Source organism: Phalangium opilio, unplaced genomic scaffold, assembly GCF_054372755.1.
Source record: "Phalangium opilio isolate 3A_F unplaced genomic scaffold, DU_Popi_V2 ptg000032l_1, whole genome shotgun sequence".
Classification (NCBI taxonomy): Eukaryota; Metazoa; Arthropoda; class Arachnida; order Opiliones; family Phalangiidae; genus Phalangium; species Phalangium opilio.
Genome location: NW_028324159.1, coordinates 8,375,998 through 8,520,176, shown reverse-complemented (window position 1 = coordinate 8,520,176; position 144,179 = coordinate 8,375,998). Strand labels below are relative to the sequence as shown.

Here is a 144,179-nt window from a genome sequence, read left to right as displayed (position 1 = left end):
ATCTTGTATTCTCCAAAAATGTTTAAAAGTAGTTCTGCTATTTTGTCAAATGAGTGTGTTCCTCTGAATCGTCGACACGACAAGGCAACAGAGCGACGTTTAAGATCTTCATCAATCTACAGAGGTAACATCTTGAAAATATTTTGAAAATGCTAATAAACATTTAAATTTTATTAGCTTTACCCAATGTGCAGTGCAGCCAAGAAAGCTTCGGCTCATGCCATCACAGGTCCACGCATCAGCTGTCATGCAAAGTAACTGTACATTTTCTAATTTTGTCGTAATGTTGAGTTTCATATCCATAAAACGTTCTTGAATCCGTCTTGTGAGGGTTTGCCGCGACATCAGTTTTAAATTTGGGTTCTTAGACAGAGGTGTAACAGTAACACAAATTGCAATAACTGAACTGGAATGGTTTTTAAAATAAGGAGACCAAATTATTGGTATTGAAACCTTACCTTTGGAATAATTTTTAAATCCAACCTCTTCCACAATTGAATATGCGTGCATTCCTCCTACTACAGTTTCAACTTCAATTGTTGTTAACGACTTCTTCTTGTCAATTGAAAATTTTTGTGTGATTGTAGGTTGTTACGGATTAGTTTTCCTTCTTTTGGACAATGAAGGATACAGTTTCTTTTTTCTCATGTCCTCAATCTTGTCCTTTTCATACTCCTCAAATGCTTTTGGATGACTCCGCTGCAAGGTGTAATTTTAATTTGCCATTTGCAAAGAATTATTCCAAAAAACATTTCTTGATACCTTCAAGTGGGTCACAAAGTTGGATGTTGCAAGCATGGAACCTTTGCGTTCTGATGAAGAATGTTGACATTTGGCAGAAATACTGTTGCCAACACAGGGTCGAGATGTAATCTTATAATATTTACCCTTAGTATGAACGGGTCCTTTTGCTAGGGATCTGGATTGTCACTTTCTTCTGGTTCTGGATTTGACATTGTGGAAAAATTTCTGAATTGGTCTGGGCGACAATTGAAGTCGTCGAAGTCGAAAAATAAAATATAAGCTTTGGAGGAAATATTAGTTCAGCAGTGAACAGCGACTCAGTGAGGAATGCGAATGCAATGGAAATTCACCGAGAGTGGAAAGTACCGGGCTCGAGAGGTCGGTCATTCAACGATATGCCATACGCTTCTCGGGAAATTACATTTTTCACAACTGGAAACTAGTCAACTACAAACTCATCCGAAATCATGGATCAAATAAAAAATCACGAATTCCTCAAATCCGTACCAAAAACAAGAGAATCGTGATTAAATTACGAAATCAGTCACATCACAGAAATAAAAATAACGAAGGAAATTAAAAAAACCGAGGTTTTTTAAGGGCATCTTACCCTCACCTCGAACGCCAAGAGCTACCGTGAGAAACTTTTTTACTGTTTATTGAAGTCAAATGTAGCTTACACTGCAAAGAAGCTATTCAACCTAGCCTTATGCTGTACAAAATTCATACCAACTTAAGATGATACATTTCGGTGAGAAAAACTGATTCATACTACCTCAACATTTGTTAGTATATTTTGCAATTGTAATTGACAAATGTAATTGAATTACTTTTACAACGTTTTAAAAATGTCAATTACAAATTATCAATTGCAAATTTTTATATTTGTTAAATTACAATTACCAATTACAATTAACTTCAGAAAAATGTAATTGAATTACAAATTACAATTGTAATTTGTAATTTGTAATTTCCAATTAGTAATTTGGCCAACCCTGGAACTTATTTGGGCTGTTACGCTTCAATTTCAAATGATTTATAGTTTTATAGGCCTACTATGATTTTCCAATTCCGAAATATCCGCCCAAGAAGAAGAGATTTCACCGAGGTTAGGATCATTTTCCGCGCAACTAGTAGAAGTTTGGCTGACGCTATCTTTAATTTCCGACCTTATTATTCGCAGTTGAAGTAGAATTCTCGCCAACGTTAAATCATCACCTAAATCTACAATTGTTAATGGAATTTAATTAAATATTATTAGAGAAAATTCTACCAGTCGTTTCTGAAAGTTTTGACATACACATTGCTGGTATTGCATTCTGTGTTAATCGGTTTTTAGTTTTAATATTAATAAAATATTTATCCTGAAAATGCATCTAGCATATTTTGTGGTTGTGGTGAAGGTAATCCGCAATTTTAAGGAAAAGATCTTCACGTCCGATGGTTTTGAGCCATATTAATGAACTACAAAATGAGTTTTTTCCAATAAGAACCTAACCTAATATTTGTGTTAATAATCTCACAGATTTTTCTCAATAGGAAACTTAAAAAGGGATAATCTTGGACTTTTTTCTTTGTGTAACCCACAGTTAGGAACAGAACAACGACTTCCCGGCCTATTGCTTAAATTTAAAATAAAAATAGTTTTTCAGTTTTAAAAGAGTGAAAACGCAATTTTGAGATAACTCGTTGAAATTGCACCAAAAAAGTAAAATAATCATTCTTGTTTTGCGTCTTTTCTATTTTTAACCTCACCTTATGTCAAGAGAGGCCGATCACTATACAGTGTGGAAGAGATCAGAGCAACACCTACCTTTGTGGAAAACCCCCAAAACCCCTGACGGACTACTTCACTGCAGTACATTTTCGAGCTCGTATACAGGGTGTGACATGTGTCATTGTATGCAAATGAGAACGTGCAACAAGTATCATAGTGAATATCGTTTAATGATACGCACTTTGAAACGTTAAAGACCTACGATTAAGCTTAGTAACTAAGGAATCACACTACAAATAAAAGGGCTGTTTAGTAAACCCATCAGCGTAAATGTTCGATGTGCCTACCGTCGTGGTGTAGGCACTCTTCAAGACGATTTCCATGCCTTTTATTACGTTTTCTAGCATTTGAGGAGTGATTCGTTCAATTGCGCTTTGAATTCTGGCCTTCAAGTCGTCTACATTTAAAGGTTCTGTTGCAAACACCTTCCCCATAAGAAGAAATCAAGTGGGGTTAGGTCAGGGGATCTTGCTGGCCACGGAATTGGTCCACCTCTACCGATCCAACGGTTTGGAAAGTGCTCAGTTAGCCATTGGCGAACATTGACCGCCCAATGTAGTGGCGCACAATCCTGCTGGAACAACAGGTCCCGCATCACTGCCAATGGTAATGCGTCTATCGCATCACTAAACTCGTGGCGCAGGAAGTGCAAATACCTGTCACCAGTAATGTTGTCCTCGAAGAAGAAAGGTCCGATGATTCTGTTCCCCAGAATGCCACACCAAACATTTATCTTCCATCGAATTTGATGGTAATGTTGCCGTAACCAGTATGGATTTCGTTGGGTCCAGTAATGTAAGTTATGTCGGTTTACCGTACCATCCCTGTGAAATGTCGCCTCATCAGAAAAAAGAACCTTTCTTAAGAACAATGGATCGGCTTCAATTTTCTCGCGCGTGGTAAGACAGAAGTCTTGACGTCTTTGGTAGTCATCGTCCGTTAAGGCTTGATGGAGGTGGATATGATAGGGCCGGTAGTGATGCCGATGTAAAATGGCAAGAACGGTTGAATGGCTTAGACCAACCTCTTCTCCGACCGCTCTACAACTAGTATGAGGATTGGCTTCAAAACGTGCTAGAATGTAGACTTCCCTATCATGATTACCAATTATACGGTCTCTTCTACGTTGACGGTCTTGCACGACGAAACTCCCGAAATCTCGTAGGTTATCTCTAATGTTCGTGAAGGTTCTTCGAACCGGCCTTCGTCGGTTTGGGAAGCGTTCGGCATAAAGCAATGCCGCTTGTTGAACGTTACCGCGACATTCACCCAAAATAAACGTCATGTCCAATTTTTCTCGGTTGGAGTAGGCTGCCATTCGTCTACGACACAGGACTTACAACGTTTATACGAACTAAGCTGCTAGTAACGACGCGTACGTTTGATTGAATAATGTGCGAATTCTCAGTGCCGCGGAAAATTCTGACCTTCGTAACCTCGTATGGATTCCTTATCTAAGTAGGCTAAAGCCACGAGTTTAGTGATGCGATAGACGCATTACCATTAGCAGTGATGCAGGAACTGTGGTTCTAGCAGGATGGTGCGCCACCACATTGGGCGGTCAATGTTCGCCAATGGCTAACTGAGCACTTTCCAAACCGTTGGATCGGTAGAGGTGGACCAATTCCGTGGCCAGCAAGATCCCCTGACCTAACCCCACTTGATTTCTTCTTATGGGGAAGGTGTTTGCAACAGAACCTTTAAATGTAGACGACTTGAAGGCCAGAATTCAAAGCGCAATTGAACGAATCACTCCTCAAATGGTAGAAAACGTAATACAAGGCATGGAAATCGTCTTGAAGAGTGCCTACACCACGACGGTAGGCACATCGAACATTTACGCTGATGGGTTTACCAAACAGCCCTTTAATTTGTAGTGTGATGCCTTAGTCCCTAAGCTTAATCGTAGGTCTTTAACGTTTCAAAGTGCGTATCATTAAACGATATTCACTATGATACTTGTTGCACGTTCTCATTTGTATACAATGACACATGTCACACCCTGTATACGAGCTCGAAAATGAACTGCAGTGAAGTAGTCCGTCAGGGGTTTTGGGGGTTTTCCACAAAGGTAGGTGTTGCTCTGATCTCTTCCACACTGTAGAGTGTCGATATATCAATCATCCCTCATAGAAAACAAAGATAATTCTGGCGCGAACGGCCGGGCCTCTCGGAAATGTATTTTAAGATTGAACTTACCATAAAATGTGTCTGAAGTTTGTAGTGCAACTTAATTTTTTAGTGATTCTGATTGTAATCACAAACATGTCGAAAATATTTAAAAATGCCCTTATGGAGATGGAAGCCATCGTAGGACCAAGGAACTTGTGGCCCGTAGATATAAGGAGAATTATTCTTATGAAACATTCAGAATCAACAGATCAAATTGTCAAAGTATGCCTTTTCGCGTATGTTAATTCGGTTAACCCTTACGTTCTTGAAAAAGTCATCTGCAAAGTTGGTGGGGCCACCGCTTATGATGATTATAAATCGGCCATTCATGCCTCTTATAACGTGTGGAATATGAGTAAGGATCTTCGCAGAAATCAACTGGCTTACTACGTGAAGGCGGGATACATGCTGAATAAGAATCATGAGTTTGGTTTATTTTGGTTGCTTGCGGCATCTTTCTTTGTTAAACTATTATTCTTCGTCTTTCTTTGTAATTTCTTATAGGCCACATAAAATTGGAATGTTTTTTAAGTAGTAACAGTATGTCGGTACTCAAAGAGTGGCGTGGGCTGGCGGGGGAAATTGGCGTGAAAGTCGTGATGTCAGACTTGGCGTGAACTGATGGGCAGAATTGGCGTGAACCGATAGGGTAAAGTTGGCGTGTAATCTCATGACGACGTTTAATCTCATGTCGAACACTTGAGATAGGGTTATCTATTCCCGTTGGCGTGTCTTATCTTATTTTTCGAAGGAAATAATAAATGCATGACATAACTGATAAGGGATCCACTTTTGAATTATGGCGGTTAAAACCCATGACACGTGTTCAGGAAGTTAGGCTTAAAACTAGATGTCATATTATTAACGAAGTAGGCGGGAAGTATGAAAGTAGACGGTAAAAAGAGAGTGCAGTTTTCGGATACGACAGTGTACCTGATTCCTCACGAGGACAGGCGAAACCATGAATTTCGCAACCTGCAATGTTTTGGAATGCAAATACGAGGACATATTAACTCCGATATTGGAGATGAAAATTGAACGCATCGCTAAGCCTTGTCATGGGTTGGGGTTTTTAACGCCATGTTGACCTTCGACAACGTGGTGGGAGGGGAAATTATTTATGTTAGGCTTAAAGAAGCGTCATATCATCTTTCGTCAACGCGTTTGAGGGTGCCATGGTAAATACCCTGGTTCTGAGGGTCATGGTAAATTTCCGCTACGTCGTTGATTGAAAAAATACACCCATCATATCTTGGATGTTCTTCTCGCGATAAGATCCTATAAAAGACGCAGTAGTTTAAAAGATAAGTCATTTTACGACTCTTCAAGCTTTTCACTCCGGCTTACGATATTCACGGGTCATCACTTAGAAGTGGACTTAGTTAAATTGTAAGTATACTTCTAACAATATAGTTAACCCTTGCATGTCCATTTGTATCCAGACTTATAATTAGAGTATTCGGCTAATGTTTACTCCATCAGGGACGAATCAAAAGCGTTCTCCTAAACTGACAATACGCCGGACACGCCTTCCTGTCCTATCTGCTGTAGTGAGGATGGAAGAGTGAATTCACCCATTACTTTAGAAGCCGCTGTTAGACGAAACAATTTTAGACTAATTGAAAATTTTGGTGCTATCGGATGGGATAAAGATTACGGAAAATCCGAAAGGACTACAGATCCCGAAACGGGGTATTTACTAATAAACCCCTCACCGAATGAAGTTTATAATGTAGACGATAGTGAAGGTTATATATGGCAATACGTTAATGGCCATAATATAAATTTTGGTTTGAAACACTTAGCGATGTACAGATTACTAACTTCTACAGTACAATTACCCGCAGGGTAGCAGTATGTTACCCCACTTTTGACTATGCAAATGAGGTAAAAATTATCAAAATTTGCATAATTCAGAAATCCCACTTTTAACTATGCAAATTTGCCAAAAATTATCAAAATTTGCATAATTCAGAAATCCATACCTTAAACCATGCAAATTAGTCGAAAATGATCAAAATTTGCATAATTCAGAAATCCCACTTTTAACCATGCAAATTAACCGAAAATGATCCAAATTTGTATAATTGAGAAATCCGACCTTAAACATGCAAATGAATCGAAAATGATTCAAATTTGCATAATTCAGAATCACACCTGTCGATCAAATGCGAGTCACGTGTAGTGTGACGTAGGTACAATTTGTAAGATATATCCGCAACAGTGGTTGAAATTATATTAGTTCGGGACAAAACGTAAAGCTATAATGAACTGGGAAAAACTGCGACTCGAAACTTTTAAAGATTACCCCGTTAGTAATATAAATCCGTCAGAGTTTGCGAAACATGGTTTTTATTATTTAAAAAGGGCGACGCCGTTAAATGTTTTTATTGCGATATAACATTACATAGTTGGAAAGCTAATGATAAAGTAAATGAGGAGCATCGAAAATATTCCCCGGAATGCCCAATTGTTAAAGGGTTTTCGACATGCAACATACCCATACATTGTTCTAACGACGAGTCAGGGAGAGATGTACCACCAACGGAGAAATACGTTTCAACTACAAGCAAACCCAAGACTGAAGAATATTGTAATAATAGATGTTGTACGCGGCGTGCTTTACAGGTTGTAAAAGAAAATGTCTGTTTAGGTGGGTTATTACTTATCCTTCCCATAACTGTACCTGTAGGAATTATTTGTGGAATGTTATCTATGAACCCAGCAGTAGCGCTTCTTGGTTTCTATCCTCTACTCTTACCGATTTTAGATCAGAATTTTTTTAAAACAGGATTGTGTCAATGGTGTAAAAAACAAATCGAAGGATGAAATAAATTTTTTAAAAAACAATGTTTATTTGTATTGATTACATCACGATTAAATTCTGCGATAAATATTCCAAAAATTTGGAAATAAGTTTAAAAAGCGTCTTTCTATCCCCTCCAAGTCTTGATGATAATAATAATCAATAGCGTCTTTTGAAAATACTTTAAAAGTGGGGTCATACGCTAATCTCAAGTTTCTATCTTCCAAAATACTTGAAAGATATGGAGATCTTGTAATGAGACTAAATTTATTTTTAAATTTTTCGAAAGTGAAAGTTAAATCCATTAAAGAATGATTATATTTATGCAATTCTTCAATAACTACGCTAATATATAATAACTTAAACAAATTAACAGTATAACTAACAGGTGTAATAATATATTTAATATGGGGGTTGTCATTGCATTGTCTGTTCTTTATAGTCAAACGAGTGTTAAATTCATACAAAAGTTTTATAATTGCAGTATTTAATACCGATTCAACACTCGCTTGATCGTGACACACATACCCTAAAACGTACGCTGCTCGATAACATTGATCAAATTCATTAGGGTTGTATTTATGTAAACTTCCTAGTTTACATGCCGTACTAAAAACGTAGCGTCCACAATCTCTGGTATCGATAGAGGTCCAATCTTTCCATCCATCATGTCGGTAGTAAGATATTTTAACGATGTTGTTAGCGTACAAGTTTTTAAACATTTCGCGACGTACAAGTTGATTAATGACACGCTTCGATATTAGATTGTTTCCTTCAAACTTTTTACGATTGTTCTCAATTTCGATCAAACATAATGTACCTAATCGAGGTATCGCGTTTGCACCTTCTGATTTAATACTAAAAGGTTTGCAACACACGTAACTCGAAAACCGATGATTTATATTTTTACGCGATTCAATACCAAAAACGTTCTCTAAGTTCATTTTTTGAGAATTTTAATTTCACCAAATGGTGATGGTTCACTATCTCGTGAATTATAATTGACAGCGTTCTTTAAAAATAACCTCTTTCTGGGGTTAAATTCTGCGAAAATAATTCCAAAAACTTGGAAATGAATATAACATTTTTTGTTCTATTTTTTGCAACTCTAGGCGTGCATAATCAATAGCGTCTTTTGAAAATACTTTAAAAGTGGGGTCATATATTAAACCGATTTTATCTCTCAAAATTCTTGGAATATTTTTAGATTTTGTAAAGAGATTAAATTTTATTTTCATTTTTTCGAAAGTGAAAGTTAAATCCATTAACGAATGATTAAAGTTATGCAATTCTTCAATAACTACGTTAATATATAATAACTTTATCACATTAACAGTATAACTAATACGGGGATCACCATTAATATAATAGTAGTAATCATCATTGTCATTTTTGTTCTTTATGATCAAACGAGTGTTAAATTCATACAAAAGTTTTATAATTGCTGTATTTAATACCGATTCAACACTCGCTTGATCGTGACACACATACCCTAAAACGTACGCTGCTTGACTCGAATGTTGACATTGGTCAAGTTCATGAGGGTTGTATTTAAGTAAACGTCTTAGTTTACACTCCGTAGTCAAGATGTAACGTCCGCAATCCCTGGTATCGATCGAGAGTCGAGACTACATCTTTCCAATAATCATATCGGTTACGAGATACTTTAACAATGTTGTTGGTGCACAAGTTTTTTAACATTTCACTGTGTACAAGTTGAGCAATAGCATACTTCGATATTCGATTGTTTCCTTCAAACTTTTTACGATTGTCCTCAATTTCGATCAGGCATAACGTACCTAACCGAGGTATCGCGTTCGCAGCTTGTGAATTAATACAAAAAGCTTCGCCACACGCGTAACTCGAAAATCGATAATTTATATTGTTACTTGAACCAAAAACCATGTGATGCATGCATTCTCCAAACCCGGAATCCATTTTTTTGAATTTTTATTTCACTAAAAGGTAAATGATGGTTCACTATCTTGCAAATCCTTACCAATCCCACTCTTCACCTTCAAGTTCTAGGAAAGATGGATTGGCATTTTGAAAATCTTCGTAAGATTTATTGGTGGCATTCTTTGAAAAAATCACTTCAGACACGTTATCAAGTGTTTCTTCGTCACAAAATTCATCGTTTTTAAAAAAAAAGTATCGAGTCAAATAAAATTTCTTCTTAAATGTAGACAAATTATCTGATAAGGACGATAAAGAGTAATTGCCGAACCGTAAAGAATTGATTACAACTTTTATATATAACAGCTTCAAGAAATTTGTGGTGAAGCTGTTAGATGTTGCGTAATTCCTACGAAATGGGTTTTTATACGTCAGCGTAGAGTTGAATTCGTATAAAAGTTTAACAATAGCCGTGTTAAGCACTGCTTGAACAGCGTCGCTGTCGTGACAAACGTATCCCAGAACGTAGGCCGCCTCTTCCCGATGTTGACAACGCCAGTTTTGTTTTTTATAGTACTTGTGAATCCGACCTAATTTACATGTAGTAGTCGGTACGTGCTGACCACAATTTACCGTATCAATTGGTTTTAGAAATGTCCAAGCATATCTATAAGAATACCAAGATAGTTCTACAACATAACACTCAAACTTGTTTTTCAAAATTTCTTCGCAAACGAGTTTTCTAATCACGGTATGGGTTATTTTATACTTTTGCGCAAATTTCTGACGATTGTCTTCAATTTCGATTAAACGTAATGTACCCAACCGAGGTACAATAGTTTTGCAATCGTTATCGACTCTTAAAATGTTTGATAGGTTGAACGAACAAATTTCCTTCATTTGTGTTTACGGAAAGAGCAGAGATAGTAATTTGGTTCCTCTTCACTATCCCAATATGAACACTCTTTTTCTTGACGTTGGTTTTTGTAACAAAACTGATTACAGTTTATACAAAAAAAACTATTGTCCAAAATCGCGTAAGCGTTTTCAATATTGCTAATTAACACTTTACCGTACTGTTTGTATATAGCCCGTTTAAATTTAACGCACTCGGTATTCACACAGTAATGAATATCACCACCAATAGATGAAAAACTAGCGATATCGTCTTTTTTACAAAAATGACAGATTAGATCTTGACCACTCTGTAAAGTAGTCTCTCCTCTTGTTTTCAATTCTGATAATTGCGATTCGTTCAAGTCTGTTAAAAGTAATAATATCTTATAAGAATCACGTACGTTGCGAGGGTCTCTTTTAAAATTATACACCCCATAATAGAGGTCTTTCTTTTCATATTAATATGCACCCTTCTTAAAAAACGACCTCGACAGGGAAACAAATCGACGCTCATTTATATGGACCCTTCTTTAAAATCGTTAATACATAAAAAACCAACAGTTAAATATTTTTTCAAAGAAAACCAGGGATGCTCTCGACGCTCATTACAAATTCCTAACTAGACTTCTTAAGCTAACAACCTTGAAAATTTCTTATATAAACTGAACGGATTTCAAAGTTGCACATCATAACACAAAAAACTTTAAGTTTGAAAATATCTTCATAGATAAAGTCTAGATTACTACTAGAAAAATGTGTCCAGCAAAATCTTTTGACTCAACCGCTGTTCAACCGGTTGAGGAATTGTAAGTTATTTTAGCTAGCAAGTTAAAATTATTTATTAATACCGGATCTATTTTATATATAGCGCTCTACCCCAACTCTGGGATCTCGATGATGAATTGGAAGTAGAACCAATCATCATCCACGAGGAGCATGATATCACAGATGGGATGGAGGAGGAAATAAACGAATTAATCGCGAGTATTGATATGTTCGCCGAAGCGGACGACCCCGATGTGGTCTCTACCGAATCATCCTCGGATGATGAAACGTAAGGTTTTAAGTAAGTTTGAGGCATTGTAAGATACCTAACAAGAAATTTTTAAAACAGCGAAAGCGAAGAACTTTACAACGCAATGATTTAAGAATACCCATCCATGCAAATTGATTTAAAGTAAAGCAAAATAAATTATTATCTAAAAATTAATAAACTAATACATGTTTTATACAGTCTTAAATATCCCTATCCTACATTGTGTTCTTGTGGTTTTTCCGCCGAATTTAATTCTCATGTCATTTTTCGTACTATTGAATCCCGCTATATTTTATACTTTTGCGCTACTCCTAATTGCCCTCTTTTCCGAACTATCATCTGCCTTACCTGGGATCAGTCTAATTTCTATCCCATTAACATTTTCCTAGACACCTATTTCCTTTCTAAATATAAATCATACCGACTTCCCCTATACGAAAAAGATCTACAAATTGACTTAAAGTAAGTTGGAAATGAGTCTTATTTTATAAAAAAAACTAATTTTAACCTTATTTTATAGTTCTACCTACGATATTCCTACTCGCTGCCCTAATTGTTATTGCCGTACTCCAAACCACTACACTATCAGGGAAACTGTCTGCGTTCCGGAATGACGTACAACAGTCTACAAGCTCTACTTCTGTCCTATTCGAGACTGTCCTTTATACCAACATCTCATCTGCTTCTCCTATCATCAAAAATATTATCCTGTTCATATTTTAAATAATTCTCATTTCTGTTTTCTTATTGATCGTAGACGCTTACCTAAATTATTATCTCAAATTAATTCTCAATAAAAATATATATATTATAACGAAACTTGTCTCTTATCTTTTTATATTAAGCTTAAACACTCTATAAGAATCCCCTCTTTAAACAACCGTATTGCCAAACATTTCTTAAAAAAGTAGTTAACCTTGACAACGCCCAATAATAATTCTTTAAAATAGTAGATATCTCGGGGAAAACTTTGTCATTTTCTTTTAACGCTTCATCCGAGAAAGTCTTTTAAAAAACATGGGTCTCGAAGATATTTCTCAGCCGCAGTTACAGGAGATGGACTTTGCGTAAGCTAAAAGTTTACTAGTTGTTTTAAAGCTTCTAGTTTCTTAAGAGTGTTTTTTTTATAGAACCCAAGTACCGTTAGAAATTACCGCAGCTTTACCGAGAGAAAGGGCATCTGCAGGGTAAGTGATATTTTTACCATTAAAAAGTATAGTTAAGTAAAAGTAGCTATGTATTTTAGAATCTTCGAAACTTATTCATACGCATTCGTACCGTGTTGCGTTTGTAAACGAAGAGAGGTTTCTGAAATCGATTGAAATATTTCAAAGGCTTTCTATTGTAGAACTCTATCCTGTCCCCGATATAATAAGATAGTGGGTATTTGCATCACCGCTTTTATGTTTAATATTCATTACCCCTGTCGCGGCCATCCCGATGATTTTAATACAGGATTTATGGAAATGTTTGATTATCCTTTAAATGTTTAACTCTTTTTCTTAAAAATATTAACTTTTCCTAAATATATACCATTTATTATTATTGTTGTATTTTAATTTTACATGTTATTAAAAGATTTTTTAAAATTCAATTAAACTGTACGAAATCATTTGTTGAATGCTTAAAACACATTGAATATTTTGAGGATTTCGTAAATTATTTTCGAATGATTTTAACAGATCGGTTAAATTTAACGTGCTACAAAATGCGTGTAAGGTAGTTTTACTCTCGCTATTAACAGCCAATAGTTTTTTTTTCAAAATCACCCAAAAGAATTCGAAAGGTGAGTAACATATTTTTTAAGAAAATTCTTTGATTAATAATAAAGTTAATATGGGTAGTAATAAACCCGTTTACGGGGTCTTGCATAATAAGCGCAAATACTTCGGGTGTAATTGTCACTGGAACGCTTTCGTCATACGTAAAGGCAAGACCATAACTCGTAATAGAAATATAGATGTTCTTGCAACAATAAAATTTAATTGATGATTTCAACATACAGGCCGCGAATTCAGATTGTTCAAGAGTTGCCAAATTTTATACGGTATTAAAATAATGTTTTCACTTTCAACTATAACTGTTGGTTCTACGTCTCTCCCCGCGGACAAACAGTTACCGTTACACCGCTTTTTGTTAGGTGTAAGTTTAAATCGCGTAACATAGCCATATTTTTATAAAAAAAGTATTACTCACAGCACATCACGGGGTATTTTATTCAGGAACGAGCAGTGCAGTTTCAAACATTTACTTTCGATTGATTTTCCTAAGAAAAACTCGGGGTGTTTTTATACTAAAATATCTCCACTTAAAAATTCCATAATATTACCCTTAAGCGATAGAAATTCTTATACCTGATAACTACGAGAAAATAAAAACCTTGGGAGAATTCACGCGTGATTTTTGAAAGTATAATTAACTACGAGAGAGTTTTTTTTTAAGTTATTGACCCTTCGACCTTTTTCCAAAAATATCATCCATTTTAAGATCGGAGCACCTTTCCCCCGAAAAATCCCTGTTTAAATTCCCACACTTTTTCGTTTTTTATAAACCATTATATACCAATTAAAGCTTTCCATCTGTGTAGAACGTGTATTGGAGAGTTGAAGCGTCTTTAGCTCTCTACATAAACTCCTCCCAGACCAATTTGATCGAAGCAAAAAAATACTTCTCGGTAATTACACCCAGATGCATCGTATAAAAAACCAATTATTTTTTGATACAATGTAATTCAAAAAATATATTTTGTAACCTAGGGGAATTCAGGTGTTCCAATCGTATATCTAATATCATTAAAAAGTATACCCGCAGCTTATGTCAGATAAAAAAGCAATTATTTTTGATACATTGTAATACAAGAAATATATTTTACAACCTAGAAGTATCATTAAGTATAAGTAACGACGAGAATTCTCGGTAAATTACTTTTCAAAAAAAATATTTAATAACCTAGGGGTATCCAGGTGTATGAAATCGTATATCTACCCATCATTAAAAAGTATACCCACAGCCAGCTAAAAAAGCAATTATTTTTGTTACATTGTAATACAAAATACGCCGTGTGTCACCCCCCTCCCCCGGGGACGGCGGGGACGGTGTATATAAACTCTCGGGATTTTCGGATATTTCATTCGTTCTTCACTCGACGTTCGTTATGGCATCTTCATCTTCACTCGGTAAGCGAAAACTTAATATATCTGATGATGAGGAGGAAATAGATATTTTAGAGCAAATTAAAAACGTTAAAGAGGAAACTACTATCGAAAAAACCGGCATTGTCCCTCGATACGATATTAAACGAGGTTTAGCTAGTTACGTTACTTCATTACCAGCGTCGCGTGACGATTTTTATTTCGATATTCAAATATACAAGAACGAGGATATAAAAGATAGAGATAATAAAGATATTTGGCAATGCGATGGAAGAAGATTAAGATTTCTCGCGTCTAAAGATAGCGTCGAATGTAAACAAATTCGATCTATCGTGAACAAGATCGCCAAACATATGATCGATAATCCCGACAAGATCACAAAAATTATTCGTTTTTTAACAAAAACGAATAATCAACAATATGGAATCCCAATATCTATTACTCGTATATCCATTAACGTATTTATATATACTATATACCCAATATATCAATTACCACTACTATTTAATATATAAAAAAAACAATATTTACCTGGTTGATGGGATGGATATGAGACTCGAAGTTAACAGATTATCAACGTTCAAGATATGGTCTGTCGAAGGTATTAGCGTGGATGACATGGCAGCCAGCGGTTTTTATTGCATTAGTCCTAAAACCGTTCCTTGTTTTTCATGCCTTATCGCCTTGACTGGATGGAGAGCCGACAATCATCCATTGGGTGTTCATAGCCGCGAACAACCGTTATGCAGTTTTCTCCGTGCGGAAGGAAAGAGTTGTGGAAACGTCCCTATCATTGGACGTAATTTTTTCGAGGAAATGGAAAGGAAATTCTCGGGACCGGAAAATGATCGCAGCAGAGTTTGTAAACTATCACCTTACGCGTGCATGTTACAATACAGAGTCGAAATCGATTTAAAAGAAAAAGAAGAAAAACGAAAAAAAAATATATAAAACTCTAAACAATTTGATAAACTTACTCATTTTAAGATGAGTAGTTCGAGCGATTCCGAAAATGAAGAACCGCTAAATTTAAGTGTTAAAGCTAATCCTAAACAATTATATACTTGCGAAAAAATATTAGATAAAAAATCTCGAAAATACAAATGTAATCAAGTAGAATGTAAAATTAAAATTAAAAATTTAGAACGTATTAAATTAACCGAAGTAAAGGAAACGTTTGTTAGTATAATTAATTCCATACTCTTTGAATTATTACGCAATCATCAAGGATATAATAGAGTTAGATTTTGTATTCGTTCGGATGAGTTGGATAGTCCGATAAATTTAAGGTTTATGAATATTAATGAATTAACGGCTGAAAGAGTAATAGAAGCTATAAGTCAAGTTGCCCAATCAAATCGAAATTTCAATTTACAAAGCTCTTTAGTTTTTGACGTTATTTTTTTACATTGCGACGTACCCGTTGGACGTCGATCAAAATCGTTAAAAAATAGAAATATAGTAATTTTGGATACGTTTATAAAAACGAGTTCAAATTATATTTACATTGACAATACCGATAACTTATGTTTTGGAAGAGCTTTGGTGATAGGAATTTATTTGGCTGATAAGAGATTCGAAAAGAATACGAATGAAAAGTATCAAACAACGAACGAGTCACTTTTTTATTTTAGAAAGATAAAAAATTGTAATCACCCCCTCCAAAAAGAAAAAGCGGAGCAATTATATAAAAACGCTAATATTTCTCCGGATACCGTTAATTTATTAGATATTCAAAATTTTCAAACTTACTTAAACGAATATCAAATTATTATATTCAGAGCTGATAATTTAGAAAAATATTTTGTCGGACCTTTCAAGGAAAAACAAATTTTTTTATTGTTAGTTAATGATCACGTGCATGTAATTAAGGAATTGCATACAATGTTTGGTGGTAAATCGTATTGTTCTAAATGTTTAAACGTATTTCACGGATATAATCAAAAGAATAATCACTTTTGCGAAAATCGAGTTAAATGTAGTAGATGTAGAACTTTAAATGTATTCCACGAAGATAAACTAATTAAACCTGTTAAATGTCGAAAATGCCATCGTTATTTTAAAGGAGAAGAATGTTTGAATTTTCATATATCTAACGGAACGTGCGATAACTTTAAAAGGTGTTTAAAATGCGGACTAGAACTGAAAGAAAAACACTCTTGCTCGAAACCATGTAAAAACTGTTTACGCGCACACGAGAGGAACCGTTGTTACGTTATGCCTCTTTCGAGAACGTACGAAAAAACCAGATATTGTTATTTCGATACCGAATCAATCGTTAAAAATAACGAACACGTCCCTGTCTTACTCGTTAGTGCTATGCAAGAAAATGAAGGGAACAATTACGAGTACGAGATATTTCGGGGGTTCGACTGCGTCGATAAATTTCTTAATTATTTATTCGGGACGAAAGAAATGGTTATCCAACACGCGACAAAACGGCTTAAAGCAACTAAACCGGTTTTTAAAAATATTACGTTGTTAGCCCATAACAGTAAAGGTTTCGATTCGATCTTTATTCTTCGTGGGTTATTAAAATTGAACATCATACCGGATATTGTTTTTGACGGAAGCAAAATGTTGGCAATTTTTTTGAAAAATCAAAAAATGAAATTTATTGACTCTTTCAATTTCGTCTCGCAACCATTAAGATCGTTCCCCGCGACGTTTTCTTTGGGTGAAAATAGAAAAGAATTTTTCCCTTACATATTCCACACCGAAGAAACTTTGGATTATGTCGGTCCACTACCGCCGAAAGAGTATTTTCAACCGGAACATATGAAAGAAAAAGATTATAAAGATTTTCTCGAATGGTACGCGACGAAATCGAGACAATCGGTCTATAATTTACGCGAAGAACTGGAATATTATACTATCATGGATGTTAAGGTTTTACAACAGGGTATGGATAAATTTAGACAATTGTTCGAGAAGGAAACTGGTTTCGATGTTTTAAATATGAACGCTTTAACCATAGCGGGGGCCTGCACGAATATTTTCCTTCATAAATACTTGGAAGAATTTACGCTCGCAGTAGTACCGTGTAACGGCTACAGGAATAACTACAATCAAAGAAAATCTGCTTTAAAATGGTTGGCGTGGGAAGAAAAAGAACGCGGAATAAAAATTCAATCGGTTCTCTCGTTGGAAGGCGAAAAAAAGATTGGACGATACCCGGTAGATGGTTATTCTTCTCAACCCGAAATAATATTTCAATTTGACGGAGATTTTATTCACGGATGTCCGAAACATACGAAAGGAGGCGAATGGAATCCGTTATTGCAAGATACGTTTAAAAATTTATACGAGAGAACTCTGGATCGAGATGATGATATCATGTGTAATGCACCGAACGCTGAATATGTTAGAATATGGAGTTGCGAGTTTGACGAAATGTTGAAAAACAGAATCGAGGTAAGAAAGTTTTGCGATTCGTTACACTTTCGAGATCCGATAGGACCAAGATCGGCATTATACGGTGGTCGTACTGAATGCTTCAGGCTGTATCATAAAACAAAACCAAACGAAAAATTCTATATTACGATGTTTGTTGTTTGTACCCCTTTGTATGTAAAAACAGAGACTATCCTAAAAATCACCCGGAGATTATTACGAGAGATTTTTCATTCGATTTGAATCATTACTTTGGGGTAATGTCTTGTAAAATATTAGCTCCGAAAGACGCTTACATACCGGCATTACCAATTCGAACCAGAAAAAAACTATTTTTCGCTTTGTGTCGTACTTGCGTGGAAAACGATATACAAACCGCCTGCGCCCATAACGACTCCGAACGAGCTTTCGAAGGGATTTGGCCCACCCCAGAAATATACATGGCGGTCGAAACCGGTTACGTTATATTGGAAATCTTCGAGGTTCACCATTACCCCGAAAGGTTCACCTATATCAAGGATAAAGATCCTGGTTTTTTCGGAAGTTACATTAATACATTTTTGAAACTAAAAATCCAAAACTCTGGCTGGCCTCGCAACGTTACCACCGACGAGGAAAAAACGGAATATTTAAGACTAATTAAAGAACGAGAAGATATCGAGTTAGACCCGAAGATGTAACAAACAATTCAGCTCTACGCGCGTTGGCGAAATTAGCTTTAAACTCGTTATGGGGTCGACATTGTTTAAACAACGATAAACCAAAATCGGTTTTCGTCAAGGATTATCAAGATTTCATTAAAATTATAATGGATCCGACATTGGAATTAACGGATATGCGGCCAATTAACGACGATGACGTTTGTTTAATGACCTACAAATTCAAAAAAGATTTTTGCCCGACATATTACAAAGGATCGGCAGTGTTGGGGAGTTTCGTTAGTTCGTACGGTCGGATCGAATTATTTCGAACTCTGAATAAATTAAAAGAAAGGGTTTTGTACTGCGATACGGATAGTATTATATTTATTCACAAAGAAAGTGACGAATTTCTTCCACCCGTCGGACAATTTATGGGTGATTGGACCGACGAAGTTCCAAATGGATATATATATCGGAGTTCGTTACTTCGGGTCCGAAATCGTACAGTTACAAAACAAATACCGGGCATTGCGTTACGAAAATGAAAGGAATTTCGTTAAACAGGAAAAACGAACAGATAATTAACTTTGATTCGATCAAATCGGCTTTAGACACTCCGGGAACTAGTTACACTTTGGAAATCCCCTTTAACGTTGTGCGTGACAAAGCTCGCGCGAAACTACTTTTAGGAAATCTGAAAAAAAGTTTCGGCGTGACTTTTAATAAGAGAATAATCGCGGACAATTTTTTAACTAACATACCCGTTTGGATACTCGTTAAAGCAAGATGCATCGTTAAAGTCTACGTTTAAAATCATTCAATGGTCATTGGACTTCCAATTCGTCGGAGTTGGAAGTTATCCCCGCGGAACTAGCAGCGTCGGGTCTCTTTTACTTGAACGACGGTTTAAAAACCATGTGTTTCAGCTGTCATAACTTATTCGATTGGGGAGGATCGAATGAGACTAATCCTCACGAAGTGCATCAAAAACAAGCTCCATTTTGTAATTATATTCTCGGACTCGATATTACTAACGTGAGTCTGGCGGATGAAGAAGGGGGAAAGAGACGATTAAAGGAAGAAATCGTGGAATATTTTGACGAATCCATCAAAACGTTTACGTCGAGTTTCGTCGATTTAATTCTCGAATCGTCGATAGATGCTTTCAACACGGAATTTCAACTCTAAAAGAAAAAAAGTGACTTTCGACGATATCCCCGTGGTTTTTATTATTCCGTACGAAGATCGCGTTAATTGGAGAGAAATAAACAAACTCCATTTTCGAAAACGGATTGACGATTTTAATAAACATTTTGAGAAATGTTTGATTCGTGCGCTTGTAGAATAAAATTCCAAGCCCCCATGCAAATTTTACTGGCCGGTAGTACTATGGCTGGTAAAACGACGTGGATATTTAACCTTTTGAAACACGCCCATTGTTTGATCGAACCACCTCCGGACGGGATAGTGTACTGTTATAAAGAATATCAACCGAAATTTGACATTGCGAAAAAAGAAATTAAAAACATTGAATTTTTGGAAGGACTCCCCCCAGATGATTCTTCATTTTGGGATGAAAATATTAATAATTTTCTAATAATAGATGATCTGGCATTCTCTTGTTATAATAGTTCCCATATCGCTAATATATTTTGCGTCGGCTCTCATCATAAAAATTTATCCGTCACTCTTTTAACTCAAAATCTTTTTGGTCAAGGTAAAGAGAGTCGAACCATTAGTCTTAACTCTTCGTACATAATTGTTTTTAAAAATCCGCGAGACGGGTCTCAAATAACTTACTTGAGCAGACATACATTTCCGAATAATAAAAACCTCGTAACTAGAGCGTATGATTTTGTTACCAAGGGTACTCCCTATTCTTACTTGTGTATCGATTTAAAACAAAACATTCACGATGATTTGCGTTTAAGAACAAATATTTTTCCGCATGATGGAAATATGATTATTGTATGCGATGACAAATAAAATTTCTTATATAAAACTATTTATCGTTTCCGTATGTCTTTTATTTCGCGTTGGAACGTTCGAGGAGTTGGAATGGTTAAGAGAAAGCGTAAATCGAGTTTGTTAAAAAAAGTATTAAAAAGAAATTTTAAACGAAAAATTCGAAAGAGAGGACGTCATCCGCTACATAGACATTTACCATTTTTTCGTGGATTGGTACGCGCCAGTCAAAGTGGCGGAGGAAAATTAACCAAGGTATTGAAAAAAGCCAAGCAAAGTCAAATCAAAGCCGTTCACAACACGTTTTATAATTTGTTAAAGGGAAATATTCCATTACCCGAAAAGGATAGAATTTATATTAAAAAACATCGAGTATATATAAGAAAAATCGCTAATAAAAGAGGTTTGGCTAAAAACAAACGAAAACTTCTTATAAAACAGGCGGGTGGATTTTTACCCGGGTTAATAGCTGCTTTGGTACCGACCTTGATATCTACCATCACTTCATTAGCGAGATGAAACGAATGGTATTACTACCCGAATCCGCTGTTTTATCGGGAGCTGAAAAAGAAGCGACAGAGTTGGATCGTGAAATGAGTCGGATTTTAAAACAAAACACCTCTTCGGAGGATAAACTTCGACATTATTTATTAACTTTACAAAAGTATTTGACTATGAAGAGCCGGATAGAACCTCCTAACGTCAACGTTGCAAATATTCCACCAGTTTTCCAAGTTCAACAACCCGTTCAACCACCGCAATTTCTAACACCTAATCCGTTTTCAGTATTGCAACAGCCGCCTGCGCAACAACAATCACCTCAAGGGACCCCCCTGGCCCTCTCAAGGTCAACACCGAGGTCACCCTCGAGGGTGCCCTCGACGATTAGGAAGTCATTCCCACGGCCTAAACTCACGTCGACTCCGAAAACGAAGAGACATCGACGATATACCAGAGGTGTACCGGAGGCGGAGGAGGGTGATGATGGTGATGATGGTGATGGTCATCCTTGTCGCCCGAGACGTCTCCTTACGGGTATGAATTTGCGAAAAGTCAAAACACCGATAAAATGGTCTAAATGAAAATGTACCAATTTTTTTAAAATAAAAAATATTTTATTTCATTTTTTCTCTTGATTCAATAAATGTATACACATATTTAACATAATAATCCCGTCGTTGTAAGGTTTATCTTTCACGTCGTACAATTCTCGTATTATTTCATTAAAAGAAAATCCGTAACACAAACTTGTTAAAACAAAAATAACGTGTCCCCCGCATGTAAATGAACTATTCTGTTGTATTTGACATTTATTGTAATACCAATTGGAAGCGTAGCTTGATAGATTAAAACCGTAATAACTAGGGTCTTTACCGTACGAGCAAAAGAAATAACCGTTATCGTTAGTATCGATATAGACTCCTAACCAATGCAATCCTTCGTTTGAGGATGGTTCCGAATTGACTACGAAACAATAGGGTTTCCGTTCTGGTGGCTCGGGTAAAATATCTTTCGGGAACACTCCTATGAAGTTGGGTCTCGTTCGAGGATCTGTGCTTAAAAAAAGGTTTAATTCTTCCGTGTTCATTTAGCAACTTTTTGTAATTCCGGTTCGTAGAATGATCCTTTTATTATTTCGTCGTTTTCGTCTTTTATTATGTAAGCAGTTGGAGTACGTAGTAGTACTTTATGTACGACAAAAATTTCATTCGTCCAATATCCAGTGTATCCTTTACCAAAAGCGCCTTTGTCGGACGTAATTCTCACCAAATCACCCTTTCGTAATTTTGGCTTGTTGCTTGTACGTTTCTTCTTGTAGTATAATCGTTTCCATATTAAATGTTCGTTATTTATATATTCGTTTTTCGGAGCTATACCGATTGTTGAATGAACAGTAGCGTTATATCCATTTAGAATTTTTTTGTAAATGTTTCGTGTAATTATAATTCTTATTTCGCGTCATTAATCGAAACATTCGCGTTTTCAATGTTCTATTCCATCTTTCTATCATGGCGCATTTTAAATTACCGTAACTAGCGTACCAATGGATATCCCTACTTTTAAGATAGGCTTGCACTTTTTTGTTTTTAAACTCGCTTCCTTCGTCAGAATTTAACCTCGAAGGTGTACGTTGCTTAAAGATTGTACCGAGAGCTTTTATAATTTCTTTCGCCCCCTTTGTTTTTAACGGTAAAGCCCACGCGTATCTCGACAAGACGTCAATGACTGTTAGAATATAACGATATTTGTTATTGTATTTGGATAATTGGGGTAAATCGATTAAATCGCATTGGAAAACCTCGTTCATACTAGTGACGTACGTTTGATTTCTAGGATATATTTTTCTTCTGGGTTTATGTTTCGTATACGCGGGCTGGGAAATCAACCATTGTTCGATATCTTCCTTTGATACATTTGGTAGAGCTTTTTGTAATTTTCTCACCGATCCTAAGCGGGATGTTGCGGATCGTAATATATATTTTCGATTTTACGCGCTATTCGTTTACTAACCATCTTTAAAGGTATTTGGGTAATAAAGAAAAAAACCATCTGTGAATAAGCTTTTTATTTATCAAACGTAATTGTAAAAAACATCTCTTTTCAATTCCGATACATTGTCGGTAATAATATGAAATAATTGATCCAAATTTTCGTTCTTCTCTCCAAATCGTTTTTCAAACTCATTCTTCAGGTTCGTCTTACTTAACATCGATATCGCTTGTAGAATATTCAAGTCAGTATTCGAATTTGAGGTGCAGGATACGTGGTGTTCGATTTCCCCTTGGCAATTAAGATTACTGCAGCAGTTGGTCTTTTCCAGTAAACTTTCGGTAATGTCTCGCAAAATCATTGTTCTGAATAATTCCTTGGTATTAGCTTTTATTTCCAATTGCAGGTCCAATTCCGGTTTTATTTGTTTCAATCGGTTCCACGTGGTTTTATTTAAACAAAATCCTTTACACGTAGCCATCCACAGTAAATCGTAACGGTGAATATTCGAATTTTCACATACGTATTGACGAATGTCGATATACTTTGTTCCGGTTCCAGATACGTAACCTTCAACTTGAAAATTTTCCGGTAGGGTACTGTGGAAGCGGGGTAAGACGTCTTGGAAAAACAAGTTTATATAATCTACCAGCAACCATAAGTTTTGATATACTTTGTTACTAATAGTAACCATATACTCCGTTCTCGCATTATCGGAAATGGAAATAATTAGATCATCGCCAGCTTCGGCTATCTCGATAGTTTGTTTATCGGAGAGATTGTACTGTTGTTGTTTCATGATTTTCACGCGATCATTTGACGCTTATTCGTTGAAGACGTTTAATTTTATATTTCTTTCAACACCTTTTTAATTTCCTTAAAATCCCAACAATTACCGACGATAGTTACGTGTCTTTTGTTATTTCAAACTGTTACGAGAAGATTATTATCTTTTCGAGTTGGTAAATAAACGTACTCGTCCATACTCTCACTCTAGTTTGTACAAAACGTTACGATCCCTCGTTATTAATAACTCGTTTTCAAACTCGGCGTATACTATGGCTGTTACCGCAAACGTGAGTGGTCTTTAAAAACGTATAGTCAACCTTAAACTACCGTGTTTTTCTAAAGAACAATGCTCGGCACTAGCCTGCTCTTCCGGAGTAAAGTCAACAGCGTATAAAGTGTTACCTCTAGGATAATCAAAAATACTAATGTAGTTTCCTTTATTTTTCCCATATATATCTAGAGCCGTAAATAAAGTAGCGTATTCCCTACAGTAGTGATCCTGAGTAAAATCCGGTGTGAAAGGTTGATCTGGATAATTTTTATTCCCTACTGTAACTGATAAAAAGTTCAAATCTAGGTGTTCGAAATAAAATGGATTTTGAGATAAATGCCCATTGAAGGCTGATGTTTTAACGAACCCGATAATCATTCGATTAGGAATTCTACCTAAAAATAAGTTTTCTTTAATCGTGTCACTGTTCCCTGTTTCGATACTAAAATACTTTGCTACAGTTTGATTAATGGGATACACACACAGTGTTTTTTCCAAAACCATAGCATGCGCCAGCATAATTTCAGAGTTTGGTTTTATTTTCCGTACAAATAAAGAAGCTGATTTAATAACGATTTTATAATTACTAATTGGATCAGCAGCAGCAGCGCCAGGTTGGTAAATTATTGGAAAAGTATCCGCTGATCTAATAAATTTAAACTTAATATCAACGTTGTTCAATAAGAACTTGTTCATCTTACATACATCAACGTGTAATCTCCCTATCATTTCAAATATTTTAGATGCTCCGGTTCTAGTTCTTCTAGATTTCATTCCGTTATTCTCGGCATGGTGTGAATCGGCATTTGTTAGTTTTGTATCTTTGTAAAACATTTCTAACGCCAATTGCGTGTCTTTAGCTTCTTTCCCATAATTTAACATTGTTTCGAAATAGGCGATATATGGGGCTAAATTATTCACGACTTGAACCTGAGTATCGTTAAACATAACTTCTATTTGATCAAATAAACTCCATAAGGTTAAGTTAACCGGTCCGAGTTTATCGTTTCCCGCGATAGCTTTCCATGTATTATCAGTTGTACCAAATCCTAATATTTGAGCCTTAACGTACAGTTTAATTTTTGAAGTGTCTATATAACTATCAGGAGTTCCGGGAATAAAAAATTCCAATGGCCCACCATCCGTTATAGCATTAACAGTTTGTAGTTGTATGTCGTTACTGGCCACAATATTCAAATTAGAGACGGGTTTAGCGAACAAATCTAATTCTGACATCATTCCTTCCATTTTTTGAATACCTTTATTTGTCACTGTTTAAACGTAAACTAATTATTACTCGTGTAAATTCCCTACTTTTATACCCCCCTTTGATTTTTAAGGGTACTTCTTTAAGCTAAAAAATCAGACTTCTTCCTTATTCTTTTCACCTTTCTCTTTCCTAATTTACTGGCTCTTTTTCTTCTTTTACGTCTTCCACTCCCAAATTGCGCTTTCCCTATTTTATCACCCGCTTTATGTAATAAATTAGACCCCGCAATTTTAATATTCTTTTTGAAAGAGCTTTTAGGATCTGCTCCCGTTGATATGTCGCCGAACCATCTACTTCCGACACCTATCGCTTCTCGTCCAACAGCTTTTGCTGCTGGTTTGAGTATGGGGGTTATGAAGCGAACTAAACTCTTAAATATAGAACCCAAACCATTTCCTCTTTGAAATACTGGCCCAACAAACGCCACGCCCGATTGTTGTAAATAACAATTATAATATCTATTCCGAACAGACATTATTAGTGATTACGGATCCTTCTAAAATGTAAAGTCGTAACGGTTTTTCCGAGTTTGAATGGGATTTTCGTTCCCGAATCTGTTGTTATATCTATCTCAACTAAATTAAAATTGGGTGTACGTACTGGATAATAATTAATTGGATTGAATGTTAACACGTGAGGTTTATTATCTCGACTGTTTTCAGGTCTTGGAATTGTACGTAAAAAGCCCACCCCAAGAGTCACCTATTACCTGGGGATATATGAGACTCGTATAAATGAATAAGGTTTGTACACCTCTATTTATATCTCCGAGATGTTTACTTTCCGTATTGTTCCTCAACGGAGTGTCTACTTGACTCTTATCAAACCCTAACATGTAACCTAATCCGGGATTATCTTTTGGAAATGTAATTGAAAAATAATCCATATATTTCGCCTCATTTTTGGTAATTTTATGCCATGGGGTATTCTCTTTAACAATTCCAACCCCGCATTTGATTGCTACTGTTCCTGTTTTATTATACACAAAATCGAAATATTTTCGTTTCGATTCGGGTAAAACCATTTTCATTGCTTCGAGTACAGTATCTATACTTTCATACGTTCCGTGAGGTATCTTATAAGCTTTCGTTTCGATTGATGCTTTATTAACATCTTTATCAACATCAACGGGTCTATTTCGATCCCTTGGAACAAATTGTTTGACTTGGAATTTACCCAAATTTCTGGTATCTAATTGATCCCGTGCAGTGTCTAAAGGATTACTAGCTATATATATTTTTCCCGAAAAATCCATCGATCCCAATCTAATTCCGCTATTCCAAGTACTTTTCCATATTCTTTAGGAAACTTGATAGCCGTTTGTTTGTCTCCGTTAATTTTAATTTCCATAAATGTCATTCCCTCTTTCGTCATTATTTCAAAATTTATATCATCCCCAGCTTTTGTTGTTATTGACTGTTTAAACGTTTCGAATAATTTTTGGTAAATACTTGTAGGTTCGTCGTTCGGACCCCTAACTATATTTCCCAATTTACCACAACCCCCTTCCCCAATTTCATACTCATAATCAAGATCCACCGATCTAACGACAAATTCATCAAAACAATCAGTTATGTTATCCCACTTTGAAGGCATATTTATTTCCGACAATCCAACCTCCCAATTTCCCTCCGATAAATTATACGTTGTAGGTAGTTCCGTCCTATAACTAGTTTTAGTATTTTCAGGATATAATTGCATGGAGGCATTACTAGGTAAAGTAATGTAAAAGGAATCGTAAGCGGGTGCTAACATTGCCATGTTTACTTGTCAAGTTATTTATTGCTAATGACTTATTCATCAATGTACTAATTGCTTTTATTAACTATTTTGATTGATAGGCGTGATACGGCTCATTTGCATGGTTTAAGGTATGGATTTCTGAATTATGCAAATTTTGATCATTTTTGTTAAATTTGCATAGTTAAAAGTGGGATTTCTGAATTATGCAAATTTTGATAATTTTTACCTCATTTGCATAGTCAAAAGTGGGGTAACATACTACTCAGGGTCATTAATTGACATGTTTGCTAGACAGTTTCCGTGTATCATAAATAAGAAGACCCATCAATTCAAATTGGAAGAATTTGCGGGAGATACTATCCTCGTATTTCCCGTACACCTCAAACCACACAAAATGTACGGAATGCCAAACCCAAATATTTGCCATTTAGGGAGTTGTCATCCCCGCAATGAGGAGGAATGGAAATTTCGCACCTTTTATTACGGTGGATACGAATTTCATTGTCCATACGAGTACTTAAGAGTTCTGAACTTAGCTCTTCATATGTGTATGTTTATGGTATATAAAACCATGAGTTAATAATATGTTAGCTCCCTATAAGTTACTCAGGCTCCATAGGCGTAATATATCCAGCGATTTCTTCTCATTTCGCCCGCGCGGAAAAAAATCAGAATGTTGCGATCCCTCTTGTCGAAAAAAAAATCCCGCTCGTACGGCTCCTCGACCTCAAGTCGTCGGCTGCATTTTCACCAAGGGAGTGTTTTAGTCGTGAATTTTTATTTTTTAACAATTTAACATTAAATCATGGCGTTTGTGTCAGTACTGAGACAAAAAAATGCACGAACTCAATGAAATTTGCCTATATTGATAAAGAATGCTAAAGATAAGAGTTGTTATTGTGTCCTGAAACCAGAAAATTATACAACTAAGCTAAATCCAACCTACTGATCTCTTAACTATTTTCTTAACCGAGGCGAAATATTCGGCTGCTTAAATAGCTCCGATATCATTGACTAGCTTCCACTACACGCGCTTCCGGAGAAAAACCGGAAAGAAGAGTAAATAAGATTTTCGTTCACGTGGCGGCCGCAGAGCGTCCCATAAAATTGGGAAGCCGGCTGCGCGGGAGAAAACGCTGGAGTATAAAAATGAATTGCCTGAGTAACTTATAGGGAGCTAACATATTATTAACTCATGATAAAACTAACAAAACCGTAAGGAAAAATTATAGTGATGAAAACGACCTAGCTACGCATTATATATTCAAGGCCCTGCAGATTTGCAGGTTAACCGAGTGTCTGTGTGATAACACTCACAGTTTAATGTTTTACGAAGTTCATTATCACATGAGATCCAATGAGGCGAATAATTATTTCGCGAATAAGTATTTCGCAGACTTTTTTTAATTAATATAACGTTTGTAAGTTCAACATTTTGTAGGCGAAGGATAGTGTTAAATGCTAAACAATATTTGTAGAATCTCGAATAAAAAGAAAATGTTTGAATGATATGGGCTTCTAATTATTTTACGTAGGTTTATTATAATTAATATTTTAAACCCTGTTCAAATATTTCTTATTTCAGTTCAAACATTCACGATTTCCCTTCAAAGTTTCACTATTTATGTTCAAAGTTTCACTCGTTATGTTCAAAGTTTCACTCCTTCTGTTCAAAGTTTCACTATTTCTGTTCAAAGTTTCACTCCTTCTGTTCAAAGTTTCACTCTTTCTGTTCAAAGTTTCACTATTTATGTTCAAAGTTTCGTTATCTATGTTCAAAGTTTCACTAGTTCTGTTCAAAGTTTCACTATTTCTGTTCAAAGTTTCACTAGTTCTGTTCAAAGTTTCACTAGTTCTGTTCAAAGTTTCACTATTTCTGTTCAAAGTTTCACTATTTATGTTTAAAGTTTCATTATTTATGTTTAAAGTTTCACTATTTATGATCAAACTTCCCTATTTCTGTTCAATTTGCCATGTTTCTGTTCAGACATTTCTTATATAAGTTCCATAACCAAAATTCCCATGTAATATAAATGTGATGAATACGGAAAACGAATTTTAAAAGTGAAAGATACGTAGTGTAAAACGGATGATTTCAAAGTTCAGACTAAATAACAGAAAATCATGAAATACCATCTCCTCATCAAACTTGTCCTTATTACTGTTCGAACTTTCGTTATTATTTTTCAATCGTTTCTTATTACTGCTCGAATTTTTGTTACTATTCTATCCCTAAGCACTTAGTCAAAAGTGTATCGAAATAATCAAATATTTGATTGAAAGTGTTGTGAACCTACCAAACTACGATTAAAAGTGGTGGAAAATAATTGAAAAGATGGCCAAAATACTATTTAAAGTGATGGAGAATGATAGAAAAGATGACGAATATACTACTGAAAGTGATGTAAAAGATTGAAAACATGAGGAAAATAAGATTGAAAGTAACGTAAATGATTGAAATCATACCCAAAATTCGATTGAATGTGGTGTTAAATTATTTAGATAACACAAAAATATATTTGAAACGAATGAAACCATACTACAAAAAGTGACCAAAGGCGTTTATAAATGGCTAAAACAAGGTCGAACAGGCTGTTAAGTGATTTAAATCTGACATAAGTCAGACATGATTAGAGGAAGAACGTTCCCATTCTTTTTATCTGATGTTGAAACGAATAAATGCGCGTGGGAAGAGGGATTGACATCATCGCAATATCGGTCAGTTGGAAATAAGATTAACGTCTTTCGAAATTTGTGGTGTTTAGGAGAAATATTTACTTTCGCGTTGAAAGAAATTGTAAAATGTTTTTCTTTTACATCAATACGAAATATCTGTCTTTCGAAACTATTTTGTTCATTGATGGAAAATATCATCGCTTATCGGTTAAAATTTTGACGCTTCTTTTATCGTTTTGAGAGAAAATATGGAGATAAGATTTAAAATAGGCTTACAAATAATTAAAAATGAGCTTAAAATATTAATTAATTCAATTCTCAGAAACATATATACTAGCAGCAAAGGTACCCGGCGTTGCACGTGAGCCCATAAGTCCGTCGGGGCGATTTAATTACTTTTTCCGAAATTCCACATCGCTTTACTAATTTCTATGGTTTTGAAATCGAATTTCAAAATTCCATAACCAAAATTCCCATGTGATATAAATGTGATGAATACCTTAATACCTAATAATGTATGAATTCCTTAACCGAGATACATTAATTTATGATTTTAAATTACTTTAGTATTGTGAGATTTAGAACTATAGATAAATTCCTATGCATACTGCAAACGTTTATATGGAAAACGAATTTTCAAGGTGAAAGATACGTAGTGTAAAATGGATGATTTCAAAGGTCAGACTAAATAACAGAAAATCAATGAAACACCATCTCCTGATTAACATTAATTTATGTTTTCATATTATTGCAGCATGGTTTCTAATATGTTTATATGTATTTACGTAACAGAAAACGTTTTCAAATGACTGAATTGCGATTAAGTTTTGTTCACAAGAAACTATAAAAGCGGTTGGAAGTGACATGAAATGTCTATAATTCAATTAAAAGTATCGGCAAAACACTAAAAATTGGTTAAAGTTTCGCTAAATGTTTAGTAAACGTTTCGTTATTCAACTTAAATATATCCGATATTGTAAATATCTGACTATTATGAAAGATAATGAAGTTGAATGACGAAAAAGCGGTCGCAAGTGTTGTTAATCTACTAAAATTCGGATGAAACTGATGTGAAATGAAAGCATTCCATTGAAAGTGAAAATACGACTAAGAAAGTGGATCAAAGTTTTGTTAAACTTCTAAAATGTGGTTCAAATCACATTCAAAGGAACTAAAAAGCAGTTGAACGTTCATGAAATGACAAAAGTACAATTGTAAGTAATGTGTTTAATATTTTTATAAATTTTGCAAGGATATAAATACTTCTCGCGGATCTCAACAGTGTGTGAAATTTGATAACACGAATGTTACCAGTAATTGGTCCATTAACGTAACAAATGTGGATGATTACCAAGAAATAAACCCATTTGATTTCAATCGTGATTTGATACTATCATAACCAAAACTTCGGTATATCACGACGTTTCGAGGAGACCTTTAGACACTTAATACTAGTCGAAACCCATTGGTGAGAAATTAACAATTGCTAAATTTGTTTGCAATATAAACCAAGGCTTTAAACGCAGAATTTATCCCAGTATGTTTACTTTATCAGTATAGATCTTCTCAAGACACACTTTCTTATCAGTTTGATAAATGGAAATTTCATTGGTGATAAATTATAAAGTGCAATGCCTAACAAATCCGCATCTCTTTTATCAGTATCATCGTCTTTTCGATCTTACGTTGAAATTTCAAAATATCATTTAACCACTTTGGAACAGAAAAACTCCAATGGAAAAACAGATGGACACGCGTAGTTTCAATAGTGAATGATGTACCACAGACATTGGTTGGAAGTGTCAAGGCTGCCAAGCTCAAGACCTGTAGGGGGGCCGCCTAATAGAACACGCGCGGGGGAAAACAAAAATAAGCGCGTGTGGCTTTATTATAATTGGTGTATTTTTTAGGTAGTATTATATAAATGTTCGTATTTTAATCAATATTCGTTGGTATTTTAGTAGTATTCGAATGAAAAAAACTGTAGCAATATTTCAATGAAAAATAAGATTTTCGTGCTCATTAAATGTTCTAAACCTAATACAATTTCTGATTCTTCCGCCTATACAACTAGAATAACCTAGCATAAGCCAGTGTTTCAGGATCTATCATAGAATAACTTAGCATAAGCCTATGGTTCAAGAACTAGTATAGTATAAACCAACCAGGATCTACCATAGAATAACCTAGCATAAGCCTATGGTTCAAGAACTAGTATAGTATAAACCTACTAGGATCTACCATAGAATAACCTAGCATAAGCCTAAGGTTCAAGAACTAGTATAGTATAAACCTACCAGGATCTACCATAGAATAACCTAGCATAAGACTATATTTCTCAGCACTTACCAAGAATAAACCTAGCAAAAGCCTATGTTTCAAACTCTAATATAGTATAAACCTACTAGGAACTACCATAGAATAACCTAGCATAAGCATATCTTTAACGATCTACCATAGAATAAGCCAAGCATAAGCATATCTTTCACGATCTACCATCTATAGATCCCATTCATAACAATACAACTGATTCGACCATACCCCTAAACCCTTTAAGACACGTCTTTATAGTAAAAAAAATAAAAACGGATGGGGATAAATTCTTTTGTTCAAGTTCTGTCCTTTTTTATGGCCATAGACCCGTCTGACCATGGTTACGTATAAATAAAAAGCCGATGGAATGTCTTAACACGTTTGTGTGAGTCATAAATCACTAAATACATATTTCATTGATAACAATACAAATGGTGTAGCTACGCCCCCTTTTAAGGTCCTAAACCAGCTGGTGGGTGGCCAATAAAGGACAATAAAAAAGAAAAACACCAGTCAATATACCCTCAGGCTAATTATCAACTCAAGAAAATCTCGCAATAAAGATCATTCTGTCCTCAGCTTTTAAGCCGTAAAGACCTGTCGTAAGAATTCCCACCAAGATCAGAGATTACCGCGTGAACGCCCGTGTTAGACTAGGAGCTGAATGTTCTGCCGATTTCGGGGTTAATGGCTACGAGCCAAGCCTACTTTTGACAAAGAAGGATGGAACTATTCTCACCATCTCGGAAGACGTTTTGAAGGAATTTATGGAGGAGTGGACGGAGATATATTTAGCTATGGAAAGTGGCGACTGGGGTAATTATCGTTACTTGAACTTGAAAATAAAAATAACCGTTATGGAGGGGAATATAGTATTCGAGGATGGCAACGTCTTCACTCTAACAAAGGCCGAGGCAGGGAAACTGAACGAGAATTTTAGTTTTATGAGATTTCACTTCAAGCTTTTAAATTATCAAGCCGAAGTCATTAAATACATGTACGAAGCTATTGTAAAACGCATGAATGATATATATCAAAAATATTATGTAAGTCGCGGTACTATGTCTCACAATGATTACGACCGTGTAAAAATTTCCTAGCAGCGTGTATAGTTCCTTCGAGCATTTTCGAAGATTTTTGTAACTTGGTTCGTGACAAAAACTGGACGCGTAAGCTACAATTATATAATTTATTCTATATTTGCTTAAATAACGACGCATACATTCGCCAATTAATTGGAATTTATTGTGTTCATTAAATGTTTTTGACTAATAACCCGATTCGTAATAATAATAAGCCTAGAATAACCTAGCATAAGCCTATCTTGCAGGATCTAATATAGCATAAACCAACCAGGATCTACAATAGCATAAGCCTATCCCTACAGGTACCAGCCACGTGACGTCATAAAAAATTAGCCGTGACGTCATCAAGAAAACCACCACCAGGTGGCTCAACAATTCAAATTTCCCGCCAACAACATCACGTGACGTCATCAATTTCCCCCCTCTCCTCCCCCCAACACCATCACGTGACGTCATCAATTTCCCCCCTCTCCTCCCCCAACACCATCACGTGACGTCATCAATTCCCCCTCACATCCCCCAACCCCAGGGGTGTCGGTATAAACCAAAACATTTTACCTCCCCTGAAAGGGGGGAAGGAAGGGGGGTAAAATTTTTGGGTTTATACCGACACCCTTACTCTCTAACGCGTCTTCAGTAGGTGGTATGTTTTCAATGTCACAATGTTTTGCGTGAATAAGCATTTTTTTTCTTGGTTGACTATATAGTCAGAACTACAAAGATCATACAAAATTTCAAATTTCTATATATATAATTCTTCAACGACTGTTTTAGAAGGACTTCGGGACTTGGTTTGTAAAGCATGAGTTAGTTCATCGAATGCTTTGCAAGTTGACCATGCGGTTTTCTCTCCTTTTGCGTTATAATGTGAGGTGGTATCATATTCTATGAGAGAGTGGAAGACTAGCACCGCTTCGCATTTTGCTTTTCCTATTTTGTTAGCTAGACGTGTCGCATCTACGTAACGGAAAGATCTCCGGTAACAAACGCTATCACCAGGGGTGGCCTGAAATCTTATGTGCCATTGAGACGCGTAGAGCTAAGACATCAGTATCCACTGTTTTAATAAAAAATGCCCTTGCTAAACGGCGTGAAAAACGTGAATGAGCATCCTCGTAAACCTCAGGTGAGAAGAAGAAGAAATGTCTCCGAGATTGTGGCTTTAGTCCCATTGAACCGAATTCCCATTCGACAGAAGGGGTTTTTTGTGGTGTGCCATTCGACCGAACGTAGCCAAAAGGTGCGATTTCATTTAAAGTATAGTCCCATTGGACCGAAATTTTATTCAAACGGAAGAAGACCTAGTGTGTATTTTTGCATTAAATATACATATTTTTAACCTCATCAAGGCTTATTTTTGTTGAAATGAATGTGAGTTGAAAATGAGGTATTGCATTTATTTTAACTACGTTTTACCTACGGTGAACCATAGAGGAAGGGGGGTGGAGTCGAATTCAACGGGTTTCCTCGTTCCCCAACCGAGATTTGTACTCAAACATCCGGGTGGCAAAGAGGGGATGGGATAGGGGATAAATTTCTCCACGATCTTGGCAAAGATTTGTCACGTGCTTCTTTGATAAATTCTTAAGCGCCTCCTATGGTTAGAAATATCGTTGTTTATTTTTTTATTCAAATTCGGTGTTGCCTAATCGTGCGGTACCGTGGCTGTAGACGACTTTGCCCCTAAGCTAGTATTTTGAGTTTCCTTATTCAGAGCCCGTATTCTGCAGAAAAAGTATGCTCCTACCCCAGACTTAAGCTGGCTGATTGGTCGGTCAGGATCGAACTTAGGGCTTTTCATTGGCGGTGGCTTTTTTGGGGCAAAACTCACTTAAGACTTGTGAGAGGTTGAAATTTTCGAGCAGACGACATTGACACGTGTCAAAATATACACCAAATTCAAAGTACTAATTTTAGAAATCGGCAAACCGTTCAGCATCATGAATCGGTTAATTGACCGGTTTTTTTTGCTTTCTTTTTCCACCGGAACTTAGCAGACTACACTTCGTCGTTGCTAATGGCGGTAATGGCAGGTAATGGACTATATTGTTCTTGGTGTTGTTGACTTTAGAAAGAAAGACAACTAAATTATTGTTTTAAATACTGTTAGTTTACAAAATATAAGGATTTGCGTTGTTATAATTTGAAAAATATGCCTTTGTTTTGTGGGAAAATGAAGTCGAACTCTGCCCGAAGTCGAAAAGGATTTACACCGAGGCTTATGACGAAGAAAGTCCTCTGTAGACTGTAGTAAGTAGTAAAAAAAGATTTTATTGTTTCTGTTATTTACTTATTGTTTGGTTCTGTAAGATAGGTTTCAAGCAACAGAGACACGCTAGTAAATGATTGGAACATGAAATGGGGCACCATCCCATAGCGAAGGTAATTCGTCATTCATTGGCCATGACCAAGATAATTGCGTTTTTATACAAACATGATTGCCTAATCCTTATGGGTCATGAAAGCCTGATTCGTTATATTTATAACGTTCCCTGGCACTTGGTACCATGAACTGTACCTATTTTATAATCAAAGCACCAACAGCGAAAGAAATACTTCTACCTTTTATTAAGCAACTATTGCATTAATGTTCAACTGGTAAATAATGTTGCACACATGTCTAACAAATAGAAATATTCATATGCTTTTCTTTTATTGTACATTTGTGGTAATGACTTTTCTATCATTGACACTGGCAATGGCGAATTATCTAGGGTGGGTAATGCCTCTAAGGATATCTGCCAACATTGAAGTGTTGTAATCAACTTGCATATTAAGGTATTAACACTTTTATTAGTCGAGCATGATTTACCCTAAGGTATCCCTTTAATACAAAAGGCTGTCGTTGTTGTTGCAACCATAAACTACCAACGAGTATGTGGTTTGAGCCGATACAATTATGAGGTGAGTTCTTTAAAGGTATGTATAAGATAAACAAATCAAATTTAACTAATTAATATTATGGTAATAAAGTATTAAATATAGGAAAATAAGTAACGGAGAGGAACCAATATCGAGACTGAACGATGAGATGTTACTCAAAAACAGTTCAGTAAAATTATTTAAATAAAACTCAGTTTATTTTAACTTTATCACGTAAGATTCTCGATGTAAATTAGTTTCTTATTTTTAATATCTATAAGACCATGCATATCTATGGTATTATTAAATGATGTAGGCAAAGGTATGAGTCTGTTGGAATGGTATTAGGGTGAAGGAGGACTGGCATTCATGTGCATATGTTCTTGAAAGTTTTTGTTTATAAATTATGGTTATAAGATTGAATTAATATTCATTTCAAATAGGACTAATTGAAATTATGTATTCATCCTAAAATCCTATATATTATAAAAGGCTTTTATTTATCATCTTTGTTCCAGTTTTGAATGAAGATTCCCCATATTTCCAATTACACATTTCAACAAGTCACGAAGCATTACTGAAATCGCAAAATATTTAATATGACTTTCATTTTGCATGTTATTTTAAAAACGTATTTCAATTTAAACTTTAATTATTGATTTATTGGCTACTACACGGGCCACTAGACTAAGAGGACATTTCAGTTCTGCTATCGGGCGGCGCTCAAGCGAAACGGTTTTTACTAGTGTCGCCTCTAGCGGTAGTTTTTAAAAAGTGGAACTACGTCATTTCGGTAACAAGGCGAGTGAGGCTGGAAAACAGTATTTTTAGACAACGCCGCCATTTTTAAATGAACGGTGGCTGATAACAGGACTACAGGAGAGTAATTTTGTACCGTTAGTGCTGCTGGTTGGGTGTTTTTGAAGGTAAGCTGCTTTTATTAAATGTAATAGTTTAAAATTGTGACTTGTGTTCAAATATATATATAGGATAAAGAATTTAAATATGCCTAGACCCGGACTGATGAGTAGTAAAGTTAACTCCAAGGAGGGAAATGGTTTAAAGGCTCTTTCAAAACGTGATATTACAAGTGATAATTCATGTGATAAGTTTCTAGGATCCTGTGATATTAATTTGAACCATAAGTCTGACGCACACGCACCAAACATTAGACCTTCAACTTCAACAATTCAATGGTAATTAAACTTTGCAATTAATTTAGTACCTATTTCTGGATTTTTTCAGTAGTCTAATTCAACGACTGTTTGTCTAAATTTCAGTCAAAATACTCCACCCAAGGCTAGTGGGCTAAGGAAATTGACGCAAAAGCCCAAAATTAAGAAAGTAGCTACAAAAACTATTGGAGCAAAGAGAAACCCGAAAGAAAACCCCAACATTAAAGACCATATTGTAGTTTTACAAGCGAAGACCGAGACAAAGAAGGTTGTTGTCAACAGTGAACCCTGTAGTCTAAAGTCACAGAAACAATTTGAAAAGATACCACAACCATTGGTGGCATCTGCACCATCAAAATTAAAAAAGAGAGTGCAATTAGTGTCTTTAAATGATTATGACCGAATGTTTCAAAACGTATTTAGTTTTGCATTGAGATCCATCGAAGTTGCAATTGAAACCATGGAATTAGAATTTGACGAAGTGAATTTGCTCTCATGGGCTTTAAAATTAGATAATGACACAACCAAAGAAATCCTTAAAACGGAGCTACAAGAACTTCTAACTAACACCAGCATGGATAAATTTGTGGCCGAGTCCAATTCGATTAAATTTTCTAGTAGATTTATGGAAAACATAATGCAAACCACATTAGAAATTAAGGTAAAAACAAATTAATAATAACTTAATTATTTAATTAATAAATTAATGGATAATAATTAATAGGAGCCAGAAGTAACTATTCTTCAAAAAAGAGCCGCAATACAATTTTAATTAGGCGAAATATTTGGAAGAAGCCTACGATACGATGGAATCTCAAACATTCCAATAGTTGATGAGCAACTCGAAGAAGAAAAAAGCTTGGATAGTTTTTTTTCGTTGTTGGAACGTTACTTAGAACCTTAAAATCATCTACTGAAGGCCTGCAAATTTTCAATGAATTAACATGCGAAAAAGATCATCAAGAATGTGTCGAAATCAAAACAAGGCATTGGACAGAACTGCAAGATCGTGGGGGTTTAATTTACGCGAAGAAGGACACTTACAAATTCTTTATGAGGATTCACAAGGTCATATTCAATATTTTTAGTAAAAAAACAACCAAAGACTGAACAGAAAACCTGAAGTTAAACAAATACTGGATCAAGATGAACAATTACAGATTGACTGGAAAACAGTATGCGAAAGGAGTGGGGTTCTACAAGAAGCAGGGGAAAAACTTTTAAACAAAATGATTGACAAATTAATCAACACTGACGCTAATGGTCATGTGAAAAATGAGAAAAACGACTTAAAAGAGCAGCAGAGATTAAACACCACAAAAGCAAGGGCAAAGAGAAGTTTGAGACAACAGTTAAGTGATATTGGCAATTCCGGGTCGGGCAAAACAAAGCTGAAAAAATGTTCCTAAAATCAATGTATGACAAAAATAGTGCAAAAATGTTCCTAAATGTAATTTTCTGTGATAAAATGTTCTTAAAAGGACTTTGGCTCAAAGCAATTTTATATGATGAAATGTTCTGAAAAGAACTTTGGCTAAAAGTAATTTTATGTGATAAAATGTTCCTAAATTTACATATAGAAATGAAATAAACAAGTACAGTAAAAATGTTTACTGACAAATATTTTATTGACAATTTTTTCCTAAGACTTTTATATTTCCTCTTTTTATTGCTGCAGGTTTAGGGCCATTATTGCAAAATTGTTCATAGGTGGGGTTCTGGCCAGATCCCAGAGCTTGTCTGTGGCGACTAAATTCGTTCTCAAGAGGGTCTTGATTGAAATTTTCTGTCAAAATAAATTTCGCGCCTTTAGACAGCAAAAAGGGTATTATTTCTACCATTTCTTTGCAATGGTTAATATTTTGCAAATTCTGAGTTGAAAATGTATTATATGACATACTAGTTTGTTTCAATCCAGACATTGTTTCTTGACTAAGCAACATTTTTTTCCTTTCTTGGGTTGTGTAAGGCTTTTCAATTTTACTTTCTCTATTTTTGACATCCTCTTCCCAATCGCTAAGGTACTTCAAAAAATCCTCTCTGAGCCACTGTTTGAAACATTAATTTTAAAATAGATAGTGTATTAATATTTGGATTTATTTTTGTCATACCTTAAGTCTCATGTCAGTTGAACTTTCATATGGGTTCACCCATGGGTCGCGAGTTTGGTATCCGCTTTTAAGGTTTCTCACGTTCATGCAGTCAAACCAGTTGTTGAAAGTTCTTAAAAATAGTGTGGTCTCTGATACTGCTTCTCCAAACTCTTGTTCAATTGCATTTGCAACTGTGGCGCTGAGAACCTGAGTGGCTAATCTAACCTTCATTTTAGGTTGAGGTTGGGGATATACGTGATCATCGCTTAATTTATGTGCTTTCCTCAAAGTGGATCGGCTACGTTCAAGTTCGTATAAGTTCATAATAGTAGTCCATACTAAGTCTTGCCCGTTTTTATACATCAGACGGATTTTGCAACCATCTCGGCTGTTTAGAAGACAGTTTCTTACTGTTTTAATCAAATGTGGTGGGTCGAAGATAAAATAGATGAACCTCTCCTCATCAAAAGCATGAACATTTAAACACTTGTAGGAATCTCCTCCTTTTGCGTGCTTGGTGAAAACCTTTCTATTTGTGGATGCACCATCACCAATAACGGCTATCACTTTAAAACCTTTAAGTTCGAGAAGGGCAATAGCTCGCCATACAAGGAAATTAAGTTCATCGCCAGTTATCGAATCAGTAGGAAAATGAGCCAGTGGAAATTTAAAATTCATTGTTGTGCCTCGAATCATAAAAACCAATGCATGCGTTGCAATGTGCTTTTCTTTCTTATCAAATAGCTGATGCTCAATTGCAGCAATTTTATCGTACGGATCACTGATTTTTGTGTAGCCAATTAGATCCCCTGTTTTCTTACTGTAAATTAGGTCCTCTTTAATTTTCATTTCATCTATCAACAATGAAAAGTATTTTTGATAGTCTTTAAGAGTATTAATCTTCGCTTCTTCCGCTAGTTTATTAAACATAGTTGGTTGAAAATTTGGTTTTCTTCCTATATCACTTGAATTTCGAAGCAAAGTTAAATAACTAGGTAAACTAAGAATTCCCGAAGACTCCAGTGACTTGTATAGACTGGGAGATTTATGATACATATACAAACACCAGTGTACAACTAACGGGTCCCATAGCCTACTTTTTTTGCTTTTTAATTGGCTCATTTTTAGTTGAGTTGCCAAAAAACGTTTCGGAAAGTCGAGATTTCTCATAGTTGGATTAAAATGTTTTTCAAGAACATCAGATAGCCAATCATTAGCTTTTTCACCAATATTCTCTCCATTCTTCATAATCAATTTACTGATTTGTTTCTCTCGTCTACTAAGTCTTCGCTTTATGATAGTTATGTTAGTTTTTTTCTTTTTCAATTCATGAAGAATTTCTTCGTGGCTTAGAGCTTTAAATGACGATATTCTACGTTTTTCTTTTTTCTTTCGAAATATGTAAAGGCAAAAGTAACTACGTAGCTTAACGCACTTGCCACACCTGTTTATTTGAGAAAGAAGGCAGCATGAAACATGTCGTACCGAATTGGTAGGCCAACACATCACACCATTTGGAACAGCTTTTTGTTTCAAAATATCTTTGTATGATTCTTCATGATTCCCGGAACACACTTTCATGTGACTCAATTTTTGCAATAAGTTGGTCAAATCTTCTGGGCAGGTTACTTTTGTACATAAATTCGGTAATAAGGCATGTTCTTTTATACGTTGATTCAATATTCTTAGCTTTAAACTGAAGTCAAGGTCTATAGTTATTAAAGCTAGCACAGATCCTATTTCATAGTTAATCTTCGATAGTTTTAAACCTCCAGCATCATAGGCAACAGCCCATTCCTTTGGGAACTCGTAGAACTTAAACATTTCCTCAACGACAGTTGGACTTTGTACTATTTCTTCGTGAACAAATGACTCTACAGGGCTAGAAAGGTTCATAATTAACTCGTTTTTTGGTTTGTGATGAGCCTTTTGAGTTCCACAATAGTTATGATCTAGAATAAATGATGGGGTTGATGAAGACTGCACATCATAAATCTATGAAATATCAAATAAGTATTATAGTCCAAGCAGATCAACAAGAGAGATTTTTAATGACATACAGGAACTGTTTGTGGTTCACTTTGTTTACATTCAAAATTGGAACATTCCATTGCTAATGATTCATGCCTTAGATGGTTTTCTAAATCCTTCCGAGGAATAATATTTGGTTCCAAAATTACAGCCGATTTATTTTGAGAAACCTGCCTCAGAATTGACACTGGCCTACATATTTTGACTTCAGTTTTCACAATGGTAAAGTCTTAAAAATTTTAAACACATGTTATAAATAAGTACGACTAAGTAGTATTGACTAAAGCTTACCATCTGTCTTTTTAAGCCATAGCTGACTTTTAAAAAAGTCGTCTTTTAAATGTTTAGAACAGAGGTACGTATTAGGTCCAATGTCATCTACCGTAAATCCGTTCCTATATTTTGCTAGCCAGTTTATCCATTGAATGCAATATACTTTTTAATTTTTCCGCCCATCGATAGATAACGTAAAAATTTAAGGGAGCATAAACGAGAGTTTAACTCCTCCTTCGTTTCGTCTTCGTCACACCGCTTATTGGACGGCGTCGAAAACCCCGCCTTAATTTTCACCCTCAGCTGTCAGTCAACTCTAGCTTTAGAATATGTATATAGTACGCAAACAGAACGGAAATCGCAGAGTTAGTCGTAGCCCAGTTGGTAAAACACTCGACAGTTTTTTCCTCGTGGATTGTTTTGAAACGGCGGCTGGCGCGTTCAAGTCTTCCTTGAAATTTTGGTTAAAAATTTATATTTATTTTAAGCTATTTAATTCATTTACAAAATATTATTTTAAATTATATAAATTATTTATTTTAAATAATATGAAAAAATAATATTTTAAATAGTAATTTAAAATATAATTTAAATATATATTTTGGAAAATGCCAGGTGTTGATTTCGCTAAAATATACGAGATGTCGCCAGTGTTTCCACTTTGCGGCGAAAGCGAGATAAGCTATTTTTTAATTTTATTTCATATTTATTGCTTTATTATAATAGGAGATAGGACTCATAATCTGTGCTTAATTTATACGAGGTGTGGCGGAAAAATTGTAATGGTCCCCTTGGGACCCTTGTTTAGTTTTATATTTGGGAAAGGGTATAAACCAAACTCCTTTCATATGAGGCTTAGTGCTGTAGCGACTATCGCTGTTGCAGCTAGGGAACACACAATGCTTTACACCCATTATAAATAATAGAGTTCAATTAAGATGAAACGTCAAAACTAAAACTCGAGACCGGACTTAAGCTACTATAATAGTAGCAGAAGACAGACTGGCAGAGTCAAAGTTCATGTAATTAGTCTATTATACGGTAGATGGCGTTGCGGTACGTGTTACACGTTCCTGTTCGACCACCTTTTTCCCTCCTAACTCACATAGGTGCCCATTTCTTTGAAGAGGCAAACCGTTCGTATAGGCAAAGCTATAGCTGAAATGTCGTCTTACTTTAGTGGCCCGTGGTCTAAATGGGTTGATTCTGAAGGTAAAACTAAAAACCACTCATTGTGTGCCGATGTTATTACTTCATTTTATTAACTGAAGTGGGTGTGTTGAAAGTCACGCTATGGCTCTCAGCCTCTTACAGTCATCCTAGCCAGTCTCTTTGTACAGACTAGAGACATGTTTGCGGGAGGAGAGGTAAAATATTTTTTTTTCTCCGCGCCGCTTCACCGTCACCCCAGCCAGCGCGCTAGAGAAAATCTAAACTTAAAGTAACAGAGCGTTAGCGGCGCGCATCCTTCTTTTGTGACTTGCCGAGGCTTAAATTTTAAATGTGAAAGCCAAGAAAACGTCAACGTAAGGTTTCTCTCAACAAAATTTGTTTTGTTTCGTTTAATAACCTACAAAAGCAGTCTTGAAATGTTTTTAGTCTCACTTAGTAATTTCAATTCTTCGGTTTTGTTTTAGAGAACAATTATGGCTAAAAAATCCTCTTCAACCTGTAAAACAGTCTTTAACCCAGACTGGTGTAATGAAGCTATTCACCGTGAATGGGCTACCTGGGTGAAGCAAGTTAAATCAACCCCAGTTGTAGTTTTATGCACTATTTGTGGTAGAACCTTTTCCTTGAGCAATATGGGATGTCAAGCAACTAAACGTCATGCAAAAGGTCCGGATCACATAAGGAAGGTTAATGCCGTAAAGGGTCAGATGAGTGCATCTACATTATTGAATAGTTACCAGAAAGTTAAGACAACGAAAACGGCTAAAGATAAAACTTTGAATAAAAATGTATGTAAAGAGGAATCAACCGATGCTATAGTCAAAATATAACTTTCTGGGTAAACATTTTAAAAGTCACAAAACTGAGGTGACAAAAGCGGAAATTATTTGGGCTCTTTGTCTAGTCACTAAGAGGAAAACCTTCAATTCGTGCAAAGAAGACAATTTATTTTTCAGCACATGTTTCCAGATAGCAATATTGCAAAGGAATTTGCTTTAGGACCACAAAAATGTACTTATTTCATAACATATGGAATGGTCCTTATTTTAGCAGATTTTTTATTAGGGAAAAGATCCAAAAAACTCTTTATGTAGTGGTTTGTTTTGATGAGACATTGAACAAAGTAGTCCAGAGATGCCAAATGGATGTGCATGTCAGATTGTGGGATATCAACAAGCAGCAAGTTTCTATACGATTTTTGAAATCCGTTTTCATGGGACATTCAACAGCAGAACAAATTTTGGCCTACTTTCAACAAGCTTTGGGAATTGTTGTGCCATTAAAAGGAATATTACAAGTAAGCATGGAAGGACCCAACGTAAACTGGAAATTTATAAACCTTCTGAAAGAACAGAAGAATGAAGTTCCTGACAGTCCTAAACTAATTGAAATTGGTTCTTGTCGATTACACGTTGTACACAGGGCCTTTCAATTAAACTTGTAACAGATCAAATCATACTCCCCTCTCTAGTTTATTATGTTTTGGTTGTTTACCCTCTATTAATTTTGACAGTTAGGCCTACTTAAAAAGAATCTAGTTCCTTACCTTTTTTGTTGACACTTTTAGGCCTAAAGGAATTTTTTTGACCTATTTTTTTGCCCTTATCTCGCCGCCTGCACATGCGCATTCAGCTCTCCTAAATGATAAAAAGGGGGTGCAGACGACGGGACGGGGGCAGTATTTCATTTTATGGCAGTGTGTTCACCGGGATTTTTTGTTGCCTAGTCGGCTTAAATAAAAGTTGTTAATTTCCAAGTACTTTGAATTTATTCCTCTTAGTACCCTTTTTGCTAGGATTTGTATGGAACTATGTCCTTAGCCGCCCTGGTTAGAAACAATGCCCCTCTTTAAGTTTTATTAGTAGCCTGCAACTATTTCCCCCCTTCGAGGTCCTGTTTAAACAGGTTCTCTTTAACCTAGTTAAAGTTTGCACGAATCCGTTACATTATTATTGGCGCCCAACGTGGGGCCCGAAGGGTAAGGAATTAAGTAGTTGTATTTAGCTTTATTTATTAGTTTTGGTAGGGTAATAGTCAGTAATTGTGAACAAATGGTAAATGCTAACTATAATGAATGGTGCGAGCCTAAGGATCCGCGTTCAACAAGTGATAGTGCGGGTGATTCCGACGATGAATATTTTGCAAGTGTGCGGGCAGCGAGAAAGACATCCAACACCATTTATCTTCAACCTCCAAAGTTCGGTGTCGGAGATAGGGCAGAAGAAACATCAGTGAACTCACCCAGATCCCCCGCGGGCATGACTTTGGAGATGGATCAACACTTATTCCATCGGAATGCACCAACACAAGCAGACGCTGTCACAACGGAGGATAGTCAGCGATGGACATGCAAAGATGGACGGATGGAGAGTGGCACCGTTTGGAATCAAGCTAGTACCCGACCTAAATTAGCTCAGACTAGTGGGTTTGGGCATATTGCTGGACCTCCTGTAAGTGATGATCTTTTACAACTAGGCACTAATCCCTGGGAAACGGTTAAACCAGTCCCAATTGCAACAAGCATAGCCCCCTCAGCAACGACACATCTAGACCCTTGGAGTTCGGTTTCGCAAGACCCTTATAATGTACCTTGTAGTGCAAACAAGCCTAGGTCCGCCCAAGATGGAAGACAATTCATTTCGGGGTTTAACAACACTGAATTGTCTCGCCCTAGTTTAGTCACCTTTAAGACACCTTTAGTGACACATTCTACACCAAGGCCAAGTGACACATTCTACACCAAGGCCAACAAACATTAATTCCTTAGGCCCTTACCAATCAATTGAACCTAGTAGTACTCGGGTAGCGCCTCCTAAGAGGACATACAGTATATATCAATCAGCGTCTAGCTCCTCCACTCCTATAATAACGTCTCTACCGCCTAGCACTGCGGGACAGACGATTCCTTCAGCTGCATTACCTCCACAACCGCAATTTAGACATATTAATCAACCGATACCTGCGCAAGCTTGCACCCAGACATACCCTATACCTAGACATCAGAATGCTCCAGCAAGAAGAAGGACAGCGAACCAGGACGCGCAGATAGACGAATTAGTTAATTTAAAGACCCGTTGTTTTTCGGCTGCCGAGAATAGGGCTTCTATTGACAGGCCTAATCGTCCTCGTCCTTTACCTACAATTCCATTTAAGTTCTCTGGGGATAAGAAGGAAGTAACAGAATTTCTGTTCCAATTACAAGTCTTTCAAAAGATCAACTCCCTATCTAATGAAGAACTATTACGGTTGGTTCCTAGTTGTTTATGCGGGAACGCTTTGATATGGTATAGAGGAACAGGGTATCAGAATGTAGCATCACTTGGGGATTTAATTAATGGTCTTCGGGATGAATTTTTGCCCGTCTCTCAAGAACAGGAGATGAGGCTGAGATTTTACAATCCCGCCAATCCCCTAAGGAAGATATTATGACTTTTATAAACCGAATTCAAACCCTTAACTTAACTCTCAGATCTCCTATTTCTGACTCAAAACTAGTTTATTTCCTAGTAGAAAATATGCGCCCAGCGATTAGTCAACACCTAGCTCAGGATTTTTCCTCAATTGCTAGCTTGACTCGTAGTGCAGTAAAGGTAGAGCGTAGGGTTAGAGCTGCAGCCGCTGTTACCTCTCTCAAACCTTCTCAGACTCCAACCCCGAAAGTGCCATTTCTTCCCATAGTAACACCCGCTGTAACACTCCCCACATCAGGTTTTTCTACCACCCCTAACAAACATTGGAATTTAGTATGTCATAAGTGTCACACACGAGGACATATCAAACCTAATTGCCCTGAACAACAGGGAAACGAATAGGCAAGGACCGTAAACGAGGGTGGGCTCCTTGTAAATTTATTCCCTCAAACAAGAGATAATATAGATTTGGGTAGTACTAGGCTGGGTTATTAGCGTTCATTTTCCTTGCCCATTACATATCCCGATTCAAAAATTAAATCTTATATATTTTTTGCCCGAATCGATAATGGAGCAGAGGGTAGTTTTATGTTCATAGAAGCATATTTTAGAATTATGGGTACAGACACTCTTGTAACTTTAGAAGACGGTTGTGTTTTCATGCCTGATGGACATTTCTTACCTACAAAGGGGAAAACTACCTTAACCTTTACGATCAATGACACCTCTTTCTCACACAATTTTATTCTAGTACCTAATCTTAACTGTGATGTTATTTTGGGACATGATTTTTTCCTGGCTCATAACGCGTTAATAGACTATAAGACCAGTAGCATTCAATTTGATGAGATCTCCTTTGAGTTAGTAACCGCACCTGAAGATACTCCACCTACCCTAGACATAGATACTACCCATATTATAAAAACTGCGGTTGAGGGAGGTACCACATCACCCATTCAGAAACAAGAGCTCAGTATCCTATTAAAGACCTTCTCCCCTCTAATTTCTGGTAAACTAGGACGTACGAATTTAACTTCTCATTTCATAGACACTGGCAATGCGCAACCCTGTAAGGCTTACCCAAGAAAGATATCCCCAGCTCAAAAAGAAATTATTAAGGAACACATGACAAATTATTAGCGGAAGGGTTAATAAGACCTTCCAATAGCCCTTGGTCTTCAAATTTAGTTTTAGTTCCCAAAAAAGAAGGTGGGTGGAGAATGTGCATAGATTTTCGGGCGTTAAATAAATTAACCAAAAAGGACTCCTACCCCTTACCCGACATCGCTAGTATCCTATTTAACTTACAAAAACCCAAGTTCATAACCACACTAGACCTAAAATCGGGTTATTTCCAAGTACCCATGGCGGTATTATCCCATTGGACCGAATCCCATTCGACCGAAACCGCTTTTTGGTTTTTTATGGAGAATATATTTAAATTTCCAGCCCAATCGCGGGTTTCTGCTGAATGGGAATTTATTTGAAAGAACTAGTTAATTAAAAGTCTTTGAGGATTTCGAATCACCGCAGCAGCATGGTAGAATATCAGGCTTTTAATTCAGAGGCTCGGGTTCAAACCCAGAGAAGGAAATTGTAAGTTAGGTTAGGTTAGGTTAGGCTAGTAATATTTTATAAATCATTTAACTATTCTACGCCTTTTCTAAAATATTTATGTTTAGCTTCATTGACTTCTCAAATAATATGCCTTTTCCAAAAACATTACTGTTATGTTTGGTTAGGTTTGGTTTGGTTAAGTTAGGTTAGTAATATTTTATAAATCATTTAACAATGTTACGCCTTTTCCAAAATATTGATGTTTTATACCTTCATTGACTTCTCAAATAATATGCCTTTTTCAAAACTTTACTGTTATGTTAGGTTAGTAATATTTTACAAATCATTTTACTATGGTACGCCTTTTCCGAAATGTTCATGTTTAGCTTCATTGACTTCTCAAATAATATGCCTTTTCCAAAACATTACTGTTATGTTAGGTTTGGTTTGGTTTGGTTTGGTTTGGTTAGGTTTGGTTAGGTTAGGTTTGGTCAGGTTTGGTTTGGTCAGGTTAGGTTAGGTTTTGTTTGGTCAGGTTGGTTAGGTTAGGTTAGGTTTGGTTTGGTTTGGTTAGGTTTAGGTTAGGTTAGGTTTAGGTTAGGTTTAGGTTAGGTTTAGGTTAGGTTTAGGTTAGGTTAGGTTTAGGTTAGGTTAGGTGAGGTTAGGTGAGGTTAGGTTAGGTTAGGTTAGGGTAGGTTAGGTTAGGTTAGGTTTGGTTACTTCTATTATTCGAACCTTACAGGAGGGATTTCTACAATTATAGTAACTAGTTTTATCCTTTTTCTTATTCAATTGAAACAAGTGGCCATTATTAATGTAAAGAAAGCCGCCTTTATTAGCAATTCTCTCAGTTATCAATCACTCTTAAAGTTAAATTTTACATTTCAAACCTCAATATATATATACAACGAAAACTGTAGGGAAAAAAAGCCTTAAAAAAAGTGAAAACGTTTGCTTTTTAAATTTTGATATATATTTTCCCCAAACCGCACATTTCGGCTGTTTTCGGTTGAATGGGAAACGCGTTCGGTCGATTGGGATTCGGTCGAATAGGACACAAGCCCCATGGCGGTAGAAAGTCAGAATAAGACAGCCTTCATATCTCCATTTGGGAAATTTGAATACACTGTAATGCCTTTCGGCTTATGTAACGCCCCTACAACTTTTCAAGTCTTAATGGATTCAGTCTTTAGGGAGAAAACTAAATTTAATATCTCGGTTTATTTAGACGATTTGGTTATTGCATCATCCTCCTGGTCTGAACACTTAAGAGCATTGGAATATGTTTTCCGAAGGTTAAAATCAGCAGGCTTGACTTTAAACATGTGTAAGTGTTTTTTCGCCCGCAAACAAGCATTAATATTAGGCCACGTTGTAAATGAGGAAGGGGTGTTCATAAATCCCGATAAGTCTGAGATTATTATGTCCCTACCTAGGCCTAAAAATTTAAAAGCATTGCAAAGATTTTTAGGATTTTCAGGATGGCCTAGCCGATTCATCCGTAATTATGCTGAGATAGCTTCTGCCCTTTATAAACTAAAACGTTAGAAAGTGAGATGGGTTTGGACAGAGGAGTGTGAGAAATCCTATCAACAATTCTAGTCCTTTGGGACATTATGACTCTAACAAGCCTATATATTTAACAACAGACGCTAGTCAAATCGCTCTTGGGGCAATGCTTTCCCAAAAGGACGGGACCTTGGAATACCCTTTGGCTTATGGGTCGAGACTTCTAAATAGTTCTGAAAAAAACTATTCGACTTACGAACGCGAGTGTCTAGCGATTTATTGGGCGGTGAATAAGTATAAACATTTATTAGAGGGCCGCGAATTTACAATCATAACCGATCACCAGTCCCTACAATGGTTATTCTCTCAAAAAGAACCTATAGCTAGAGTTTCCCGTTGGGTTATGTTCTTGCAATCCTTTAATTTTAAGATCCAATATCGGAAAGGTGTAGAGAATGTGGTGGCGGATTATTTGTCCAGAGACGCGTTTCCCGTTCTAGGGGCGATCTCCCTGAACCAAAGCAGCCTTCCTGCACCTCCCCCGTTGTTATTGAATACCTTTACTGTAGAAGACATACGTCGAGAACAGGCTGCTGATGCAGAAACCATACATATAAGGGCCCAGTTATCCAATAAAAACAAGACTGACCTCTATGAGCTAGTTAATGGATTGGTGTATAGAAAAGCATGGGGTACACAACCTAGGAAAATATACCTACCCAAAACATTAAGACATTCCTGCCTACAACTCTTTCACACCCATTTACTAGCTGGACACAAAGGAAGGGATAAGACCTATGAAATCGTGAGATTTCGGTATTATTGGCCCTCATTAAAAGTAGATGTCACTAAATTCGTAGCTACTTGCATAACCTGTCAACAATATATAAGCCGAAATAAAAAACACCAGGACTTATGATGTCCACATCGACACATAATCCTTGGGATTTAGTTAGCATCGATCTAATGGGGCCGCTTCCCACTAGTTATAATGGAAACCGATATTTGTTAGTGTCCTTGGACGTTTTCTCAAGATATATCGAGATTATAGCTTTAAAAGACATAACTGCCCAGACTATTAGTGGTTGTTTGAAGGAATTAGTCCTACGATGGGGATCACCTAAGAAAATTATGTCCGATAATGGCCTCCAATTCGTCTCTAGTCTTTGGAAAGAAACATGTACCCTTTTCGGTATCCAGTGTAGTTATACCTACCCGTACCATCCCCAAGCGAATCCTGTAGAAAGGGCAAACCGTTCCATAAAGGCGCTACTCTCCATCCAAATCGGGAATGATCATCGCAATTGGGACACTGGGCTACCAGTACTCCAATTTGCAATAAATAGTAGTCCCCATGAAACTACTGGACGAACCCCTTTCTTCTTAAACCATGAAAGGGAACCCAGAATGCCTTGGGAAGGTTATGACGATCCTCTAGAAGAAGCAGACCCGACGGAGTTGTTACCGGAGACTCATAAACGGTTAACTATGTTGAAGGACGAATTAGGACGTGTAAAAACCACTATAGAAAAAAAATCAAGCCCGACAGCGCAAGTATTATAACATGCGACGAGAAGAAGAGTATTTCCAGCCAGGGATGATGGTATGGAGAGTCCCGCCAATTATCCAACGCAAGACAACATATTTCAGCCAAATTGACACCACAATGGGTTGGGCCATTCCAAATCATTCGTCATATTAATGAGTTAGTTTATGAATTAGAGGAAGTCAACACAGGTCAACACTCTCAATGCTACATACGAGGTAGGTAAGGCAGACGACGCGGTTTTTTCCCGGGAAGGAGGTTCTGGCTTAGGACGGTTTCATCCTCCCCCCAAAGAAAAGTCGTCTGCTGCGGTACTCTTGTTCCCAATCCGCTGAGTCTTGGGCAGGCGGCGAGGAGGGCCTCCTGGCCTCGGCAGCAGTCTTCTGTCGCTGCTAATTCTCGCGATGGCGAATTCCATGGGCCGCGTCAAAACGTTATGTTTCGTTCCGAACAGTTTCCCATGGTTCGCGCGAGATAGGTTGACGCGAAAAGTTAAAATCACACGAAGTCACATCGGTGATTGCATGCCCGCGTAAATATTGTACTACGTTTGCGCGAGACCGAAGAGTTTCATGCGGATATGTTGCTAGAGGGTGATAATAAATGTCCAGTTCCGGACCTCCAGGCTTTGGTTTCTTCCTCATGACTATCTCACGTTTCCATCCTTTACGAAAACGATTGACGAATCTCATGGATTTATGGGGATGGGGTTGGACAATTCCACTTCGTCTTCCTCAGACTCAGAGGAAGAACTGGAATCGTCGGGGTGAGATAGAGGAGAGGTTGGAGGGAGAGACTTCTCCCTCGAGCTTCTATCAGGAGAGGAAGGAGGAGAAAGGTCTGGCGGCATCCGATTCACTCGGAAGACCGCTGGAGGATCTGAGAACAAGGAGAAAGCGTCTGGTTCAGATTCCGCAGGTAGATCAGAGACTTCGGGGAAGGACTCTGGAACTTCTTCCGACGGGGAATAAGAGGATCCTTTAGTGGATGAAGATGAGGATGACGATGACGTTTCTCCAGACGACTCGGTTTGAGCTTCTTGGTCTCTCAACAGTCGTTGTCTTCGTTCTCGTCGAGTCTCACGACGTTCGTCACCAGTACTGACTCCAGCGTCCCGAAGTACAGGTATAGATTGTGACGAGGTAGAACTTGAAGAGGAACTGCTTGACGGTGAAGATGACTGGCTTCCGTCCGGTTGGCAGACATTTTTGTTTGACCAATACAGCTATAAATGAGCGATATTCTCTATTCCTTTCTTTTCTCCAGTCTCTTGGTTTTCTAGTTGATATCTCAATCGGTCCGTCTTCTTAGTGATTTTGTGGGGACCATCCCATTTGGGACATAACTTAGCGGCGACATTACGTGCCGCTTGAGACAAGGAATGCGTCTCCTTCCAGACAAGTACGCCAACGGGAAATTCAATCGCTTCCCGCTTTTGATCGTAGTAGCGTTTCTGGTGTGCTTGCGCTTTCTTGGCAAGTTCTTTAGACAAAGCAAGTTGCTTAGCTAAAGCTGAGAGCGATGCGGACCTTTCAACAAAGTCCGCTAGTGGCATACCCACGTCCAAGTCCCAGGGAAATCTCGGTTCCCTACCCATATTCAGGTAGAAAGGAGTTCTTCCTGTCGTGGTGTGTGAAGTCGAGTTGATGGCGAACTGAATAAATGGCAAGTTCTCGTCCCATCTTCGGTGATCTCGACCAACGAACATTGAAATAATTTCGCCCAGAACTCTGTTTGTGCGTTCCACGATGTTACTCTGTGGATGATACGGAATGATGTATCGTGGTTTGACTTTGAAAATCTTCAGAATGTCCTTCCAAAGTTGGGAAACGAATTGTGTCCCGTTGTCGCTTACGATGGCTTTCGGACATCCGTAGCGAACTATCATGGAGACGAGTTTCTTCGCACACGTCCTGGCAGTGATGTTCTTCATCGGGTATAGTTCGACAAATTTAGTGGCATAGTCCGTGAAAACCAGGAGGTATTTGTGATGGTGTCGGCTTCTTGGTAGAGGTCCCATTATGTCCACTCCCAGCAAATCAAATGGCTCAGTAATGGCCGTAGGGTGCATGAGACCTGGACGTTTTCTATTGCGGGCCTTGTGCATTTGACACAAAGGACATCCGCGGACGTACTGGTAATGTTCTGCCGGAAGGATGGCCACCAGTATCTGGCTCGTACTTTGTCGCAGGTACGATCCCGACCTCGATGTCCAGATAGAGGGTGGTCGTGAAATAAGCGGATGGCGTCCCGCCGGAACCGCTGTGGCAAATAGATTTTTGCTGGTTGTCTACCATAGGCCTTTCGGTATAAGACATCGTTCTTTAGTTCATAGTACCGATGTCGTTGAGGATTATCTCCGGATGACTGGACTATGATGTCATTGGTGGCTTGTTCATCTTGTTGGGCCGTTCGCACTTCTTCCAGCGTGAAAGAGTGGTACAATGCGTGATTGGCGGGAGGAGCTAATCCGCTTCTGGTTGAGGACGAGGTCGACGTCATTGAAGAGGATTCCGCTGGACTGGAATGTTCTGACGAGGACGGTGAAGTCATGTCTTCCAAAGACATGACTAATAGCGAGACAGGCGCTCTTGATAATGCGTCCGCAACCTTGTTCTCAACTCCCTTCTTGTGTATGATCTTGAAGTCATACGTCTGCAAGTACATTGCCCAACGAACAAGTCGAGAATTTGGTTCTTTCAAAGTGAATAGCCACTGGGGCGCTTTGTGATCGGTGATCACAGTGAAAGGTATGTTCTCCAAGTATGGCCGGAACTTTACAACTCCCCAATAGATGGCAAGACATTCCTTTTCCGTGGTAGTGTATCTTCTCTGGACGTCGGTCAGCTGTTTACTGGCATAGGCAATAGGTACCTCGACGTTATCTTGAATTTGCGACAGAAAAGCTCCAAGTCCGGCGTCGCTAGCATCCGTGGTCAGGATACACGGCAACTTAGGAATGTAAGCCGCTAAAGGAGGCGCCATGCAGATCGCATCCTTGATGGCCTGGAACGCTTTCTTCTGTTCTTCTTTCCACTGGAACGGAACGTCTTTCTTCTTGAGATGGTTTAACGGGGCAACGATTTTGGAATACTGCAGGATGAATCGAGAGTGCCATCCCGCCATGCCCAGAAATCTTTGGATTTCTTTCACGTTCTTTGGTACTGGAAAGTCTACAATAGCCCTAGTCTTGGAGGGATCAATGTGAATCCCTCGTTCATTTACGATATGCCCTAACACGGTCGCTTCGCTTTGCGCAAAGCGACATTTCTTAGTGTGAAGCGTAAGTCCCGCTTCAGACAGTCGGTGAAAGACATATTCCAAGGCTTGTAAATGGTCAGCCCAAGTACTGGATGGAATGACGATGTCATCCAAATAGACACAGATGGAAAAGTGATGTCCATCCCTAAAGACTTCGTCGATGAGTCGTTGAAACGACGACGGCGCCTTGCATAGACCGAACGGAAGTACTTTGAACTCGTACTTTCCCGCATGCGTGATGAAAGCGGTCCTCGCTTTCGCTTGCGGATGGAGGTCTATCTGCCAATAGCCGCTCTTTAAGTCCAGTGCTGTGATGAACTTTGGGGCACCCATTTTTCCTAAGAGTTCTTCTATTCGCGGAAGCGGATACGGATCTTTCACGGTAACTTTATTTAAAGCGCGATAGTCAACGCAGAAACGTATCTTTCTGCATTTCTGGTGGACAAGTACCACAGGCGACGCGTAAGGACTAACGGATGGCTCCACGATTCCGTCGCGGATCATTTCGTGAAGATGATCTTCCGTCACTAACACGATACGCGCGTTGACTAACGGGAACTTCGGTGGTAGTGCGTATCTCGTGATAGACTAAGTTAGTACGTCCCGCTTTTTCCGAAAATAGTTTTGGAAATCGCAATAATAAAGTTTTTAAGTCTTCCTTCTGTTTAGGACTCAGTGTAGGCGACGCGACAGCTTGTTCAATATCCTCTATAATCTGAGGGGTCGGTGTCTTTAACCCCGGGAGATTAAGCACGAATGGAAACGTCGTTCCGTCAATCTGACAAGTTTTGGTACCAAAATCCAAAATGGCACGATGTTTATACAGGAAATTCTTTCCCAGAATAAAGTCGTTTGGTAGTGAGGGAACTACGTGAAATTCCTGCTTTAGTTTCAACTGTCCTAAGCGGAAGTCTATTCGCGCGCGTCCCTTCGTGAAGGTATAACTTCCATCGCCTAACACTATACATTGAGTCTCTTCTTCTTCCGGAAGTACTAAGTCTGGTTTCAAAGTTCTGACTAAATTACGCCACTGATATAAGCTGATAAAACATGCATCAGCGCCTGAATCTAGTCTAGTCTAGAAAGTCCCATGCGAATACACGGCTTCTATGGCCACGGGAGGATCAACCTCACAGCGACGCACATCCATAGAGCCAATTTCCATGAGGGGCTTTACTTTCTTCGCGTTTCCCGAAGCGTGCTGCGGCGCGACTTCTTGTTTGCTCGGACAGGCGGTAGCATAATGCCCTAAGAATCCGCACTTATAGCATTCTACGCGACTTAAATCGTTTTGCTCTGTCTGAGCCGGTGTAGGTCTATTGGAAATTCTTGCGTTTGGGGTCGCAACCTTTGATGTCGCACCGCCTCCCGGCGGTTTTGTTAAAACCGCGGCGGTGGGAGAATTTCTTCTCCCACTGGTTTTACGCGGGGTAGACTTTGCACTGTCTCTAGGATGCAATGAGCTAGAGGGGGTCGCTCGTAAAATTTCTTCTGTTACGCGGCCCTTCTCTATGAAACTGCCCATTATCCTTATTATGTCGTTAAAGACATGGATGCGTATCTCGGGGAGGATATTTTTCTTGCGAATACCAACGAGTTCAGAGTCAGTGTACGGAACGCGTAGGTTTTGATTCATCGCGGTAATACTGGCGATATACGCGTCAAAAGATACATCAGCGGATTGTTTAAACTGTGCTTTGTCTTGGCGGAGGGAATCCTCCGCTCTTATAGAAAAGAAATAGTCTCTAAACGCGCCTTTTACTGTACGCCACGTTAGTACTTGATTAGGCCTATTTATGTCTCTAAACCAGATTAATGCATGACCCCTTAATATTTGGGGTGGAAGCGCGATAATGTCATTGCCCTTCATGCCGTGATATTCCGCGAATTCCGTCAAAGTCCGAAGGAATTCCGGCGCGCTTTCACCTTCAACACCACTAAATATTAAGTGAAGGGGTGGTTTTGGCCTAGTTTTGGCGGCTGGTCTGGTTCCTACATTCGCTAACGTACTAGCTAGGGTTTGAATAGTTTGTAAGCCACATATTGGTCGCTTCACCTTGCGGTGGCGGAGGTGGGATTCCTCCTGCCGCTTGTCCTTGTCCATGCGCAGGAATAGTACCAAGGCTTGGAGGAGGAGGAGTGTTACTCCTCGGGGGAGTATAGGATCCCGGTAGATGCGCGTTGAGCGCCGCGAACAAAGCTTGCGGATCGGCGGGATTCATAACGCGACATTTAATGAGTTCAAGCAATGGCACAAGTAATATTCACAAGTACGCGTGTAAGTACAACTGGTAATGTTAGTCTCAACGAGTCCTGGCAAGCTCGCCACTTTATGTAACCGTAAAATTTAAATGTAGGAAAGGGGGCCTAATTTCACGGCTCGCAAAGAACTTAAATTAAAACTAGAAAAACTAAGAAGTTCCCAGGTTCCCGTTTAAAGGACTTATTGTCCATGACTAGCAATATTTACCAGGTAATCCATTGTAGAAGAAAGACGCAGTGTGATTTACTAATAATAACTTGAATTTATTCTGACAACCAAAACAAAACACGTCCGAACTGGAATGCGATTACAAAAGAACTACAGACGGAGGCGGGGGTTTTTATTCCCGCGAAAACGTTTTTTAACAAGTTTGACAGCAGTGGCGCTAAAGGCGCCACTTCGGGACAATTTAACATTGTACAAAAATAAATTTAAAAAATGAACAAAGCAGAGACGCGGTTTTTCCCCGGGAAGGAGGTGCTTGGTGTGGACGATTATAAAGTATTCCACATAACAAATTAGCAGAAAAAAAGATTTTCTCCACAGTTTAAAAAGGACCTGAAATATATATAAGGTATGATAAAGCGAACATTTACGAAAAAGCAGCAACAAAAAAGTAATTAGTCAATGAAGACACTCAGGAAAAGTTTAAACAGCAATCAGAACACGCGTATTCATCCATGGATAACCCTAAAGCATGGCCAGAAATGAAAGCTAGTAAGCTTTCAAGAAAATCACAAACTATTAGAGATGTGGAAAAAGTTGTAGAATGTTTGACGTTAGTAGTTAAAAATAAGGATGCGGTTGACAGAGCGGTAAAAGAAATTTCCAAAATAGAAGAAAAGGATGTAGAAATGGGTCCTGAAAACGTAGATGACATAATTATCAACATTATCATAAAAGTTGAAGAAACTGCCAAAACGTTCGTTTCATCTGTCGAGTATTTAGCCATTATGCAATTAATCAATGTAAAAAGGGTAAATTGGAAATTTTTCTCAAGTGCTGAAGTGACAACACTCAAAAATAGGGTAGAATGTCATCATTGCACGAAGTCGTATCACTAACAATGTGTTGGATATAGTGAAAGCAACATAGATGATGACTATGTTTGTAATGACTGCGTTGGGGTGTGACTGGCGAAATTTAAATATCTGAACTTTCCTTTCCAATGTAATGTTTGTTCTTTTCTAAGTTTTCCCTAAAAAATACATTTTATTTTCTACGTCCAATACAGGTTTAAAGCAAAGGGCGGCTCCGTTTATGCCCCTGAAAGATGCCGTTTCTGCTACACGTTGGCTAAGCTTGGCAAAGGGTAGTTAAACCAAAGGCAGGAACCAATGGGACCTAGTGCATTAGGTCTGATTGGTTCCTGCCTTTGTCAAGGTAAAATTCGTGTCCAGAAGATTAGCCAGCATGCTAGAGTTGATAATGGAGCCGCCTGTTACTTTAAAAACAGTATATACCTTAATAAGAAAACTTCTCCGCTTCATCATTATTTCTCTGTTCAAAACTAGGAATTAACTAAAGATTTATTTGTAAGACTTGGCCAGAAAAAAAAAGGATTTTATACATTTTAAAATATAAAGTTATTAAAATCTAATACCCTCCTAACGTGAGAACACTGTTTTTAATCCAATGTGTCAAAATATTTAAACATAAATCACTAACTAGTTCAAAACATTTCAGTATTAAACTGTATTTCTTTTTTGTTTTTTAAAAATTGGTTTATTTGTCTGTCTATCAGATTTATGGCACGTGTCGTGGCCCTCGTAGGGGCAATCATCCAATTGGCGTGCGTGCGACGGCGAATCGGTATCATTCTCTATTCCCCCCTATTATATAAGGCGCACATTTAGCCGGTTGTGTCCGTACAAGCTTCTTTGACTTAGCAGTAGAAAACCTACTGCATTGAATAGTGACAGACCATGTTAAAGGCTTAAAAAAGCCACCAAGACAGGATGCCGCAATTACGTTTGAAGAAGATTCAAAACTATTTCAACGCGCTCGAGGTGACCTGCCTCCTCCCCCCGCGCGGTTTTTTCGCCGCGTGCCGTTTGAGATTCGCGACCCGGGGCGCGCGCGTTCGCTTGTTAATTAATCGCGTTTAATTATGAATGATAATTTCAAATTAGTGTCATTCGAGTATTAGCTATGATACCATTCACCACACCTGGAAATTTGATTATTTTCGGTCCTTCGGGAAAACAAGGATAAAATGTTCGAACCTATAGTCGTTTTAAGGTGGAATTCATAAACGTCGGACGCTGCGCAATTCAGTACAAACGAGGGCAGGGCCTCATGCGCAAACTTCCTGCCTCTACCTGTACTAAATTGCGTTTCGTACGACGTTTATGAATTCCACCGTAAGTTGTTTGGCATTACAGTATATATCAGCCTTGTTACGATGAATTATAAGAAATTGGTGTAATTACGCGTCAAGGTTTACCCGATGTCACTGTATACGACGGCTCTCAAACAATATTAATCATCTTAGATGATCTCAAATTAGAAAATAAGAACAATTATTTATCAGAAATTATTACTAAACAATCACACCATAGGAAATTATTCGTAATTACCCATTTACAAAATATATTTGGAAAAAACTTCCTTAAAGGCTCATTACATGATTCTTATGAAAACCGTGAGAGATCTTATGCAATTTGTGGTCCTCTCTAAACAATTGGAACCCAACAACTCGAAATTTATAGTAGAATGTTATCTGGATGCAACTGAGAAACCTCACGGGTATTTACTTTGCGATTTAGCCCAAAAATGCCATTCCGATTTAAGGTTTAGAACAATTTTTTTACCGGGAGAACAAATAGCCATCTATACTCCCAAGAAGAAAACGATATAATCAAACAACATTTCCGAGATTTTATCATTCGTTACGATGTCACCACTAAGGAAGGTCTAAAAAACATCGGGAAATAAAAAGAAAAGAGCAGCAGCTAAAAATATCAATTTGATAGCCGCTTTGGGGCAATTAAATCATCTCTCGGAACAGTATAAGAATAACAATAACGTTAGACTAATGGTTCTCCAGCTCATGGGATTATCATTAGCTCCACCGAGCGAGCTCGACCAACTATGGTTAATAATGCAAGATACATTTCCAACAAATGACCCAAACGTAACGAAATTTCTAGATTATTTTGTAAACACTTGGATGGCAAGCACCCTGCAGCCACCGGAAACGTGGAATCACTTCTCATGCAACGAATTACGCACCAACAAGGACTGCACTTCAAATTAAATAGCAAGTTTTCTACCAAGCCAGCATTGTTTCCGTTTCTTGCGGAAATACAGAAATTACAAGTAGATTTTGGTGGGAAGAAACTTGATATTGATGTCGGAAAACCTCCAAATCCACACGAAAAAAATTCCTCAAATTCAATGAAAGATACAAAAATGCTGTTTCACTTTAGATAACGAAACAAAGAACACCAATTTTAACGGAACTCAAGCCGCATTGAAACTTCTTAATTCCATAGCAGTGAACGTAGATTTCCATATTTAATTGAGTTATATTTTGTACGTAAATAAATGACAAGTTGGGGAAACCAAAATATTACCTCTCCAAGTCAAAAGGACTACTTACAAACTTATTTACCCAGATATGGAAATGATTCTTTTTTTATGAACAAATACTGAAGTTGAAATTTATGAAAAAGCATAGCAAATATACTGTAAATCAGACTACATTTTACGTCCTATAAGGATATACTTGTACACATTAAAATCATCCGTTGGGGGAAAAACGGGAAATGAAGAGATAAAACTTTGGAGGGATATTACCTATACGTGTTTGTAAAGGTCCAATTTTCTACTCCTCAACTGTATAACCTCTATGTTCAAAGCCATATTTACAACAGGGTTGCCGTGTATACACTATCCTCTCGTTTCACCTTAACAATTTGCTTATTGGTCAACATGACTGTTAACGTTACATAACACCAAAGCTAATTTGTGGCTACACACACTTAAAGTAAATGTGCACCATAAAAAGCATGAAAACACAAAGCTATAATCCGATTACGATCAGACCTTTCACTGGTCTGGGCTGCGTTCAGCAGGGCTCACCAAAAAAGACAGCGGATTTTGGAAAACGTTTACCGGTGAGCTGCGTCGTCATAGCTTTTCTCCGGTCATCGGTGTTTTAAAAATGACGCTAGCGCAATAAAGCGTGCAAGGTACCAAGGCTTAACAAAAAATGTATGATAACATATTTAGAGAGATAGATAACAACAACTTTTATAATTAAAATTAGAAACTAACATGTCTCTTAAAATTCTTGCGTGATCAACTGGTTTCACGCCAATTAAATAGCTATAGTCCCATCAGAAACAGCAAGAGCTATTTGAATTAATTCCTCCATGTTTTTTTTGGCCAAGCCGAGAACTACGCGTTTTACGTCACTTTATCCTAAAACCCGACTATTTTCTTTGAAGACCGCTCTAGCTCAGCGCTGAGCACCGTGACGTCAAAATTCAAAAACAAAATCCCGTTCTGTAGGACACTGCTAACAGCACTGAGCTCTGCTGAACGCGGCCCAGATTTCCAAAATGATTATAAAATCTAAGCCTAATTATTTAAAAGTGTATTTAACTTTTGGCTCACTCTGAACCGTTAATTTCTCTGCATTACAGAAACGAAAACGCAACCCAAGCGTTTTCTTTTTGGTTCATTAGGCCTATTGACATATAAAAGTTCATTTGACCGATAGAGTAGCGTTCTTCTTGAAATCAATTTAGAAAGGATTATGCTATAAACAGATTTAGTATAGCATATATTCCCACCTCTTTGAATGATCTTTTAAGTTATTCTTGTCCAGTTCTGATTCCGGTGCCTTTACATTAGAGGTGGAATCTGAGACATGATATATCCTCTCCTGGGATACTTTACTGGGGAGCGGACTAGAGATCCTAGAGTCTTGAGTCATTTTCGATTTGCCCGCAGAGCAGATGTATTTTCTTTTTTTTCTATCTTCACCGTACCAGAACAAGTAGCTCTCTTCACGGGAAACCTTCAGGCACTTTCCGTGTTCTCTTCCAAGGCATTCTCGACAAGGTACGTAATGTTCTTGCCCGTAGAATGGGTTTTGGCACTTGGGACATTTATCTTTACTTGGAGCCATATCAAAATTTTTTTTCCTTTTTTCCCCTTTCCCTTTTTGAGAATATGAAGGCTTGTATTTTCTCTTTTTTCAGGAAGTAGGACGTCAATGGACAGCGGAAAACCTTTACGCGGCGCACTTTTCCCGTACTTAGGCCTCGGTCGCGGGGTATAATAAACTTTTGGTAACACGCAGGAATTTTAACTAATCGAGTGTCTCAAATGACGCTAGACACTGAGTGTTAAAAGAGATCTTGAAATACTTGGTGGAACTATATAGGCTTTGACACTAATTAAAAATCTAATAATTTATACACAAATGTCCCCAGATATAAGGTAGGAAGACGGTTTAGGTCCCCACTTGTATACCTGAAATTAGCGCAAAACTGAAGTATTGAGCTAGAAATTGGTCCGATTACCTAAAGTTCATTATTGAATGGAATTGAATTTGAATTTATTACGTGCATAACAACATACAAAATCGTACTTTTTATAGTTATACACGCGTTAAATTAGCTCCTTTTAAAACATATATTACGTAACTCTTCTTTAACAAAAGGGTCGTCCATTAAAATAATTATTTAAAATCTTAGACGGGATACATTTATAAAGGTTAGGAATTTCGATTTATTTCTGTTTCCATTAGGGCAATAAAACGCGTCTCCAAATGCCTTGTTATCATCGGCATAGGTATTTTAAGGTATTTGTAGTTGCTGAGGACAAGATCCAGGATGTTTCCCGATATATTCCGAAAGGAGTTATGTTGAGTGAGATTGAGGCTAAGAACGAAATGGAGAATCGCTTCCGCTTTTGGTTTTACCCCCGAATTGCACTGATCAGTCAGGCCAAGTTCCCAGTCTATTCCAGGGACATTGAAGTCACCTACCATGAATATTTGCATATCCTTGTCTTCTAACACTTTGGCTAAGTTGTCAAAGTACATCACGTATTCCTCTTTAGGTGCCTTTGTGCAAAGTAATGGTTACCGATTAGCGTTTCCTGGTCGTTAGAATCGCTCATCTCCACCCACACGGTTTTGGATCTAAGTTCTAGATCCGTTCTTCTCTTCACTTTGAAGGTTTTCTTAACCAAAATAAGACTGCCTCCTCCTCTCTTGTCTTTATTATTGGTTTGGAGTCGGTCTGATCGGAAAACTGTCATGTCTAACGGAACGAAGTCGTTATCGAAATGACTATCATTTAAAAACGTTTCGGTCAGACATATTATGTCTGGTCAATATTCAAGAGGTTAACTCTCGCGTCATCCAGTTTTGTACACAGGCCTCTGACTTTCTGATACGATACTCGCAGGTTGTTCATCATGGTTATTCTATTAGGATCCGAGATAGTATTCTTCATTTAAATTCAGACCGCCCTGGCGCATGCGCAGTTGAAGTAGAGATACATTCATTCTATTTTGTTTGCTTTCCAACTGTTAGTGTGTCGTGACCATCTCCATTGCAGTGCCCCGAGGACGGCTTTTCACTTGAGGGCGAAGACTCTATTTGGCTCAGGTGGGTTTCAAATTGTTCTGCTGCACAGGCTCTGTTCGTTGGTCTCGATTCGTCGTTTTCCGGGTCAATCTGGTTATTATATAGATTTCCACGGAATTGCTTCACATGTACATCACTGGGCCATGTTGTGCAATCCAAAAGTCGGTCAAATTCATCGTGTGAGGAAAATATGTAGAACGATGACAATTTATTGTGCTTTGATCTAAACCTCAAAATTTTAACCATATCGGTCTCTGCTCGCTAATTCCGGTTCATATTGCGTTACAAACACTGCTTTCTTTCGTTGGACTGTGGTTTTCTCTTTTTCGGCACCCTTAAAAGGAGCACCGGCAAAACTTCCAACTATGACAGATTGTTTTCTTTTGTTGACTCGCTCATTTTTGTTATGAGTAGCAGAATTAGTCTTTGTTAGGTTCTTCTTTGGCTTTGCGACATCGACCCATGTAGGATTTTTAATTTGGTTTTTGGAACTGCATTCCTCTTTGTGAGATATACAAGTCATAGGGGATGTCTGTGCTTCATTACTTTGCCTCAGTTCACCGATTTCTTGAAGGATCTCCGCTGAAAGACCGCAAATCCTCGAGCCCTTAACCTTTTTAGTATTGCATTTCCGTTGCCATATTGTTTAACTTGCTTGCGTTTTGCGCGATAACGGAAAAGGCATCTGACGAAAGTGCTGTTAGGTTCACATTCTCAGTAGCTAACCTCATATTTTCCCACTTTGGCGCTTGGATCTGCGTTGCAAATCCGTCCAACGTAGCTGCCGACGTTTTATTTCTGCCATGATCTCTCTTGTATGTTGAGCAAACACTGAGTCGATATGTTTGAGTATTTCTATCTGTATGGATTTACTTTCAGTCGACATTTTCCTTGACACAATGAAGGGAACGAATTGTTATCTTCAATTCTCATATAAGTGAATTTTAACGATTTTCTAAGGAGTTTTTATGAAATGATAAGAATAACTTTGCATTCTGAGCTGCAGTCCAAAATAGCACAATTGAATTTCGCCACAAACCTTTCATTTAAATATTTTTTGTATTAAAAACTCTCTAAAAGAGTTGAGGCCCTGTATTTCAGTTTAGATTAGTTAGCCATGTATGTGCGAGAAATCTTAGTCGAGCGGCGACAAGGCGCATTGCAATAAATTGTGAAAGGGAAAAGTAGTAACGTTCGTGGTGCTTTCATACTTTTTGAAAGCTCGATACTCAAGAAGGATCCTAATTGTCGGGCTGCGGCCGGGCCAAACAAACGTCGTTACGCAACGGAATGTTCTATATTATCATGCCCAAAATGTCCATCGTCTTAATTATAAAATTGCTTACCCTCATTCAAATGTTTCTTAACTGTTTCATTATCTTTGAGACACAAATCCACATCAATAATGTCCCAAAGAAACTGATTTATTCATTTCACAAACAAAAAAGCTGGCCTTCATTTGTTTTCCCTATTTTAAAATTCACAAAGAGACCTTTAAGCCTTGGTTCTTTTCCCTTTTAAAATGGTTCATTATGGAAATTTCCTTATCAGAATTAAACAAGCTATAAAAATACAATAAATGCCTTTCGGTTGGAAAATCCCTTCTTATGAATTTGAACTTTTAGCCTTTTAATGCAAAGTTTAAACTTTAACACTCGGAATCCGCTATCACCGTACACGCTCTAACAGAAAAGTTGATGCACCAAAGATAATAATATATTTCTACCGAGAAAAAACATTCTATAGAGTTAAAAAATCTAGATTAAACAAATCTTAAGAAGTAAATGAGTTGGTTAATGGAGAGTTAGACTTAGACATCGTTCACTATTCCATAATTTCAACAATAACGAATGATTTGAACCCAGTTATGCAATTTCCCGAGATATGGCAAACTGATGGTACCACCTCCGTGACATCAGCCTCAGTCCAAGTACGTTACCAAAACCACTATTCAAGAAGTTCAATATCATCATCGACTACAAAAACTAACACAGCAACATGCCTTGAGCTCCATAATGACGATGAAAGCTTATGAAGCAGTAGTGCCTCATCTGCTAGGGGCCCTAGCTTGAATTCTTTGGTACAAATAAATTTTTTATGTGTAGAGCAGATCACTTCTGTTTAAGGTGCCTCAAAATGTTTACACGATGAAAATTAATTTAAATATAATCACGATTTAATCAATCTAAACGATTATATAATTATTCAAATACAATTTATTTAATCTGAATAGTTAACAATGCAATCAGATTTTATCTTATCTAAACGAAAATATTTATATAAAGAAAAGAAGCTTAGATTTAATTGTGACGATTATTCAGAACAATTTAAATGCAAAGATTATGCGCAACATTTTAAATGTAACGATAACTCTTAACATTTCAATTGTGGCAATTATTCTATGAAGTGATGGTCCTCGATTCTTTTTTGCTTTACATGATTTTAATGTACCCTATTTTACTATTGAGAATGAAAATGCCGATGATTTTCATTTTGACTTTCAAGAGGATGATAACGTTCATACTATCAATGATGATTTGGTAAGCAAAGAAATGGTTTTTAGTGTTTTGATATTATTAGTGAGCTGCGTCTCTAATCATTCTTTTATTTTTAACTGAATCATTTATTAGGATGAAAAACTATATTTGGGCTCCAACATTACCTTGAAAGAAAGCTTATTGATGATCATGGCTCATGTAATTCGATTTCAAGGTAGTAAAGAGGCAACATCTTCACTCCTAAAACTACTTCAGGCTCATATGCCTGATGTTACGAAGCTTCCTCGCTCGCTCTAGTTGTTCTACAAGCACTTTGATGCCGCTAAAAGTGAATTCACTACTCATATATACTGTAGAAATAAAGAGTGTAGAGCATACATCGGATCAAGCAGTGCACACTGTTTGTATTGTAAATCTTATGTATGTGAAAACCAAGCTTTGGAAAATGGAAACTATTTTATCGTGTTATTCGAAAATAATTGCAAGCCTTCTCCGTTATGTAAAGGACATTTGTATAAAAAGCTTCCCATGCGGAAGCAGGATTTGTCCCAAACGTGGAATACTGATGGCGTACGAGTGTTTCATTCATCTGGGCTTTCCATATGGCCCTTACTGTATGTAATTAATGAACTAGAGGTTGGTTTCAACAATGTGAAAAATGTGCAACTAGCATCACTGTGGTTTGGATCCGAGAAGCCAGAAATGAATACTTTTCTTAAACCATTTGTGGATCAAATGAATAAGTTGTCTAGCGATGGCTTTAACTATGAAAGCGGTGAAACCTTAAATAATATCAAAGTTTTTCCCGGACCTTGTTCTTGTGATTCGGTAGCCCGTTGTGTGCTTCAAAATAGTAATCAGTTTAATGGCTCTAATGGATGTAGTTGGTGTCTCAATGAAGGGAAAATTATTGCCAAAGGTCAAGGACATTGTCACATATACGAAGTATCAGAAACTTTACCTAGAACTGAAACAGAAATGAAAACTGATGCTGCGGAAAAGGTCCTGACCAAAGGTAAAACTTCAAATAACGGGGTGAAAGGCTTTTCATCCTTGATGCTTCTGGAACATTTCGACATTGTAGATGGGTTCGTAGTACACTACATGCACAGTGTCTGCCAAGGTGTGGTCAAAGCCACAACCATAAAATGGTTCGATTCTAAAAATTTCCAACAGCCATACTACTTAGGAAAGCAAATCACAGAAATCGATAAAATATATCTTTCATTAAAACCAAGCGATGAAATTACACGCACTCCACGATCCATTTGTGACCGTAAACAATGGAAGGCAAATGAATGGCGATCGTGACTTTTGTACTATTCTCCCTTGCTCTTAAAATAATTTTTACCTCCTAACTACTACAAACACTGGCTAAAGTTAATTTTGAGCATTAAGCTACTTCTCTCCTCGAATGTCACGGAAGACGAAATAAACGAAGCTGCGGACACCCTTCGATCATTTGTAACACAATACAAAAATCTCTACGGAATAGAAAATATGTCATATAATTTGCATTTATTATTGCACATACATGAAACTGTAGCTAACTGGGGTCCCTTGTGGGCAATTTCGTGTTTCCAATTTGAGAACATGAACGGGAAACTGATGGAACTATTTCATGGCACGCAGAATGTCGCATTGCAAATTTCCGAAAAAATTGTTATAATGCGAAAAATGTCCCAGCTATTCCCGAATGCTTTTAACGCTAATGAACATTTATTATATTACTATGAAGAATTGTTACGAGGGTATCCACTTCATAAACGAGTAACCATAGTTGAAAATAAAACCTTTCTTCAAGGGCTACCGACTCTAATAATTTTAGAAGAATCGGAAAAAAAGCTCCACAGCCATTCTATAACAATTATCCTATTGCTGAACGCGTAGCAAAATATGAGAAAATGGTTGTGAGTGGCATGACATTCTCCAGTAAAGAAAAAGCGAAGCGAAGAAATTGTGGGGTTAAAATGAAAGATGGGACTCTAGGGTTAATTTTTGGATTCTATGGCCTGGAAAACTGTCAATGCAACTTGGAATTAAACTTTTGTAGTTGTGGCAAGTCTTACCACGTTATTATTAAGCCGTTAAAAATTATGAGACTTCAGCTGTGAGGAAGCGTTTACTTTTAATGTCAAAGACAAAAAAAATTAAAAGCTTATCCTATAAGCGATATAGATGAGAAAATGTTAATATTAGAATCTTCATTAACAGAAGAAAAATGTATATATTCTTTTGAATTTCCAAATTTAGTAGAATGTGATTAAACAAATAAAATGAAATGATTCAATCCTTAATTACTTCTCAACATTTTATATTAAATCACAGAAAAATAGAGCTACGTAGTTGTAGGTCTCCATGTAAAGTATCTACCTACTTTATATAAAGAACACTGCTGAAGACTCCACTGATATAAACTGATAAAACAGATGTAAAGTTTCTGTATAATCTATATAGAATCGCCTTTAGAAACTTCACAGAAATGTCTATATAAAAACCCCACAGAGACCCCACACAGCCACTGCTATAGAAAAATCTATAGAGTGCTCTATACCAAATAGAACCCCATTCGCGCCCCATACGCCTCTATAGGACTTCTTCGAAGTTCTATAGAACATTTTTGTACGGGAGGCGGTTGTTTAAATGGCCAAAAGATAAGGTTTTAAAATGGGCTTAAAATATTAATTATATTAAACCTACGTAAAATAATTAGAAACCCATATCATTCAAACATTTTCTTTTTATTCGAGATTTTATAAATTTTGTTTAGCATTTAACACTATCCTTCGCCTACAAAATGTAAAACATACAAACGTTTTATTAATAAAAGAAAGTCTGCGAAATACTTATTCGCGAAATAATTACTCGCGTCATTGGATCTTTCCTTACGGTTTTGTTAGTTTTATATACTATAAACATACACATATGAAGAGCTAAGTTCAGAACTCTTAAGGACTCATATGGACAATGAAATTCGTATCCTCCGTAATAAAAGATACGAAATTTACATCCTTCCTCATTGCGAGGATGGCAACTCCATAACTGGTAAATATTTGGGGTTGGCATTCCGTACATTTTGTGCGGTGTGAGGTGTACGGGAAATTCGAGGATAGTATCCCCCGCAAATTCTTTCAATTTGAATTGATGAACCTTCTTATTTATGATACATGAATAGATTGGTAAAGTAAGTTTTGCGTGATGAAAATCACGCTCACATTTCTGTGATGGGTACCTTTAGTAAATAGGGAACCGATCTGTCCTTTGTTTTCGGTCATTAGATCGTCGATTACCAGGAGGCAGGGATTACTATCGTTATATTCGGTTAAATCCGGTAATCCCTCCTTGAAAATAACTTCACGTTTCAATTTATCAAAAAACGGCTGCCATTCGGCGTAATACCAATGAATTTCACTAAATTTTAGGCAAGAACATCACATCCTTATACTCAATTAGTTTGAGAACTAGTTGAGTCTTCCCGGGCCCGGATGGACCCCGCCAAGATGGCGTTAAATGTATGGTAGAATGGATACATGACCAAACCTCTCTACTGTTAGCGAATAAATGACCGAAGACAAAACGGATATTCGTTTATACAAACGATCGATTTTATAGCGGTTTTTGTTAACCTAAACCATCGTTTTTAAGTAGATAGTTTAATTTTATGTCCGAAGAAGTGTTCATTTACCTTTGAAAAACTCCATCAAAATCGATCATTTGCCAAATGAATTTCCCATAGGATTAACATTATTTGTGAAGATGTTCTCATCTGAAATCGATCGTTTAGGTTTTAAAAACTTGAATAAAAACGGTCGTCTAGAAAAATTTCTAATCGACATAATTTGAAGAAAAAATGGCTGCAAACGATCGGTTTTGAAGTGGTATTTTCAAAACTTTTTTTCACAAACCCGCAGTACCCTTATTTAAAAAAGTGTGATAATGATTTATTAGGGTGTGACATCTTCAGATTTTAATAGTAATTTCTTCGAAATACTGACAATATGAGAAAACATATATTTACAGAATTGCTCATCGAGAAATGTGTCCGAGCGTTGCCTACGTTAATCAAGGCCTGTGCGCGGCGCCGATTTTTATTTTTAATTTGGCAATTTAAGTTGCCAAATTCTCTCACCTGAGGCGCTTTTAGCTGGACCTGAGGCGCTAATAGCTGGACCTAAATAATTTGAAATGTTCATTTTCTCGCGCTTGGAATTTGAAATGTTCATTTTCTCGCGCTTAGAATTTTAAATACTCATTTTCGCGCGCGTTTCGGTCCAGCTATCCATGAAATCTCGCGAGAAAATTAGAAGTCGCGTTTCTTAAAAGTCCCCCCCCTTCGAAGCCACCGCGCACAGACCTTGATTAACGTAGGCAACGGTCCGAATCAATGGTGGGTGTAACCCCCGAATACCCTAATTTACCAGTGGCGGATGTAAAGTTCATTTCTACGCGGGTAATCCAGTCGTACATTATACAGTCGTGTTTTATTTGGGAGGGATTATCGGTTTCATGGTGTGTTATCGATTGGACGTGTTATCAAAACAGCATTGTCCAAAACGGCTTTTTCATAAACGCGTTTGCCATTATAGCCATTTCTCGTTTTAGCGCATTTTGATTACAACGTTTATATCTTGAGCGTACTCCTCGGGGGAGTATAGGATCCCGGTAGATGCGCGTTGAGCGCCGCGAACAAAGCTTGCGGATCGGCGGGATTCATAACGCGACATTTAATGAGTTCAAGCAATGGCACAAGTAATATTCACAAGTACGCGTGTAAGTAATGTTAGTCTCAACGAGTCCTGGCAAGCTCGCCACTTTATGTAACCGTAAAATTTAAATGTAGGAAAGGGGGCCTAATTTCACGGCTCGCAAAGAACTTAAATTAAAACTAGAAAAACTAAGAAGTTCCCAGGTTCCCGTTTAAAGGACTTATTGTCCATGACTAGCAATATTTACCAGGTAATCCATTGTAGAAGAAAGACGCAGTGTGATTTACTAATAATAACTTGAATTTATTCTGACAACCAAAACAAAACACGTCCGAACTGGAATGCGATTACAAAAGAACTACAGACGGAGGCGGGGGTTTTTATTCCCGCGAAAACGTTTTTTAACAAGTTTGACAGCAGTGGCGCTAAAGGCGCCACTTCGGGACAATTTAACATTGTACAAAAATAAATTTAAAAAATGAACAAAGCAGAGACGCGGTTTTTCCCCGGGAAGGAGGTGCTTGGTGTGGACGATTATAAAGTATTCCACATAACAAATTAGCAGAAAAAAAGATTTTCTCCACAGTTTAAAAAGGACCTGAAATATATATAAGGTATGATAAAGCGAACATTTACGAAAAAGCAGCAACAAAAAAGTAATTAGTCAATGAAGACACTCAGGAAAAGTTTAAACAGCAATCAGAACACGCGTATTCATCCATGGATAACCCTAAAGCATGGCCAGAAATGAAAGCTAGTAAGCTTTCAAGAAAATCACAAACTATTAGAGATGTGGAAAAAGTTGTAGAATGTTTGACGTTAGTAGTTAAAAATAAGGATGCGGTTGACAGAGCGGTAAAAGAAATTTCCAAAATAGAAGAAAAGGATGTAGAAATGGGTCCTGAAAACGTAGATGACATAATTATCAACATTATCATAAAAGTTGAAGAAACTGCCAAAACGTTCGTTTCATCTGTCGAGTATTTAGCCATTATGCAATTAATCAATGTAAAAAGGGTAAATTGGAAATTTTTCTCAAGTGCTGAAGTGACAACACTCAAAAATAGGGTAGAATGTCATCATTGCACGAAGTCGTATCACTAACAATGTGTTGGATATAGTGAAAGCAACATAGATGATGACTATGTTTGTAATGACTGCGTTGGGGTGTGACTGGCGAAATTTAAATATCTGAACTTTCCTTTCCAATGTAATGTTTGTTCTTTTCTAAGTTTTCCCTAAAAAATACATTTTATTTTCTACGTCCAATACAGGTTTAAAGCAAAGGGCGGCTCCGTTCATGCCCCTGAAAGATGCCGTTTCTGCTACACGTTGGCTAAGCTTGGCAAAGGGTAGTTAAACCAAAGGCAGGAACCAATGGGACCTAGTGCATTAGGTCTGATTGGTTCCTGCCTTTGTCAAGGTAAAATTCGTGTCCAGAAGATTAGCCAGCATGCTAGAGTTGATAATGGAGCCGCCTGTTACTTTAAAAACAGTATATACCTTAATAAGAAAACTTCTCCGCTTCATCATTATTTCTCTGTTCAAAACTAGGAATTAACTAAAGATTTATTTGTAAGACTTGGCCAGAAAAAAAAAGGATTTTATACATTTTAAAATATAAAGTTATTAAAATCTAATACCCTCCTAACGTGAGAACACTGTTTTTAATCCAATGTGTCAAAATATTTAAACATAAATCACTAACTAGTTCAAAACATTTCAGTATTAAACTGTATTTCTTTTTTGTTTTTTAAAAATTGGTTTATTTGTCTGTCTATCAGATTTATGGCACGTGTCGTGGCCCTCGTAGGGGCAATCATCCAATTGGCGTGCGTGCGACGGCGAATCGGTATCATTCTCTATTCCCCCCTATTATATAAGGCGCACATTTAGCCGGTTGTGTCCGTACAAGCTTCTTTGACTTAGCAGTAGAAAACCTACTGCATTGAATAGTGACAGACCATGTTAAAGGCTTAAAAAAGCCACCAAGACAGGATGCCGCAATTACGTTTGAAGAAGATTCAAAACTATTTCAACGCGCTCGAGGTGACCTGCCTCCTCCCCCCGCGCGGTTTTTTCGCCGCGTGCCGTTTGAGATTCGCGACCCGGGGCGCGCGCGTTCGCTTGTTAATTAATCGCGTTTAATTATGAATGATAATTTCAAATTAGTGTCATTCGAGTATTAGCTATGATACCATTCACCACACCTGGAAATTTGATTATTTTCGGTCCTTCGGGAAAACAAGGATAAAATGTTCGAACCTATAGTCGTTTTAAGGTGGAATTCATAAACGTCGGACGCTGCGCAATTCAGTACAAACGAGGGCAGGGCCTCATGCGCAAACTTCCTGCCTCTACCTGTACTAAATTGCGTTTCGTACGACGTTTATGAATTCCACCGTAAGTTGTTTGGCATTACAGTATATATCAGCCTTGTTACGATGAATTATAAGAAATTGGTGTAATTACGCGTCAAGGTTTACCCGATGTCACTGTATACGACGGCTCTCAAACAATATTAATCATCTTAGATGATCTCAAATTAGAAAATAAGAACAATTATTTATCAGAAATTATTACTAAACAATCACACCATAGGAAATTATTCGTAATTACCCATTTACAAAATATATTTGGAAAAAACTTCCTTAAAGGCTCATTACATGATTCTTATGAAAACCGTGAGAGATCTTATGCAATTTGTGGTCCTCTCTAAACAATTGGAACCCAACAACTCGAAATTTATAGTAGAATGTTATCTGGATGCAACTGAGAAACCTCACGGGTATTTACTTTGCGATTTAGCCCAAAAATGCCATTCCGATTTAAGGTTTAGAACAATTTTTTTACCGGGAGAACAAATAGCCATCTATACTCCCAAGAAGAAAACGATATAATCAAACAACATTTCCGAGATTTTATCATTCGTTACGATGTCACCACTAAGGAAGGTCTAAAAAACATCGGGAAATAAAAAGAAAAGAGCAGCAGCTAAAAATATCAATTTGATAGCCGCTTTGGGGCAATTAAATCATCTCTCGGAACAGTATAAGAATAACAATAACGTTAGACTAATGGTTCTCCAGCTCATGGGATTATCATTAGCTCCACCGAGCGAGCTCGACCAACTATGGTTAATAATGCAAGATACATTTCCAACAAATGACCCAAACGTAACGAAATTTCTAGATTATTTTGTAAACACTTGGATGGCAAGCACCCTGCAGCCACCGGAAACGTGGAATCACTTCTCATGCAACGAATTACGCACCAACAAGGACTGCACTTCAAATTAAATAGCAAGTTTTCTACCAAGCCAGCATTGTTTCCGTTTCTTGCGGAAATACAGAAATTACAAGTAGATTTTGGTGGGAAGAAACTTGATATTGATGTCGGAAAACCTCCAAATCCACACGAAAAAAATTCCTCAAATTCAATGAAAGATACAAAAATGCTGTTTCACTTTAGATAACGAAACAAAGAACACCAATTTTAACGGAACTCAAGCCGCATTGAAACTTCTTAATTCCATAGCAGTGAACGTAGATTTCCATATTTAATTGAGTTATATTTTGTACGTAAATAAATGACAAGTTGGGGAAACCAAAATATTACCTCTCCAAGTCAAAAGGACTACTTACAAACTTATTTACCCAGATATGGAAATGATTCTTTTTTTATGAACAAATACTGAAGTTGAAATTTATGAAAAAGCATAGCAAATATACTGTAAATCAGACTACATTTTACGTCCTATAAGGATATACTTGTACACATTAAAATCATCCGTTGGGGGAAAAACGGGAAATGAAGAGATAAAACTTTGGAGGGATATTACCTATACGTGTTTGTAAAGGTCCAATTTTCTACTCCTCAACTGTATAACCTCTATGTTCAAAGCCATATTTACAACAGGGTTGCCGTGTATACACTATCCTCTCGTTTCACCTTAACAATTTGCTTATTGGTCAACATGACTGTTAACGTTACATAACACCAAAGCTAATTTGTGGCTACACACACTTAAAGTAAATGTGCACCATAAAAAGCATGAAAACACAAAGCTATAATCCGATTACGATCAGACCTTTCACTGGTCTGGGCTGCGTTCAGCAGGGCTCACCAAAAAAGACAGCGGATTTTGGAAAACGTTTACCGGTGAGCTGCGTCGTCATAGCTTTTCTCCGGTCATCGGTGTTTTAAAAATGACGCTAGCGCAATAAAGCGTGCAAGGTACCAAGGCTTAACAAAAAATGTATGATAACATATTTAGAGAGATAGATAACAACAACTTTTATAATTAAAATTAGAAACTAACATGTCTCTTAAAATTCTTGCGTGATCAACTGGTTTCACGCCAATTAAATAGCTATAGTCCCATCAGAAACAGCAAGAGCTATTTGAATTAATTCCTCCATGTTTTTTTTGGCCAAGCCGAGAACTACGCGTTTTACGTCACTTTATCCTAAAACCCGACTATTTTCTTTGAAGACCGCTCTAGCTCAGCGCTGAGCACCGTGACGTCAAAATTCAAAAACAAAATCCCGTTCTGTAGGACACTGCTAACAGCACTGAGCTCTGCTGAACGCGGCCCAGATTTCCAAAATGATTATAAAATCTAAGCCTAATTATTTAAAAGTGTATTTAACTTTTGGCTCACTCTGAACCGTTAATTTCTCTGCATTACAGAAACGAAAACGCAACCCAAGCGTTTTCTTTTTGGTTCATTAGGCCTATTGACATATAAAAGTTCATTTGACCGATAGAGTAGCGTTCTTCTTGAAATCAATTTAGAAAGGATTATGCTATAAACAGATTTAGTATAGCATATATTCCCACCTCTTTGAATGATCTTTTAAGTTATTCTTGTCCAGTTCTGATTCCGGTGCCTTTACATTAGAGGTGGAATCTGAGACATGATATATCCTCTCCTGGGATACTTTACTGGGGAGCGGACTAGAGATCCTAGAGTCTTGAGTCATTTTCGATTTGCCCGCAGAGCAGATGTATTTTCTTTTTTTTCTATCTTCACCGTACCAGAACAAGTAGCTCTCTTCACGGGAAACCTTCAGGCACTTTCCGTGTTCTCTTCCAAGGCATTCTCGACAAGGTACGTAATGTTCTTGCCCGTAGAATGGGTTTTGGCACTTGGGACATTTATCTTTACTTGGAGCCATATCAAAATTTTTTTTCCTTTTTTCCCCTTTCCCTTTTTGAGAATATGAAGGCTTGTATTTTCTCTTTTTTCAGGAAGTAGGACGTCAATGGACAGCGGAAAACCTTTACGCGGCGCACTTTTCCCGTACTTAGGCCTCGGTCGCGGGGTATAATAAACTTTTGGTAACACGCAGGAATTTTAACTAATCGAGTGTCTCAAATGACGCTAGACACTGAGTGTTAAAAGAGATCTTGAAATACTTGGTGGAACTATATAGGCTTTGACACTAATTAAAAATCTAATAATTTATACACAAATGTCCCCAGATATAAGGTAGGAAGACGGTTTAGGTCCCCACTTGTATACCTGAAATTAGCGCAAAACTGAAGTATTGAGCTAGAAATTGGTCCGATTACCTAAAGTTCATTATTGAATGGAATTGAATTTGAATTTATTACGTGCATAACAACATACAAAATCGTACTTTTTATAGTTATACACGCGTTAAATTAGCTCCTTTTAAAACATATATTACGTAACTCTTCTTTAACAAAAGGGTCGTCCATTAAAATAATTATTTAAAATCTTAGACGGGATACATTTATAAAGGTTAGGAATTTCGATTTATTTCTGTTTCCATTAGGGCAATAAAACGCGTCTCCAAATGCCTTGTTATCATCGGCATAGGTATTTTAAGGTATTTGTAGTTGCTGAGGACAAGATCCAGGATGTTTCCCGATATATTCCGAAAGGAGTTATGTTGAGTGAGATTGAGGCTAAGAACGAAATGGAGAATCGCTTCCGCTTTTGGTTTTACCCCCGAATTGCACTGATCAGTCAGGCCAAGTTCCCAGTCTATTCCAGGGACATTGAAGTCACCTACCATGAATATTTGCATATCCTTGTCTTCTAACACTTTGGCTAAGTTGTCAAAGTACATCACGTATTCCTCTTTAGGTGCCTTTGTGCAAAGTAATGGTTACCGATTAGCGTTTCCTGGTCGTTAGAATCGCTCATCTCCACCCACACGGTTTTGGATCTAAGTTCTAGATCCGTTCTTCTCTTCACTTTGAAGGTTTTCTTAACCAAAATAAGACTGCCTCCTCCTCTCTTGTCTTTATTATTGGTTTGGAGTCGGTCTGATCGGAAAACTGTCATGTCTAACGGAACGAAGTCGTTATCGAAATGACTATCATTTAAAAACGTTTCGGTCAGACATATTATGTCTGGTCAATATTCAAGAGGTTAACTCTCGCGTCATCCAGTTTTGTACACAGGCCTCTGACTTTCTGATACGATACTCGCAGGTTGTTCATCATGGTTATTCTATTAGGATCCGAGATAGTATTCTTCATTTAAATTCAGACCGCCCTGGCGCATGCGCAGTTGAAGTAGAGATACATTCATTCTATTTTGTTTGCTTTCCAACTGTTAGTGTGTCGTGACCATCTCCATTGCAGTGCCCCGAGGACGGCTTTTCACTTGAGGGCGAAGACTCTATTTGGCTCAGGTGGGTTTCAAATTGTTCTGCTGCACAGGCTCTGTTCGTTGGTCTCGATTCGTCGTTTTCCGGGTCAATCTGGTTATTATATAGATTTCCACGGAATTGCTTCACATGTACATCACTGGGCCATGTTGTGCAATCCAAAAGTCGGTCAAATTCATCGTGTGAGGAAAATATGTAGAACGATGACAATTTATTGTGCTTTGATCTAAACCTCAAAATTTTAACCATATCGGTCTCTGCTCGCTAATTCCGGTTCATATTGCGTTACAAACACTGCTTTCTTTCGTTGGACTGTGGTTTTCTCTTTTTCGGCACCCTTAAAAGGAGCACCGGCAAAACTTCCAACTATGACAGATTGTTTTCTTTTGTTGACTCGCTCATTTTTGTTATGAGTAGCAGAATTAGTCTTTGTTAGGTTCTTCTTTGGCTTTGCGACATCGACCCATGTAGGATTTTTAATTTGGTTTTTGGAACTGCATTCCTCTTTGTGAGATATACAAGTCATAGGGGATGTCTGTGCTTCATTACTTTGCCTCAGTTCACCGATTTCTTGAAGGATCTCCGCTGAAAGACCGCAAATCCTCGAGCCCTTAACCTTTTTAGTATTGCATTTCCGTTGCCATATTGTTTAACTTGCTTGCGTTTTGCGCGATAACGGAAAAGGCATCTGACGAAAGTGCTGTTAGGTTCACATTCTCAGTAGCTAACCTCATATTTTCCCACTTTGGCGCTTGGATCTGCGTTGCAAATCCGTCCAACGTAGCTGCCGACGTTTTATTTCTGCCATGATCTCTCTTGTATGTTGAGCAAACACTGAGTCGATATGTTTGAGTATTTCTATCTGTATGGATTTACTTTCAGTCGACATTTTCCTTGACACAATGAAGGGAACGAATTGTTATCTTCAATTCTCATATAAGTGAATTTTAACGATTTTCTAAGGAGTTTTTATGAAATGATAAGAATAACTTTGCATTCTGAGCTGCAGTCCAAAATAGCACAATTGAATTTCGCCACAAACCTTTCATTTAAATATTTTTTGTATTAAAAACTCTCTAAAAGAGTTGAGGCCCTGTATTTCAGTTTAGATTAGTTAGCCATGTATGTGCGAGAAATCTTAGTCGAGCGGCGACAAGGCGCATTGCAATAAATTGTGAAAGGGAAAAGTAGTAACGTTCGTGGTGCTTTCATACTTTTTGAAAGCTCGATACTCAAGAAGGATCCTAATTGTCGGGCTGCGGCCGGGCCAAACAAACGTCGTTACGCAACGGAATGTTCTATATTATCATGCCCAAAATGTCCATCGTCTTAATTATAAAATTGCTTACCCTCATTCAAATGTTTCTTAACTGTTTCATTATCTTTGAGACACAAATCCACATCAATAATGTCCCAAAGAAACTGATTTATTCATTTCACAAACAAAAAAGCTGGCCTTCATTTGTTTTCCCTATTTTAAAATTCACAAAGAGACCTTTAAGCCTTGGTTCTTTTCCCTTTTAAAATGGTTCATTATGGAAATTTCCTTATCAGAATTAAACAAGCTATAAAAATACAATAAATGCCTTTCGGTTGGAAAATCCCTTCTTATGAATTTGAACTTTTAGCCTTTTAATGCAAAGTTTAAACTTTAACACTCGGAATCCGCTATCACCGTACACGCTCTAACAGAAAAGTTGATGCACCAAAGATAATAATATATTTCTACCGAGAAAAAACATTCTATAGAGTTAAAAAATCTAGATTAAACAAATCTTAAGAAGTAAATGAGTTGGTTAATGGAGAGTTAGACTTAGACATCGTTCACTATTCCATAATTTCAACAATAACGAATGATTTGAACCCAGTTATGCAATTTCCCGAGATATGGCAAACTGATGGTACCACCTCCGTGACATCAGCCTCAGTCCAAGTACGTTACCAAAACCACTATTCAAGAAGTTCAATATCATCATCGACTACAAAAACTAACACAGCAACATGCCTTGAGCTCCATAATGACGATGAAAGCTTATGAAGCAGTAGTGCCTCATCTGCTAGGGGCCCTAGCTTGAATTCTTTGGTACAAATAAATTTTTTATGTGTAGAGCAGATCACTTCTGTTTAAGGTGCCTCAAAATGTTTACACGATGAAAATTAATTTAAATATAATCACGATTTAATCAATCTAAACGATTATATAATTATTCAAATACAATTTATTTAATCTGAATAGTTAACAATGCAATCAGATTTTATCTTATCTAAACGAAAATATTTATATAAAGAAAAGAAGCTTAGATTTAATTGTGACGATTATTCAGAACAATTTAAATGCAAAGATTATGCGCAACATTTTAAATGTAACGATAACTCTTAACATTTCAATTGTGGCAATTATTCTATGAAGTGATGGTCCTCGATTCTTTTTTGCTTTACATGATTTTAATGTACCCTATTTTACTATTGAGAATGAAAATGCCGATGATTTTCATTTTGACTTTCAAGAGGATGATAACGTTCATACTATCAATGATGATTTGGTAAGCAAAGAAATGGTTTTTAGTGTTTTGATATTATTAGTGAGCTGCGTCTCTAATCATTCTTTTATTTTTAACTGAATCATTTATTAGGATGAAAAACTATATTTGGGCTCCAACATTACCTTGAAAGAAAGCTTATTGATGATCATGGCTCATGTAATTCGATTTCAAGGTAGTAAAGAGGCAACATCTTCACTCCTAAAACTACTTCAGGCTCATATGCCTGATGTTACGAAGCTTCCTCGCTCGCTCTAGTTGTTCTACAAGCACTTTGATGCCGCTAAAAGTGAATTCACTACTCATATACAGGGTGTTTGTGAAAAGTCCATCAATAATGGAAGGGCGTATTTATTGGGCCATTTTGAGTCGAAAATGTTCTATGACATTTTGCCGTCCGAGCCACGGTTTTCGAGTTATGATTAGAATATTTTAGGGATGACCCCTTAATTAAATTAACGCTGTCTTTCAATTTCTTAATTAAATTCAAGGGGGTCATCCGTAAATTACTCCAATCATAACTTGAAAACAGTGGCCCGGACGGAAAAATGTCATAGAACATTTTCGACTCAAAATGGCCCAATAAATACGCCCTTTCATTATTGATGGACCTTTCACAAACACCCTGTATACTGTAGAAATAAAGAGTGTAGAGCATACATCGGATCAAGCAGTGCACACTGTTTGTATTGTAAATCTTATGTATGTGAAAACCAAGCTTTGGAAAATGGAAACTATTTTATCGTGTTATTCGAAAATAATTGCAAGCCTTCTCCGTTATGTAAAGGACATTTGTATAAAAAGCTTCCCATGCGGAAGCAGGATTTGTCCCAAACGTGGAATACTGATGGCGTACGAGTGTTTCATTCATCTGGGCTTTCCATATGGCCCTTACTGTATGTAATTAATGAACTAGAGGTTGGTTTCAACAATGTGAAAAATGTGCAACTAGCATCACTGTGGTTTGGATCCGAGAAGCCAGAAATGAATACTTTTCTTAAACCATTTGTCGATCAAATGAATAAGTTGTCTAGCGATGGCTTTAACTATGAAAGCGGTGAAACCTTAAATAATATCAAAGTTTTTCCCGGACCTTGTTCTTGTGATTCGGTAGCCCGTTGTGTGCTTCAAAATAGTAATCAGTTTAATGGCTCTAATGGATGTAGTTGGTGTCTCAATGAAGGGAAAATTATTGCCAAAGGTCAAGGACATTGTCACATATACGAAGTATCAGAAACTTTACCTAGAACTGAAACAGAAATGAAAACTGATGCTGCGGAAAAGGTCCTGACCAAAGGTAAAACTTCAAATAACGGGGTGAAAGGCTTTTCATCCTTGATGCTTCTGGAACATTTCGACATTGTAGATGGGTTCGTAGTACACTACATGCACAGTGTCTGCCAAGGTGTGGTCAAAGCCACAACCATAAAATGGTTCGATTCTAAAAATTTCCAACAGCCATACTACTTAGGAAAGCAAATCACAGAAATCGATAAAATATATCTTTCATTAAAACCAAGCGATGAAATTACACGCACTCCACGATCCATTTGTGACCGTAAACAATGGAAGGCAAATGAATGGCGATCGTGACTTTTGTACTATTCTCCCTTGCTCTTAAAATAATTTTTACCTCCTAACTACTACAAACACTGGCTAAAGTTAATTTTGAGCATTAAGCTACTTCTCTCCTCGAATGTCACGGAAGACGAAATAAACGAAGCTGCGGACACCCTTCGATCATTTGTAACACAATACAAAAATCTCTACGGAATAGAAAATATGTCATATAATTTGCATTTATTATTGCACATACATGAAACTGTAGCTAACTGGGGTCCCTTGTGGGCAATTTCGTGTTTCCAATTTGAGAACATGAACGGGAAACTGATGGAACTATTTCATGGCACGCAGAATGTCGCATTGCAAATTTCCGAAAAAATTGTTATAATGCGAAAAATGTCCCAGCTATTCCCGAATGCTTTTAACGCTAATGAACATTTATTATATTACTATGAAGAATTGTTACGAGGGTATCCACTTCATAAACGAGTAACCATAGTTGAAAATAAAACCTTTCTTCAAGGGCTACCGACTCTAATAATTTTAGAAGAATCGGAAAAAAAGCTCCACAGCCATTCTATAACAATTATCCTATTGCTGAACGCGTAGCAAAATATGAGAAAATGGTTGTGAGTGGCATGACATTCTCCAGTAAAGAAAAAGCGAAGCGAAGAAATTGTGGGGTTAAAATGAAAGATGGGACTCTAGGGTTAATTTTTGGATTCTATGGCCTGGAAAACTGTCAATGCAACTTGGAATTAAACTTTTGTAGTTGTGGCAAGTCTTACCACGTTATTATTAAGCCGTTAAAAATTATGAGACTTCAGCTGTGAGGAAGCGTTTACTTTTAATGTCAAAGACAAAAAAAATTAAAAGCTTATCCTATAAGCGATATAGATGAGAAAATGTTAATATTAGAATCTTCATTAACAGAAGAAAAATGTATATATTCTTTTGAATTTCCAAATTTAGTAGAATGTGATTAAACAAATAAAATGAAATGATTCAATCCTTAATTACTTCTCAACATTTTATATTAAATCACAGAAAAATAGAGCTACGTAGTTGTAGGTCTCCATGTAAAGTATCTACCTACTTTATATAAAGAACACTGCTGAAGACTCCACTGATATAAACTGATAAAACAGATGTAAAGTTTCTGTATAATCTATATAGAATCGCCTTTAGAAACTTCACAGAAATGTCTATATAAAAACCCCACAGAGACCCCACACAGCCACTGCTATAGAAAAATCTATAGAGTGCTCTATACCAAATAGAACCCCATTCGCGCCCCATACGCCTCTATAGGACTTCTTCGAAGTTCTATAGAACATTTTTGTACGGGAGGCGGTTGTTTAAATGGCCAAAAGATAAGGTTTTAAAATGGGCTTAAAATATTAATTATATTAAACCTACGTAAAATAATTAGAAACCCATATCATTCAAACATTTTCTTTTTATTCGAGATTTTATAAATTTTGTTTAGCATTTAACACTATCCTTCGCCTACAAAATGTAAAACATACAAACGTTTTATTAATAAAAGAAAGTCTGCGAAATACTTATTCGCGAAATAATTACTCGCGTCATTGGATCTTTCCTTACGGTTTTGTTAGTTTTATATACTATAAACATACACATATGAAGAGCTAAGTTCAGAACTCTTAAGGACTCATATGGACAATGAAATTCGTATCCTCCGTAATAAAAGATACGAAATTTACATCCTTCCTCATTGCGAGGATGGCAACTCCATAACTGGTAAATATTTGGGGTTGGCATTCCGTACATTTTGTGCGGTGTGAGGTGTACGGGAAATTCGAGGATAGTATCCCCCGCAAATTCTTTCAATTTGAATTGATGAACCTTCTTATTTATGATACATGAATAGATTGGTAAAGTAAGTTTTGCGTGATGAAAATCACGCTCACATTTCTGTGATGGGTACCTTTAGTAAATAGGGAACCGATCTGTCCTTTGTTTTCGGTCATTAGATCGTCGATTACCAGGAGGCAGGGATTACTATCGTTATATTCGGTTAAATCCGGTAATCCCTCCTTGAAAATAACTTCACGTTTCAATTTATCAAAAAACGGCTGCCATTCGGCGTAATACCAATGAATTTCACTAAATTTTAGGCAAGAACATCACATCCTTATACTCAATTAGTTTGAGAACTAGTTGAGTCTTCCCGGGCCCGGATGGACCCCGCCAAGATGGCGTTAAATGTATGGTAGAATGGATACATGACCAAACCTCTCTACTGTTAGCGAATAAATGACCGAAGACAAAACGGATATTCGTTTATACAAACGATCGATTTTATAGCGGTTTTTGTTAACCTAAACCATCGTTTTTAAGTAGATAGTTTAATTTTATGTCCGAAGAAGTGTTCATTTACCTTTGAAAAACTCCATCAAAATCGATCATTTGCCAAATGAATTTCCCATAGGATTAACATTATTTGTGAAGATGTTCTCATCTGAAATCGATCGTTTAGGTTTTAAAAACTTGAATAAAAACGGTCGTCTAGAAAAATTTCTAATCGACATAATTTGAAGAAAAAATGGCTGCAAACGATCGGTTTTGAAGTGGTATTTTCAAAACTTTTTTTCACAAACCCGCAGTACCCTTATTTAAAAAAGTGTGATAATGATTTATTAGGGTGTGACATCTTCAGATTTTAATAGTAATTTCTTCGAAATACTGACAATATGAGAAAACATATATTTACAGAATTGCTCATCGAGAAATGTGTCCGAGCGTTGCCTACGTTAATCAAGGCCTGTGCGCGGCGCCGATTTTTATTTTTAATTTGGCAATTTAAGTTGCCAAATTCTCTCACCTGAGGCGCTTTTAGCTGGACCTGAGGCGCTAATAGCTGGACCTAAATAATTTGAAATGTTCATTTTCTCGCGCTTGGAATTTGAAATGTTCATTTTCTCGCGCTTAGAATTTTAAATACTCATTTTCGCGCGCGTTTCGGTCCAGCTATCCATGAAATCTCGCGAGAAAATTAGAAGTCGCGTTTCTTAAAAGTCCCCCCCCTTCGAAGCCACCGCGCACAGACCTTGATTAACGTAGGCAACGGTCCGAATCAATGGTGGGTGTAACCCCCGAATACCCTAATTTACCAGTGGCGGATGTAAAGTTCATTTCTACGCGGGTAATCCAGTCGTACATTATACAGTCGTGTTTTATTTGGGAGGGATTATCGGTTTCATGGTGTGTTATCGATTGGACGTGTTATCAAAACAGCATTGTCCAAAACGGCTTTTTCATAAACGCGTTTGCCATTATAGCCATTTCTCGTTTTAGCGCATTTTGATTACAACGTTTATATCTTGAGCGTACGAAAGTACGCCTTTTCCAAAATATTGTTGTTTATCTTCATTAACTTCCCAAAATAATATGCCTTATCCAGAAAAATATATTTTATATTTACTTCCGATATAACGTTACTCCTTTTTGCATAATATTGTTCTTTGTCCTATATACTTAATATAATAGATATTTCCCTCCCTATCAATCACAGTTTGGGCGGAAACAGCAACCGCTGTTTTGGGAAATATCGCTGTATTGAGAAACGCGGAAACAGCAATCGCGGTTTTGCTTCCACGCGGTTTTGGAAACCGCTCTTTTAGGAACCGCTTTATTCCAAAACGCTCTTTTTAAAACCGCTCAACTACCCGTGAACCGGTTTCACACCCATAGCACGCCTTTGAGATTGCTTCCGTTAACTGCTTTAGTATGAATTTCTGTATTTTCTTGTGGACTCGCTTGGCCTCACCCAAGAACGCGGTAACCTCGTCGTATTTATCCAATAAAGCAAGCCAGAGAGGTTTTGAGATGGCAAAACCGACCTTCGTAGGATAGTGTTTACCGTAGTTCACACTGCTACCCAATCGCATTTCTCGGATGTTAATGATTCTGGTATCTTGAAATTCGGTGAAGTCAACTCGTTTCGTTTGTGACTCCTTGAAAAACCAGGCAGATGAAAAGACTGTTTCGCCGTCGAAGAACTTTGAAATTTCCCCACGCTCCTGGTAAAGTTCACCGATTTCATGTTCGGTCAAAGTAATAAAGGGGACTCCATTCAGACAGCTCAACTGAATTTTACAGTCCGGAGTCACACAAATTCCTTTAAGTGTAGAAATTGGAAATATCTTGGCGGTGTGCCTGCATAGAAATTCCGAGTTAAAACAATTCAAAGGTTAACCTTTTATTAAATACATAACGTATACGTACATTTTTAATTCTTTACAAGTCCAGAGAATGAATTCCAGTTTCCATGCCATGTCTTTTTATACCCCCGTTTGTTTACTTTACACCCAAAGGGGTCAATAACATTTTTCGCATTTCTGCAATTTTACAGAGCCCCATCGCAATATCTGAAAACTATTCTTCCACCCTTTACTGAATTAGTTCCATTTCAATAGATAAACAATCGATTTATAAATAATCTCGAGAAATAAACTTTTCACGCTACCGCTTGTGGATACACCAAATTCCCGGGAAAAGTTTCGCTCTCTTGGGTTCCTCGTTCGAATTGGGGGTGATTTTATGTCGTTGGCTTATAAAATGCTATCGGTATTTGCGAAGAATTATCACGGCGTTGAAATTTTTGATTTTCCATATATAAAAGCACGGTTTGGGGTTCGAGAGTATCGCCGTAAAAAGTCCACTGACACGCCGGTAGTCATTCTGGGCTCTCGGTAAACGGAGCTCAGAACCCCGTTATTTTGAACTCTCAATTTCATATTACTCACGTTGTTCTCGAACTACTTATCAGTAAGCCTCTAGCATTACTAAGTATAGGCAGTGTCATACTTATGGAACATATCTTATAAACTTATGCCAATACTAATATTATGTGCAGAGAAACCAACTTTCAAGGACACGCCTCCATGCTGTGCAATATTCCTCACGCCACGAGACACCACTAGAGGGAGCCCAAGCTCACTGCATGTGAGAAGCTAGCCAACTCTAGCGGTGTCTCTCTAGGCGTGAGGGTAATTATCCAGTATGGAGGCTCACCCCTGGTAGTTTGTTTTCCTGCAAGTAATATGCGCTTTCAGTACTATAACAAATAGCTTCTTTTAAAAAATAGCAACATTTTAAATCTATTCTATGAGAGCGGTAGCTCTCTAAAATAAGACTTCATACTGCTCTTAATGTATAAAGAGGGTTTTTTGTTTGGATGTAGTTTTTTTCTATTGTATTAACTGTTTTGAAAAATTTCCACAGAACTACAATTTGTGCCCTCAATATGTGGTTAATATTTCAAAGAGATCCATTAATTAGTTTATTTTATAAAAAATAAAGTTGCTAAGGGTGGTTTTTATTTCCATAAAATTAATCAGCCCTTTTGACGAAAAACTGGAAATTTCCCATAGAAATATCATGGGATTTTTTTCGCAAACAGCCATTTTGTCCAGGCACTTAAAGACATAACTATAAAATTGTTAGACTTGAAAATGGTTTTAAATGAAAGGTACTACATTTTACTTGGCGCTAAGCTATTTTCATTAAGTATGATTAAGTCTAAGTGTGTTTAATTTAAAATTTTTAAAACCATTCCAATCTGCAATATTTTAGAAGGGATAAAGAGTCAGTTTATGATGTTAGTACGTTTAAAGCTATTTGGTTCAATTTTCGCGGTGCTTGATAAACAAGGGGACATGGCCTTGTGTGAGCTAACAAGTTGGGTTGCAAACTGCCTTTGGCACAGTAGCAAAAAAGGCGATTTGACAAGATTACCGACCGCTGGTAATTAAGCTAGATTACCGACTGCTGGCAATTAAGCTAGATTAACAAGCGCTGGTAATTAAGCTAGATTACCGACCGCTGATAATTAAGCTAGATTACCGACCGCTGGTAATTAAGCTAGATTACCGACCGCTGGCAATTAAGCCAGATTACCGACCTCTAACAATTAAGCTAGATTACCGACCTCTAACAATTAAGCTAGATTACCGGCCGCTGGTAATTAAACTAGATTACCTACCAACCGCTTGAAATTAGGCTAGATTACCAACTGCTGATAGTTAAGCTAGGTAACAATCTGCTGGTAATAAAGCTAGGTAACAATCTGCTGGTAATAAAGCTAGGTAACAATCTGCTGGTAATAGAGCTAGGTTACAGAATTCTGGTAATTATGCCAGGTAACCGACTGCTGGTAAATTAGCTAGGTTACCGTACGCTTAACAATGGTGAATTAAGTTACCAGCCGCCTACCAATGGTGAATTAAGTTACCAGCCGCCTACCAATGGTGAATTAAGTTACCAGCCGCCTACCAATGGTGAATTAAGTTACCAGTCGCCTACCAATGGTGAATTAAGTTACCAGTCGCCTACCAATGGTGAATTAAGTTACCAGCCGCCTACCAATGGTGAATTAAGTTACCAGCCGCCTACCAATGGTGAATTAAGTTACCAGCCGCCCACAAATGGTGAATTAAGTTACCAGCCGCCTACCAATGGTGAATTAAGTTACCAGCCGCCTACCATTCATGAATTAAGATACCAGTCAACTACCAATGGTGAATTAAGTTACTACCCGCCTACCAATGGTGAATTAAGTTACTACCCGCCTACCAATGGTGAATTAAGTTACCAGCCGCCTACCAATGGTGAATTAAGTTACCAGCCGCCTACCAATGGTGAATTAAGTTACCAGCCGCCTACCAATGGTGAACTAAGTTATCAGCCGCCTACCAATGGTGAATTTAGCTACCAGCCGCCTACCAATTATAAATTAAGCGGAGCAGGACAATTTGGTCTCGCCGAATTGGTCTCGCCATTTTGGTCTCGCCGATTTGGTCGCGGGACTAATTGGTCTCACCGATTTGGTCTCGGTACTGTTTGGTCTCGGGACTATTTCGTATCGTGATTATTTGGTCTCGGGACTATTTGGTATCGTGATTATTTGGTCTCGGGACTATTTGGTATCGTGATTATTTGGTCTCGGGACTATTTGCTATCGTGATTATTTGGTATCGTCATTATTTGGTCTCGGGACGGTTTGGTCTCGTGATTATTTGTTACCTAATTAGTTGCCTCCTTTTCCAAAGCAATGGTCCCAATAATTCGTCGCCACCTTTTCCAAAATATTCTCCTATTAATTAGCTGCCACCTTTTCCAAAATATTCTGCTATTAATTAGCTACCACCTTTTCTAAAACATTCTCCTATTAATTAGTTGCCACCTTTTCCTAAATATTCTCCTATTAATTAGATGCCACCATTTCCAAAAAATTCTCCTATTAATTAGCTGCCACCTTTTCCAAAATATTCTGCTATTAATTAGCTACCACCTTTTCCAAAACATTCTCCTACTAATTAGCTACCACCTTTTCTAAAACATTCTCTTACTAATTAGTTGCCACCTTTTCCAAAATATTCTCCTAATAGTTAGCTGCCACCTTTTCCAAAATATTCTCCAATTAATTAGCTGCCACATTTTCCTAAATATTCTCCTACTAATTAGCTGCCACCTTTTCCAAAATATTCTGCTATTAATTAGCTGCCACCTTTTCCAAAATATTCTCCAATTAATTAGCTGCCACATTTTCCTAAATATTCTCCTACTAATTAGCTGCCACCTTTTCCAAAATATTCTGCTATTAATTAGCTGCCACCTTTTCCAAAACATTCTCCTACTAATTAGCTACCACCTTTTCCAAAACATTCTCCTACTAATTAGCTACCACCTTTTCTAAAACATTCTCTTACTAATTAGTTGCCACCTTTTCCAAAATATTCTCCTAATAGTTAGCTGCCACCTTTTCCAAAATATTCTCCAATTAATTAGCTGCCACATTTTCCTAAATATTCTCCTACTAATTAGCTGCCACCTTTTCCAGAATATTCTGCTATTAATTAGCTGCCACCTTTTCCAAAACATTCTCCCACTAATTAGCTACCACCTTTTCCACAACATTCTCCTACTAATTAGCTACCACCTTTTCCAAAACATTCTCCTACTAATTAGCTACCACCTTTTCCAAAATATTCTCCAATTAATTAGCTGCCACCTTTTCCTAAATATTATCCTATTAATTAGCTGCCACCTTTTCCAAAATATTCTCCAATCAATTAGCTGTCACCTTTTCCAAAACATTCTATTAATTATCTGCCACCTTTTCCAAAACATTCTCCTACTAATTAGCTACCACCTTTTCCAAAACATTCTCCTACTAATTAGCTCCCACCGTTTCCAAAATATTCTTCTAATAGTTAGCTGCCACCTTTTCCAAAATATTCTCCAATTAATTAGCTGCCACCTTTTCCTAAATATTATCCTATTAATTAGCTGCCACCTTTTCCAAAATATTCTCCAATCAATTAGCTGTCACCTTTTCCAAAACATTCTATTAATTATCTGCCACCTTTTCCAAAACATTCTCCTACTAATTAGCTACCACCTTTTCCAAAACATTCTCCTACTAATTAGCTCCCACCGTTTCCAAAATATTCTTCTAATAGTTAGCTGCCACCTTTTCCAAAATATTCTCCAATTAATTAGCTGCCACCTTTTCCAAAATATTCTATCAATTATCTGACACATTTTCCAAAATATTTCTATTATTGCTAATAAATTGTTCGTGGTAAGAGGCGGGCTTTTAATACTCATATAAATAATCTTCTTACCCCCAAACAATGTTGGGTTGGGTTAGGTCCCGAGACCCATTTGTCCCGAGACCCATTTGTCCCGAGACCCAATTGTCCCGAGACCCAATTGTCCCGAGACCCAATTGTCCCGAGACCCAATTGTCCCGAGAGTAATTTGTCCCGAGACAGAATTGTCCCGAGACCCAATTGTCCCGAGACCCAATTGTCCCGAGACCCATTTGTCCCGAGACCCATTTGTCCCGAGACCCATTTGTCCCGAGACCCATTTGTCCCGAGACCCATTTGTCCCGAGACCCATTTGTCTCGAGACCCAATTGTCCCGAGACCCATTTGTCCCGAGACCAAAACGGCGAGACCAAATCGGCAAGACCATAACGGCGAGACCAAATTGTCGCTTACCGTAAATTAAGTTACCACCCGCCTACTAATGGTAAATTAAGTTACCACCCGCCTACCAATGGTAAATTAGGTTACCAGCCGCCTACCAATGGTTAATTAAGTTACCAGCCGCCTACCAATGGTGAATTAAGTTACCAGCCGCCTACCAATGTTGAATTAAGTTACCAGCCGCCTACCAATGGTGAATTAAGTTACCAGCCGCCTACCAATGGTGAATTAAGTTACCAGCCGCCTACCAATGGTGAATTAAGTTACCTTAACTGATAATGTCCTAAGACTTACTCTCCTAAAGTTTCTGAACAATTTTAATTAATATTAAGAGTGAAGTGACAGATATTAATAAAAACTGTCTTAGTAGACAAAGACTCGAAAAAGCAACAGATAAGTGTTGAAAATTAATGGCCTGAAGTAACAGATATTCAAATTTTCACTCGTTCGTAAAACATAGATTATTTGAAAAAATTCTTATCTTAGTTTTTTCCACCAAATTTAAATTTGCTCAAAATAATTTTCTACATTAATTATACAAGTATTTTGCTCTAAATAGTAGTTTTAGTAAAACTATCATCTTAAAGTATTTTGAAATAGTTACCTTGATAATAGGTTTTACTTTTGACTAACATTTGCTTTTAAAAGGTTGAAATACTCGAACTTTTATATACTGTGAAGCAGAAAATTACAAGGCCGTCGGACTGTGATGTAGTTTTTTGCGTCGAAAAGATCTTTTGATTGATAGTGATCTTTTGGGAGCTATTTATCACGTTAATTTTGGTACTTATTAAAATTTAAAATTTACGAACAGGCCATTAATTTTCAAAACTTATCTTTTACATTTTCGAGTCTTTGTCAACAAAGACAGTTTTTATTAATTTAAATTAGGAAGGGAACCAGGATGTTTTCCAATACCCTACGATATTCCAGTTAAAAAATACGAAAATACAGGTTAGGGTTTACGAATTTTAATTAAATTCTAGTCCTTAAGAGGCTTGGCTTGGCTTGGAAAAATTGGGACAAGCCTCTTAAAAGGATATAGCCACCATCTTGGGGTAAATTTTTAATTTGTACGAATTCATTCAAGATGAACCATGGACTTGGTATAGACCTCATACTAAAGCACCTGATAGAAATGGAAATACATGGTGTCCTTAAGAATTTAATTTCTATCACAACAAACAAATATATTTCATACAGATATTGGACATTTTTGATTTGTACTTGCTGTAAAAGTGTAAATGGGGCTCGTGTGCTGGGTATGGTGGATACAGAAATTCCCGGAGAAATTCGAGTAGTGCTGTTCGGGTGTTGTCAAGCGTCTGAGGAGTCGTCGTTCAGCGTCTGAGCAGTCGTCGTGCCAGAAGGACTTAATTCATATTCATTTATGCCTATGTTTTTTCAAAGTCTTATCTTATAATACGCAGACCCCGCTTAATTTTCTGAAAAATTCTGAGAGTTATGCCGGGTTAGCAAAAATCGGTAGCAAAAAAAATTAGGTATACTAGTTTACCTAATTTTTTTAAATAATAATTAATAGTCAATATCATGAGTTAATAATATGTTAGCTCCCTAACTCAATTATTAACTCATGTCAATATTTAATGGTTTCCAAGCGTTTTTACTCGTTTGCCCGCTTAATTATGAGCTGGAATAACGATTTTATTTTTGCTTTTAATCTTGGCTTTAATTTGATCAACCTATAGCTTATCGAAATGACCAAATTCATTTAAACATACTTTGCCATTTTCCAAATTTCAATTTCACATTTTTTATCTTTGAGCTTTTCGAATTAAATTAAGGCGCCAAAATCCTCTTTGCATTATATTTAGTAGCTTTTCATTCGTACGATGTGAAAGGTCATGCTCCCTAAAACATTTTTACCGCTTTTATCGCTGAAGCTGTTTATTCAAGAAACGCGTAAAAACGGACAGGGGCGTCGGAAGTGTTTTGAAGTTGGGGGGGCTCGGGCTCCGATGAAGACCAAGGAGGATGTATGGGATGACGCCAAAACATGATCCGGGGCGTCTTTTGAAAGCTGTTGTCGTAATTTACACAAGTATAATTTTAAATAGTATAATAACAGTAGTAATACAAGAAACTTCGCTAGATCACAGCCCACTCGATCACGCAAGTTGCACGCGCTATAGAAGCCCCTTCAAACAGCCAAAAGTCAAGAATATGACCGATTAGTACTCCTTGGTCAAACGAGTCTAAGAATTAGCATTATGTCTATGGGAAAATGCCGTGTTTTGGAGTAAAATGGGTGTAATTTCGCTTTTTGTGGATCAAATGTCGTGAAATGTTAAGAAGAAGTGCTACTAATTTTGAAGTTTCTAGCGTGAATAGTTTTTCAGTAAGAAAATAAACACTAGGCCCAACCGATAACGTTCGTCAAAGCAGTCTAAAATTAGCAATATGTCTATGGGAAAAATGCCGTCTTTTGGGGTAAAATAGGCGTAATTTCGCTTTTTGTGGATCAAATATCTTGAAATTTTAATGAGAGGTGCGTAGTAACGTTTTCTAAAGTCCTACAAATTTTGAAGTTTCAAGCGTGAATAGTTTTTAAGTACAAAATTAAAGACTAGGTCCAACCACACCAGCTGATAACGCCTGAAGGGAATTTCCTTCTGATAACGTTCTTCATCAAAATACTGTATTTAATATCTTATATTTGATTTATTATTACAATTAACTAGTCGTTAAAACCAATTAGCAAATATGTGAAAACCAAGTACTACAAGTATTGGGGGAAAATTATTTATTTTAAAAATTTGCCCAGCCCGTTTTAAAATGGCTAGAAGTCATCCAGAGTTGAAAAAACCACAAACTGAAAGTTTGATAGTTTTTAGAAAAATAACTATTAGTCCTAAGCCTTTCAAAATATTTTCTAAATTTTTAGTGTACTTTAATTTACAAATAGTAAAAAAATCAGGAAGCTAGAGCTTACATTTTTCACTTTCCTATAAAAGTTTGTTCATCAACTTGACAATTCTCCCTAACATTTCAGTGCTTTTTGTCTCAAAAATCTAGACTCGTTCATGTTTTTACTAGCTTTTCCACTACATCCTCTCGATTCTTGAAAATGCATGGGTTTTGAATTCTTTGAACGGGCTTCTATAGCGCGTGCAACTTGCGTGATCGAGAGGGCTATGGCTAGATATAGGGCGATCTTTTATATTACTTCTAATATTAGGTTGACTAGGCGTAAATGCATTTCATTAGTTCACTATTTTTTGTAATGCAGTTCTTAAAATATAGAATTTTTTTATTTTTAATCTAAAATTTAATACCTAAATGAATACAAACTAAGAAAATTAAAAACCAAATGTGAGGGGGCTGCGCCCCCTCACATTTCGTTAGAGCAGGGGCTTGTGCCCTCCCTGCCCCCCCGGTTCCGACGCCACTGAAAACGGAAGTTAGTAGACCTATTTCTAACCTATTTCGGCTGACTGCGGGCCACTTTTGCCAATTTACTGAGATAAGTTGGCGTAAGTAGGCTAATATAATTTACAAATATTCAACCGCTTCAATTATTAAACTTCATTTTTATGTAGATTTATTTCGCGTCATTGTAGACGTCTTCCTTTTTTAGACACTTTTGCGCTCTCGATTGGCCTACTTCGCACGCGCCCTCATACCTTCCCTGATATCACATATACGTTATCAAATCAGATAACGCAAACCCGCCAAACGTTCCTCTAAACCGTGAACTCTCGTCGGATTTGGACACTGTTTAATCCGTGTTTGACTTGGGGCCGTATTCTGCAGAAAAAGTATGCTCCTCCCCCGGACTTAAGCTCGCTGATTGGTCGGTCAGGATCGAACTTAGGGCTTTTCATTGGCGGTGGCGGTTTTGGGGCAAATCTCACTTAAGACTTGTGATAGGTTGAAATTTTCGAGCAGACGACATTGACACGTGTCAAAATATACACCAAATTCAAAGTAGTAATTTTAGAACTCGGCAAACCGTTCAGCACCATGAATCGGTTAATTGACCGGTTTTTTTGCTTTCTTTTTTCACCGGAACTTAGCAGACTACACTTCGTCGTTGCTAATGGCGGTAATGGCAGGTAATGGATTATATTGTTCTTGGTGTTGTTGACTTTAGAAAGAAAGACAACTAAATTATTGTTTTAAATACTGTTAGTTTACAAAATATAAGGGTTTGCATTGTTATAATTTAAAAAATATGCCTTTGTTTTGTGGGAAAATAAAGTCGAACTCTGCCCGAAGTCGAAAAGGATTAACACCGAGGCTTATGACGAAGAAACTCCTCTGTAGACTGTAGTAAGTAGTAAAGAAAGATTTTATCGTTTCTGTTATTGACTTATTGTTTGGTTCTGTAAGATAAGTTTCAAGCAACAGAGGCACGCTAGTAAATGATTGGAACATGAAATGAGGCACCATCCCATAGCGAAGGTATTTCGTCATTCATTGGCCATGACCAAGATAATTGTGTTTTGATACAAATATGATTGCCTAATCCTTATGGGTCATGAAAGCCTGATTCGTTATACTTATAATATATATTCCATGACTGTCACAGCCATCTTCCCTGGCCCTTGGCATCATGAACTGTACCTATTTTATAATCAAAGCACCAACAGCGAAAGAAATACTTCTACCTTTTATTAAGCAACTATTACATTAATGTTCAACTGGTAAATAATGTTGCACACATGTCTAACAAATAGAAATATTCATATGCTTTTCTTTTATTATAGATTTGTGGTAATGACATTTCTATCATTGACACTGGCAATGGCAATGGAAAATTATCTAGGGTGGGCACTTCCTCTAAGGATATCTGCCAAAATTGAAGTGTTGTAATCAACTTGCATATTAAGGTATTAACACTTTTATTAGTTGAGCATGCTTTACTCTAGGTATCCCTTTAAAGAGAAGGCTGGCATAGTTGTTGCAAGTATAAACTACCAACGAGTATGTGATTTGCGCCTATACAAATAAGAGGTGAGCTCTTTAAAGGTTTGGATTAGATAAACAAATCAAACTTAACTAATTATTATTATGGTAATAAAGAATCAATTATAGGAAAATAAGTAATGGAGAGGAACCAATGTCGAGACTGAATGATGAACTGTTACTAAAAACAGTATAGCAACATTATTTAAATAAAACTTGAGTTTATTTTGACTTTATATCACATAGGATTCTCGATGTAAATTAGTTTCTTATTTTCAATGTCTATAAGACCATTTTATTAGACGGCCACTAAATGCACATCTATGGTATTATTATCTGATGTAGGCAAATGTATGAGTCTGTTGGAATGGTATTTGGATGAAGGAACTGGCATTCATGTGCATATGTTCTTGAGCATTGTTGTTTATGTATTATCATTATAAGATTGTATTAATATAGGACCAATGGAAATCATGTATCGAACCTAAAATCCTATATATGGAAAAAAGGCTTTTATTGATCATCTTTGTTGCAGTTTTAAAAGTAGATTCCCCATATTTGTAGTTTTCAATTGCACATTTCAACAAGTCACGAAGCATTACTGAAACAAAATATTTAAAATGACCTTCATTTTGCACATTCTATTCTAAAAACGTACGTGTTTCAATTGAAACTTTAGTTATTGATTTATTCGCTACTACCCCTTTATTGTTAAATCACAATTAAAAAATGTGCCACTATAGGAACTAGTAAGCCAATTGGTGATTCTATCTCACATTGGCTATTTTTTATCTAAGTGATCCGTCTTTAATGTTTGAGCACCCCTATGTATTTATTAAATTATTATTATTATTTATTTCGCACCCAAAGTTACTGGCAACCACAGAGGCAGAAGAGCCTATTTAAGGTTACCTGGACGTACAATACAAATATAGAAAACAATAAATATCAAGTATACAAAAATATAAAGGAAGTGTAACAATTTTTAGAGAGCCAAGTGTCCAAGAAAAATTTCGAGATATTAGTCTTAAATACGGGTAGAGAAAGATCGTTTGCTATTTCCCTAAGACATACGGGAAGATTATTCCATAACTGTACAGACCGAAAGAAAAATGACTCCTTTAACGCGAGGCATCTGGCGTAGTGTAAGGAATACGTTAGTACGGAGTGTCTGGGATTCTCCGTCAGTATATCGTCCAATTGAAAGTATTGGCAGTCGCCACGCAAAAATGAATTAAGACAATAAAACTGCAACATTTGAATGGGTAGGAAATAGGGAGTCAACATATTATTGTGTTTCATTATTATTTCTCCAACAGTTCCATAAAAGTGGGACATTTACCAACTACATATTTACATACATTGCTGGAGAATATCCGAATTCGAGTATAAGATAGCTAACAATTTACGGCATACTGACAAATGTCAAGTTCAAAACTGGGAATAAAGGTACATTTTACGAGTTCATGGACGTAACTGGTTCGGCCTCCAGTTTTACCGCTCTCCATTGTCGAAGCAGTCTTCTTTCATATATCGCCTTTCAAGATGGTCACTATCTTCTTGATCTCTTCCAAACAACAATCTTCCTCATTGACATCATTAACCTATCTGTGTTCCCTGATGTTTTATCCAGTTATCCTTCCTCTGCTGTGTGGTGTTTTGACAGTGAATGAAGTTATTAAAGTACATTGTCCCTATATTGCTATCTTTAATTTGCTAAAATAAACCTGTTGGTAACAGAAGAAAATGAAGAGAAATTCCTACTATAGAGGTCAAAAAAGTTCCCATTCGAGTTCATGTCAAACACGTCATAACCACAAATCTATAAAAAAAGAAAAGCATATGAATATTTCTATTTGTTGGACATGTGTGCAACATTATTTACCAGTTGAACATTAATGCAATAGTTGCTTAATAAAAGGTAGAAGTATTTCTTTCGCTGTTGGTGCTTTGATTATAAAATAGGTACAGTTCATGATGCCAAGGGCCAGGGAAGATGGCTGTGACAGTCATGGAATATATATTATAAGTATAACGAATCAGGCTTTCATGACCCATAAGGATTAGGCAATCATATTTGTATCAAAACACAATTATGTTGGTCATGGCCAATGAATGACGAAATACCTTCGCTATGGGATGGTGCCTCATTTCATGTTCCAATCATTTACTAGCGTGCCTCTGTTGCTTGAAACTTATCTTACAGAACCAAACAATAAGTCAATAACAGAAACGATAAAATCTTTCTTTACTACTTACTACAGTCTACAGAGGAGTTTCTTCGTCATAAGCCTCGGTGTTAATCCTTTTCGACTTCGGGCAGAGTTCGACTTTATTTTCCCACAAAACAAAGGCATATTTTTTAAATTATAACAACGCAAACCCTTATATTTTGTAAACTAACAGTATTTAAAACAATAATTTAGTTGTCTTTCTTTCTAAAGTCAACAACACCAAGAACAATATAATCCATTACCTGCCATTACCGCCATTAGCAACGACGAAGTGTAGTCTGCTAAGTTCCGGTGAAAAAAGAAAGCAAAAAAACCGGTCAATTAACCGATTCATGGTGCTGAACGGTTTGCCGAGTTCTAAAATTACTACTTTGAATTTGGTGTATATTTTGACACGTGTCAATGTCGTCTGCTCGAAAATTTCAACCTATCACAAGTCTTAAGTGAGATTTGCCCCAAAACCGCCACCGCCAATGAAAAGCCCTAAGTTCGATCCTGACCGACCAATCAGCGAGCTTAAGTCCGGGGGAGGAGCATACTTTTTCTGCAGAATACGGCCCTTGAACTTGGCCCGTTTTTGGTTAACCAGATTTCCGATTTAAGTACGCGTCAGCATAGGTGAGTGCCCGTGGTCAACGTTGGATTTTCTGGGGAATGGAGCTGATCGAGTCATCTGAATCCTTCTGAAACTGGTATTGCGTGAGTAGGGTTTATTATCTAAGCGTTAATTTCATCCCCAAATACGCGAGTCATATCCAAATGTAAAGCCACTAGAATTGCCACGGTCGTATATTTTACTGCTAGATTTATTAGGTTATCATTGTTTTAATGGTGACCGGTTGAGTTTATTCTTGGCTATTAGTTGAGTCTAGCTAGCAACATGTCCGTGTTAATCCAATAGTTACCCTAACTGGAATTGCCCTCGGTTCTTTATATTAACTTTAGCAAGTATCAGGGTAAAATGTCGGGCGTTAGACTTGATGCAATTTTTACTCTTCTTCTTAGCCTAAACCTCTCCATCCCGTTTGGTTCTCATTTAGCTTTGTCATTCTCAGTTTTTTCCGTAAAGGCCTGTCCAGACTGACACATTTTGCGAGTTCGCATCTTCGCGTTGTGTGTTTGCAGGATCGCGCTACTGTTCACATTGGGTTTTCGCTACTTTGCGTCCTCGCCTCGCGAAGATACAAATTTCTTGCGACTAAGCCAAGAATTTCGTGCCTTCGCGAGAAAAGCACCAATCACAGACGAGAGGAAGGCTGGGGCGATTAGTTTCGTTTTTCTCTTTGGACAACGTCGATGGAGAAGGGCAGATGGCGCAATGATTGCTCAAACTTTATTGGCTCTCAGAATGCGAAAAGCAAAATTTTTGCGTGTATCTGAACAGAAGTACAAATGTTTTTCGTGATCTGTTGCGAAGATGCGAATAGACGAAGGCGCGAACACGCAAGCGCGAGTTCAATGTGGACAAAGCTTAATACCATACATTGAGCATCTAAAATTAAAGTTTATGTCTGCCTATAATCGCACCCTAGTACTAAATTATACGAACCAATACCCCAGTGAAAGCCTTCCCTTTATCATACTCTAAGTATGACACGAAAGACTCGTTTAAAAACTTATCTCTATCAATAATTTATACACGTGTGCCTAAAAAACCATGGTGGAGGTATTTGTTCGACTTTTGCCCCGCTTTGTTTCGAAACGTAAACAAGTCACGAAAATTCTTTCGAATTAGCTAGGTGTGGTTAGAGTGGCATATTTTTATTTTTTACCTATTATTTGCTAACGTAGTATTAGAGGTTTCATAAATCATTAAGGTGATATACCATAAGTTCTTAGTAGTACTTGATTACAATCAGATGTCCATGGACTCCATACCCCCCTCTCAGTATTTTCAATGAATATTTAAAAACTAACAAATTTTAGTCGTCGCTAATGAAACTAATTAATTACAGGAAAACAAACGCACCGCGGTTCATCGTTTCCGACAATAAGAGGGCAGAGAAAGACTCGCGCACTCCGCGCAGGCACTCTTTTCACACCATTCTATCATGCCTCTAAGTAGAGAAATGGCTGCTACTCCTATGCAAAAGAGTTTGTCTGGCTCCCTTTAATGAAACCCTATCCTTGAGCATGGATCGAGTGGACTATGCCCTGCCTGGCCAAGTCAGCTGACATAGGTGAAATATTTATTACTTCTATGCGACTTAATTCTAGACATTCTTGAACGAATCATCTTGTTAACATTTTATAAGACAGGCTTCTGCCGCTGGGGTTTTTTCTGAGCCAAATTTGTTTTTTAAATTTAAAAAAATCAATTTCAACCTTTTTTCCTCTCTTCAGAAATTTTATAATGATAGTGAGTTACATATTTATCCAAAATTTATATTAATTAATTAACACACTGTACATCGCCTTAATTTGTAATTTTGCGCTTGGAAGAGGCTGAATTAAAAATATTGATTTGGAGACAGGGATTAATGGTAGTGTGATTGAATCTATCATTTATTTTACCAGCAAAAAACATATCTTCGTAGCGGTAACCGTTGGCTGCTGGCACCAGTCTAGAAACCAGGGAATGAACCATTCTGCGTAGTTTGAATTAATCTACTTTAAACGTCAAAAATGTATCTAATTTAAACAAAAAGGTTTATTCTAAATAGCGGTTATAAATAGTAATTAAAAACGCAACTGTTACCTAATAAAAATGATTGCAAGAGCCGGGATAATAACATTGGTTGGTTTGTTGACAGGGTTTAGTGATCGTGTGATTTAATTATTCAATTATATTACCATTAATTTAAACCAATAAAATGATCTGCATAGTGGTTATCGGTGGCACCAAATATAATCTGCACAGTTATCGTTGGAAAAATGGCCATTGTTTACTGTTTTCAGGTTATGTTAGAATAAGCACTAAATAATTAAAATTTAAATTGTTAACCTATAAGAATTATTGGAAAAGCGTCATTTAAAAATATTGTATGATTTTGTGACAGGGTTTAGTGATAGTGTGATTGAATCTATCATTTATTTTACCAGTAAAAAACGTATCTTCGTAGCGGTAACTATTGGCTGGTGGCAACAGTCGAGAAACCAGGGAACTAACCCTTGTGCGTATTTTGCATTGATCTACTTTAAACAACAAAAATTGATTTAATTTAAACAAATTACCTAATTAGCGGCCATCGTTGGCCGATGGCACCAGGTGAAACACCTTAAAACGTACGCTACACGGCCAATTGGTCTCTAGTCTCTACATACAATCAGCTGTATTTAAATTTTGACCGACGCTTAGTGAAATCAGTGAATTTAAAAATTATCGGCTAAATCCTAAATTTAAATTCTTTTGTATTAAATTATAATAGGTTTAACTTACGAAATTAAAATAAAATGAGGACGAATTAACCCCTTCTTTTATGTGAAAAGTTAAAAAATTCGCCTTAAGCTCGACATAGCCACACGCGTTGTCTAAACAAAAATCTTCCCTCAGTCGCTCTATTAGCGGTAAAACAGCGTAAGTCCAACAGTACGTTTCTCTATGATTTTAGCTAGGATTAAACCACTTAAGTCCAACAGAATAAAAGGTCGTAAGTTTAAGAATGTGCTTAAAAGTACAAAAAGTAATACTTAATATTAATTGATTTCAATGAAACTTCGGAAGGCACCAAAAAAGTGTTATACCTTTCATTTAAAACCGTTTTCAGACCTATCGAATAAATAGTCTTCAAAAAATGGTCGAGTAGCTTTGGCCATCACTGGAAACATTTCCCATGTTATTCCTATGGGAAAATTTCCCTTTTTTTACCAAAATGACTGAATTTTTTTATGGAAATGAAAACCACCTTTAGCAACTTTATTTTCTATAAAAAAACTAATGAAGGGATCTCTTTGAAATTTGAACCACATATTAAGGGTCCAAATTTTAGTTCAGTGGATGTTTTTCAAAACAATTAATACAATACAAAAAAAACTACATCCAAACAAAAAACCCTCCTTGTACATTAAGAGCAGTATGAGGTCTTATCTAAGAGAGCTACCACTCTCCTAGAATTTTAACAGTTTTGTTGAAGATAGAATTGTATTTGATCTCTGTGCGTGCGTATGGTAATTCCAAGACATAGGGTTTGCGTATGAAATAGAAGGAAAGTTTTCTTATGTTAAAGAGGTTGTATGTTGTCGAGCGTAATGTCTTCAAAACCAGGATTAAGCAAGTATAATCATATAACTTATAGATATTCATTATTTTAATGGATCCGAAGATGGGCTAGGTTGGTTTGCTTGTCAACTATTCGTAGGGCTCTTTTTTGCAGTAGCATTAGGCGGTTTAAGTTATGTTTGGAAGTGTTTCCCCATATCTCGAGGCAGTACGTGAGATAAGGGTAGATAAAAGAATAGTATAATTGAGTTCTGGTTTTTTTCTAAAGATACCTCGAGATATCGCGTAGAGCAGTCGCATGAAATTTAGCTCCGATAAAACTTATCTAATCAACAACGCAATACATAGATAAGAACTGGCTTGATAACGATATACCGCTGTCTTAACCGGGTTCAACATGGCAATCTGCAGCAATTGTGAGATTCTTTTAAATGATCCTAAAGAAACAATACAATGTAAAGGGAAATGCGAAGCATTATTTCATGTCCGGTGTACATCAATTAAAACGGAAGAGAACCTGCGAAAGCTTGGGAGTAAAAAAAATACGTGGATCTGCCAGCCTTGTAAAAACGAGTTCGCATCGGCGGACATAAGAGACCAAGAAATCGTACAACCAAAGGAAAAGACTGGTGAGCCAACCCTCTCAATTTTACTAGAGAAGATTAGTGAAATATCAGTAAAGCTAAATAGACTAGAACCAATTGAAAAGAAACTGAGTGATTTTGAAGCAGCCGTGAGCTTTTGTTGCGATAAAATTGACGATTTCTCACAAGATATCGGAAATTTTAAGCAAAACCTAGATAAAATCGGCCAAGAAACAGCCGACCTTAAGATAAAGAATACAACCTTGGAACAAAAAATAGCTATGATGGAAACTAAAATTAACACCCTGGATCAAAATCAAATTAAATCTAACGTAGAAATTATTGGAGTTAATCAAACAAAAAATGAAGATATTGCTACTATTGTAAAGTTAATAGGTGAATTTATAGAGGTCAAATATAACCCAAAGGAAATAATAGACCGTTATAGACTACCTGAAATTAAAATCAGTGCAAATAAAATTAAACCTAGTAAAATAAAAATTAAATTTATAAATGAAAAAGTACAAAGAAATTGGATTAAAGCGTTTAAAGAAAAGCGGAAAACGGGAATTTACGCTAAAAATATAGTAAAAAACTTGCCTAAAGATCCTATCTACATAAATGAACAATTAACAGGCTACAATAGAAAACTACTTTATGATACGAAGGCTTATGCTCAAAAAAATAACTTTAAATATGTTTGGATTAATTCAGGCGAGATTTTTATTAAAAAAGACGAAAATTCCAAAGCCGTCCGAATAAAAAACCAAAATGACCTACATTAAATAATAACCTAATTATATATTATTAAAACCACTTATGTTAACACAACTTATTCCCTCAATTTCAAATACAGATAAATTTATACAACCTATTATAACTGAAATAGATTTATGCAATAACATTATGACTGCTAAAGGTACAAAATTCTTGCAAATAAATATTAGAAGCATATACAAAAATTTTGATGAACTTTGTGTTCTCATAATTGCCTTTAAATTTGAAATCGACTTTATTGTCTTGACCGAATGCTGGCTAAAAAATGTAAAAATTGAAATGTTTAAACTTGAAGGATACCAAGTTATTCAAAGTACGAAATTCTCAAATAGAAGCGATGGTATAGTAGTCTATATACGGAACGGTATAGATTTTCACCACATTGAAGTGACCTTAGGACCGGCAAATTGTGTGAAAGTGGACTTATTAAATAGAAATATACCCGATCATGTAGAATCAAGAATACTTGTGATCTACAGATCACCAAATTCTGAAACCGATAGTTTTTTACGAGACTTAGAGCTTGAAATACGGAGTTGGGATCATAATATAAAGAACTGTGTGTTGATGGGTGACACTAATATTGACATATTGGATGTTTTACCTGGCTCTATAAATGAAGAATACTGCGATTTACTGGCTTCAAATGGTTTTTTGTCGTTTGTTACAAATATTACAAGGACTACGGCTAATGGTGGTTCGTGTCTAGATCATTATTTTGTTAAATCTAAGCCATGCCCTTTAAAAAAGAAATTGACTTTTAGTGTCATATTTGATACGCATATAACGGACCATCGTGTTGTCCTACTTAACCTACATTCAGAAAAGAATGTCACTATTGGTTCAGGAGAAAATGACGAAGTAAACAACGGACACATTAATTATGATAAATTGAAAACCCTAGCAAGCTTTGAAAAATGGTATAATGTCTTGAATGTAAATAATCCTAATTTAGCAACTCAAAATTTTGTTGATACACTGCACTTTTATATTAGCTTAGCTAAAACCACAAAGCCTGTTATTAAGTTAAAAAAAAAACAACAACCTATAAAACCATGGATTACCATTGGACTCATAACTAGTATACGAAAAAGAGATAAACTAAAACGCAGATTAAATAAGGAGCCCTTAAATTTAAACCTCAAAAATTATTACAAATCAAATAGGCATAAGCTATCGTCTCTCCTCCGTCTTACCAAAGAAAATTATTATAAGAATAAAGTAGATTCTGTGAAAAACAACCCTGTAAAAATGTGGCACATTATCAGAGAAATAGGCTCCTTGAAAAAATCGAAGGAGTCGAGTGATACAATTAGCCTTAAAGTTGGAAATAATCTAGTTACAAAACCCCGTGAGATAGCATCTGCATTTAATAAATTCTTTTCAGAGATAGGTAATAATATGGCCAAGAATATTGAAGTTCCTAAGGATTATGACAGAATATTTCAGATAAAAAATGTGAACGAGAAAAGTTTATATCTCGAGCCTGTTAGCGAAGGTGAAGTACTAAGCTATATCAAGCATCTTAAAAATTCCTCGCCTGGTATTGATAAAATTGATATTATGTCATTAAAATCAATCCAAACCCTTATAGCATTACCACTAGCGTATGTAATAAATCTAAGTTTCATATCAGGTACTTTTCCGGAGGTTTTGAAGAGAGCTTTAATCAATCCTGTGTTTAAAGCAGGTGATAAAATTAGCATGTCGAATTATAGACCAATCTCGGTTCTAAGCCATTTATCAAAGATCTTCGAAAAAGCAATGAAAAAGAGATTGTTTGGTTTCTTAGAGAAACATAGAATTATTTCAGAGAACCAATACGGCTTTCAATCAGGGAAAAGTACAGATGATGCTCTATACAACCTGACTAAAACTATACACCATTCATTAGATAGAGACAAAAAAGTTATAGCTATTTTCTTAGATTTGGCTAAAGCTTTCGACACCATAAGTCATAGAATTCTACTTGATAAACTGTCCAAGATAGGTGTCCGTGGATTTGTACTTAAATGGTTCTCAGATTATATATCAAATAGGTCTTCTTATGTCAAAATCAATAACTAAGTAAGCAAACCTGAAGTCATCACTTGCGGAGTACCGCAAGGTACATTATTCCTATTATATACTATTCCTCATATATATCAATCAATTATGTGAACTGAGATTCTCGGACACATTGAATGCATTTGCAGACGATACCGCCCTCTTATACATTGCAAATACATGGGAAGATGTATATAAAAAAGCAAAAAAATGATTGGCTTCCGTATACACTTGGCTAAGGATAAATCTACTTAGTTTAAATATTAATAAGACTAAATTTATAAAATTTGGGTTGCAACCGAAGAGAGACGATAGCGGATGCGATAATGAAAAGCTTATCCTACATGATAACAATAAGTACTGTATTAATGATGGTGCTATCTCATGCCTCAATTGTAGCGAAATTGAAAATGTAAATAATATAAAATATCTTGGTATTATTATGGACCAAGAACTTAAATGGGACATACATATAAATAATATGTGTAGAAATCTGCGACATCTTTTGTATAGCTTTAGAGCTTTACGGATCATTTTTAGTAGACAGATTATACGAACAATATATTTCGCCCTCTTACAATCCTCCATGTTATATGGAATTATAAATTGGGGCTGTGCAACTAAAAATATTTTAAACCCACTTATTACATTACAAAACCGCATTATTAAAACGTGTATCAATAAGTCCTACCGATTTTCCAATATCACTGCTTACCAGAGTTTCAGAGTACTATCCTTGAGACAATTGTTTATTAGATCAATAATTATGAATATCCATAAATATAGAAAGATAGATAACTTCTTACTGCAAAGTACCAGAAATGTTAGGATGCCATATGTTATGAACTTTCAGTTACCGCGAATATATAAAGCAAAGACGCAAAAACAAGCTACTTATCTAGGATATAAGTTTTTTAACATATTACCACTAAAATTAAAAATTGAAGATAACTCTCAAAGATTTAAAATTTCCTTAAACAAATGGATAATCGAACAATACCGCGAGCTAGAGAATTATTTAAATTTAAACTAAAACAAGCAAATAAAAGAAAAATGTCTATGTATTGGAAAAAAAAATAAAAATAAAAATAATAATCATAAGAACTAACATAATCTGTATTGATCTACGCAAATTAAATTAAATTAAATTTTGTCTCATGTCCCCCACTACGCACACGCATTTCGCATATGTAGTGGGGAAGAAAGTGCAATACATATCTTTGTAAAATGGGATGTTATATTCAGTGCATTAAAGTATATATATAATAATAATAATAATAATAATAATAATATTTCTGTTCTGACTACACTATATGCTACATTTTTCGCTACATGGTCGTTTCACTTCAAATGCGGGTCAAACAATAATCCCAAGTATTTGTACGTTTGTACCTCTTTTAATGGTTTATTTCCGATCATAACTTTATTTTGATATAGTCGGGGTTTATTTAAGCTTGTAAAGATCATAAAGACTGTTTTTTCCAAGTTTAGTTCTAAAAAGTTGTCCGTTAGCCAGCGATCGGTATTATTTAGCACTGTTAGTTTTTGTATAAATTGATTAACATTTGAATCCCCGTTTAAGTGGCAAGTATCGTCCGCGTATAATGTTAGAGAATCTGGTTCAGTCACCATTACGAGGTGATTTACGTAAAGAACTACGTTTCGTTTTGTAGACTACCTAAATTTTTCGAACATAAGTTATTTTGAAATTTAATAATCTATTAGCAATATTGTAGAATATGTTTAAATCTTGGATATTGTTTTGAAGTCCTCTAACCTTATTAGAAATTCCGACACAAGTCCCCAGAAGAAGCATGTAATACCTGGAGTGGTTATAATCAAAATTGTTTCTGTTTACTTTGATATCTGTTGTTGCATAATAAATTGCTTATTTTTAAACTTTAACAACCTTTTCTTTATAAGCTTGTTGTAAAGAACTACATTAAGTTTTGTAGACAACCTAAATTTTTCGATCATAATTCATTTGAAATAGCAGGATCTATTACCAATATTGTGGAATATCATGAGATCTTGGATATTATTTTCAAGTCCCATTACCCTATTAGAAATCAGGATTCGAATTAAAAAACCCAGCCCAAAAAAACTCGCGGGTTTTATTAGGTTTTGCCCACCATAAAAAACCCACTAATAAACCCACTTAAAAATACCAACACTAAGATCTACAATTTTGATGAATTTGAATGCTAAAATAATTTCATTTTAAAGATATTTGCTGTTTCCACTTCAAAAGTACCATTTAATATTATTTTTTATATTTTATAAGGCATTTTAAGACTTTTTTATTTACCAGTTACGTTTGAATGACAATTTCTACCATGCACAGCTGCTAAAGATAAAAACCCAATAAAACCCGGTGAGCTGGGCCTTTTTTAAAAAAAACCAGGTTTTTTTAACCCTGTCGTCGGAGTCTCGTTGTTATGATACTTGAACTTTTTTTCGTAGCTATTAAACTTTGAAAAACTAAAAATGATTGTTGCTTGAGATATGCATATTTTCAAACAATAGGGTAAAAATGAAAACGAGTTACTTTAGTAAAATTACTATGATATTGAGCATTCATATCGCTTCAAGGCAAGGCTTCCGTGGCTTAGTGGTCAAAGCGGCTGTCTTGAAAACAGGAGATCATAAGTTCGATTCTCATCAGACCCTCGTTGTTATGATACTTGAACTTGTTTTCGTAGCTATTAAATTTTGAAAAACTAAAAATAATAGTTGCTTGAGATATGCATATATGCAAACAATAGGGTAAAACTGAAAATGAGTTAATTTAGTAAAATTACTGAAATATTCAGCATTCACTTCGCCTCAAGGCAAGGGCTCTTTGGCTTAGTGGTTAAAGCGCCTGTCTTGCAAACAGGAGATCATGATTTCGAATCTCGTCGCAGCCTCGTTGTTATGATACTTGAACTTGTTTTCGTAGCTAATAAAATTTGAAAAACTAAAATAATAGTTGTTTGAGATATGCATTTATTCAAAACATAGGGTAAAACTGCAAACGAGATAATTTAGTGAAATTACTGAAACATTCAGCATTCATCTCGCTTCGAAACAAGGGCTCCGTGGCTTAGTGGTTAAAGCGCCTGTCTTGGAAACAGGAGGTCATGAATTCGATTCTCGTCGGAGCCTCGTTGTTATGATACTTGAAATTTTATTCGTAGCTATTAAATTTTGAAAAACTAAAAACAATATTTGCTTGAGATATGCATTAATGCAAACAATAGGGTAAAACTGCAAAGCAGTTAATTTAGTAAAATTACTGAAATATCAGCATTCATCTCGCTTCGGAACAAGGGCTCCGTGGCTTAGTGGTTAAAGCGCCTGTCTGGTAAACAGGAGATCATGAATTCGATTCTCTTCGGACAGAGTTCGAATTAAAAAAACCAGGCCAAAAAAACCCAACACTAAGATCAACAATTTAGATGAATTTGAATGCTAAAATAATTTCATTTTAAAGATATTTGTTGTTTTCACTTCAAAAGTACCATTTAATATTATTTATTATATTTTATAAGGCATTTTAAGACTTTTTTATTTACCAGTTACGTTTGCATGATAATTTCTACCATGCACTTAGCTGCTAAAAATAAAAAACCCAGAGAAACCCAATAAAACCCGGTGGGCTGGGCTTTTTAAAAAAAAACCGGGTTTTTTTTGAACCCTGTTAGAAATTCCGACACAAGTCCCCAGATGAAGTATGTATTACCTGGAGTGGTTATAATCTAAATGGTTTTTGTTAACTTTGATGTTTCTAATGGTATACTAAGGTATTTAACTTTTAGAAGTTTCAGAACTTAATTTATTTTGAATTTCAGAATGTATTACCAATATTGTGGAATGTAGTTAGATCTTGGATATGGTTTTCAAGTCCTCTTATCCTACAAGAAATTCCTACACAAGTTCCCAGATAAAGTATGCATTACCTGGAGTGGTTATAATCTAAATTGTTGTAACTTTCATGTTTCTAATTTTATACTAAGCTTTTTTATACCTAAAATTTTTCGAACATAATTTATTTTGAATTCAGAATCCATTAAAATTATTGTGGAATATCTTGAGATCTTGGATATTATTTTCAAGCCCCCTTATCCTATTAGAAATTCCCACACAAGTCCCCAGAAGAGGCATGGAATTGTTATAATCTAAATTGTTTTTGTTTACTTTGATATCTCTTATTGCATACTAAATTGTTTATTTTTAAATTTTAACAACCTTTTGCTATAAGCTTGTTATAAACACTGAGATACTTTACTGTAGTTTTAACAAGGAGCAATTACAGAAAGAATGTTTTTTAAAATTTACAGTATTTTCAGTAATTTGAAAAACAGATTCTTGCGATTTTATGAAACCTATAGCACTTCTGTAAGTTTCACGGGTAAAACTGTATTTTATCAAATAGCTTCTGAAAATATTACAGTAACGGTATATACCCAGCAAACACATATGACCCCATAGATGTACAAAAAAGATCTAAATCTTCCTACCAAAACGGTTATTTCCAAAATATACAAAGGATATCCAAATATCAAGTAAAACTTTCCATTTTCCATGTAGGGTCAGCTGCCCTAATTTGGAACAGCTCTAATTTGGAACACTTTTCTTAAAATCGTTATAACTTAAGTTTGAGAGCTTCAAATGAATATTTTAAGGGCTCATGTGGAAGAATGAACTTCCCTCTATCCATAAAACACGGCCTCAAGACTCTATCATAAATCCCAGAGAAGATACAAGCGTAAATTAGAAAACCTCATATTTTGTATAATTTATTTTTTCCAAAATGAAGGGAAAATTCTCCCATGGGTCTAAGGAAATAAGCTTTCAGGGCCAATGGGAAAAACATAGGCTTACGAAAATGATTCCATTGAAAACTGCGGATCTTTCTCTTCAAATTAAACACTTTAAACGCCAGGTTAGGCCTAAACATTATTGCGAAAACTCGAATTGAAAATATGTCATCATTTGCCTAAAATGGAACACCCCGAAACACGGAAATTTACTCTATCTTTTTACATCCATAACTAATGTTTTACTCACTAAAGGACAACAAAAAAGACCTTAGAAGATGCGTTGATTCATTACCTTTTTAATAATTTTGGTCCCGTAAGCGTAGATTAAGATGCGGAAAAGATACGGGAATTATTAGCCCAGTATCCAGATTTAGTCATAAACGTGATGCTAATTTTAGCTGAATTAGCATGTTTTGCCGAGTGATATTGGGTTTCAAACACCGTATCATGACTCACTTGATGTAAAATGTAGATTCGACACAATTACCCCGCAAAAACATAACAGTGTAGGTTTATTTGATCGAAATACCGTTAGAGTGCATTTAATTTACAATGTTTAACCGTAATGAACTGACAGCGCGCCCATTTTTTGAAGCTTTAAGCAGATGACACTCAGTGCCCTTTAAAATATATGTACAGGTATAAAATGGCAAGCGTTGGTCGCTAGATGTACGTAGCATCGCTAACAAATTATATTTGCTTATTTTTAGTTGCAAAAACTGAGATATTTTCGTAGTTAAATTAAGGTGTTAAAAATTAGTTCGGGGTATTCCAATTTAGGACGGACCGTTCCAAGTTAGGGCTGAAATCGACCATTTTTAAAACCCATTTTGCAGGAAAAGTACGCGTCTTAGCAATCTGAAAATGGATGCAATCGATGGGCAATAGTTCAAACCTATTGTAATAGTCTGCTTTTTAACTTCAGTAAGTTATTTGGTACTGAAAAATCTGACTTTCCAAAGAGCTTGAGAAAGAGTTCCAAGATAGGGCTACTGACCATACGTCCTTAAAATATCCAAATTCAAGGAATATTTGCAACATCCAAAACTTTTTTCGCCACTAGCGCCAGAACCACTGGTGGAATTCTTATGCATAATGGACGGAAGGGGGGAATGTTGAGCTTGTTTTTACAAAATTAAATACCAAAAATGGTTTTTAGAAGTTTAAGTGTTTAATAACATTTTATTTTTTAAAATTTTATTAATTTTTAAAATTAACAAAATATACGTAATTCAAATATCTCCCAGATGGCGGTCAACAATTGTTAGTTAAAATTGCACGGGAAGAAAGTAGTGGCGTGGCCAGGCGTGCAGTCTCGCGAGTGCGGCTATTTCTCCGGTCGCATCACTGATTTCCGTTCGTAAAGTTCGCGACTCGCGAGCTTATTGTTCGACGCCATTTTAGAGTGTAAAGGCTTTTATAAATTTTCTATTGTGTAGGCGGCTAGGCGCGTTTTTTACGACGGCTGTATACGTTAACGTTACTTATCTTCTTTCTTTAAAAACACTATAAACGGCCTTGGAAACGTAAAGGTAAAAATAATTTTTAATCATTCTTTTACGTTTAAGTGGAAGATCTTGGTCATATTAATTTAGATTTGGAGGGGAAATGTGGGCGGTGTACTGAGTACTTTGTAGTTTGGTAACGTGCTATGAATTTGTTGCCTAAAATTAAGACCTGTTTTAATCATAATTAATAATATTGTTAAATATACGTATCCTCTAAAGATTGGGGGCTATTCCGTTTTCAATAGAGATAGATATAGCCGCTAATCTAATCTTCGTAAAATACTCTATAATAAGCCACGTGTTCTTAAGCTTGGAAAAGTTAAAGTTAGGCTTATCTCGGCCTTCGCGGAGGGGAGTTACGGCCCTAACTGGAAGAAATTAGTCTGTCGTCTGCTACACTACATTTTTTGGCCTTCGTAGTAGGCGACAGACGATTTTTTTCCCGTTACTCCCCTTTATGAATTATTTTTTATTATTATTATGATTATTAGATATTTCGAGGAAAATAGTTTACTAAATTATATTGATATAGGCGTTAAACTTTAGAATATTTCATTTGTATTGTGGTAGGGCAGAATGCCTAAAGGAAGGTACAAGCCTCTTTCTACGCTATCTGCTTGTCATCGAGTGAGACTAATTAATTCCGTTACTAATGAAAATATGCAAGAAACATACTTTGAATACAATGAGGTCAATAAAGAAGGTAGAGGTTATGATGATGGTAACGGCTCTACTGAAGGAGAAGAGCAACTTGGGGACATAGAAGAGGAAATTGGGGATGGAGAAACTGCCGATGATGTAAATAATCTTGCCTTGATCGATTCTGACCCAGAAAATGAAGTTCATGGAGAAAATTTTATTACGGATGAAGATCATGTGCTCCCGAACAATGAACGCTGTGATAGTTTTGAAAATCTTACGGGTACTCACACTGATAACTTGAGAGCAAGCTTATCAAGGTGGGCTTCGTGCTTTGGAATCAGCAAAAATGCGGTGAATGGTTTGCTGAAAATTTTAAATAACCACAAATGCTTTAAAGAACTTCCGAGTGATTCTCGAACGTTACTGCAAACTCCGAGATCATCTATAGTGGAAGTTATCCCCCAGGACTAGAACAGGGTATACATAATGTAGTCCGTCGCGAACCCGATCAAGCAACAAAGGTCAGTTTTACGTATTCTGATTAACATCGATGGTTTACCATTAGGAACAAGCACCACAAGTAATTTTTGGCCAATATTAGGAGCAATCTCAATGATACCAAACTCGAAGCCTGTTATTATCGGACTATATCATGGATTGAGCAAACCTCACAGCTGTGATCAGCTTTTATCTTCATTAGTGACCGAAGCCATGAGGTAGAAAACGGTTTTATTTTAAATGGTGCAACAAAATCAGTCGAGATATTTGGATTTGTATGTGACACTCCAGCGAGGGCATTTATAAGGAAAGTTAAGGGTCACAATGGGTACTATGGCTGCGATAAGTGCATTCAGGCAGGCGTAAGGCGTAGGAAAAGGCTATGTTTCCCGTTAGTTGAGTTTGAGTTACGAACAGACGCTAATTTTAGAAGTAAAGGTCAAGCAGGTCACCACCATGGAACCAGTATTTTGGAAACATTAACAAACATTGATATAGTCTATGACTTCCCATTATATTATATGCACCTTGTTTTTTTAGGAGTAGTTAAGAAAATTTTGAAATTATGGATGGGTGCTGAGGGCAAAAACTCACTTTATAAACTGAGACTTCATCAGATATTAGAGGTATCCCCTCGATTGGAATCTTTAGCCCCTGTGACATGTTCAGAATTTGTGAGGAAGCCTCGGTCATTGAAAGATTTAGACAAATTTAAAGCTACCGAGTTTCGTCAATTTTTGCTTTATTCTGGAATCATAACTTTGCATAATATACTTCCTAAGCTCATTATAAATTGTTTAGAACTCTACATGTGGCCATTCGTATTATGGCAATGCCCGAGCAAAACATTGAAATGCTTAATTTTTCTGCAGAGCTATTGAAGTATTTCGAGCAAACCTTTGGTATTCTTTATGGCAAACATCTTATTTCTTATAATGTGCATGGCTTACTCCATTTAGCTAGAGACTGTACAAAGTATAGCAATTTAGATTCTTTTAGTGCTTATCAGTTCGAGAACTATCTCTTTACTTTGAAAAATAAACTAGCCAACACAGATCACGCTTTAAAACAGGCCATTAATCGTATAAGCGAGGAAAGAAGAATTGATAGCCGAAAACAATGTCACTACACATGTTGCACGAGACTGGGCCACTTTTAGAGGGATGCTGTAATCCTCAGTACAAGAAGATTATGCAGCAAGACTGTCAACTGTCAACCTCAAAGCGAGTTCACAGCTGTATATTGAAAGTTTCTTCAATCGTAATAATTGAAAACATCCCTTCCGATGAAAATGAAACCTCAAAAACACTAATAGTCGGAAGAAAATTCTTGACAGTTCAAGAGTATTTTACATCTCCGTGTGAATCATCCAGAGTTGGTGTCTACCGTGTAACCCAACCATCTGCTCGGATGAAGTGGACTCTTTGTCAAGTAATGGCCAAAGCCATTAAATACCCGATAGATGGCTCAAATGCGTTCGTCGTAAGGAGACTTTTACATAGCTGTACTGAATGAAAGCTAGGGCGGATATTTTATAAAAATGTAAACGTCCCACGACTATCACTTTGAAAAATTAAAACTTGCAATTTTAAAATATAATCGATGCATGTATGCATGAGTTTGTTCCTCTAAACCTTTTCAGTTGCTACGAATTTTAGGCACTTATGGGCGGTAACTTTAAACTTGTTGAGTTCGTTCATGGTGGCGTGGCTGTCGTACCGCACTCTTGGGATCCCAAAACGAAATGTAACTGGCCAGGTGATAAGGTTGCGTCACATCAAGCGATGAAAGAAACTCCGCCATCTATAGACAATTGGTAAACTTTCGAAATCACCATTATAATAACCTATGGTAATTATTTTAAAATTTAAGTTGAACGTTCTCATGGTACATAATGTTCGTTATTTCAATTATTTGAGAAACCTTTGACGAATCGTGAAAACAATGGTCAAATATGTTAAGGGGACGCATATTTCTACAACTGAAAATGAAACTGGACGCAGCAAAAGGAAAAAGAGAAATCATAGAAGTGTTGCGAGAATCGAAACAGAATCTGAGGATGGCGATCACTCATAATCTCCTGAAAAAATTCCACAAATTCCAGTTCTAAACTTTGTTCTCACCTCTTTAACAGCTACCAAAGGTATATGGATTTTGAGAATTATTTCTTAACTATTTCTGACATTGAACACCATTTTTATAGGCGATGTAAAAAAACTAAATTCAAGAAAACTTATTTCATATATTTCCCGTCAAAACTTTACGTAAGTGAACCATAAGTAAGAATGACACAGTGAAATCACATAATGGAGTTGTGTTTATAGTAATGGAAAGTGTCAAACATATTGCTATTTTGTTACTTATGGGGGCGGGATTTCAAGTTTAAATGAATAAATTCATGGTGCAGCCGCCTACCACCATTGTATTTGCATGCGAGGCTAGCTTCTTTTCTAGAGACGACCCTACCGAAACGCAGGGATGATGGCCGGGTTATTTGTTTTTTTTTCATACTTATTTATTGTTCAGAAATTCAAGAAAAAAGTAACAGAACAATTTACTTGCCCAATTTGTCATAATTTTGTGACCGATTCAGTAAGTTTAAGATGTGGCAGCACTTTTGCCAAAGTTGTCTTAAGAAGCAATAAATAGTAGAAAAAAAGAAGTGCGTCCATTGCATACAAGTTCTTAAGAATGACTTCCAGTCGTATTTAAGACCATGGCATGGTTTTTTTGTTTTTTCTTCATACTTATACATTCAAAAGTAATAGAACAATTCCCTTGCCTAATTTATCATAATTTTGTGACCGATTCAGTAAGTCTAATATGTGGTAGCACTTTTTCCAAAGTTGTCTTAAGAAAAAATAAAAAGTAGAAAAAAGAAGTTTGTCCATTGCATACAAGTTCTTAAGAACGACTTCCAGTCGTATTTAAGACCAAGGCATGGTTTTTGTTTTTTCTTCATACTTATACACTGTTCAGAAATTCTAAAGTAATAGAACAATTACCTTGCCCTATTTGTCATAATTTTCTGACCGATTCAGTAAGTCTAAGATGTGGCAGCACTTTTGCCAAAGTTGTCTTAAGAAGCAATAAATAGTAGAAAAAAAGAAGTGCGTCCATTGCAAACAAGTTCTTAAAGGGATAGGTTCAATGTTTTCCGACTAGTACAAGATGAGGGCAGTTTTAGGTTAAAAAATGTGCCTAAAATTATGTGTGCCAAAAAAAAATCTAATTAAAACGCTTAAAATTAAGAAAAGTACGTTAGATATTTTGAAATTCAAACTAGCCGCGAAATACCGCCCAACTTGTTTTTCACACTGTGACGTTGCAAATGTCTCATGATTCATTGGTCGTTTGGAAATTGGAGAATGAAGGGAGCTCTAGACCACTGTATAGTAGGTTTTCACCGTCACTATCACTGGGGAAGCGGCGCATATTTGAGAAGACCTTTGTAAACATAATTCTGATTTTTCATGTTCTCTTAACTCTCGGTTACGTTGTAGCGTAAGGATGATAGAGATTTGTCAAAATTGTTACAGGTAATGTCCAAAACACCACATTTTTGCGCTATTTTGGCAAAGGCTTAGCTTCCGTGTATAATAACGGTATGGCCATATTTTAGCCTAATGGCCCTAATCTAATTTTTAACATATTTTTAATTGTAATTAAACATAGTAAAACTATTACTTTGAACACCAAAATTACAGTGAAACTATTTACCTTCTTGTCGTAATTTTGTGACCGATTCAGTAAGTCTAATATATGGTAGCACTTTTTCCAAAGTTGTCTTAAGAAAAAATAAAAAGTAGAAAAAAGAAGTTTGTCCATTGCATACAAGTTCTTAAGAACGACTTCCAGTCGTATTTAAGACCAAGGCATGGCTTTTGTTTTTTCTTCATACTTATACATTGTTCAGAAATCAAAAGTAACAGAACAATTCCCGTGCCGAATTTGTCCTAATTTTGTGATCGATTCAGTAAGTCTAAGATGTGGCAGCACTTTTGCCAAAGTTGTCTTAAGAAGCAATAAAAAGTAGAAAAAAGAAGTGCGTTTATTGCAAACAAGTTCTTAAAGGGATAGGTTCAATGTTTTCCGACTAGTTCAAGATGAGGGCAGTTTTAGGTTAAAAAATGTGCCTAAAATTATGTGTGCCAAAAAAATCGAATTAAAACGCTTAAAATTAAGAAAAGTACGTTAGATATTTTGAAATTCAAACTAGCCGCGAAATACCGCCCAACTTGTTTTTCACACTGTGACGTTGCAAATGTCTCATGATTCATTGGTCGTTTGGAAATTGGAGAATGAAGGGAGCTCTAGACCACTGTATAGTAGGTTTTCACCGTCACTATCACTGGGGAAGCGGCGCATATTTGAGAAGACCTTTGTAAACATAATTCTGATTTTTCATGTTCTCTTAACTCTCGGTTACGTTGTAGCGTAAGGATGATAGAGATTTGTCAAAATTGTTACAGGTAATGTCCAAAACACCACATTTTTGCGCTATTTTGGCAAAAGCTTAGCTTCCGTGTATAATAACGGTATGGCCATATTTTAGCCTAATGGCCCTAATCTAATTTTTAACATATTTTTAATTGTAATTAAACATAGTAAAACTATTACTTTGAACACCAAAATTACAGTGAAACTATTTACCTTCCTTTATAACTTTTAAAGCATCCCCGTATTTTAATTTGGCGAAAATGGAGAATAGTATGAAAACTACTTTTAGGAGTAAATCTACTGTACCTCCGAGCGAGAGGAGAGTTGCGGGAGTAATTTAGTTTTTTCGCTCGTGTTTTTGGAAACGCCTGTAGAGGGAGCAGTGATCGGAGCGGCCCCGAAAACTAATACTTTTAAAAATTAATTAAAAATAGTTAAGTTATTAAAACTATCAACATCTATATATTTTTGAAAACGAAATTTTAGGTTCTATCCGATTCAAAAAAATTAAAGCTTTTCATTTGGAGTCAAAAGATTGATTCTATCCCTTTAAGAACGACTTCCAGTCATATTTAAGATCATGGCCTGGTTTATTGTTTCTTCTTCAAACTTATACATTGTTCAGAAATTCAAGAAAAAAGTAATAGAACAATTCACTTGCCCAATTTGTCATAATTTTGTGACCGATTCAGTTAGTCTAAGATGTGGCAGCACTTTTGCCAAAGTTGTCTTAACAAGCAATATTTAGTAGAAAAAAGAAGTGCGTTCATTGCATACAAGTTCTTAAGAACGACTTCCAGTCGTATTTAAGACCTTGGCATGGTTTTTTGTTTTTTCTTCATTCTAAAGTAATAGAACAATTCCCTTGCCCTATTTGTCATAATTTTCTGACCGATTCAGTAAGTCTAAGATGTGGCAGCACTTTTGCCAAAGTTGTCTTAAGAAGCAATAAATAGTACAAAAAAAGAAGTGCGTCCATTGCATGCAACTTCTTAAGAACGCCTTCCGGTCGTATTTTAAACCATGGCCGGGTTTTTTGTTTTTTTTTCATACTTATACATTGTTCAGAAATTCAAGAAAAAAGTAATAGAACAATTCACTTGCCCAATTTGTCAAAATTTTGTGACCGATTCAGTAAGTCTAAGATGTGACAGCACTTTTGCCAAAGTTTTCTAAAGAAGCAATAAAAAGTAGAAAAAAAGAAGTGCGTCCATTGCATAGAAGTTCTTAAGAACGACTTCCAGTCGTATTTAAGACCATGGCCGGGTTTTTTGTTTTTTCTTCATACTTATACATTGTTAAGAAATTCAAAAGTAATAGAACAATTCATTTGCCCAATTTGTCATAATTTTGTGACCGATTCGGTGAGTCTAAGATGTGGCAGCACTTTGGCCATAGTTGTCTTAAGAAGCAATAAATAGTAGAAAAAAAGATGTGCGTCCATTGCATAGAAGTTCTTAAGAACGACTTCCAGTCGTATTTAAGACCATGGCCTGGTTTATTGTTTCTTCTTCAAACTTATACATTGTTCAGAAATTCAAAAGTAATAGAACAATTCCCTAGCCCAATTTTTTATAATTTTTTGACCGATTCAGTAAGTCTGTGGCAGCACTTTTGCCTTGATTAACTTTAGGTAAATTCATTTTTAAATCTACTTTTCTGCTATGAAGTACAACCGTTATGTTAAAGATTTTCAGTGGACGACATACATAGATTTGTGGAATTCCTTCGATTACTAGAACACATCATTTGTGAAAATAGGGCGAAAGCGAGTAATGTTGAGGCACTTTGTAGACCAGGACAGATAGGCTGAAAAGGGCCTGACCGAGAACACTTGAACATAAAGTTGAAAATTGGTACATGTGATGTTTTTGACCCAATAAAAATATACTAAAAGTCCCCTGCTGTAGAGCGCGAGCTTTCGCCGCCATCTTGGAAAATAGCCGCCGGGAATGCCAGCATCAATGTATTTCACATTCTTCTTCAGAAATTACGAAAATTGGTGCATATTATGAATGTAACCACGCGAACATCATAGCAAAATTTCACAGCTCTTAATTTGATAGTTTGGTCGCCATACTTGAAAATGGCCGCCGTGAATGCTAGGTACAGTTTATTTCACCATGTTATTGGAAAATTATGAAAATTTATAGATATTATAATGAAAGCTTTGCCAACGTCATAGTAAAATATAGTAGCCGTTCATGAGATAGTTTGGCCGCTATGTTGGAAAATGGCCGCCGGGAATGTCATTTAGATACAGTATACTTTTCAAAAATTATGAAAACTAGCAAATACATTGTTGAAGACCGTCTTAACATTATACTTGAATATTGAAGACGTGCTGCTGATAGTTTGGGCGCCATCTTGGAAAATGGCTGCGTAAAATGCCAAATATATTATCGATGTATAAACTCTCTCGATATTTCTTTACTGAGTAGATGATTTTCATTAATGTATTAATCACCATAAAAATAACTATTTCCAAGTCTAAGTTTTCGACCCTATTCTTTAAAAATGGTCGCTGAAAGATTACTATCCTAAAATCTGAAACATAGAAAAGCAAAGCTATATCTGATGCAGGAATCAGAGTGGTGTGAATGGGCCTTTGACTTTAGCGATAGCGAACCCATCCCCACTGTTCGGGATTAAATCGTTTCCTAGATCTTGTTGACTGAATATTTTCATTAAAAACTCTCAACGTATTTGTAAGATGTTGATTATCTGTCAGTACTTTAAACCCGTGCACCTTATCATAACCACATTCAGTTACAGCATGTAAATGAAAGAATTGTTCTATGAACCTTTTTTTCTCAAATGTCTCGATTTGAGACTCTCTTCTTGGTGTGGTTTTGGTTTCAGATTTAAGGCTGAAGACTTTTCAATTCGGGTGTGATAGTGTAGCAAAAGAACCAAGACATTCCGCAACTACAATGGCTAGGAAACGATTTAAACCGAGAAGAATGGGGATGGGTTCGCGATCCCGAATCCCAAGTCCCATTCAAGCCACTCAAGACCAACGTTTAATACTCATTATCTGTAACTGCGGAACCTCTACTACTACTGTGGATGTAGATGATCCGAATTAATTTGCTCAGCATTGCGTGGACATTGTCGCTGTACTAGCTGTGATGGATCAGAGCAAAAGGGCTTCTTGTGGCGGAGGGAGCCCGAGTTCGGTGTGCCGGTTCGGGTGTTGTTTGGGTTCGCCCTTGGTTCAGACCGTTCCTTTGCCTCGTTCGCCCAGGTTTTGCCTTAATTGGCTCAACCCGCTATTGGCAACCCTCTGAGGGTCGCGAATACATTGTTTCGGTCGTGTGGCACTGATGTGATTGGACGGATATCCTCCGTCCCCTCGAGCCTCCTGGTGCCTTAATCCTTCCCTGTCACCAACCACCTGCTGACTGGGCTCGCCGCTGACGGTGTCCAGCTTCTGTCACCAGCTCAAGGGGCGTTTGTCGGGGCCGCTCGCCGATCCCGTGTGCCTTGACGGCGTTTCCGCAGGTTCAATTTGGATGAGCCCCCAGCTAGGTGCTGCGCCTAATCAAGGCCTCTAACATGCAATTATTGTGAAAAACATTCAGGCTGACGAGATGAATATGAACGAACTGTTAGAGATTTGTCTTAAATCTAATCTTTAACAACACGAGAATGTATAAACCCCATATTAAATTCTATACCCTAATCAACATCTTGAGAATTACAGCTTTGAATTACTTTTCTTTTTTTTTGAATTTAGGGTAATAATTTTTGAGTGGCCATTTTAAAAGATGGCGTCGATAATATTGACTTGGAGATGGCTATTTTTTGGTGTTTATTACGTTAATGAAAACCATCTACTCAATATAGGAATTTCGAAAAGATTTATGTTTGAAATTTATTAAGTATTTCCATCAGTCATTTTACAAGATGGCGCCCAAACTATCAGTAGCACGTCTTCAATATTCAATAATGATGTTTAGACGGTCTTCAACATAATTATTACCAATTTTCATAATTTATGAATAATATACTCTATCTAAATGACATTCCCGGTGGCCATTTTCCAACATGGCAGCCAACCTATCTTATGAATGGCTTCAATGTTTTACTATGAAGTTTATACAGCTCTGATTATAATATATATCAATTTTCATAATTTTCCAACAACATGGTGAAATATACTGTACCTAGCATTCACGGCGGCCATTTTCCAATATGGCGACCAAACTATCGAACAGAGAGCTGTAAAAAATTTTTATGATGCTCATGTGGTCCCAGGCATAATGTGTACCAATTTTCAGAATTTTTGAAGAAGAATGTGGAATACATTGTAGCTGGCATTCCCGGCGGCCATTTTCCAAGATGGCGGCGAAAGCTCGCACTCTACAGCAGAGGACATTTAGTATATTTTTTGTTGGGACGAAAATAACACATGTACCAATTTTCATGTTTATGTTCAAATGTTCTAGGTCAAACCCTAAAAGTCCTGGGCTAAAAGTTGAACATGACACCTGCAAGTATTATTCAACAAATGCCAGTTCTAGGCAAATTATAGAATTACGCAAATCCCATGTTTGAAGCTAGGCCTGCCGATCGCCCAGAAGTAATGGCCTGCTATGACTAACTGAATAGTCCTTTTTATAACGTTAATAATTCATAAATTTAACTTAATGATTAACGAGCATTAAATGATACACATTCAGGGAAAATAAAAGCACTCGAGTCGGAGAGGTATTATTTTGGTGTTCTTAACTTGAATTTAACATTTAAGATAGTTGTCAAAACAGTTCATATTCAGTTGGGAGTGTGCTGCGCAACAATAAGCCATGGTTGAAGGTACTGATAAACAAACTTTGAGGAAATAAGACAAATGTCGGCGCTCGAAGCACCGACTGCCCCGTGTGGACCAGAGGTGATTTGCCCGTTGCCTTCCATTCGAGAAAGCCAACGGCGTCTCGCCCAATTAAACTTGGAACCTTCCTGTATTAAAAATGGGTTTCTTTCTTAGCGTTGGCGGGAGGATATGTAATGCGTTCAGGGTTGGCGGTAGTTTAGGCGCGTAAACGATGTTATATTTATTATCAATGTCTCTAAGGTATACCATTAATAGGCGGTATTTTTTACATTGAAACAAAAACACGTTGATTACGGATTTATTACAGAGTTGTTTGATTTAAATCATTTTGATTAAAATCACCGATTTAAATCAAGCGGTTTTTTAAAAAAATCACCTGATTAAAATCAAATATTTTCTTTTTTCAAAAAAATGTTTTCTAAAATTCCAACAAATAGTTTAAGAAACTTAACTAGAAAAAGCCTATTATTAAAAATCAAAAACAGTCATAGTTTGCAATATTTCGGTTTCGTACGTCACTCGTATGTACATGGTTACTTTTAAGTTTTAGTTTCGGGTTCTATCTATCGAGCATCGTGTTGTGCCACGTTTTGTTTGTTTTAGGTTCAGTCTGTTCAGTCTTGTTGTGGATACTTTAAAGTTTTGGTTTTGGAATTTGGTGGAGTGGAAACGTTAAAGTTTAAACTAAGTTTATAGGTGGGGTAGGGCTAAGTATCTTTTATAGTTTTTCGAGGGTTAAGGTTTCTGTGATTAATTCACCTTGTCAGTCGGCAGAAAACGCGATGTTATTTGGCATAGTTTTATTGGGATAGAAAATCCAGATAGGAGGGGATGTAGAGCGAAATGCATAGAATGTGGCATCGAAATGGAAGGCTTGGTAACTCGTCTTAAAAATCGTAAAGCAAAATGCGCTGTAGTTTCTGCTTCCACAAGTCTCGCGAATGAAAGCATTAATGAACAATTCGATGATGAAAATCCTGGATCAGTGGACATAAGTTTTCTTGAAAATCCAAACCCACCAAATGCTCAAACTCCCTCGACTAGTGTAATAAGTGTGGTTCCTACAGTAAAAAGACAAAAGATTGAAAAGACTACCCCTGATCAACCTCAGAAAACTATAGATCAGCATTTTGTCAAAACGACTTTGAAACAGAAAAGAGACATCGATGAGCAGTTGGTACGGGGAATTTTTGCCACAAACACTTCATTTCGAATGATTGAGCATCGTGAAATTAAATTAGCTTCTTGCTGGACCCCTTCTGGACTTAACATTTGAGAAAGAAATGATGAACTATAAATCGACTCTTAAAGATCAAGTTGTCTGCCTTAGTTTGGATGGATGGTCAAATGTGCACAGCGAGCCAATAATATGTTTAACTGCCACTACTGGTAATGGAGAGTAGTTTTTAACTAAGTCTATCGACACCACCCGAAAATCGCATACCTGTGAATACTTAGAAGAAATCACAAGAGAAGCGATAGAGGAATTCGAGCGCGATTACGAAGGCAGAGTACGTAGCGTAAGTAGTTAAACCCTGTACTTTAAGAGAAAAGTAAACCACCACGCCCCCAAAATAAACAAGTGTCGTGTTAGCGAGCCCACCTCCCCGGGGTAGACATTTTTCCTGACCATAAATGACGGATTTTGGTGAAAAGCCTCATTTCATCGATAAAACAGGACAAGATGAAAGGTTCACCATATGCTCCAATTTATTTTTGTTTTGAGCATGTATTAATATCCGTGGGTATTATAGTAATTATGCTTTTAAACACACCGTCAAAGTATCCTATCGCGGTGTTTTTGGTATTGTTAATGCCGATTACTATCCCTATATCATTCGTAATAGCCTTGCTAACAAATGATATATATCTTCTACTCGTATTTTTTTCGCCATTACTATTTATTTGTCACATCATCTACGAGATATTAAAGAAAGTAATTTTGTTACCGTATTGGTTAGCCGAATCGTTATTTTGTTTAAGTCACGAGTATTATAAATATGTCACCCGTATGAATTTTTACTCTGTACCGAAATCAAATAAGTAATTTTGTAAAAATAAAACATTTTTTTATTGATAATTTATACATGGTTTCAAGAATTTTCATTTAAATCGAAATATCCTCCCACGCGCTCTCTCGGAGAGAAAGCGAAAGTCATCCAAACCAGTTTAGCCGTCGCGGAGGTGTAGGGCGGGCGCGCTGTATAAGTGTGAGAGAGGGAGAAAAAAAAGTTGTACAACTAGTTTATAATATAACTCTCAATATTATCATTACTTACTCGCTGGAGATTGAATTCGACAGCCACGGTGTGTGTTTTTTCTGTAAACCAAACTTATTAATTAATTTAACGTTCGTCTAAGCGTTTTTTCGGAACACAATAGATTAGATTAATACAATTAACAAGTTTGGTTTACCGTATATGTAGAGTTCCAATGTCTCCAAACAGGAATTTCAACGCGCCACGGAATTTTTATAGCGAAAGCTCTGAAAAAGAGACGAGATTTAAGTTTAAGTAGTCTATAATATAATTCTCAATAACATTACTTGCTATAACGCGCTGGAGAATAGAATTCGAAAGCCACGGTGAGTGTTTTTTCTGTAAACCAAACTTCTTAATTAATTAAACGTTCGTCTAAGCGTTTTTCGGAACACAATAGATTAGATTAATACAATTAAGAAGTTTGGTTTACCATATACGTAGAGTTTCAGTGTCTTCAAACAGGAATTTCAACGAGGATTATTCCAAAAATGACTGAAGAAGTCTGGAAAATGTTGAAAAACAGTAGCGTTTCTTCTCGATGATCGAATAGATATCTGTAAACCCACAGTCCTGGATATTTATTTTTCTCCGAACATTTTACTCAAATGAACTGATTAAAATAATGCATTCAAGACTGTGGGCTTACCGATCCGAGGTACCAAGAAGTTAGGCTACTCTTCTCCAAACTTTGGTATGAATGTGGATTAGCTGTAAACCCATATTAATTATTCTCCGAACATTTTACTCAAATGTAGTGATTAAAATATTATATAGTGAGACTTACCAAGATAACAGCACCAAGAAAGACTGCCAAAACGATTTTATTGGCGCTGATTATTACCTCAATGAGGTGAAAAATCATTTCGTCGATCCCAGGGAAACTCTCAGTGAGGAATGAGTGATTTAACTATGATTTTTTGGAGTATTTATACTAAATCTCTCCAACGTAAAATATACTGTTATTTACCTTTTTAATTCGATTCTGGAGATATGCGAGGTTTATGTTTAACATTTGCCCTGTTGTTCTTATGTTAACTAATTTTTTTATTTGGAACAGGGTGTTAATTAAAATAACGCCTAACCAGATAAATTACAGTTTAAAAAAAAATGGGACATGTTTCGTAAAATTATTTTTTTGCTATTATAAAGATATTTCTACCAGTGTCTTTACATTGAGAAAAACCGAAATGGACGAACTTGTTTTGAGGTAGTATAGGAAATACAGGCTTCCCATCTGGAAGCTGTATTTCCTGAGAAAAACAGAGCTCATTATTGCATCTCATGTATTCAACATGAGTGCTGATTTGTCTTAAATATAAATCAATGTCAAAATGATTTGGCATGTTTGTTGTAAATTTTGTATAAAGTTTTTAAGATAAAATATTTTATAGCTCCCTGAGCCATCTCCTGATCATGTACTAATATATTTTCGTATATTAGCACATGTCGTCCGCAACAAATCTGGTTTTTATGATGCGCGCGAGAGTAACACTTTGATGTTAAAACATGTCTTCCATAATCGCGCAAATCAATTTTTAACACCGATTGACGACAAAAAAAATATATTCGATATGGATGAATATTTTGTCGAATATTTCAACAATATGTTGTGATATCCTATAGATAGGATATTTAAAGCGTCTTCTCGCGCATAACCATAATGTGTGATTTTATTTGATTCGATATAGTCCATGGCTAAAGCTGCCAATGTTAGCGGTTGGTTTAGAATTAAATCCATTTTTTTTCGTATAAATCTGTAATCAAAAGATATTATTAAAACACTTCGCTAAACCTGTGTTAAATTATATATTTTTAGTTTAATTGGAATATAAAATATGATAAAAACTTTATTATAACTGTAACAATGTAATTACTTTTATAAAATATTTATCTTTGTCAGCTTTCAAAATCAATTCTTTAATTTATTATTACCATAAAATCAACCGCCTTTCTTATGTCAAGGGTCAAATAATTTTTTTTTACCATCTCAGCTTTCAAAATAAATTCTTTAATTTGGTATTCTACATAAAACCAACCGCCTTTTCTTATGTCAAGGGTCAAATAATTTTTTTTTACCTTCTCAGCTTTCAAAATAAATTCTTTAATTTGGTAATCTACATAAAACCAACCGCCTTTTCTTGTGTCAAGGGGCGGATTCGTTTTTACTATAGTAAAATTTAACTACACTTTCGCAATAACTGTAATAACTCCAGTTAATTTAAGTTAGAACTAGTATTTTATTATACCTCGGGGTTTTTTCAAAAGGTATATAAGCTAAAGAAAATCAGTATATTTCATCACAAATTCTTTCTCTACTACATCCAAAATAAATAAAAAAATGTCTACTGCTCAATCAAATGAATGGTAAGTTTAAAATATTTCTAACAATTATTTACTAAATCTTCTAAGGAGGTAGCTTATGTACTGAAGGTGTAGGGTTTATTATCTATGACCAATTATTTTAAGAAATATCCCTATATTTAATTATTATTTATTTATTTCACTGTTAGCTCTTCCACCCAATCCAATTCTGCGTGAGTAAAGAAATTTTAGTTTTAAAATAGTACAGCTATAAGATGATAAACACTGTTTTTGTTTCTACATTAGACGGAGAACGCAGATTGTACACCCTATTCGGCGAGACGAAGAACTTCTTCGAGAGTTTGTGGAGAATTTATCTCCGCCGTCCCCACTATTGTATATTGCTTGCTTTATCTCTACAATTAAATCTATAACTGATTGCGATACTAATGATAATTTAGCGAGGACGGATTTGAAGAGTTCAATGGGCCGGAAGAGATAAGAGGCTTTTTGAGAGCTGAGAGAACTAATGCAGGAGCGCTTACACCTATAAGACCTGAGTACAGTCTATTTTTAACTTTCCGAACACTTTAATTTAAACTCTCGTGCTAGTTCAGTGGTTTAGCTTACGATATATTTCTAGTCCAAGTTAAAGCAATTAGAAAATTTCATTGGATTCAAAAATTGATTAGTTTTTATCTTTTGCAGTGTCTACAACTGGAACCAAGTCGCCCAAATTGGGTATTGCCGAGTGCCAAAAATGGGCGACGTTTTGATGTGTGTTTACTGCAACGATGCGAGCCACATCAAGGTAACAGTATGTAGACGTAAAACGATCGTATTTTGTAAAAACAACCAATGTACAAGATACGGTTGTATTATTTATAAAATCAGGCATGGTGTGTTGTATGTAGTTCAATAGAAAAAAAAATTAAAATCGAAATAAAAAATATTTTATATACCGGTATAAAGTTTTCTTATTTTAGATTTAATAATATATTGAACAGTTACATTTTGAATGCAAATTCTCAATCTGAGTTAAAATAAAACCTATAACATCTCTAACATCGAAGACGAGATTGAGATGCGACAGAGCGTTAACTAGATTGTCATACTCGCTGATATTGAAAAATATTTCTAAAATTTCTCTCATAGATGGTTTTGCGTCGGAGAGGGACTTAATTTCTAAAAAGTTTATGCCATCTTTGAAGTTTGATAATTTCTCATACACTATCTCTTACGCTTGTTTTATTTCATCTCTTTGAGATTCAAGCAGCGCGATGTGATTGTTAATCAATTCTCGAAAACCAAACAAATCTTCCATACATTTTCTCTCAATGAAAAACTCTTTAACGTGGTTCCATAGTCCGCGTTTTTGAGACATAGGAAGGACTTCGTGTCTAAGATGAACTCCATCTTTCTCTATTTTCAATTTCAAATCTACAAGCATTTTTTCAAAGTATTCTGGATGAGTTGGCAAAAAAATAACCGAATATTGTTTATTTTCATCGTAAGGGGTTAAAATGATGTTTTCGTTTCTTAGCAAAATTGTCCATACATCCAATGGAATAACAAAAATAGCGCCAGATTCTTTTATCTCGGCATAAAGAACAATGTCTTCACCTCTCAAACCAACGCTAACTTTAATTAAATTTGATTGAAAATGAGCGAATATACGCTCTTGAAAAGCCATTAAACTGTTTAAAACTAGCTAACTTAGAAATACGCGATATACAAAGCATTAACTTACCAGATCTTTCTTGATCGGGATTCAAAATTTGATGAACTTCTCCATTTTTCCTCCTCAGTTTATATACTCTTCTCAAATGGGTGTAGCGTTGTTCAATATATATTCATCTGTATATTATCTTAAAAAATCTTAGCATTTCTTGCTTAATAATTTTAAAATGATTTTCGCAAGTCGAGTTTAATTTTTCAACATAATTGTTCAATTTTAGACACGAAAGTTTAGCATGGTATAGAATTAATTAATTTTTTCTTTGGTATTTCATCATGGCATAAATTTATGCAAGAATTTTCTCCTTGACATATATTCCGCAATTTATCTTGACATGGTATTTCAAGTAATTATGTTGGTAATTCCCTCTATTGCCTAATCTCTCTTCTTAAATTTATGGTAACCATTTTATGAAATCAAATTTCATAATACCGAAAATGGGGTATGAAAAAAATGGTGTATAAAAGCTGGTATGGATAACACCCAAAATCCATTCCAATCTTCACTTCGAGTGGATCAAGTCTTTACCGCGTTTGGATCACGAAAAGGAAGAAAACCAAATGGATTCTAGCAAGAGAAAACGATCTGGCAAGTCTGAATATTTATCTTTAGATAATGAAAAGTATGAATCTTCCGATGATGACTGTTTTGAAGTTAGTTGCGTGGATGACGAAGGTGGTTTAGAAAGCGTATATACTCGAAGCTCTAACCAATGCGCTTCGATTGTTAAAATACCGCAGAAAAAGGGTGAATATTACCTAGGTATTAAAGCTACTAAATATTAAGATTTAAAGGGTGTGCCAAGCAGGATGTTTGGACAGCGCCTTCAAAGCGCGTACAGTACATAGGCGATTTGAGCGAAAATGATTTAAAAGGTATTCTAATTTTAATGAAAAAGCTCGGAGAAAAGATAAAAGAAAATCCCCATAAGAAAATCTTAAATATCGTCAAAGCTAAAAAGGGAAAAACGCACGACTAAATACTTTTTTGCATTACCAGATTATTTTTTCGTATTATTAATATTATAGGTAAATGGTGACGGTTTTTAATATTTAACCTTACGTTGTTTTCTTTCGAGCGCATTTAATATTTCGCATTACCCAGAATGGTTTCGATAAACGAAGCCATTCGAGACTATAAACATTTTTACAAGATAGAGAAACTTTCAGTTAAAACTTCTAAAAAATACAAGTGTAACCAGGTTAATTTTCGCGTTGATCTCGAAAACACGGACGAAATTAGATTAACGCATATGTTCGAAGATTTGCAAAACATTCTCTATTGTGTTTTAAAGGAAATCAAAAATGAATACCCAACGTACGATAGAGTTCGCTTATGCATTCAATCTCCTATAAATCTAAAATTAATGGCGTTAAATTCGCTAACTAGCGAACGCGTTTTGGCTGCAATTGAGCACGTAGCACAATCGAGAAGGGGTTTTATTTTAGATAGTTCTTTAAGATTTGATGTTGTTTTCCTCGACTGCGATTTTGAGATATCGGGGCTTTCCAACCGAAAAAGCGTTAGAAATAGAACTATAGTAGAAATGGAAAAATTTGTTAAAGCTGACAAAATTTTTATCACTCTCCAAAATAGCGACGATCTTTGTTTTGCTAGAACGCTAGTGCTTGGGAACGTTTTGGCGGATTTGAGATGTTGTAAATCGGAAGAGCGATCGGATCTTTATACCTATTTCATTAAAATGAAAAGCTCCACGAGTTCATTACAGAAGGTGGAAGCTCTTAAACTGATTACACACGCTCGTGTACTACCCGGTCCAGTAAATTTAGCGGGTATTCAAAGGTTTCAAAATTATTTGCAAGGAGAATATCAAATTATTGTTTACAACGCGGAAGATAACTTTCAAAAGTACTACGTCGGCCCATGGAGTAGAAAACAAATTTTTATTTTGCTTTTACGAAACCACGCTGTAGCGATAAAGAGTATTTCGAGAATGTTTGGCGGCGAAAGTTATTGTTCCAAATGCCTTGTTGTTTTTTATAAGTCTAGCGAAAAAAGGGCCCTCCATTGTTCGCAGGGTGAATTAAATTGTAAAAGATGTTCATCACTTAACGTCTTCCATGAGATCAAAGAAATTCAGGTTATCAGGTGTAAATCTTGCAATCGTTTGAATCTATGGTAGACGCCTTACAAAATCCAGAAAAACGGTATACGGTAGATATCCCGTTTAACGTTGTTCGACGCAAGCGGGACTTAACTTTGCTCTTAGGAAATTTAAAAAAACAATTTGGGGTTACCTGCTCTAAAAGGGTTCTTCTAGATGACTTTACTACATTACCCTTTGGGTATTGCCAAGAAGAAGAAGCAAGTTACCTTTCATCACATTGTTTAAGTTCATTGGCTACCCGATAGCGAAGATGGAACGAGTGGCTGTACACCGCCGCGCGATTTAAAGATAGAGTATTTCTTTTGAACACCCTTTTGAAGCCAATTTTGGAACGAAAATTAAAAGAATCATAGTCGACAATGTCCTGTCGGTTGAAATTCGTAGCACCCTTTCAAATGATTGTTTCCGGCGCATCTATGAGCGGAAAGACGAATTTTGTTTTGGAGTTATTGAAAAATCGTCAAAAAATGATAGACCCACCCCCTCACAGGATCGTATATTGCTACTCTCTGTTTCAAGAAAAGTTTCACGAAATACGCAAAGAAATACCAGAAATTGAATTCCTGGAAGGATTGCCGCCAAATGATACGGATTTCTTTAACCCCAAAGTTAATAATCTGCTAGTGTTGGACGATTTAGCCCCTGTTGTTAATGCTAGTTCGTTCATTTCTTACCTTTTTACGGTTGGTTGTCATCATTTAAATTTGAGTTTAGTTTTAGTTACTCATAATCTATTCTCGATGGGGAAGGAATCTAGAGTTATAAGTTTGAATACTTCTTATTTTGTAATATTTAAAAATTTAAGGTCTCGGAGTCAGATTTCCCACTTGGAAAGACAGATATTTCCGGGTAAAAAAATAATGTCAAAAGCGTATGAAATGGCTACATCTGACAAACCGTATAGTTACATAATTTGCGATTTGCGCCAAACTTGCGACGACTCTTTGAGATTAAGAACAAATGCAATTCCCAATGAAGGAAACATGATATTTTTGTGGAATAATAAATATTTTTTTAAAACAAAGTCCCAGGTGGAGATTCAATTCATTGTAGTGAATGATGCCATCCAAGTCATTTCGGAAACATTATCCTTACCTTAAACTACTGAGAGATATTAATCCTCAACAAAGGAAAACTTTAATATCGTTATCTAGCAAAGATCAGTTAAAATCTATTTGCACTATATGTTACAACTTGAAAAGAAACGCCATCGCTCTTCCGCAAAGCAAAAAAAGAAATTTGAGGCGGTACGAAAAAGTTATAAAATCGCTATCTAATAAACGCCGTAGCCCAAATCAGGTTCGACAGTTGTTGTACAAGCAGACTGGAGGATTTTTTCTACCTAGCCTGATTGGTGCTATAATTCCAACTCTTTTGTCAACTATAACCGGTGGAGAATGAAGAAAATGATTCTAGTTCCGGCGTCCTCAATTATGACCGATGTTGAAAAACAGGTTTCTTCGTTAGATAATGAAATTACCACCATTCTCAACCAACCTGGGAATCCCGATGATAAAGCCAGACAATATCTAAAATCTCTTCAACAATACCTTACAATGAAAAACTTGGTTGAACCTCCCGAAGTTAGAATAGCTCCTCAGCCAACGCCTGTATCGTCAACATCCATGCCTTCATCAAGCTATCTAAAATCTCACCAATATACCGGACAATCGTACGAACCACCGGTTCCAGTAATTGTCAAAACGAAACCTCGAAAAAAATTGTGTTAGTTAAAAAGACCATTGGAAGTAATTATCAAGTTCGACGTTCTCAAAAGATGAAGAAAAAGAAAATTAAGCTTTCAAATCCATCTCTAGAAGCAGCAAAATCATCTCCTGTTCTAAGAGAGATAAAAACACCAAGGACTGTCAAGAGATCCCCGTATGAATTAAGGCGAGAGAAAGGAAAAAACCCAACAAATGGCTAGAATTTTGATTTTATTCATTACAATATCGAAACTCGTGATTTAACAAATGTGTACACAAATTTAACAATGATATGCTATCGTTATAATAAAGGTTTTTCTTATAAAGCAATTGGATTATTTCTTTCATACTGTAACCCTCGCATTTGGCGAAACAGTACATTAAAGTATGCAAACCGCAAAAATCGCTATCGATAGGCTGAATTACTTAATCGTTGTAGATCCATTCTGAAGCGTAGGGGGTCAAATCAAATCCGTAATGGGTAGGATTCCTTCCAAAGGAGCAAAAGAATTCCGCTCTTTCTCGGTTGATGAAGAAAGCAACCCAGTGTCCATCGGCGATATAAGAAGGTGAAGTATTAACGACGAAAAGATAAACATTTTTCTCTAGAGGGGGTGATGGTAGCTTGTCCGAAGGAAAAACACCGATAAAAAATGGTGAAGTTCGAGGATCGCAGTGCAAGACTTCGGAGAGTTGTTGCGTATTCATGGCCTCACTTGTAATAATTGTGGTTCGTAAAAAGCGCCTCTGATTGATACACCTTGACCATCTTTAACGTTGTACGCTGGAGGGCTCCGATGCAGGACTTTATCTATGATGAAATTCTCTTTGGTCCAGTTGGCAGTTCCTCCCTTTTCGAATCTAGTTTTCGAAGTTGCTAATTTAACTATCATGCCTGGTTTGAGAGCGGGTTTCTTTCCCTTCTTCTTATCTCCGTATAATCTAAACCAAACTAAATGCTCGTTATTGATATTAACATCTTTTGGTTTAAAACCAGTTGTCGAATGGACGCTCGAATTGTAACTTTTAACCAAGTTTGGCAAAACTTTAACATAATCATACTTCCCGCTTCTGGTAAAGTATTTGTATATCTTTGACGACAGTGTAGCATTGAATCTCTCTACTAAGGATGCTTTAGTATCATTTACTAAAGCGAATGAACTGACGTTGTGTTTCTTTAAAAAATTGTCAAACATTTTATTTACAAATTCTCCGCCTTGATCGAAAGTGAGTTTGGAAGGTTTGCGAGATTTGAAATTACTAGAGAAAGCTTTAACTATATTTTCGGGTTTTTTATCTCGAAGAGGGATAGCCCAAGCGAAGCGCGATAACACGTCGATGATAGTTAATACGTAGCGTTTTTTATTATTATACCGCTTAAACCGGTTGAAATCCATAAGATCGCACATCCATTTTTCATTTTTAGAAGTTACATAGACTTGATTTCTGGGGAATTTGAGTTTTCTAGGTCGGTGAGTTATGTAGGTATCCTGAGCTAACAACCAATTTCTAGTCTCCTTTTTCGAAATTCCTTTAACACTATTTTGTAATTTCTATATACTTCCTAACCCAGCCGGGTGAGAGAGATTGTAATAAACTTTCGCCAACTCATCGAGTCTCGACATTGGTGTGGAAAATGAGTAAATAACTTTCAATCAGGTCAAATTTATATATCTTTATTCAGAACATTTATCCGTACACAATCATATTTTTCAAATTGGTTAAATTATTAATAATATCGCTATAAAGGATGTACATGTCTTCTAATTTCGTTCCATCCATTTCTTCGTAAAATTCAACCAAAACCTCGTCGTAATTCATCCGCGGAAGCGCTTGTTCGATATTCTGTTCCACCGCTTGACAATAGTTGATATTATCGGCTCCGCAGGAAATATCGTGAGCTAACTTGTGATGACAACAACTGTTTTCGCATTTGACGGTAATTGAATAAAGTATATTCGTCAATTTTTCAAAAACGATCCTTTTCATAACATCCTTAGCGTCGAGTAAAACTTTGACTTCGCGATCGATAGTACTTTTCAAAGACTTTAAACTTTTCCACGATTCTTGATTCAGGGAGAATCCGCGAGCGGAAGAGTACATAATGTGATAGTTATGATTCGCGCCGCGAACGTATTGTCTAAGGTCCAACTGCTTTTCTTTTCCAACGGTGAGACACTCTAGCAGAATATTATCTTTACTCATCCAAGTGTGAAACCTTTCAGATTCCCCATCGAAGTGAGAATAAATTTCGGGTTGCACCTTCCAAAGATCGTTGCAAATAGAATGATGAAACGAAACTTCCGAGTCGTTGTCTCGTCTTAGAATGGTAACGTAAGGATCGACGATATTTCTTACTACGATCTACAGATCGCTGGAAAGATTGTGACTGACGAACATCTTGAAGATTAATGAAGAGTTGGTCGAGATATTTTTCCATTTATAGTCGCTATTTTCTTAATTAGATGCTGACATCTGTGTTTTAATCAAGTGGATAAATAACGCTTCTGTCTCTGGTCACGTAGAGCTCTTTGTTAAATACAGCATAAATTACGCAAGTGGTGTTGGTGTTGAGTGGTTTAGCAAACTTCATACTAAGACGAAGATTTCCCTGCTTAGGAGGGTTGATAAAATCACCTTGACAATCGCCGGCAGCTGCTAAATCGTACGCGAAAATGGTATAACCGTTACCACAGTCTTCGTAAGAAATATAATTGCCTTTGTTTTTACCTAGTATATCTAACACGTCGAACAGTGAGGCGTATTCTCTGGTATATTGTCTTTTGTCAAAGTTGGGTTCGAAAGGAATGTCTGGAAAATTTGTCGAGCCAATAGCGACCGACATATGTCTCAAATCATTATGAGTGAGATGATAAGGATTGGTATCTAACGTACCGTTGAAAGCGTTCGTGGGTACGAAGAAAACTATCATAAGATCGGGCATTCTCCCGATGAAAACATTTTCCCTAGTGCAATCGACTTCGCCTTTAGATATTGGGAAATGTTTAATAACCGTCTGCTTAATCGGGTATCGAACTGGGTATTGCTCTAAAACTTTAGCGTGAGCCAATAGAATTTCAGGGAGTACCTTAACCAATTTAGCTATGAGAACAGCTTCATCAATAACAATATGGTACGTCTTATTGGGTACTTTGGAAATAATAGGGAAATGTTTAGGAGATCGGAAAAGTCGAATCATAAGGTCAACTCCAGGAAGCATGTACTTATTCGTACGAAATAAATCTGCCGGTAAATGTCCAATCATTTCGATTTGATTTGATAATTTTGTTCTAGCGGCTCTTTTCAACATTCCGTTTTCATTTGTTTTGTTTTGTTGAGTAAACATTTCGTCAGGGGAAGTTGGCGAGTCTTTGTAAAAACATTGTAAACCGAGTTGAGACTTTTTAGCATCTTCGGAACAGCTTAAAACTGTTTCAATAAGCGGTCCATATTGAGCGCAGTTGCTCGATGCTTGAGTCGGTGTATTTTGAGCCAAAGCATCGATTTGACTGAATAGGGAGAATAAAAACAGATTGAGTGGTCCAACGTTAACCTCGTTAGGTTCGAGTGCCGTTCCGTCTTCGTGAAGAATTCTAGCTTTAACTTTAAGCTTTGTCTCGGCAAGATCCATATACTCTTCTTCGTTCGATTTAACGTAAAAGGTTGTCGGTCCAGAGTCTGTAATCGCGCTAATCGGTTGATAGGTTACTTCGGTAGACGATATGACATTGCTGTTTTCCGTTGGAATTTCAAAAATGTCTAGCTCGTTACGCATCCCCTCTCTCACCTCCATGGTTTTTGATTATGGTAGAAAATCTCTCTTACTGCGATTCTTCTTAACGCGTTTACTTTTCTTTTTAGCTCCGCCTTGTGAATTTCTTTTCCTTTTTCGACGAGCACCCGAACCGAACTGCGAAGTAGCTACGTGATCACCAGCTTTATGTAAAAGATTACCTCCAGCTAGTTTTAGATTCTTTTTAAAAGCCTTTTTCGGGTCTTCTCCAGACTGGATATCGGTATACATTCTGGTACCGATACCTAAAGCCTCGCGTCCGACGGCCTTAGCCACGGGTTTTACAATTGGTGTAATGAATTTAATTAGCTTGCGAAATAAATTTCCAAGACCGCTCCCGCGTTGAAAAACAGGTCCAGAAAATGTTGGAAAACTGTCACTACCTGATTGCTGCAGGTAATATTGTAGATAACTATCCCTTTGAACCATCTTTTACGAAATGTAGCTTAAGGATAGTCTTACCTAGTTTAAATGGTACGTGTAAATTTGCGTCGGTTTTTATTTCTACCTCGATAATTTCTAGTTCGTTAAGTCTTAGCGGATAGTAATCAATATTAGTAAACGTTTGAATGAACGTTTTCTTGTCAGCATTATCCGGTCTAGCAACGATTCGTAAAAGAGGAGCAGCGACGTCACCCACAAATTGGTATTGAATAATATTCGTATACACGAACAGGGCTTCGATACCTCTGTTTAAACCCGCAATGTATTCTCCGGTAGTATGATCTTTCAGCTGAGCCCCGAGTTGACTCTTCGCGAAGCCTAACATTAAACCAAGACCCGGAAAACCAGTGGGAAAAGCCAGGCTATACCCTTTGTCGCACCAAACGGTAACGGTTTGGTCTTCTTTAACGAAAAATCGAAATTTTTCTCTATAAGCATCGGGAATTTTTTTTTCATAGCTCTAAATATATCTTCGATATCATGATAAACACCCGCGGGTATGATATGCGTCAATTGATTAATCTTTGGCTTGATGGCTTGATCATTTGGCAAATCGTCGTCGCTGGAATCCATCATAGGCTGATCGTCAAGTAATTCATCCTTAAACGTATCACCCTCTTTAGCTGGTTGATCATTAGAGGGATGATCATCAGGTAGATCTTCCTCACCTTTGGCATCGTTAAGAGCTACATCTTTTTCTCTAAGACCTCTATTTCTAATTGGTATTTCGTTAATATCAATCGCTTTGAGCTCATCATCGACAGTTTTGGGTGCATTAATCGGATGGTCATCTTCATCGTCTACGCTTCCCGTTCTTTGTTGATTTACGGCTTTGAAATCCTTTTTTTCTGGACCTTATTTCGATATAATTATCCTTGTAAGAAATGGATAAAGTTTTGGCGTGACGCGATAAGGGGAAACGGGAAACGTACCGACCCGAGACGAAATTTTTCTCTCGAAACTCTAGCACTAGAGAGAGAGGTTCTTCCGGGATTCTTACTTGCACATCCGGGTGTATATTCATCAATAGAAACCTTTCTTCCGATTTTCGACCAACGACATTCGGATGGCGATCCACCTTCATTTGCAATAAATCTCTATATTTGGGTTTTATTTGATCGCGCAGGATATCAATTAAAGTTTTATGTATAGAATATTTAACCGTATGACCTTTTTTCGTTCTTTTGCACTCATAATCACCTGGTGGTATTTCTAACTTGTAAGTAAACCAATTAGCATCATCGTCGATAGAGGGTGCCATGGTTAAAAATCTATCATAACCCTGAGTAACATTATCCCAAACTGGTGGTAAAACCACTTCAGCCAAACCAACCTTCCAGTTTGATAAGAGTTTAATAGGTTGCGGCAACTTCACCTTAAAAGATGATTGGTTGTTCTCGGGGAAATCGTCCATAGACGCATTACTGGGTAAAGTGACGTAAAACGAGTCTTCCATAATTAAGAGATTTGAAGAATACTGAGTCAGAATGGTGAAAGAGTGAAGGTTTTATAGTCGAGAAAGAAATATCTACCCCGGGGAGGTGGGCTCGCTAACACGACACTTGTTTACTTTGGGGGCGTGGTTGTTTACTTTTCTCTTAAAGTACAGGGTTTAACTACTAGCGTAGTCACCGACAATGCAGCTAATATGGGTAAAATGAGATCAATGCTGATGGATTTCAACCCTTTAAATAACATTAATGTTATTACTTATGGATGTTCAGCTCATATTTTGAACCTTTTAGCTAAAGACTTAAATAATCCTAGTGTAACGAAACAGGTGTTGCAGGTGGTTAAGTACTTTAGAAATTAATCAAAAATGTCTTGATTAGAATCAAGTCCTAAAAAGTATCGATAAAACTGAGGTTATCACTTGACTGAAGGATGAGATATAAATTTTTTTTTAATTGAAACTAAAAGGCATGCTTAAGAAAAAACCACGTTCCATTACCGTTTTCCGTTGAAATAACTTATTTTACAGGTAATCAATTTTAAGAATTTACTTATCTCGGGTTTTCGGGCACAATTCCATTCCCCCAAAACATTTTATCATTACATTAATTAGTTTGAACACACACTGATTTGAAGGTTTTGGTCATGGCTAAACAGACCGCTCATTCAGTTTTTTATTGTTTTAAAGCTTATTTTGACACGTTATCTCTCAAAAGTAATTAATGTAATGATAAAATGTTTTGGGGGAATGGAATTGTGCCCGAAAACCCGAGATAAGTAAATTTTTGTAATTGATTACCTGTAAAATAAGTTATTTCAACGGAAAAGCGTAATGGAACGTTGTTTTTTTCTTAAGCATGCCTTTTAGTTTCAATTAAAAAGAAATAATATCTAATCCTCCAGACAAGTGATAACCTCAGTCTTATCGATACTTTTTAGGACTTGATTCTAATCAAGACATTTTTGATTAATATCTGCTCCTTCAGTCTTCATTTTAATTAAGATTGTTAAGAAACTGTTTTACATTTTCAAAATCTACACTAAGCAGAAACATATATAAAGGAGACCGTAACTTTAGCTCAATCAGTCATTATTTATAATGATACTCCAAAAAATTAAACGTAACTCATTGAAAGTTTGTATTCTTATTGTAATTAACATAATACAATTTTTTACAATCCTTTATTGAAACGCGAGGCGCTCCCCTAAAAATTCCACAAATAGGACCAAATTGACAGTTTTACACAATTTTTTAAAACTCTGATTTATGTCTGTTTAACCTTTAGCTCAAGCTTTTCCTAAGCCCAATATGAAATTCGGATATCCTTAAAACTTCTCAAAGACGATCCGAGATTATCAATTTCGAACTTTTTTGTAGCATTAACACAATATAGTCAGGGCAATGCCGACTCAATTTATAAGGGCTACCCTAAAAGTCCACAAAGGTTATCCTAAAAAGTTCCCTCTTCAAAATATGTAGCCGGGGAAAAGATAGCGTGATCGAGTGGGTTATGCTAGTGGGTATTTTGGTAGTAAGTAACGGGGGTTGGGAATCCAAGCATAGCCGACTCCATCACGCACTCGACAACGCAAAGCAACTCGCGCCAGCGTGGGAAGTAAGGCGGTAACACAGGACAAATGACGACTTTAAAAATTTCCTGGTACAGTTCAAAAATTAAATCGGAGGGGTTCAGTGGCCCACGAGACTACTAAAAAATTCAAGGGTAACCAGAGTCCACACATTAAAATTCTAATATTTTAATTATCCACTTCTTTAGCTTAGCAGACGACGTGCTCTGGCCAATGGTCACGGACCAGTTTATTTATTCCAAGTCAGGAGGGTCTCTGGCCTATGGTCCAATTTAAAAAAATCCTTATTTCCCACCCTGACTCGCGCTATAGCGCAAGCAGCTTGCGACGTGTTGCGCGTGATCGAGTAGGCTATGGTCCGGTCAAAAGAAATCTTCAGTTCAGCGTTGTAAATAAGGCGGTGGACCAGGGAAAATGACCAGTTTAAAAATTAAATCTGAGGGGGAGCAGTGGTCCACAGGACCACTAATGAAATTCTAGGGTAACCAGGGTCCAGACATTATCTCAGCTATTTTAATTACCCACTTCTTTAGTTTAGGAGACGCCGCGCGCTGGTCAATGGTCATGGACCAATTCATTTATTCCAGGGCAGGGGGTCGCTGGCCCAATGTCTAGTTTTAAAAAAATCCCTATTTCCCACCCTGCTTCAGTTGGGAGTCCTGGAGCTCCTAAAGTCCAGAGATGCATATGACAAGGATTCATTTCTCATAAACAAGAATGGGCAACTCTGTTGTGTTAGAGACAGCCTGGCAGCCTGGTATTTGTGTACTTCTGAGTCAGCTGGGTTTTCACCTTTAAAAGTTAATACAGCCCTTTGAATTTAAATAATTAGAAATGAGAAATGTTATTAAATGAATGAATCTATACGGTTGCAGTTGTGTCGAAATGAGAGCAATTAAATATGTGTCTTTGATATTTAGCTCTGATAATTTCAGAAACTTAAAAAAAGTAGTGTTATGTATTTAACCAGAATTTATTTTATTGAAATTTATTAATAATTATTTAATTAAATTTATTTGAATTGTAATACTATTTTATGTTTTAAATTTTACAAATAGAATTCAAAACAGTAAACATAGGGCAAAGGTTATATTGTATTATAAATAGCCAGTGGGATTGATTTTAGCTATATCGCAATTAGAGCTCGACATTTTCTATCCATTATCCACAAATTAGTAATTAATTTGAATGAAAATAGGTGGATATCTTTTATTAATTGGGAAATAATGCACACACTTTACATTTAAATTTTAGAAGTTAATTTATTATTTACTTTTTGTATGTAATATTCAGCATTAATTTCACTAAGACAATAAACTAATTACCTACGAGGAATTAACTATATATATGTTTAAAATTATAATTTAATCGTTTCAAAACTAATATGGTTTTGAACCGGGTTTTGTAATTTAGTTATTAAAATTTGTGATTATCGATTGGTCAATATTGAAAATCAACCAATGGTGGAACTAATTTATTTTTAATCTCAATGAAACTGAAAAATCAATGAATCATCTACTGAAAGAGGTATCAACCTATTATTTTTTGCTTTCAAAAGAAAGTTAATAAGGATTAGATGGCTTGCTGCTTCAAACAAGACTTTTAACCATGAATAGAATATTTTGTTAATTTTAGTCAAATTTAGATATTCGGTAATCGAGTTGATGTGAATAAAGCCCATTTTGCTCATGTCTATTATAAACTTTAATCACAGATTTCGCTTACCATTTCACAAGCATAATAAAAACAACTGACGGGCGCAAATCTATCTGTGATCGGTAATGTTGACCAATATAGCAATTTGCCCAATTAATCAGTTTGAACTTCATTTGCACATTTCTATTCGTTAATTTGAAATGTTGCGAGAAATTTGAATGGAATATAAGTAGATATCTCTTTCAGAAGATAATTTTTGATGTTGATATTTAACATTCATTGAGTTAGAAAAAATTGGTATTGGTATTTCAATTAAGCTTTGATATCAACATCGTTTAATTTACGATATGGGCTTATGATGGTAGTCTGTTTTTAAGACTAAATCCTTACTTTAAGTGTCACTAGACAGTATCTACCTTCAAAATCGAGGGTTAGTAACTTTGTAAGCATCTCCTAGTCACAGGATATCCGAGGGTCAATTTCTTATATCATTGACATGTGATAATCTGACGAAGGCTATAGCTCAATCAACTTTTGGCAAGGCCTAATACCATTTTGCTTAACTGGCGCCGTCAAATTCCTTTTAAAGCATAGATCATATACTATCCACCCTTGATTTTCATTTCGCAACACACATTGGATTCGTAAACCTCGACGCGCACCACGATTAGAAGCATTAAAAGGCAAAAACAACACAGTGACCGCATACATTTTTAGTAAATAACATTTCTCACTACAGCTGTTTTCGGGGCTGAAGCGACCAAGGCTTAGCTCAATTTCACGGGTTCACCGCCTTAAAAAAAGTGGCAAGTTTAGAAATAGATTGTGGGACAATAAAAAGGTGGAAAATTATGAGATTAGGCTTATATTATAGCTTGAAACCTACTTTATATTATATTTAAAATCCATCCGTCAGCAAATCCTCAAAAAATATGAAAATGACAACGAAAAAAGACCCACTCTCAAATATTTTCCCCTTAAAAAAATGGCGGCCACAAACGGGGTAATATTGTCACGGCGGCAATATTAAAGCAGTCTTAGTCGATAGGCCATTTCAAACAAAGGCATTAAGAAAAAAACAATCGGATTAATATGACGCAACTATACGTAAAAAAAGGCCAATATTGGTCGCGCTGATATTTACTAATAAAACAGTGTATCCATACTAAAATGTAGCAGATTGGAATAGTTTTTAAAATTTAAAATTAAACATACTTAAAATGAATTTTTCTTAATAACAAGAAAAATGATCCTAGATTATAGTTTAAAGTTTAATTTAAGACCGTTCCCAAAACTAACCAACTTATAGTTTTTCTAAATTACGAGTAACCGTATTGTTTTTTTCGAAAAATTTCCCATGTTATTTCTATGGGAAAACTTCCTGTTTTTCATCAAAAGGTGTGATTAATTTTATGCAAATGAAAACCACCTTTAGCAACTTTTATACAATAAACTAATTTATGGATCTCTTTGAAATTTTAACCACATATTAAGGGCCCGAATTGTAGTTCTGTGGAAGTTTTTCAAAGTATTTAATACAATACCAAAAAAACTACATCCAAACAAAAAACCCTCCTTATACACTAGGAGCAGTATGAAGTCTACCGCTCTCTCAGAATTGACTCCTAATACATCCGCACAGCAACTGAAACTAAAGATTTGGGTACTATATTCGACGCTAAGTTACATTTTTGCTTATGTCGTCGTTCCTTAAAGATTTCGTTTAAGTTTTGAAATCTCTGCGTCATTTCCGCATCTTATATTTAAGCCTAGTTCGTTCCAGGTTGCTGTTTGGTTGGGTTGCCTGTAGCCAATTTCTCCGAAAAAAAGTAGAGCAGTACAGCGTAATTTTATAGAGTTCGGGCATAAATACTTTTTACCTAAAGCTATACATATAAATAAGGACTATTATTGACAATCTTTGATCTCCTCAAAATTAATGACTGAATCATGTTACTTTTATTCACAAGTTAGTTCATAGCATTCTCCAGCCCTCAACTCTATTAAATGCTCTTAATTTTTCTGTTCCTATACATTTGCGCAGCCCAAAATACATTTTACAATAGCAGTATTACAATTATGATGCAAATGCAATTCCTTAACTAGCGTTTTTTATCTTTTTTCGAACAACAAGGTTACTGAAACAAGGTTTTTCAACAAGGTTACTGAATGTTAAAACAAGAGAGGGTGAAAAAATCACTGATTTACTAGTTTCTTTTTTCCAATTTAAATTTGTACGCGTGACTATTTCATTGATGCGTAATTCTCTTGATATTTTGTATTGAACATGCGTATCAAGTGCATAATCTCGTGAGTTGTTTTACAACTCTTTTTTATACATAATAAACAATCAATTATAATTTTTCTCTGAATTTCTTTGGTAGAAATAATAAAGATACTCCAAAATGCAGATCAATTGAATTCATCAATGATGAATAAAAGACTGAACACCAGAAATGTATAATAAAATTAGATTTATTAACATATCTTGCTTGTTTGTTATCAGGGTTGTTTTTGTGATTAATTGAGGTTAATTCCGGGATGAGGAGAGACGTTTTTGTAAAGTACGGCACTAGGAGTAACTTGTAAATAATGAAATAGAATGAATGTATGTTAAACTTGTTTTGCTTCGGCTATATTAATGCAAAGTTAAGACAATAACAAAACAAGTTTAACATAACTTCAGTCTGTTTCATTATCGTCATTATTAACATTTTTGGTAGCTAAATTGACTTCAAGCACCGCAACTCTCTTCATCCTGGAATTAACTGCAAAAATTAAGCGAAAGACGATCCTTGAAACAAAATAGCTATTAGAAAACTATTATGTCTTTTATCGAAAAAAACAAGACTGTTCTTGCAAAGAAGCAAGTGCAGGTATTTTCCAATTTAGGCATCATCGCTCGGTCTACAAATAATTTTAACCATTTTTCCTAACGTCGGGATTAACAATATTACATGTAAATCCTTTATTGATAAAAGACTAGTTTACGAAGAAATACTCATGGTAAACAATGAAACTTTATTAGGTGTAAAAATTTCTAATAAAGGTGGAGAGCTTTCGACCCGAGGGTCTTCATCAGTCCAAGCCAACTGTTGGCTCTAAATTATCACAGAAATAAAACCTATTACGTCATCTCGGTTTTTTGTTAGTCAGATTGCGCCCTCTTACGGCTAAGATGTTTATCATCGATCACACCCCATAGTGTTGATTCACTACTACCCTGATTTAAATTAAGTGTTCAAGATTTTTTGATAAATAGACCTTCGATAAATTTTCTTTTTCGCCAATGTTTTTCATGATATAAAATCTTTGGTTCTTTAAAGTCTATTATGTGACCTTTCGACTCCCAGACGTGTGTAGCTAAGCCATTCTCTTTATCAAAATTTTCTATACATTGTTTGTGTCCATTAAATCTATTTTTTAGTGTTTGTTGGGTTTCACCAACATAAGTTTTACTACAGGTTTGGCAATTTACTTGGTAGACTACGCAACGGTTCTCTAATAAATTTATGTTTTGTTTTGGTCTATTTTTAACTAAGTGATCTCTAACTGTTTTCCCCCCCGCATGAATTAATTGAATGCCAAATTTTCCCTTTAAAAGTCTACTTAATTTTTCGCTGTTTCCTTTTATAAATGGTAGTGCTAAACACGGCTGGGTGTCGTTAGGGTTACTAATATTATTTTTCTTGATTATATGGTTCTTAAAAATAGAATCAATTAAATGATCTGGATAATTAGATTGTATACCAAAATCCCCCCAGCCAAAATCCCCCCGGCCAAAATCCCCCCAAA

The 144,179-nt window shown here is 36.4% G+C and overlaps 5 protein-coding genes, 2 long non-coding RNA genes and 1 other non-coding gene across 8 annotated transcripts; 6 read left to right on the top strand and 2 right to left on the bottom strand.

The window, feature by feature from the left end:
- The first annotated feature begins 11,445 nt into the window (after positions 1–11,445).
- Positions 11,446–11,942, top strand: LOC149685901 (uncharacterized). The gene is made up of 3 exons (XM_089870878.1): positions 11,446–11,469; positions 11,527–11,790; positions 11,849–11,942. The coding sequence occupies exons 1-3, from the start codon at positions 11,453–11,455 to the stop codon at positions 11,940–11,942; spliced, it is 375 nt and encodes a 124-aa protein (XP_089727004.1). The 5' UTR covers positions 11,446–11,452.
- A 23,494-nt stretch (positions 11,943–35,436) lies between these two features.
- On the top strand, positions 35,437–94,979 carry LOC149685898 (uncharacterized). Its single transcript, XR_016384093.1, has 3 exons — positions 35,437–35,714; positions 94,587–94,709; positions 94,763–94,979. It is a non-coding gene; the product is annotated as an uncharacterized LOC149685898 (long non-coding RNA).
- LOC149685900 (uncharacterized) lies at positions 64,747–65,674 on the top strand. The gene is made up of 4 exons (XM_089870877.1): positions 64,747–64,809; positions 64,874–64,932; positions 65,287–65,419; positions 65,510–65,674. The coding sequence occupies exons 1-4, from the start codon at positions 64,747–64,749 to the stop codon at positions 65,672–65,674; spliced, it is 420 nt and encodes a 139-aa protein (XP_089727003.1).
- Positions 78,601–79,528, top strand: LOC149685899 (uncharacterized). Its single transcript, XM_089870876.1, has 4 exons — positions 78,601–78,663; positions 78,728–78,786; positions 79,141–79,273; positions 79,364–79,528. The coding sequence occupies exons 1-4, from the start codon at positions 78,601–78,603 to the stop codon at positions 79,526–79,528; spliced, it is 420 nt and encodes a 139-aa protein (XP_089727002.1).
- A 1,150-nt stretch (positions 94,980–96,129) lies between the features above and the next one.
- LOC149685897 (uncharacterized) lies at positions 96,130–97,563 on the bottom strand. The gene is made up of 7 exons (XR_016384092.1): positions 97,390–97,563; positions 97,262–97,300; positions 97,045–97,184; positions 96,913–96,984; positions 96,671–96,733; positions 96,513–96,607; positions 96,130–96,432 (listed from the first exon to the last, which is right to left on the bottom strand). It is a non-coding gene; the product is annotated as an uncharacterized LOC149685897 (long non-coding RNA).
- Positions 97,564–102,668: 5,105 nt separating this feature from the next.
- LOC149685895 (uncharacterized) lies at positions 102,669–111,950 on the top strand. The gene is made up of 5 exons (XM_089871071.1): positions 102,669–104,146; positions 104,258–104,543; positions 104,890–104,997; positions 111,469–111,857; positions 111,938–111,950. Exons 1-5 carry the CDS (start codon positions 102,669–102,671, stop codon positions 111,948–111,950), a joined length of 2,274 nt encoding a protein of 757 aa, XP_089727197.1.
- On the top strand, positions 107,660–107,732 carry TRNAP-UGG (transfer RNA proline (anticodon UGG)). Its single transcript has one exon. It is a non-coding gene; the product is annotated as a tRNA-Pro (tRNA).
- Positions 111,951–133,931: 21,981 nt separating the features above from the next.
- On the bottom strand, positions 133,932–135,242 carry LOC149685894 (uncharacterized protein F54H12.2-like). The gene has a single exon (XM_089871070.1). The coding sequence runs from the start codon at positions 135,240–135,242 to the stop codon at positions 133,932–133,934; it is 1,311 nt and encodes a 436-aa protein (XP_089727196.1).
- Between the last annotated feature and the right edge of the window lie 8,937 nt (positions 135,243–144,179).

Bases quoted from the DNA above. Each gene is read 5' to 3' on its own strand.
- LOC149685901 (XM_089870878.1), top strand. The intron at 11,791-11,848 runs GTAAGTTGGAAA...CTTATTTTATAG, and splicing joins GATCTACAAATTGACTTAAA to TTCTACCTACGATATTCCTA.
- LOC149685900 (XM_089870877.1), top strand. From the start codon at position 64,747: ATGCAATTTCCCGAGATATGGCAAACTGATGGTACCACCTCCGTGACA. The intron at 64,810-64,873 runs GTACGTTACCAA...AAACTAACACAG, and splicing joins TGACATCAGCCTCAGTCCAA to CAACATGCCTTGAGCTCCAT. The intron at 64,933-65,286 runs GCTAGGGGCCCT...TATTCTATGAAG, and splicing joins GAAGCAGTAGTGCCTCATCT to TGATGGTCCTCGATTCTTTT.
- LOC149685899 (XM_089870876.1), top strand. From the start codon at position 78,601: ATGCAATTTCCCGAGATATGGCAAACTGATGGTACCACCTCCGTGACA. The intron at 78,787-79,140 runs GCTAGGGGCCCT...TATTCTATGAAG, and splicing joins GAAGCAGTAGTGCCTCATCT to TGATGGTCCTCGATTCTTTT. The intron at 79,274-79,363 runs GTAAGCAAAGAA...ATCATTTATTAG, and splicing joins ATACTATCAATGATGATTTG to GATGAAAAACTATATTTGGG.
- LOC149685895 (XM_089871071.1), top strand. From the start codon at position 102,669: ATGACTGCTAAAGGTACAAAATTCTTGCAAATAAATATTAGAAGCATA. The intron at 104,147-104,257 runs GTATGTAATAAA...GTCGAATTATAG, and splicing joins CTTATAGCATTACCACTAGC to ACCAATCTCGGTTCTAAGCC. The intron at 104,998-111,468 runs GTAAATAATATA...GTATTGTGGTAG, and splicing joins ATTGTAGCGAAATTGAAAAT to GGCAGAATGCCTAAAGGAAG.
- LOC149685894 (XM_089871070.1), bottom strand. From the start codon at position 135,242: ATGGAGGTGAGAGAGGGGATGCGTAACGAGCTAGACATTTTTGAAATT.